General features: G+C 36.8%; 1 protein-coding gene and 1 long non-coding RNA gene across 4 annotated transcripts; one reads left to right on the top strand and one right to left on the bottom strand.

Annotated features, from left to right (window-relative positions):
* Positions 1–22,585: 22,585 nt before the first annotated feature.
* On the bottom strand, positions 22,586–143,185 carry grik3 (glutamate ionotropic receptor kainate type subunit 3). 3 transcript variants are annotated; one of them, XM_008431115.3, is made up of 16 exons: positions 142,151–143,185; positions 78,079–78,252; positions 76,606–76,863; positions 76,296–76,477; positions 73,081–73,134; positions 69,404–69,574; positions 66,198–66,341; positions 62,333–62,440; positions 60,046–60,159; positions 55,701–55,904; positions 47,280–47,503; positions 41,727–41,845; positions 34,700–34,917; positions 31,226–31,451; positions 30,700–30,950; positions 22,586–29,422 (listed from the first exon to the last, which is right to left on the bottom strand). In XM_008431115.3, the coding sequence occupies exons 1-16, from the start codon at positions 142,263–142,265 to the stop codon at positions 29,057–29,059; spliced, it is 2,928 nt and encodes a 975-aa protein (XP_008429337.1). In that variant the 5' UTR covers positions 142,266–143,185; the 3' UTR covers positions 22,586–29,056. The 3 variants fall into 3 exon arrangements, with proteins under 3 accessions (XP_008429337.1, XP_008429336.1, XP_081453523.1); XM_008431114.3 differs by lacking the exon at positions 142,151–143,185 and adding an exon at positions 83,080–83,311; XM_081597397.1 differs by lacking the exon at positions 142,151–143,185 and adding an exon at positions 78,796–78,896.
* On the top strand, positions 83,484–84,879 carry LOC103477813 (uncharacterized). Its single transcript, XR_535701.3, has 2 exons — positions 83,484–83,757; positions 84,652–84,879. It is a non-coding gene; the product is annotated as an uncharacterized LOC103477813 (long non-coding RNA).
* Positions 143,186–144,179: the final 994 nt, after the last annotated feature.

Genomic DNA, 144,179 nt, shown 5'->3' with positions numbered 1-144,179 from the left:
CTAATAATTAGTTGCCTCACCCTTGAGGGTTTACCACTGCTATCAAGCATTTGCAGTAATTAGAAATTAGTGTTCAACATAATTTTAGAAACGTTTTGACCCGTCATTTTTAGGAGCATGGCTTAAGATTTACCCACATAGAATTTTTTGAAGTAAAGTTTATTTTCTTGTTATTAGATGATGTCATCGCTGAGCATGTTGTGATCCACACAAATCATCTGAGTAGGCAAAAAACAAGTTAGTCAGACATGCAGTGCCTGCTTTTGTTGAATTTATATCCGTGGGTTTAAGCTTGCTATATTATTTAATTCTATGTTTTGTCCTTTCCAGTATTCAGGGTCTGAAGTGCCTTTCTTTGTCAGTGCATCCAAGCCACTTAGACCTTGCAGACAACCTTAGGTGTTTATTCATATTATATATTTAGCTTAGCTGAACAACCACATTTCACTCAACAGGTTTGGCAGTAATAAGTCTGAGGTGTTTCTGGTTAAACTGATCTCTGTTTTCAGACAATATGAGTATATATTTACGTTTAGCTTATAAATTAACAACGATGGAACACTTTGTCACAATTCATACAGTTCACAGTTTAGACACATAGTGTCTAAAGTTTGTAAAACAAAATTATTTGATCATAAAGCAAATCATATTCAGGAGCCAAACAGATTTTGTTCTATTATGGAAGGACTTTTAGACATACAATCTATTTATTTTAAGTTAACATTAAAAATAGCACTTAAAGGTAGCCTGATATACAGTAACTCCTCAATAAAATTTCCTAACACTTCATCTATCAGGCTAAACTTGAATTGCAGGCCTCCAAAAACAACAACAACAAAAAATATTCGGAGTACTCAATTCTCAAAACATTCAAAGCTACAACCTTAATTTAACGATCATTGTAATTGTGATATCCACGTATTTTCTTAAAATTTTCAGGCAAGTTGAACTGAAAACGATGTTACATCACATATAAAATAACTAGGACAGAAAATGTGCTGCTGTCAGTCTTCTGGAGTGCACACTCACAAGCTCTCTTTCTTTCCTCCATGGAACCTCCTTAAAACTATGATCATACATCTGTAATCCAGAGAGGTCGTGTTTCTTTATAGATTGCCCTGTTTACCTTCAGCAAACAAAAATGGCCTTGGTCATATGTTAGCCCTAGATCAAAGCCTCCCAGGACATGGTTATAGATTTTGCCCCTGTGAGAGCAGAACAATCTATATTTATATTGCACTTCAACAGCATGATGCCCAAATGATCCAACTGCTGTTCAGTGGAGTCTGGGGCACTCCATCACTGAGTATGCTGCTCATACAGATCCACATGATTACACTCTAGTAGTTTATGACTGCAACTTATTGCCTAGTTGTGGTTAAACCCTCAGAGGTACTAATGGCCAGAAGCGTGAACCTCTTTTGAAACAGGTGATCTATTACAGCAAGTGTTTCATTTCCAGCTGGGGATCTGGGGGTCTCCAGGCCTCCTTTTCCTGTGACACAGCGTTTCATCATACATCAGGAGGAACTTTGTTGTCAGTGATGATTCAGTATTTCCTGTGGTAACGCACGCATTGCAGCTGGATTGATATTCTTTACAGTACAATACGCACTAGTGAATTATTTCCTCTCCCGTCACATTAGTCGGTTGTAACGAAGCTCTTTTTCAGGAGCTCAAAATGGAAGGATGTGGGGTTTGCGGCATCTGGCACTGACAGTGATGAAACATCCATTTAATGCAAGGTGACAACCAACACGTGTAGAATCATCACTTTCTCAAGGTGTGGAAGTGGCACTGTCATATTCTTAATCATAATATCCATCCTCGCTCTGAGGCCAGATTAAACAGCCCATTACCCTGTCTCTCATTAATGTGCAAGCAGACATATGAGGTAGATACTCTGCTCTGCGGTAAAATAGTTTCCATCTGTACACTAAGAGAAAAAAAACATTCTTTCTCTGCTGACGCTTTTTTAAAATGCAGTTTTTAGAAACATTGACATGGAAACTTGGGTTTTCTCAAAAATCAGAAAACGGTTTCAGTAGACACATCATGTTCCCCTCAATTCTGCATGTAATATTGAAGGCAAAATTATTCATAACCCTGGCAGATCTAGTTTTAAAATCATCTTCATTTAGCCAAGAAGTTTGTGTCTGTTAGAAGATGAGTGACAACAAGTGAACACTGAGTATGGAAGACTAATCTTGAAAAAAAAAAGAATAAAATAAATACAAATAAAAATCTGCTGTTATTTGAATAAAAAAGTTGGCACATAAAAAAAATTATATACACACTTCTCAAACACTGCACTTTAATGCAGTACATTTTATCTTTGAAAATAAAGTTTAAAAAAATCTGCTTTGAGACTATGAGTAAAGACGACTTTCAGACATGAGTTAACTCATTGCTGACAAGCTTAAGAACAATCAGAATGTACAACTAAAACTTTCATTTTTTTTTTCCTCTGAACTAGTGGAATATAAGAGGACTGTCAGATTTTACATTTTGAGGAAATATTTGTTTAAATAAAAAAATAAAAATGATGACAAATGCATTTTGCCCACAGGTTATTATTCTTTTTCCAGGTTTCCAGTGGCATTTTGAGAATTTAGATTTGGATGTGGGCTTCCAGTCTTTCTAGGTCTAAATCATTCTATTACTGTACCTAATTAAGCTCTGAGTCAAGTTTACAGTATGTATTCCTCCTGTTTTTTGTTTTTTTTTGTTCTCTTTTCCATCCTCCCTTAACTGGAGAAACTTTTAAGGCAAATTTGCCAGAGGGATGGAGAGGGAGACCGTGCTCTTCATGCAAGAGCTCACCTAGGAGACTGACAAGACCGTGCTTTATGGGTCTGCAATTCCCTTCATGTACAACATTTGAGTTAATAGAAGTCTTCATCCCTGACCAACCTCATCAGTACCTTACTGCCAAGGAAATTATGGGGCTAAAAAAGGCTGTACAACAGCAGGGTGAATGTGGAGAGAAGGGCCACTAAGGCAGGACAAAGGAAGATCATTACAAGGTTAGATGAGATACGGATATCACTAAATAATCAGAGCTCTGCTCGCACACAAGGAGCATGCAGGCCTTCGACTGTCACACTGATAAAGCAATATTGTCATAATCTATTTCAATTTAAAATGCTTTACGAGAACATCAGCCAACATAATGGGGAAAAAAAAAATCAATTTTGTGATTAAATGTATATTTTGACAAACATTCGGTGCTGGAAATTCTCAAAGAGATATAAAGCTTTTAATTGCGATTTTCTTTTTAAACCAGTGTGTGGGTTCCGTTTGATTCTAAAAATGCTTGTGTTGAAAGTGTTAAGTGCTTCAGCTGTTTGGGGCAAAAGAGTACAAAATAAAACTGGCAAAGTAATGCATTAGCAATTGGCTTCAGTTCTCATTTTCTTTTAATTTGATTAATTTCCTTACAGTTTCCCACATGTTATAACTGATGGCCAACACAGCCTGTCCTGTTAGTTAAGTCACCTGCTGCCTGTTGTTTGCCAGAACCCATTTTCCATTTTTCTGTCCCCATCCTCATTTTGTTGTTGCTCAGTTCAGCTTTAGTTTGGTGTTTTCTGGATAACTTGCATTGGTAGCACTTTTGGGTTAGTTTTTTCCCCTCAATAAAGTTATTAATCACTCTACTTTGACCTCTAACCTTGCTGAATCCATTGTTTAGGCCCTCCTTTGACAACTCACCAAAACAAGCACTATTCTACTCCAGAAATTTCCCTGCATCACTTTTTTGTCTACCACAGAAAAGTAGTGATGCGCTGCGTTAATTTGGCTCATTAGACAAAACGTATTGCATCACATATCTGTGGTGTATTTGAATGAAGACAATCCATGTTTATGTAATCTGATACTGTTTATACAATTTGATCAGATGTATGGCACAACAGTTATTGATTTATCTGAATTTTTAAGTAAGTTTTTAAGTAAGGTACTCCTTCATTCAAACTAGTTGATTTCTTTATGTTTCGGCAAATTATGAGGCACATAGTGACAAAATAACAATAGTCCAGCAATGGCTATCAATTTTAAGAGCTTCACTGTACTGTATTATCTTCATCACAAAACTAGTGCTGCCAACAGTGCAATAGAACCAAACTAATAATGCCAGGCTTTTACAACAGATGAAATTACCACTTTAAGAGAACTTGCGGATTTTTTTTAGATATACTTCCTGTATGTTGGAAACAAGATATTTTAAAGATTTTGACTTTGGTTCAAAGGCCTTTTCTGTTCAATTACAATTATTTCAGCAATATAAATGGCTTAAAAAACTGAAAGCAGGCCTATTATGACTTTTAACCTTCCATCATTCTGATTTTTTTTTCTTCTTAGTTACGTATTGTGTAGATTGGTGTTAAAAAGTTTTAGTTAAGACAACAGTTGGTTTTGGTTTTGGCTAGGTCTAACGCAGATTTCTGTTCAAGTAAGTATTTGAACGTTTGCCTTTCTTGGTCAATGTTGTTGTCCATCAGTAATCATTAGTAGGTCTGTGTATTTATTTTGCTCTAAACAAATATCACAAACTGAAAGAATTTCATACATCTTGACACATTTGTACCTTTTGTAATTGAATTTATGTTATTTTATCTGTATAGTGCCAGTTTAGAGCGTGTCATCTCTAAGCACTTCGTAATGAAAACAGGTCTACATAATTCATACCCCATTATGTAGAAAAGTAAAATTGAATCAGCATTGTATTGTGCTGAAAATTGTACTATTAGCACAATACAATTAGATAGAATGATTCTCTTACATACACTCTAATTTGACAGTAATATTTATACAATTCCAAATCAACTCAGAAACTTTTTTGCCCACATACTAAAGTCATAAAATGAATATTTGTGTTGGAAAAAATAGACACCCAATCCTCCATTTCAGGGAAATGCAAAGGACAAGAACTTTATGCCTTTTTTGTTCGTTGTATTTTTACAGTGTTTCCAGCTGTTCTTTCCAGCATACTATATTTCACATAATTACACGAAATATAGCCTCTTAATAGTAAATTATGTAAATTGTACAAAGCAGATAGTTCAGTAATCATTCATTTAAACAAAAGCCTGCCTTTTCCTTTGTGTGGGGTTTTTGCAAAGTGACTGGCTAAATGAGCTTTTGTATTATTGCATTATGGAAAGAACAAGGGTACTGCCAAAACCATGCAGTCAGAAGCACTTATGCAGGGAGAAGCTCCAGATAAACATATGGCATGTTCAATCTTGCTAAGCCTTGGGGGACCCCTGCAATGAGTGATACAGTGAGGAGCTTCATTAAGGAGAGGCTGCTTATATTTGCTCTTTATTATTGCAAATAGCTGCCCTCACCCATCTACACAATTGTTTTGGGCCTTCTCAATTTCTCCAATGTCAATTTGAGGAACCCTAAGTTATGCTTCGCACTTTTAAATGTGGGTTATGTCTGGATAGAGTCTTTTTTTTTTTTTTTTCAGAGTGGAGAAATTGTTTGTGTAAAGTGAGTAAATACATCTTACTGCTTTGCATTAAAGCTATTGCAGGACAAATGGATTTGGTTGTTTAGGGGTAAGCCTAGAAATCAGTCATTCAGGATGTTGAGCATTAGTAAAACTAAAAGCAAGTGTGAGGGGGACACACTCATTCTTTTTGTCGCCTGTTCTGTAATCACTCACCAGGCGACTTGCTTGCCATCTATTGGGTTTTCAAACAGATTTGAACCCAGGAGCTTTGCCAAGAGTTTTGATATATGGCATCGCAATTCGCCCAGATTACAGACCACAGGCCTTGCCAAGTTAATGTCTCAACCCTCGCTAAAGATTGGGTAAAATACGAAGTAAACCTATTTACTTTGTAAAGCGAGATATACTGTATGTCAGAAGCTTCAGAAAAATTGGGGTAATGCATTATTTTTCCGTCTTTGTCTTCACATTGTTGGGTAAGTCGCATGTAGCATTTAATTCACTTATAGCTGAAGTGAATCCTTAGAGTCAGCTGCAATGTGTCAGTAGGTTATTAATGACATCTGCCATGTTTTGTTAAAATAAGAAGCGATAACCTTCAGCTTTCAACAGCTGTTGTGTTTTTTTTTCCAGCAGACACACCACTGCAGTAATGTACGAGGGCACAGACAGAAAGACGTGTTTTCTAGAGGCCCTGTCAGGAGATCATTTAAAGGACAATAAAAACACAGTGTGTGTGCGCGCGTGTGTGTGTGTGTGTGTCACAGCTCTTCCTGGAACAAAAAGAAAAAGAAAAACAAGCAGATAATAGGAATGACACAAAACAAAACATCTACAGCTCAAGTTTGCAAAACAGTGACATCCAAGCTCTCTGACACCCACTGGATGTAAGCCGGGCCATTTTTATCTTGTCTTGAAATTAGTTTGGCAGGCCTGATTTGTTGCTATTCCTCAATTTGTGACACATACTGCAGCCAAATAGATTTTTTAAATGAGGCTCCTTCGATTTAAATAGTTGTTTTGACTGTCAAACAGGAAGGAATATACTGAAGAAGTAACAACTGGAAAACACTAAGCCTAATTGTAATTTTTTGGCAGCCTGTACAGTGCCTTCTAAGAGTATATATTTCCAACTACAAACTTAAAAGCATTGTGTTGAAATTTGATGTGATAGAGCGACACATTTAGCACATACTTATGAAATGAAACTTATTAGTCACTCGTAAGTAAACAGAGCCCACTTCTGTGTAATTTCAACTCCACATAAATACAGCTTCTTTGTGAGAGCCTCAGTAGTTTGTTAAAAAAAAACAATGGTGAACAAACATTCTCATTAAAAAAAGTGGTGGAGAACCATAGTTAGGTTATCAAACAACCATTTGAAGATAAAACCTGTTTCAGTAGAGTTGAAGCTCATCATAGCAAGAGAACTGGATGTTCTCACGGTGTCAGCTACGAGACTTTGAGATAGCTGATCACAATATTCTCTTAGAAAGCCTTGAACACGTTGTATGGAACAAGTACAAATGTTGTTCACGGAAACAACATTAGGCTGGTTTAAATCGTCCACTTCCGATCCACTTTATGCACACGAGAGCGTTTTTATTTGCATCCTTCATCCCAGACAGTTATTGCAGAATAATATCTGTGCAAATGAATTAAAACCTTCTATTTCGGAGGATTTCACATGCAACGTAATTTGGCTAAGCATCAGCCTTAATATTTTACTTGCTTAATCAAACTGCGAGAAAGGCTAATGCACACTGCTAATTGGATTTTGCTATTTAATTCAATAATGAACACAGGAGGAAAAAAATAAACAAATGAGATATTCTACTCATTTATGCAATTAATTCTGAATCATATTGTAAGTGCCACTGCATGGGGAGATATTAATATTAAAAACTTACATTTAAAGTGCCCCTAAGTACATAGTGCAGTAAAACAAATGGAAGACTGCTCTAGTCTAAAGATATTGCTCACAAAGAGAAGTGCTCCAATTGTTAAAGGTTTTAGGTACTTTTTATCTATGAGCTTCAAAGTTCTTCTTCAGCTCCTTCACCAGTACCCAGAGCAGAGAAACATATATATTTATTTTAATCTCCATATTCCTCCATTAACTTTTGCTTTAGGACAGATAAGATTAGATAAAACTATTTTTGCAGTGTGAAAAGTCCAATGTTTTGATCAAACTTAAAGGGGAAATAATAAAAAAAAGACAATAAATATTTAAGGAATGAAACAGAAATAATAAGATTTAGCCTTATCATCGTTTTTCAAAGTAAGTTATTTTAAAAACCAAAATGGTCTTGTAGACACAATGCTCTTAAAAACAGGAAGTAGCCACCATATGTGGATGATTATGTCACTTAAGATAGTTTTGTACATAAAAAAACTACTTTTTAATGGAAATGAGAAATGGATGCATGCAGGGAAATTGGTAAATAACTATCAAGTGACTATGATTGCTATAGAGCACAGAATTCTCCTGTCCTCTTTACCCAACAAAAAGGTCTCTTTATTAAACATAAATACGTATATTAGTCATAAAAATAATTATAACAATGGTGAACACCAAACCTGAACACAGCTGACAAGAAAAAGATGTTCTCCAAAGTACTTTGATCATGACTTGACATTGTGATATAATTTGTGGAAATGTAAATTACGACAGAAAGAATGTGGTAAACATAGTGGAAGCACAGTTTGTTTGTTTTTTCACAACTATGGCAGTTTACCTCAATTTGTTTTCCACATGCAAGATTAATCAAAAGAAGTTGTAAAAGTGGAGTTTTTCTTTTTTCACGTTTGAAAGATTTCTGTATGAAAGATATTTGTCAGGTGTGTACACTGTAAGCTGCCTAAAAATGACAGCAAGGAAACAAGATGCGACCAGCCAGAAGCCTTTTCCCCAGGGAAGCAGAGTACATATGGTTGTTGCAATGCAGAAACTTGTTATTCTGCTGTAAAGTAGTCCCTCTGGTCCACTTAAACTGTAATGACAGCACGGAAATAATTGATGAGAGTCGTATTTCCACAGGTCGATGCTCTAATTCTCGCTCATTGTTTTTTTTTTTAAATACATTGGCTGAACAAAGAGAATTGTAGCATTAGTGAAGTGATGTACGTATTAAACTCCTATTCCTGCTATGTAGGAATAGGAGTTTTTTTTTTTTTTTTTGTAAGGATGGGTGTAAAGCTTATACCTTTTCAAGCCTAATAAGACTCTGATCGAATTTAGCACTTACTGAACTGGCGGGTCAAGAAGCGTGTAAAAACTAGTGTTCTCATTAGAGCACGGAACATTGATTAAGATTAAAATTATACTGCTCAACGTCAGAGTGAAACCCGAGGGCCACACGGAGAAACATCAGCAATGTTTCACGCACCACAGCTTGAATGTACACTATAAAACTTTAACTCCGCTTTACTAGTTCACACCAATTGTTACGACATTGCCCCCAAATTAATGAGAAGGAACGATTTTTTTTTTTTTAAACTCCAAGTTTATCGTGGTAATTTAATTAAATTAGAATCCAAATTTCATGTATGCAGTTATTTCATTTCAGTTGTTTACTTTAAATTTAAAAGCGAAATGAGAGTTTTTCATTGTTCATTTCTATTCATTTGGATGATGAAAGCTCTGTTACTTTGCTGTGATGTCATCTTCCTGTTTATTTTTTTAAATATATTTTCAGATCATTAGATCTATCGACAACTTGAGACTAAAATTTTAGTTTGATGATTATTATCCATATTATGAAATAAGGGAAGCCAGACATTGATCTTCCTGATTTTTTTTCTTTTATAAGAAGCTATACCTGTGTTTCCAAACAAGCACGTTGTTATTTCAGGAGTGGGAGACTAAGGAGAAGACCAGACATGAGTGCTCCAGGAAGGTGAGCAGCTTTCCGACTGTCTTGGCTTTACTGATTATGATCAGCCTGCATCAAACAGCTCCCAGCAGATATCAGCACATTATCTCAGGTTTAGTATAGCCTCTTAATCACAGCAGGCACAAAAATCCATTAATCCTTGTCACTTTTTCCCCCCAACTCAGAAAGTTAGATGGCAATCTGCCATTTGTGTGTCAAAAGACCTTTCCAAACACTGCCTTACCAGTGTGTTTTTTCATTTTCTTGTGTGTTTGGATTTGTTGCATTCTGCATTTCTCCATTTGTGTCTGTGCAGCAATCTCCTGGTATGTCATCACTCATGTCATCAGCTGCATCCTTTTAAAATCATATTTCTGCCCGTGCCCTTGTCAAGAACACACAGAGCATACGAAGCCATTTTGCATGGTGAGAACTGAAATGCTTCTCAGGGTCACCTTAGGCAACAGAAATTTAAACATTCCCCACATTTATTCAGCGTACTTTCATTTGATTGGTAATTTTCTCATCTGTTTTTGTTCATAAACTTCACTATATTAAGTTACCGTGGCCCAAACAAAAACATTTGAATATTGATTTTTATAGAAAGGAATATTTTTTGTTTATAGCTTTCCAAAAGCTATTTTTGCTTATAGAAAAATCAATAGAGCTTGAGTTATCAAATCCAACGTGTGTTTGAGGGGACTGCCAAAGGGGAGAGCAACCAGCAGCAAAATCGATTCTGAGATATTGCCTTATTAAATAGGTACCATAAATAGCACCATTATGATGTTAACTATTGCAAAAGTTGCAGAAAGGACGAAGAAGGGTCAAATTTTAGGTTTCACTCTTTCTGCCTGCATCAGTCCACCAGGACTTTCATTTTTGTATGAAGTTTTCCTGTGTAAATCTTTTAGTGAACATTTAGAATTTAACAGCTTCTTGCTTGACTTACAGTGTGTCAAATTTAACCCAGCAGATTTGACAACCAATAAGATAATTTTGCTTTTGTTTTTACACTCTGACAATTGCATTGTAAAAATAAATATCACCGAAAACAGAAATATCGTATAATGTCAGTCAACAAGGATTGCTCGGGAGGATACATACAGTTCTCAGGAATATGTTTATTTATAGGAGATGTGTATTATTTTACAGAGGACTGGCATCTTTGAGTATAATCACTTAGGTAGAATACTCTGCAACCAAAATTATGAGAGAAGATTCCTGAGAAAAATATGACCATTTACAGTGACATCATTTATTAACCTTTATTTAGCCAGAAAAGTCACAGATTAAAAACCTTATTTTTCAAGGGAGTCCTGACCAAGAGGGAGCAAAAGAATCACAATTAAAAATGTAATTCAAATAATTAAAAATGCAAATGAAAATGTAAATGAAAAGACAAAGTACCTGAAAACACTGCAAGCAGATACACAATGCCACCTAATTCTGTAATTCTGACACAAAAACTCATTGCCCTAAGAGGACCTATAAGTATAGGTCCTATAAGTATAGGTCCTCTTAGGGCAATGAGTTTTTGTGTAATTTTATATTTATACCCCAAGGAAACTGAAAGTAACTGGTTACTAAGTCCATGGACACCTTTACTTGCTTAAAATGTGACATTAAAATAAATTGTACTTATTATATATGTATATATGCTATTATATAGTAAATGTGAAGGACAGTGTTTTTTTTCCACAATCTCTTTTCATTCATTGACTCCACTTCAATTTATCTAAAGTGAAACTTCTGCATATAAAATGTGTTGCAGTTTGGTCATCTTAGTGTGTCCCTTTCTAATCTGTGTAGCCTCAATATGGCTATCCTCCAGCAGCATCTGCCCAACCTAGATCACCACCTTCAGCGCGTCCTACTCTAGGTGAGACAGAACGTCTTCCTAATCCATCCACTCCCCTCCTACCAGTCTCTGCATGTGAGCAATCTTGGCACAACCACAAAGAAATGGAGGCTTATCAACATTTTATTCACATTGCCCAACTTCAGCGGGTCTATGAAATACTGAAGCGCAAGTCTTGCTGAAGTTGTTTTTTGAAAGTAAGATGTGAAGTTTGTTACTGAAACTTGCCTCAAGGTTTACTACTGTTAATAGAATCATTAATTAAAACGTGTGGTCTTATTGTCTTTGTCCAAAATGAGTAGTGTTTGTGACTCGTTCTTCTGGCATACTTAGAAATTTTACTAAAGTTTCTGGAACAATTCACAGCAACAGCAATACAGTCATTTCTTGTTGTTTTTTCACTGGAAGCCTCCATACTACAGAGGACATGCTCGAATTGGCCAAGATATGTTTTTGTACTGTAAAATTAAACTTCATATGAAAAAATCTAAGATGTACATTGTAATATATCCAACTCCTCACTCTTCTACATTAACCAATCTCAGACCACTACATTTTTATACCTAGAAGTACAATCCTGTAAGAGCCCTTCACCTTCCAAGAAATTCCTTAATAACACGGGATGGACTTGGTTCTTTTCCAACTGGGACATTCTTCAGTCCTAAGCTGCTTTCGCTGGAAAAGCTTTTTCAAAAGGGAGGAAGACGCTTTGTTACCAGCAAGTAAAGTTACACCTTTTTTCATATCTGACTCGTGCCTTTCGAAAAGACAACAGAAAAAATTGTACTGCTTTTGTACCGGTTCAGGTGTCACACTGCAAATGCGGTGATTTGAGTGATTTGTGGCTGGAGAAAAGAGGTAGGAGTCAACCAATGAGTGATGATGAAAACCATTATATTGTTGCGTGGTGAAGCCAGTGAAAGGCTCGACACGGACATGTCTCAGGGAAGAAAACTGAGGATCTGAAGTCATTCGTCCAAATTTAGCAGCACCATGAAAAGCTGAAGGGCACCGTGGCCTTTCCAAGCAAACAGCAAGAGATCAGAGAGCAAATTCTGAACTATTTCTTTGTGTTTCTGATAAGATATATTGAAGGTTTTGAGCCTTTCTTTATTCCTCTCTGTTCTGATCTGTCTTGCCCAGCTAAGTCTGTTAATATTTATGGTGATCTGATTGCAAACTGCGAGCACAATAACAATCATTCTGGAGCATAGAGGGACTTCTTTCTTTACTCTTTTGTAGATGATGACATGTTTGCTGCCATCTTATTTTTGAAAGAATCATTCTTGAGGAATTCTGACAGTGAATAGAGAAACGGCCCCTGAGAGGATTTCTTCCTCATGCTCATTCACTTTTACTCCCTCTACTGTTAAATAAAACGAAGAATCTGCTGCAATTCTGCCAATTAATGGTTTATTGTAAAGCAGTGCTGTATGTTGCGCGGAATTCTTCTCATTATTTCGGAGCTGTTTGTTCAGTTATAGCAGAGTCACTGGTGTCTCGAGCTCAACAGATGAGATCTCTCTCCGAGCAGCTGTTGCAGGTTATTGATGACCTCATTAGAATGCTGCCTGCGGCATGGCGGGTTGACTTTGAAGGACTTCCCATATGCAATGGCATAAACCACCAACGAAGCCTCTGCCACTTGTTTTATGCCAAACAATTTTTCCAAACGATCTTTTAGCTGAACAAGTCAAAAGGCAGGGAACTGGAACTCACATGGTGCTCCTAAATTGAAATTTCCCATCAACAGACTTTTCACTGTAAATCATGCTTTATGGTTGAAAGAATAAATAGTTGTAGGTTTTCTGAATCTGTTTAAAATTGTTAATTTGACTCAGTAATGTGATTCAAATAGTTAGGCATATATATACATTTATGACAAATAAGTGATGTATTTGAAATCTTCATTTCTGTTAAGGTTGATGATTATGGCTTATAGCTAGAGCAGGACTACAAATTCAATTAATCAGGAAAGAAGAGTATTATATGAGACAAGAAAATATATATATATATAAATACAAAACATAGGTATTTCAGTCATAGTCCCAGTTGATCCAGTGTGAGTCTATAAATACAGTATATGTGTTTTATTTTTTTGGACTGAATTGCTTAACGTATTTAAAAATGTAATAATATTTTAAGTTATTGGGATGCACTTATATTAGTTACAATATTTGACATGCCAAAACATAACATTTTATGGGTATTTATGTATGCTCCTTAATGGAATATAACTATATTTGGCCTTACTCATAAAAACCAGTAATTAGGAGCCACAAAAACAGAACATAGAGTTATTTTCAGAGACTAGCATTGTGGCTTTGATAAAACCATTAAAACCAGTGTAGCACAGCATCAGTCATCTCCCATAAAAACTGAATCCTTAACACACACTTTATTATGCACACCGTGGCTCCATTGTAAGGTTTACAATTGCATATTTAGAGTGTGGCATAAGGGGATGTCAATAAACTGTCATTTCACTGGCATTTAAAGACAGCTGGGATCGATCAATGTCTTTGCACTGGTAGCCTTATGCCACTCCTTTCAAAGTAGATTTAACTTTGCAGAAAGTTTCCATCAAGTGATAGGATTTGCAGTCAAAAAAGGTTTGCTAACACAGCCAAGCAGTAACTTGGTCTTAGAAATGGGAAGCAGCTGTTCGCTCATTTCACAACCACATTTTGGGCTCAACAAAGCACCCAGCTTTCACTTGCAATTCTGCTTGATGTGCCAAGAGCGCGAGCCAAGTGTTTCCAACTGCCACTTCCTTGTTTAATATTAATGAGCCGTTTACAGACACAAACGCACGCTGGTGTGTCACAAAGTGTCAACTAATCTTAAACAACCTGGCAAGACTAGACGGTACGTGATGATGATGAATATTATTTTTAATATTATTACCATTATTGCTATCATTAGTTGTTGTGCGTTATCGAGAACAAAATAATGGAGATAGAGTGGTGCCATGGCAGCTTTCCTTCTTCATGCTGCTCAAATTGGCCTTCACAGACCATAAACTTCCCTCCAGGCAGCCAGATACCTTCCACCACCTTCCCCCTGGACAGGCCACATAACTTATTCTCATGGAGGAGGCAATTGAGAGAGAATAGAGACTTTCTGACTTTCATCGGCAAGGATTTTCAAGTTCTATTAAAGAGTCAAAGAGAGATTTTGCAAAAGCCACATTTAAAGTTTGATTTGAGAATAATTACTTCCTCTAAGCAATTGTAGGGAAAAATTGGTCTCCCTCTCCTATAGTAAAAGACTTTAAACTTATCATTACAATCAAGCCATCACATTAAATTTGTCAGACCACAGTGGCTGCTGCTATGGCCAATTATTAAAATATGTCCTACGCATGCAAGGGTATGCCCCATCATAGTCTAAGTCACAATATTAATGGCAAATAAAGCTGCTGCAGTCTTGCCATTTGTAAACTGTAGCGCTTTTGTAGTTGAGTTGAGTCTCGATGTGCTTGAATCGGCTGTTTCCCCAAGTTGATGGAGGAAAACGCAGGGATGAAGCTTGATAAAGAATAGTAAATCAGGTGCTGGTGAACTTCATCACCCTCTGGAACCGAGCATAGTCTGGTTCTAGGCCAACATCAATCAGCCTTGCTGTTGGCAACAATGGAATAAAACACATCAAACACAGTCAGTATATTCTCAAGCTGAAAGTGAACACAGAGGGTTAATTTTTGATGATGAGAGAGAGATACTTTATCTTAAAAGTCTTATAAAAAGATAAGTAACTGAAACTTACCTATACTGAAAAGAGAACTTTTAGATTTTGTTGTACTGCACAGATAGAAATGAACAAAGTCCTAAAAGGAATAAGTCTTTACCATTCCAGATTCTAATTTAAGTTGGCAGTATGGTGCTCTGAATGGGTTGAAATAGGCTGAGCTATGGTTACTAAGACTAGCCTGATATTTATGAATTAATGAAGTTGATGACTTAAACAGCTAAATATGGGGAGGTTTTGTCTTGAATAAGAACATGTGAGAATAAATCCCTTTGTGGTTTGCATATTTTCCAATACTTCTTAAAGAAACAAAAGTGGTGGTTTGAAAAAAAAAAAAGTGCAACTTGCTTTCTGCAGGCACTGGGGCAGAAGCTTTAGCATGCTTTTAGAAACTTTTCATCACTGGGAATGATGCAAAGAGGTCTGTTTCATCAGGAACAGACCATGTTTTTCTGTGTGGACTTAATAAGATACTAGAGGCTTTCAAAGGAATCCAGGCCTTTGATGACTAGAAAATATCCTTCATTTTCGAAAGTAACTTCAGTGAACCATTCATGCAGGTAATGTTTCATCTCAACGGTAGTATGTTTCTTGGTTGCATTGTTTGGTCTGATAAGCCTTCTTCTAATACAAAGCATATACCTAAATATGATGAAACACGTGAGTCCTGTGCAGCATAATTTGAAAAATGTGTATCCTTCAAATAACTAATGTTCAGCAGTAAGAAAGAAACTGTGAAAAATAAGGTTATTTGTCATTTTATGTAGTCCCGTGAATAAATTGGGGAAACTACACACATATACTCCCATCTAAGATGGCTAAATGTTCACGAAAGTGTGTAACACCCAAAGCACCTGATGAGCAAATTATTTCTCTCCTCCAGGAAAAGGTTTGAAGCTGCGAAGATGAGGAAATTAAAGAGGTCTCGAACAATTTCAAATTAGCCTGTTTGCTGTTCGGAACGCAGTTTAAGTGAATGACTTTCAAAATAATTGCCACTTCTGTCTGTCCAATCAAGTGTACCCTTACATCTGACCATAACATGCTTAAATAACTAAAAAAAGCAACAATTTCTCAAAGGAATCTACAGCAAGCCTTTGTCATTTCCTTTGAATTCACATAGAGATCGCCCAAGCTCAGGTGACGTGGGAGGTGTGCAAGAAAATGCCCTGTGAATTTTGTTTGAAGTTTTGTTTTGATTTCTTTTAAGCACAATTAATTTGTTTTCATTTCCAGCAACTATGTAAAACCATATTAGGCATCAATATGAGCCTTTCTTAGTAAATATGTGTATATTAAAATAAAACAAACTGGTGACCTGTCCAGGGTGTACCCTGCCATCAACCTCTGGAGATAGGCACCAGCACCCCTTGCAACCTCACAAAACAAATATAAGATGATGGATGGATGGATAATAAAACAAAAAAACATGAATTTCTCTTGTTTAGGAGACATTCGTGACTAGTAGCACTTGTCACATGTCTTGGGCACCCACCAACATGAGTATTTCACTCTCCAGGGCAACTGACTGTTGTACAGGCAGATGGGTATGGTAGTCCCACCAATCCCAAGGATGCTTTAAGACTTAGCCCAGATATTACTCAGTTTTAAATTTTAATCCTTTATTTTAACCTTCATAAAAAAGGTTCAATCAGATCCAGCTTTTAATACCACAAAACCCCTCTAATATGGTTTTTACTTAAGCAGTTGGATGTGATACTGCACATTCAGTAATGTCTCTGGTCATGTATGTGGTCTCCGATGGTGGAAAACATTTTTTTACGATATTGATCATGTGTATTTACTGCTTTATTTCCATTTTTACGCATTTCATAATTGTATATGTACTGTAAGCCAGAGAGTGATCCATTTACATTTTACTCTCCTCCAAGCGAAATGAGTGAGTTATGTAAACAGAGCTCTGTTGGCCACTCTGTACAACGTGAAGTCAAACTGCGAAAGCATACCTTCTTGACAAACACTAAATGTTCAAGAGTGTTATTTTATGTGCACTGGGGAAAATTGCCTTTCATCACGATTTATATTTATATTCATGAAAAGCCTCTATTCCAGTCGTTATCAGGGTCAAAGATAGCAAAGAGAAAGAGCAAGTCACTAAGGCATTTCATTGGCAATGTCTCTATCACGCTATTCCACCTAAACTCAAATGGATAATTCAACATGATGGCGCAGAGATAAAGCTCTGATACCAGCGGAGTGGTTTCAATAAGAGAAGGAGGCTGGTGAAAAACAACAGTTGTCTCTTACTGCTGCAGTATAATGTCTCTGAAAAATGCCATTAACGTTATGCAATAATCATTAAGGAAGTAAAATTACACATATGTTTTCCCATCTCAATAGGATACCATGGTGTACAGGAAATATGCAAACATCAAATATCAGGTTTTATTATTAGAATTTAAAATACAATCAGTCTAGATAGGTCCTCTAAAAATCTGTGCAACACTTTTAACCTTTGGTTTAAAGTATATTTTATGTGACAGGAAAACACCAAGTAGGGCATGATAATGAGAAATAAAAGAGAAAAGAGAAGCATACATATGTGTTCATATCCCATAAATAAAATCCAGGGCTGCCACCTGCCTTCACAAATCATCTAATTTGTGGAAAGATTCCACCTGTGTGTAATTTCACTCCATCATAAAAGTACAGCTGTTTGTGAAGGCATCCATTTTTGAGAGAACAGTATTGAACAAACAACATCATGTGAACCAATTACCACAGCAGTTCCATCAGGGATAAAGTGGAAAAATGTAAAGCAAGAAAATAGATTTTAAAACAGTATCATAACAATATAGAAAAAAATCATAATTTATGAAAAGTTTGCCATTTGTAACTTCCTTCTAAGCTTTGTCCCTTTGTTGAAATGAAATGTTTTTATTTCTTCAAACCGATTTCCATTCAGAAACATTATCTACTTTCTTGGGTGGATGTTATTTTTCTAAGATGATGGCATAGGCTATAACAAGGTTCATCGCACACCAGCCCTCCTTTCAAGCCAATTTTTGAAATGCAGTTTCTGCTGAGATACATCTCTCACCCAGTGGGTCCACTGAGATGGGCATGGCACAGGTCAGGCAGTCATTCACCCCCAAATGGGTCAATGATGCGCAGCCATCGTCGTCTAACACATCGTCCCAGAGTGAGGAGCTTGAATATCACCCAGCGACGTCTCTGTCAAGGTCATCAAAAAGAAAACTTGACTGGACATGTGCCATCAGTGAGAGCTAACTGGCAAGAGCTCAAATGAGCAACAAGCTGAGGCAGTTTCCATAATGGCAAAAAAAAAAAAAAGCCTGGGGAGAGTTTCTGCTGCAAAGCCTTCATGCAGCAGTTTTGTAAATTATAGTCACGCTCTTTAAAATTTTACGTAGGCATGGCCTAAAACACCATCAGGATCTGATATATTGTGCTTCAGAAATCTAATTTTAAAAAGTAAAATTGTCTGATCAATTTGATAGGTTTCAGCTTCGTGAGGATCACGTAAAAACCGTATAATTAAGTTTCTAAGATATTTACACCACAATAAAAAAAAACATTTTTGATAAATAACTTATGTTACGACTGTTTGGCCAACAAAACAATGGGGAAGTCTGCTGATTTGACAATGGTCTTGGCAGACAGTCAATGACAACTTCCACGACAGGGGTAAGGAACAGAATGTACTTTTTGATGCATTGTGATGCAGACAAAACCAATTTTGAATCAATTAACAACATCAAATTTCAATTATCTTTTAATTTAATTTAGAATCCAATTTTGACTAATTCAAAAGATGGAGCTCAGAAGCGAGTGACAGCAGCACTTGGAGAGTTTATAATGAACACAACAAGGTCAAACATAGTGTAACCTTCACCCTCTGCATCATAGGGAAAATGACTGCGACTAGAGATCCACTATATGGAGGTTGTGTGAAACTAAAATTAAATATTTTGTAGCACAACAAACATGAGGCTGTGATGGACTGGCAACCTGTCCAGGGCAAACCCTGTCTCTTGCCTGGAAATAGGCACCAGTCTCCTGTGACCCAGCAAGGATATATGGGAATACATGATGGATGGATTGATGGATGGATGGACAAATATAAGGAACCACATTTTATAATTAAATGCTGAAGCAGAAGTAAAACAGCTGGTTGTGATGTCACTGTCGGCCAAAACACTATCAAGGCGGTGATTTAAAGTCATACCTCCCTGACTTGACAAAGACTAGACTAGATTTTACAATTTATAGCAACTTTTGTCACAAAGGAGAAATGACTCCTGAGGGCAGTGAAGAACCATTGCTTTTACACTATGGATTATTATTTGTCATTACGTTTTAAGTCTAAAATCATAGCAGCTGTCTGCCAGGAAATTTAGTAAATGTTGCGTCCATTAGCTGACAAGCTTGATGAAGATGCTGATTTTCCTGTTTAACGACATGGCAACTCTGCTTGATTGGCCAGTGAACTTGTCTGACCTGAAGAAAAGCCACACATTAATTGGGAGAAAATAGAAATTCCACTCTAAAAGGCTAAACCAAACCAACAGCAAAAACAACCAAATCTAATTACACTTCTAAACATATTTTTTCTCTTTTTCTTTTAACAACGGTCTGTTTATCTTCAGTTTTTGTGCCGTTACATGACCAATTTCTATGAATTTTTAGGCATCTTTTAGACGTTTAGACATTTTCCCTTGTAGCATAAACTCGTAGCTCTGCATTTCATCACTGTTCAGAGTAAAGCAAGTCCAAAAACACTGACAAGTCATTAGAGCATTTAACATTCCTTTAACTTGTATTATGTTAAATGAGCCTGAACATATATTTTCCATCAGTGATAGTAATATCGCTTTGCTCGCAAGTGATAATCAGGCTCTCATCTTGTTGTATTCTTTGCTCCTCAAAGCTCTGACTCTTACCTTCTTTGTCTCTCCTGACAGACACAGGATCCTGGCTTTAATGTCCAAATCCCGTGCTCCAGTGGTCCACTGGAATATTAATGGTGTCTGTTTCAAGGGAGCGTACCTGGATGCCGTTCTTTTTTTCTCCACTGCACTTCAAGCAACCCTCCTGGTCACAGCTTTGTGGATTCCTATTGGCTTCCCTCGCCAGCATGTGCACCCAACTTTTCACTGATCCTAATTACCAACCTGGAAGATTAAGAGAGCAAACATTTTAACACCACCATACACAAGTCTCCAGCCAAACTCAATTTGTTGGATTGACTTACCTTGTCCTGGTTCTCCGAGGTTCTCGCGCTCTCCTCGGCCTCAGTCAGACGCTGCTTTCCTTCACATTCAATCTTTATCTGGACATTTCAAATACTACTACAAATCCCCTCCAAGTGCCATCCTGAAACACGGTCCCAAAATCAGCACAACCTCTGTGCCTGTAACTGTTTCCTGCTCCAGAGTTTCAGACATTCATCTTTGTAAAACAGCTTAAGCAAATAAATACTTTGGGTTGGGATTCGAACTATTAAAACGCATGAATATGACTGACTATATGTTTAGTCTTCCTCTCCTGCTGGAAGGTGAACTTTCTTTTACAACCTGACATGTTTTCTTCCCGGATCAATTTGTTTAACTTCAATCCGAATGTGTATTTTTATTCCATTTGAAAAATTTTATAACACATTTACACAATAGTTTCTGGAAAAAAAAAAGAAAAAAGATTTGTTATAGATCCTACATGTAAACTAAGAATTGTAAATGAGGCACCACATATTCAGTAATACACTGAAAAGTGTACATACCTCCAAGTGTAATTTTCTGCCTTTTTATTCACATATTAAAAACTATTCCAAACACCAAGACAGCCTTTTAACATTGAAGAAAAGTGCTTTCTTTTCTTCAATGATAGATGAGCTCCTTTCATGAAACCGGGTGATGTCCATTAATGGCTTTGTGCAGTAAAAATTAAATAAATAAAAATATAGTGAATCTGTAGTTTCTAGAATATAGTCCACTGCATTTTCTGAACACTCCTGCAGCTTAAATTATACATGCATCTAATCAAAAACTCATGTTTTTGTGCCAACTATTAAATTATGTTACGTGTTTGTGAAGCTAGTTTTTATCATAAATATCAACTCATTGTCCTTCAACTTCTGCCGTCACATCTTTCAAGCTTTCTTTCTGTTCCCACCACATCATTTCTTGTTTTGCCCCAGTGCTCCTGGTCCTGCCAGCCCCGTGTCCTTTTCCATCTCTCTCTTCATTTGGCCGGCTCCCATCTTTCCTCAGTCTGCCCCTTTCTCTTTTACATACTCCTGATGCTCTCCTGCTGGCCCCGGTCTGTCCAAGGGGATTAATTGATAGTGAGAGATAATAAATCTCCCCATTAGGTGCAAGGCCCCTGCCCATCGCTCATTATCCGCCCGCTGCTCCTCAATGCCGTGGCCTGGGGTTCCCTGGCTTTTTTAACATGCACATCTGCCACTGCAACGCCAGCAAGGTTAATCTCTCCCTATCGCACTTGGCTGGATCCCTTACGTTGAGACTCTGACTCATCCGTGAATGAACATAGAATAAGTGTGTATTTAGCCTTTGTCCCTTAAATTTGTAATTGTCTTTCTTCTGGTTTCAGGAATAAACTGAAAGCTCAAAATGAATTCTTAGGTGTAACTTCAATGAGATTATTTTCAATAAACCCATATGTTAGTACTGGTAATGTGCTGATAGACATTTGAACAACCTGAATATTTGTTTTTACATGGGAGCAGCATGGAGTCTGATTTTTCTTATTTTTTACTAGTAAAAATACATTTTATGTGTTTTTATTTTGCAGATACTGCCATTTGTATTTGTTGTTGCAGAATAATTAATAACAAGTGCTTTTAGGTAAAAAATGAATGCTACCAATAGTCATCTAGACAAACAAAATGTACCAATTAATCCAAAACAGATGCATCAGGTCAGTCATGAGATTGTCTTCAACAAGAAGAGTCACGGTAGTAAAATGACCAAAAGTCTAACCAAATTAGTAAAAGAGTTTCAAAGCTTCAAGATAATAAGACAGAAGGATAAGGTTTGATTCTTCATTTAGGATCATCATCCATCATCATATTGTTCTATTTTGCAGTGCTCCTATTTTCAGTTTGGTTCAGTTTATGTATAAAACACCAATTTTCAGCACGTATCGTCTACAGGCATTTTACATGACAATATTTCTCTTTGTCTCCCCCTTCTCCCCCAGAAGCAGCTCCGTTTTGAGGGTATCTTTTTGTTTGTGCGTGGGGTTGTTGCGGGCTGCATGAGACGCAGAGAAGGAGCTCGTTCATTGCTTCTCCTGGTACTTGTTGATCTATGCCCATCTACTTTAATGTGCGCAGCTTGAAAAACAAAGCATGATCTACCAACTGGGTTTTCTGCTGAAGCTTTTTACACTTTAGAAAAACATTTACAATAAAAAGAGAGACTATATTTGCTACTGCAGTTTCCTCTTTGTCTGTGTTATATGATGTGCTCTCACATTGTAGGTGAAACTGCTGTAGCCGTTTCTACAAATGTAAACACAGACACCACTTCACATACAGTACAACCAAAATATTGTCCAAATAATGCGTTTTTATTTCCCGTGTTAGTTTTTTTTTTTTTTTCAGCGCATAACAACAATCAGTAGAAGAACAGGTAGGTTGTATTTTTTATTTAAAACTTCATTTAACCCATACAGCAAACTGTACAATTAATTTATTCACAGTGTGTTAAAAAGAATAGTTCAGTAAGTTTTCTATAGTAGTTTGCTGAAACCCTCCAGTGTATTATTAAGATGCTCTTTTTACACGTACAGTTACAATGAAAACAAATACACCTGTCCCACTTTTTCAATAATTTTTTCATCTTTTCTTAGCAAAATCTTACAAAAACTATATTCATAGAAAGTCTGTATGTTCACAAAGAAAACCCTGGTTGGCACCAACATATTTCTCATATATTTGGGAGGGTTTTTTTGCCAGATGATAGAAGCGTTGGGGCTAGAAAGGAAAATAAAAAAAAAGGTAAAAATGAAAAAAAGGATGAAAATAAAAACATTTATCACACACAGGTAATAGAACAGGTTTATGTAGATTACATTTTCTGTTACTTTTCTCTCACATTTCTTACAGTTTTGTATAAAATGACATTATTCACATTGTTTATTTTAAAAAAAAGATGTTTATATTCAGGAACCAGCCATGTTAGAATCAACAAAATTTCATTCAGGTATTGTTGTTGCCAGACATTAAAGAAATGTTGTACAATGAGTCTCAAAAGTATTTTAATCACCTTGCAAGAAAAGTTCCAGTACACATCGGTGTGACGGTACAATAGCATAACCGTAGATCAGCAGCAGTTACACCTTAGACCAGGTTGTCATGGGGGATTTGTGAAGAATAAAGGTCCACTGACACAAGAAACGCAGGCCTACTCTGAGGGAATATCCCTTGAACTCTTAGGGAAGCTCAATCTCTCAACTTCATTTTTACCATATAGAAATATATTAGCCATCATAAAAGACGATTTACATACATTTTCTCATCTAGATAGAAAAGAATCCAATATATCGTTTTCAAACGCATTTCTATTAAATAAACAGGGTTTGGGGGAAGTGGATTCGGGACAAAGTGGGGAGGAAGGGTAAAGTGGCCTGATGAAATAAATAGCATCTAGAACATATTTGTGAACAGAATGAATATATAACTGTATAAATTTAGTAAAATACATCTTCTCCTGCCAATCTTATCTACATACTCTACTTAGCAGAAGAGAATCGATAAACAATTATACAGCGAGTCTCTACCAAACCAATGCTAAATTTTACAGATCAAAGTTTCCTTGAATCATAGATAGATATTTTCTCTTTTTTGTCACTGTGTATTGACAATCTAAACCTCACAGAGGTTCAATGTTCTCTCTGCTTCAGCATTATAGCATCTTACAGACTCCTCCAATCTTTATTCTGGGTGATTTTGCTGGAGATAAAAATTTGTAGGCATTACAGTCCAAGCAAACAAGAATAATTGACTGTTCTTTCTCAAATTACCATACGGTCTTTCAGCATATGTCCACATCAGGTAATTAAGCCGATCAATCAACTATTCTGAGATCCCCTTCAAAAGTGGTTCATTTTTCTTTTATACCCAAGCCTTTTTTATGTCTCTTTTTAATTTTGCAAAAATAAAATAACTTATTTTCAAAAATCTTGTAAATTACACCTGACATGGAAAGGGTTTGAAAATGGGTTTGAAAAATGCGGCATCCAGGCACTCTGTGGTCACAATCAACCAAAGAGCAGTTGAGAATTTAATGAATATAGCCTGATTAAATGCACTTAACTTTCAGTAGATACCAGTTTCTTATTCCCTTAAGATATCCACCTTATACCCAGAGCTGCTGCTGTAGTATTGATTGTTGGTGCCATTTCCAGGAAGGTAGCAGAAGTTGAAGTAACAAAATTTGTTTTGCTAGCTAGACATACTTCTTCTGATGTAACTGGTTTGCAAAGAGTTACCTAGGCTGGTCATCCACGACTCATGATGGCCCTTATTTAGGGTATAAAAGTCGTCTACAAAAAGTTTATTTTCATTTTACAATGCAATTAAAGTTCATTGTCTTTAAAGCTTGTAGGAATAAGGTGGATAAACACAAAACCTTATCTAATGTTCTCTGTTTTAGTCAATGCTGATCAAAGTGTCTATTGGTAAAACATTTAATCACAAGTCAGACATTGTTTGGGATGTTGAGCGAATGCAACTTGTACTGTAAAAGAGCTTTTAGTGGACGGTGTGACAAGAAAAGCACTATGTAACGTTTTGAAGTTGCAGGTTTTCAAGCACCTACACTTCTTGAATGTTTACCGTATTTTCCGCACTATAAGGTGCACCTAAAAACCTTCAATTTCCTTAAAAGCCGACAGTGCGCCTTATAATCTGGTGTGCCTTATATGTGGACCAATATTGAGCCACAACAGGTCTAACAACTACGGTAAGCTGCCGCCGACTTCATTTTCGCCCGTAGGAGAAGAAGCGCGCAGTGCATGCTGGGATAGTTGTCAGAACGCTGGTTTGTGATCTATTAATAAAGTTTAACTGACCTATCTACCTTCCGACCGTCTAGAATCAGGTCGCCTGCAGGTCATTTAGCCCCACGTTCTCCATGAACATGCTGTGCGCGAAAGGAGAAGGGTGACCATCGTCCGGCCACGTCCCGGCCCAGTTGCGGAAGGCTCTCCTCGCTGACCGGAGTCGGACTGTTTTGTTGACATTCTGTTTAGTGCAGCTCCATCTAGTGGATGCATAATGTAACTCCAGCCTCTACTGTAACATCTATTCTATGCGCCTTATAATCTGGTGCGCCTTATAGTGCGAAAAATACGATAATTGGTGCAATACAATTCAGAATCGATCCAACATAGGAAAAAGCAGTGGCACAAGCAACTACAAAATGGTCGCAAAGTCATCCAACGGGAAACTGTCAAAGTCAACACAAGTCTTGCTTAAGGAGACATCATGCTATGAAACATTGTGGGAGGAGTGTTTCTGCTGGAGGGCATCGGTCAGTGAGTCTACCAAGGATTTCAATATGAATTTTGAAGCTGCCCACAAAAATGATTCATATAAAACAGAACTCATGTTTTCTAAAAAATAAAGACTGGTAAAGACTGGAGAAACTACAGAAACAAAGCCAACAACTGTGTTGTGTTTGGAACAGTTTGGAAAGGGGGGCACTGAAGTTGTGGCTCTTGTCCATAAACTGTACCTTGTAAAATATTATGCCCACTGACATAAAAGTCATTAAACTAAAAATAAATTATATCTGCTCCAAAATCACAATTTTATGAAGAAAAATGCTATTCAAGATCAGAGAGACCCTATCACAGAGATTACTTTATATAACTTAGTTTATGTGCAGACTTGTCATTTCACGAAAACATGGGAGGACAACAGCCTAAAAGGACAATGTTTCAAGAAAATGTAAGGGCTTAACTGACAAAGCTGCAATGCCTGGGTTAGGTATGGATTGTTTACTGGAAACAAGGAATACTGAATTTTAATAATCAAGTTAGAGTAATATCATTCCATTAATCTATAATATGACAGCTAGATCTAGGAAAAATCTAATATTGTGAAAAAGTGCAATATTTCTTGCCAGTCATCTCAGATAAAGAAATAGTCATTTTATAGATTAAGACATTTTAAAAGCACGGGAAACCTTTGCAGGTTCTTTGAGTTAATTAGCTAATTACCCTGAGACACCAGGGATTTTAAATAATGGTCTTTTTCACAATATTCAAATTTTCTGAGGCAGTGAATTTTGAGTTTTCTTTATCTTTAAACCATAGCCATCAAAATTACAAGAAATGAAGGCTTGTGATATATCATTATTTATGTGATGATTCTATATAATATGGGTTTCACTTTCTGAGAAGACTGGCAAGAAATATTCACATTTTTCAATGTGCCTTACCGTTTAATGTTCAGACAGTTCAGCACTTTTATTGGTCTATTTGATGAAACACCACTTCTCCCTAACCTGTTTCTGGACACTGCCAAAAGATGGCTTCAATAATTTTTCATTTCTTACAATAAAGCTGTAAAGAAATGTTTATTGGGTAAAACAAGATATTTCAAGAAAAGTGAAGGAGTGCCAATGATCCCTCCTGTCAGGGTAGCTAGCTTCTAGCAACTGCCAATTGGCAACAAGAGCAAATAGCCAGGTAGACCACTAGCTAATATCAGTGCGATATTTGTTTTACACCATAAGGAGAATAATATAGAAAATAGATATTGTAGGTAATAAAGCATGGATTACTGCCACATGAAAAATAGTGGGTTGGTCTTGCTTTTGCTAACAAAACATTCATGACTAGTCAAATAATGGACTCCACTAGACCGCTGAAGGTCTGCTGTGGTATCTGGCTCCAAGATGTTAGCAACAGGTCATGAAAGTCCTGTAACTTTTGGACGGGGCCTCCATAGATCAGACTTGTTTGTCTTACACATGCCACAGGTGCTCAATTAAATTCACATCTGGGAAATTTGGAGGGCAATTTGATAAATCAAAGTATTGGAAAACTATTTTTTATTTTGTGGCATGGAACAGCATTTTCAATGAGCCTACAGTCATCAGGGGAAATGATTTTATATGAAAGGGTGTACATGGTCTGCAAGAATGCTTGAGTAACTGGTACATGAAAAAGCAACAACCTCATAGATCCCAGAACTCAAAGTTTACCATCAGGACATTGCCCAAGGCATCACATGGCCTGTGCTGGCTTGCCTTTTTTCCTGCAGTGCTTTGTATATCCCAGATAGGCAATGCAAAGGGCCATCCATGTAAAAAATAAGACTAAAAAAAATAAACAAACACCCTTCAGGGGAACCATGACAGGACAGTCTTCCACTGTCCTGTTTCCAGATCTGAGGCAGTAGACAGGGGTCAGCAAATGGATGGGCACCCAAACTTATCTGAAGCTATGCAGTTTCTTACTCAACAATCCCTGATGCATTGGACATTCTTGACACCTTTCTTTCATAACTAGTATTATCTTCTTTAACATTTTGAGCCACAACACATCTGTTAGACCAAGCAGGCTACCCTTTTCTGTTCATGTGCATCAATGAGCCTTGACTGACTGTGGTCCCAGTTCATTGCTTTTCTTCATTGGACAATTTAAATTGAAACTGTCTGCTGCAGACCACAAACCAAGAGCTCCAGTTTTGTAGATGCTCTGATCCAGTTGTCAAGTCAACACAATTAGGCCCTTCTTAAACTCTTACTCAAATTCATACGCTTCCCCATTTTCCTATATTAAATATTCACTTCTTTACAAATTTATCTCACCCGGTACTGAGTATCAAGTTGAAATTCTAATCAGTTTTCTTGCCTTCACCTGTCAGTAATCATTTTGTTATGCCTCGGCGGTGTAAATTAAAGCACTTAAAAATCCATGCTCAATTTCACAGGTGATGATCCCAATTTTTGTTTTAGTCTACATATCAAAATCAAAAAGATAGTCAAGAAATGCTATGGATCAAATTATTATGTTAAAATTGAAGTGTCATCTTAGTACAAATAAAAATATGCATTGCTATTCTGTTTTTTTACTAAAATTTACAGGATTTTGTTATCCATTTTAGTTTCAGATTTTGTATGAAATCTGTGTTCTTTAGTTTCAGATTTTGTATGAAATCTGTGTTCTTTATTCCAGGTTATCATATAAGTGGAATCACACAGTGAGCCATGCCTAGCCATCACCACGGATAGTTAGATTTGAATACCTGTTACAGGAAATAAACTGCAGAATGAGTCCTTTAAAGTCCCACTTCAGCCCCTCCAATTCACTGTTAATTGAACACCTGGTTATTAATCAGCTCTGGCTCTTGATGTTATGAGTATAAATCTGTTGAATGGTCAGGTCTTTGGCAATCAACATGTTATCTGGTAACAATCTAATTATGTACAAAGTAATTTGAAAGAAAAATGAACCTTGAAAAAAAAAAGTCAAAAATCATGTCAAATATCCCAAGTTAGAATCTTATGTTGTTAATATACAGCTGATGTGTCCACAATCCACTCTGCATGAGTGATTGCGGCTGTTTTTGTATGATCATATTTTTAGGTACACATCACAGCTACATCAGATGTAAATTTACTGTTTCACATCTTGCTGTAGGTTCTACCAGTCACAGTGTTGCCAACACTAAATGACACAGACACCCAGCTGAACCTGTACATATTTGAGGTAACACTTTCTGCTGCCAAAGGTCATTCAGTTTTGTGGAAATCAACAGGCTCAACAAAAGAACTTCATATATAACCATGATTTATAACAAAACTCCCTTATCTTTCTGGAACTGTATCAAAGTCATTTATTGCCATTTTCAAAAAGCCTTTTTATCATTTGCCAGGCCATGTTTTCACATAAAATTTTTAATCTTTTAAGTGACTCAGGGTCCACTGAATATTGTGTTTTCTCTTGTGGTACATATGTAAACATCAGACTTGGACTGATTCATATTTGGGTGTACCGTTTCCTTTGTCGGGTTGTTTTTCTGCCCCTTGCGCAACCTTTACAACCACAACCAAGTATCTTTTGTAGTGTTGATTACAGTGGTGTCTGTCATACCTGTGTGGCTGATGCTGCCAATTTGAGTTGCCCATGTTTTGTAAGTGTTCCCATGTCACTGTTGTTAATGATGTATCTGGTGATCCCGTCTATGCCATTGTCCCTGGGCTGCGGCACCGCCCCTGAAATGTTGCTCACGAGGTTCTTGCCCTGCGGGGAACACATTGTCAGGGGAACACAGGAGTCATCCCAGTGCTGCAGCTCATGTTGTCCTTTCCTGGGAGTCGTCGGTCGTTGTAGGCGTGCATGTTGATCACTGCATCCGTCTTCACCATGACCGGGGGCTGAGGCTTGTGTTTCACCCGTCTCTCGCAGGTGAACGACAGTCTGATCTCGTCCACCATGGCGCTGCACAAAGACCTCTGGGCAAAAAGGGAGGATCCGGGGAGGGACACGCGGAGCAGAGGGGAAAGGGACGGGGGGTAAATGGCTTAGCTTTAAATTGTTCTGACAGCAGAGGGTGTCTACAGTCTAAAGAGCAGGAAATGGATGTGGAGCGCTCATGTTGCCTTAATAGCTTTGTGTGCATATGCGCCTGGCTGTCATTAATGTTACACTGCAACCTCACCACCACATGTGGTATGCACATAGCTCATTAATATTGCTGTGTCAGTGGCACTGAACACATAATACATGAAAATGCATGCAAAAATGCACACAGCATGACTCAAAATTATTGATTTACACCATTAAGGAGTTGATGCTATTCTGCTATCTCCAATGACTAATAATGGATTAATTCCCTGTTCCAATTTGTAGTAATGCCAGTTAAATGAGTAAATGTTGTGGTGCTAAGGCCAAGTACTCCAAGGGATTAGTCAAAGAAAGGCATGCAAATCCCTTTATGAATTTTTTGAATCAAAAGCTATGAATAGAGCAATAGCTTTAAGGTATGCAGAAAAAGAATCATACGAGAATAGCTGTGGTTCCTAAATTCTGTAAAAATACAGGTGCATCTTTATAAATAAGGATAGCATTATAAAGTTAATTCATTTTTGCAATTTAGTCTGAAACAAGAAATTCATAGACAGAGGAACTCTAATGTGCAACACTTATAAAATACCATGCTTCTGATAAATGAAAATTGAGGTCAGGATAAATAATTCTCAATCTGTTTTCCACTTTAAATATACAAATCAAACACAGTAACCTGGTTTTATAGGTTTGGGGTCAAAACTGCATTATTTTTGGAAATATTTCATGATTCAATGCATATTGACAAAACCCAAGTTCCAACTAGAGAAAAGCAATCCAGGACATGATGGGTAAAGGTTTGATTTTATGAGATGGCAATATAACCATCTTTCAAAATAGGAGTCAGAAGTTAAAGTTTTGTTTTGGCCTAGAAGCTTTCTCTATAAGAAACTTCTTTCATGTTTTATAAGTCAAACTACCATGGCATTTTAATAAGGGTTATAAACATTCTGGATCCACTGTTATATGTGAAATATATGTGGAAGTATTGAAATAAATTACATCCGAATTGATTGACCTGCACTCATATGGGTAAAATAAGTTGAAGCCCTGTATAATTACAGTATGCTGACATCATGCTTTTGACCAGCATTCAAAACCACACAGTGAGAATAAATTCATGAAAATGCTCTTTAAAATTCATGATCTGTGGAGATATATACCTGTTCACGTTCAGCGGTCTTTCTCAGCTTGTAGATAAATTCAGCAATTGCCACAAAGACAGACAGCACCAGACCAGATGCCAGCACAATGAATATACCACCCAGGTTCTGGATCCCCATGGGGCCCGTCTCACGACGCTCCTCATCCGAGCAGCTGCTTCCGCTCCACCACTTCTCCTTCAGAACGTGGAGAAGCCCATCCTCTAAGATGCTGAGGATTGCTATGCTGATTTTGTCCCTGTATGGCGAGCCTGCAAGCAACATAAGGTCAATTTAACTTTGGATGAAATGCCAGCTGGACTCTGTGATAATAAGGTTCATAAACACATTGTGGCACACTGTCTTGACGAGAAGCTACTTTTTTTTTACCCTGCATTGCTGCTGCATCTAAGGGCTATTTCTCTTGCCCTCATCTTTCAGGAAGAAAAAAAAAAAAAAAAAACACACCTAACTTACAAAAAGGGTTTGAATTTTTCATACTGCTGGAGCTCTGCAATGTAATTTGGAGGCTATTCATGAGTCTTACCGAGGGGAGTGCCGATGCCGTAGCCTTTGCTGTCAATAAGCCCTCCCACTTGTGTCAGGTTACAGTTTCTCCTAGTGATATAATCAATGGTGGTGGACTCTGTAATGAGTGCATAGTCAGACTTCAGCACCCTCTGAACCCCGTCTTCCACAGACTTCACCAGAGACGTTCTCGGCCTGCTGCTCATGAAGGCCCACATCTTCTCAAATGTAGAAACCTTTGATTTCTGTGAGGGATGGAAAAAGAAAGTTGTAAAAGTAAATTAATCTCCAAACTACGCTTTAACATTCTTTGATGCTGGAGGCAAAGAAAAAGTAGCTGGAAAAGCACACAATGTTTTTATTAACAGAAGAAATGCTGAACTCAAATAAAGCAGCTTTTAAAATGCAATAGCCAAAGGTGTTTAAGGTGAAAAAATAAACTATTAAATATGGGTTGTTCTTCAGTAGCGAGGGAGATTTTCTGAATGCTAAAAATATGTGACTATACAGATGGTATGTGTAATTACGCTACAGCTCTTAGTGGTTTATTTAGCTAAAAACCAAATAGATTTAAATGATTACTTTTCAGATCTCCATTATCACAGGATTAAAGAACGACGAATTGAAGCTCACACACATCTATTCTCTTAAGTGTTACTGAAGCAGCAATAATAGAATGCCGTTCCATTCGTCTTGCATCAGTCTATGAGGTATTTCATGCAATTTTCTGCGAGGTCACATTTATGCCATGTCTAATCCAAGATAATTACTGTCTAATAACTATGAGGCATTTCAAATTGTGTGAGATGCTCTTATAAGAAATCTGCTCCTGGTGTTAAATCCAGTAACAGTCGAGTCCTGGCGATCTCAGCAGAGATATTTTAAGTTGGCATACAACCATTTATCGTTATGTTTTTAGCAGTCTTCAACTGCCACTTTGGAAGAATTTGAGGTAGTGCAAGCACATTCTGTGCAACACACACACTTTTAAGGAAGAAAGTGCAGCACGAATATAATGATGTTATTATGATGTGACTCTTGCTTTGTCACTCACAGTTTTACTCACAAAATTTTAAAACGGCTTACAGCATAAGATGCAATTTTATGGGGGATTACATTTGTAAATTAATCAAACCTTTGTGAAGTTAGTAACAGTGTTGTGACTTTTTTACACTTATATGTTGTTCAGTATGATAAGTGACTGATTTACAATTATATGTTAAGCATAAATTACATGATTATTATTAATTGAATTGAACATGATTGTATATAATTACAAGGATGAAGTGAAATATATTTAAGTGCAAGACATGATTTATTTGAATAGAAGAAGTCTTTTATTTTGAAGAATGCTTAAGTATCTGGTTCTGTTTTGTCACTATCTTCCTTTGTTGATATTTTGGTTGTCTTGGTTACGAACAGCTGTTGCCGTTATCAGCTGTCGCCGTTTTCTCTCTTCAATAAAGAACTGAACAGAAAGGTTCAGTAAAAGACATACGAGCCTCCGTTTTGTTTGAAGAAGCTTCACTCCGTAACAAACAGTATTTAAGTCTGCATAGAGTCTTTAAACTCTAAAGTAAGTTCATGTCATCCACAATGACTTTGGTTTATAATACATTCTTTTCTAATGTACTGAGATTCACTTGCAAATGTTTTAACCTATACGCACTCACCATTTTATTTTTCATGCTGCTAAATGTTTAATTAATCTCACCATATTACCATGGAAACCCCCTCCCACCATCAGTAAAGCTCTAAAGTTAATGCAATGGATTATTTGATCTCATTTCTTACATTTGTCCTGCAAACCATAACCCATAAAGCAATAATGTTGGAATTTCTTTAAAACAATCATAACTTGGTGATTGGTTTTATTACTGGCATTTTACGTTTTTGTTGAAGATGTATAGATCACAAATTATTCATACACACTGTTAATCAAGTATACAATATAAAGTAGTGTCTGCTTTGTTTTTAATTGGTTTTAACATTCAATGGTAATGCTCCAGTTCCATTTGTGTGAAATGACTTTTAATCATGTTTTCTGATGCTATGACTATATTTACATTTGGTTGCTTGGATGTGAAATGTTTACCAAGCAAGAAAGGCAAAATGATCCCCGCATCAGGAGCACAACTCTGATCACGTTGGCTTCTTTGTGAAACATTATTATCACAATGACCAAAGTTATTGTCCTCCTGCCTAGAGCTAATCATCTAATGAGCTCCTTAAATGGCTAACAAATTGGCTGCTGACCAAAATCTGATTTTAATCTTGAAAAGCCTGGATCCTGGAACAGCTTTTTTGAAAACTCAAAAATGTGATCTTTTTCTAATCACCGAATGCATCTTATGTAGCCTCTGCCAGGTCACACAGACAACAAGATTCTTTGGTTTGATTGAAAAAGACTGAGCTATGCTTTTAAAATCTGAGTGTTTCAACAAGACAAAGATCTACATTTTGCCTGGAACACAAATAATTCTTTATAAGAGTTTAAAATATTATTTCTGTAAACACTTTGATTTTGTTTTAAAATAGTAAGCCATGTCTTACATGGACTTTTCCCCACATACTTTTCATTATATAAAAGAATAGTTGACCACATGACAGTAAGACATAAGTATTTTCAATTTTGTTCTCATTTTAAAAAGAATCAGAATCATCCAAATTCATGATGCACAGAACAAATCTTTACAAAATCTAGTTCAAAAGACATCCACAAAAGTTGAATCAGTAGATCTAAAGTCAATATACTTTGTTAGTAACTTGTATTTATTCTATTTTTTATTTTTATAGGAAATTTACTTTTTGAAAATTTTAAAAACCTCTTGGACAGAATTTGAGCCAGAAGTTTCTCAATCATTACCCTTTTGATTTTTGAATTGGAGTGAAAAGTCAAAACTTTTTTTCTTTTTTACTTTCTATTTTTTTTCTCTAATCCACATTAAGGTTAGAACCCATTAGCACATACCAGAAAAAAATATTTCTGCACATCCGGGTTTCAATATCATTTATCAGCCTTTTCTGCCTCATTGAATTAGCATCAGTAAGCCCCTCTGCAAGGGCAAGAGCTGGCAGAGGGCACTTCAGCCATGTGTAATTAGCCACCTGTTTATCTTGTTCATTACTAAAAATTCTTGAATAGTAGGAATAATCCCCAAACTTTCTTTTTTTAATACAGCTATGCAAAGATCACAAGTGTTTGTGTATCTGGTTTCCAAGACATTGTAACTACAGAACAGAAAATATAGATTAAAAAAAATATTTTTATATAATATGTGGAATTAAAGATACTCCAAAAATAACATTTTAAATCTTGAATATGCTCTGCATAGCTGTCCAGAAGTAGTCTTTACCAATGTGCACATTATATATAAGGTGAACTACACAGGCTGTATACTTACAAAATAATATTTCTAGAATTTGAGAAAAATATTAGTTATGTATTTGATATCACTTATTGTGTTCTACTCTGTATAGGTTTGTTATCTACCTTGAAGAAAGCCATTGTTGCTCCATCTCTGACCACACCATACTCGATTTTGGTCTGCTTGGCAATGTCATCAGCTGAATCCACGGGTGAGTCCATCCTCTCCACGGTAAGGAAAGCTGCTAAATTAGCTGTATATGACGATATTATGATGAGCGTGAAGAACCACCAGATTCCACCTATTATCCTGGTCGACAGGGCTTTGGGCATCAGCTCTGAGCCTGTGTGCAACACCATGAGAGAGAAAGAGAGAAACATACTGTAAACGAGTTAAATGAACGGAGAAACATGACTGCTTGCATTTTTGTTAATTAGCTTGAAAATGCTTTTGGCAGTGCCACTGCTTCTCATTAAGGGGCTGCGAGTTGGTAAATGGAAATTAAAGTCAGCAGGGCAAGATAGTCAAAATGTGAGCTAAAACTAGGAGCAGAAAAATTCATAGAAATACATTTATTTATTTCCTATGGTTTTAGTATATATATATATATATATATATATATATATATATATATATATATATATATATATATATATATATATATATTTATTTGTTTTTTTATTTTTTTTTGCAGGCACAAATGCCTGCAAAAAACAAAAATCACTATATCTATAATGTGTTATCAGGTGTATGTAAACGCTGAGCAGAGCGGGCTGATTGCCTCCATGCCATGCCCATACAGATGCAGTAATTCATGCAAAAAAACCCTGGCCAAGTATTAAGAGTATATTTTGTACAGTGCATTGAGATGCTTATCAGTGGGCCAAGATTTATGCGCTAAAACCCCTTTTTATCATCTATTTTTAAATTTGATGAGAAACAAAACTTTTTGTTTTTGTTAACTGTAAGCCATAATCACCAAAACAAGTGCTGGGAATTTAAAATGATGTCAATGTTGAATCTATTTAATGCTTGAATTTTACTGTAATTTGCTGAGATACACCTTTAAAAGGACTTAAACCACAAACATTTTCCATTACCCATATAACATGGGTATATAACCCATATAACATGGGTTATATACCCATGTTATATGGGTATATAACATGGGTATGTTATATACCCATATAACATACCCATATATATGTTATATGGGTATAACATATATATATGTTATACCCATATATATATGTTATACCCAATGAAAAATACATATTACTGATAAATTACTGATAAATATGAAAAAAAAACAATCAGAGTCTGCATCAAGAAAAAAAAATAGAAGACAATATGTTGACAGAAGAGCTCTGCATCAGCCTTGACTTTGAGTGGGTCTCTTCTGAGCAGTACTATGTTTACAATGGCTCACTGACTGGTGTTAAAGATACTTTATATCTCATCTCTGACAACCTTTAAAATACCCTTGTGCTTTGTGCACTCTGTTACTTTACTGAGAAGATTTATGAGGGCAATTCTGAAGAGTAACAAGCCCACAGAAGGCGGGCAGCCTGGTCAGCTCTTTAACCTCTTCTACCAAATTTGATTGGATTCGTCCTTTGTGGTTTGACAAAGACTCTACATGGTTACAAACAAGGGAAGATAGAAGCTTCCCTTAATTCACAATGACTTCAGAGAGGCAAGATCCAGACACATTCTCTGGTCACACTAAAAATGAAGTGAAGCCATGGGTAGTTCAATTGAATTCCACACTATAAAGCACTGTTGTCAGCGTGGAGCAATATATGGCACTGCATCAGAACACTCCAATAAATACAAGAAGCATATCAGTCATATGGTGCCAACAATAAAACGGTGGCAAGATACGGTACAATACTGTTCTCCGAGGAAGTGGTCATTATTTGTAAGCCAGGCCAATGTACTCATACAGAGGCCATTATTCACACTGTTAGCTGTCGAAAGATTATATGTCTCACTAGATACTGCACTGCCTACTCAAAGTAAATTTTACTGTTTGGATTATACTTGAAAAGAAAATTGTGATGGGAATCATGTATGTTAAATTGCTGAATTTTTACATTAGCTTAACTAGCTAAAAAAAATATGTTCCTTTCCTACATGTTTTAGATGTTTCCCACTCAGCACAGCTGATTCAAAAGACTGCATGCCTCCAATTGTTGCAGAAGCTTCTGCTTTCTGTCTTCTGTCAAGCTTTCTTTCTTTCTTTCTTTCTTTCTTTCTTTCTTTCTTTCTTTCTTTCTTTCTTTCTTTCTTTCTTTCTTTCTTTCTTTCTTTCTTTCTTTCTAACTGTGGGCTCTGAAGACCAAGGTTGAGGACCTCTGACTTAGAAAATCTAATCTGATTGACTGATCGGCACGTCGTTGATGACTACTTCCCGGATGCTGTCGACTGAACTTCAATGTTCTGAGACTCAGACACAAAGAACCAGAACCAACAATTATTATTTATTTTTGCCCCAGACAAATCAATGAGAAGTCTAATTAAGTTGACAATATGTTATTGTAATATTTTGAAATGACTGTGACTCCATGGAAAGAGTTGTCATCTTGGCAAATGTCATTATGCAATTTGTTTGTTCCATTCCAGCTTCCTCCTACCATATGTCAATATGCTGCTAGGCAAATGATTTAAACCCTTGTTAATTGGGTATGAACTTCTGTTTTCATTTCTAGTACATTTTCCTTTTTTTTCCCCTTCACTCTTCCGACATAACAGTGTCCCTCACTGACTTTCTTCAAGGGTATGACCTGATTCAGAATCCAAAGTGGGGATTCTCCAAGACATCCAAGAGACCTGAAAACAAGACAACTGGAGGTCCGCAAGTGACCTCTGTGCAGACAGAAACGCTCCTAGAGGAGGGAAGCCGACTATCTCTCTGACCAGAAATGTAAGTAGGTTTTGAGGAAGACAATAGCAGCAGCTGACCTACTCTAGGCTCTCTGTTTTCCTGTTCTCTAGTGTCAGCTCTGAAACTTTGAATGTATCCTTCTTTTACTTTTCCACTCAAATTAACATATATTCCTGGCTGTAAACCTCATAAGCTTTAGAAACACCTTTTTAAAAAAAAAATCTGCATATACAATATTTTGAATGTTGAGTTTCTAATTCAAAAAACACTTCCCTTCCAACTTGTAGAGCAGAAGTGTTACCAATTAGCGTCTTTGTTTATATTGTTTGTTTTTTTCCTTTTTGCCTAATTAAATCATCAAAGTAGAGCTTTATGTGATTAATTATAAAATTAATTCTTGATTACATTAATTGCCACTTCCTAGTGTTTTTACAAATTCAGTGTTTTTTTTAATTGATTAAGACTGGATAAAATTAAGCAGAGATATATTTAGAAATGTTCTTGTTACTTTAAGGCGATGACAGGAGTCATTTATTGTTTCCAAATGATATGATGAGTCCAGTCAGGGAATCATTACTATGTTTGATATATTTACATTAAATTGATGTGTTAATTTTTAATAGTAAACCAAGAAAAATTAAAACAAACACATAATATAGTGCAAATGGATAACAGTACAATGACTTCTGAAATATCTTTAAAAGAGTTTTTAATGTAATTCAGCAACTATTAACAAAACATGATGCCCTGGTTTGGAGCATTGATTCTCACCAGCAATGCCTCCCATCGCTAAATTAAATCTGTGTTTGCCCATGAGAATCAGTGCTAGAAGCTAATTCCTTTGATCACACCTATGCATGAAATTACTGATTCACTTTGTATTGAACATTATTAATAAAAAACAAAATAAAACAATTAACATGGACATAATTTTAATTATCAATAAATCACCATAGCATTTGAATAGGCATTAATTTAGAATTGTTTTCATACTGAAGGACTTTATTCCAGTAGAATATAAAAAAAAAAAGAACAGAAAGTGAAAAACATAATAAAAATTATTCTTTTTTGAAGCTAAGCCCTAATTGTGTTGAAAAGAGTGACTTTTTGCTAAATAAGAAAGTTGGTATTTTCCTGATTAAAAGCTCATAATTGGAACTATTATATATCATTATGTGTCTGAGGGTCTCATCTAATGAAATGAATCTCAAACCAAAACTAAAAACTTTATAATTCACATAATTTCTGCATCGTGTCATTGAGCTGAAATGATTTTCTCCAACACTGTATAGTCAAACAAAGTCTTATTACACAGAAAGCACAAATTTGCAAAGATTGTTGTTAATTCTGGTGTTTTTCAGCATATTGCAAAAACCTTGCCGAAAGCCAAATATGCCAAAACAGAATGTTTTGAATTACTGGTTTTTGATTTTGAGATTAACATTTGTCAGGTTAAAATCACAAACTTTATTTTACGTTACTTGTATTTCATGCAATGGACCAACATAAAGTAGTTCATAAATATGAACTGAAACATATGTTCATATGTGGGATGCATTTTTATTCAGATCTCTTTGGTTTGATACCAGAAAACACTGCAGTTTCTGTCCTAATCTTAGTATCATTACTCATGTGGTGAGAGTCAGATCTACTAATATACTGTCTGAAAAATGATTGCAACAAATTAATATCCTATGTTTGTGGAAATATTGGAGATTCTTTGGAGTTGCAAAAAAGAATTGATTTTTCTTTCTCTACAAATATTTGTTTTTCTAAGAGATACTGAGTTCAGTGTCTTTAATTTTCAAAAATAGACAATTTCAAGATGCTGAAGGCAAAATCTAAGACTAATTTGTTAGGTTGTTATGTTTGCTTTTACATTTAACTTTTTAGATCAAACATACTTTCAGACATTTTACAGGAAGAAACCAATTTATAAAAAATAATCATATGTGTTTGTTGTGAGAAACCCAGACCTCCGAGAAGGCATCTGAGTGCTTTTGCACCTCCTGATATTTTATGTTCTTTTTGTTGTCTCTGACACCTCCCTCCCACAGACAGGCTGGCAGATTTTTTTTATTTATTTATTTATTTTTTTGCGGGTTTCCTCAAACGCGTCCATTTGCATTTTAAACATGTCAAGGAAATGGCTTCCGCCTCAGCTGCTGTCACCGTGTTTGGCAGACAAGCAAGGGGTGTCTGTTAATGTGACACAGACAAAATATACACCTCGCTACAGATACCGCTGTGCAGCATGTGTTACAAGGCGCTGTCGCAAAAACGGTGTCACTGAAAGCCAGGTACGGTGTCAGTTTTAAAATTAGATGCATTCATGCACTAATTTGAAAGATGCCTTGGACTATTTGGCCAATTAGCTAACTGTTTTTAAGTGCATATATGCAGTATTCATAACCTTGGATGAACTTTTATGTTTCAAAGTAAAAAAAACAAAAACAAAACAATAAATCAAGGAACTATGAATAAGAGTTGATTAACAGCAGGAGCTTCAGTCAATACCTGAAAATGAGAAACAGTGGAGCTCTGGCATTTACAGAAATCAGTGTGTGCCACATTATGAATTATAATAGAAAATTCTCCCCTGTTTAGTTTAATAATATAGGCAACTAACTAGCTCATTTTGATTTGATTCTCCCTCTCGCAGCGTACCTCTGCTGCTCTCATATTTCTCTGCCAGTATCAGCAAATTGGAAGAGCTGCTGTGCAGTTTCACAAGAGTGCCGCCGAGTTTCTGTGCTTAATGAATTGCTGAATGTGTTTGCAATCCTTGCAGCCAAAGATCCACTGAGCCTAACTAAACCTTCTTGATTTGTCTTGTTACACTGAGGTTAAACATTTTCTTACTTGGGTCCTTTTCGCCGCAGTTAACTCCATTATGTAAATCCTGGCCCTTCCTCTACTTATTCATCCCTTCAAGGAATACCTTGCAGAAGGAAAAGACTTCCCTTCCTTGTGTATACTCTGAACAATCAGCTCTTTGAGTCAATGTTTAGTCCTTCAAATCACCAATGAATAGTATAAGTGAAGAGGAAGAGCTCAAATTGACCAAAATGCCATAAACAACAAAGATTTTACAAGAAAATTGCAAAAACAAAAATACTTCTAAGTAGAGATAGTACAAACTGATATCATTAGTGGTAAGCATTAAAGACTTTAAAGCTGAAAATATTTTCTTGTTTTTGTCATTAAGTTCGAATTGTGTAATATGTCAAAGGGAAACAATGTTAAAGACAATATATTTTCTTTGTTCAATAAATAGTTACATTTGCTTAAGTTGAGGCAGTAGTAAAAATTTGTTTGCAAAAAATGTGGAAGGTAGGAGTCCATTTAAACCCTACATTGGGCAATGTCATTGTTGAAAAGGAGTATTTGACTGAAACATTTATCAAACAAACTGTCATTTAACAATAAAGATAAAACACTGACTTGTTTTCTAAAATCCAAACATCTTGGGACTTGCTTAGAGTCTGAAAATCGTTGCTAGTTGAAAGCTAGCATTTAGCATTTAAAGAACCTGAGGTGTTTCAATTGTTTGAAAGCTTCCCCATTTACTATATGTTGGAAAAATATATTTTTTTACATAAATCTAAGTATTAACAAAAGTACAAAAGGTATAAACACCAAACATGGTGACACACATCTACTCAATGAACTGCATGTTGTGAGAGTCAACATTCTCACAACGTAAGATTTGCAATGGTATCACAAAAGTGCACTGACAGAACAAAAACAGGTTGTACACTGTGAGTTATGAGTCAGACATATACATTTCTTTCACTAGGTCAACTAGGTACCTAGTGTTGGTAACACTAGGTACTGATGAGTTGAAAACATCACACCAGCAAAATCTAGCATAGCTGACAAAAGACATTTGTCAAACCTCTTTCTCATTTTACCCTTTTTCTCCCAACACATGATGCTCTTAAACAGGGCCAGTGACTGCGTTACAGGGAGATACATGCAACAATGTTTTCCATCCCAACCTGCCAATCTTTGACAAGTACCTGCCACCTACTCTTTGCTTTTTTTAAACAGCAGCTAGGTGACAACAGCCTTTGTCTGTCATGTGAGACAGAGCCCTGCAGTTGTTCCTGACAGGTAAACGTCTTATGAAACAGTCGGGTGAAGGAAATCTCAGAGCTTGTCAGCTAAAGAGGCACAAACTAGGAGCTTATGATGAGGAGGAGGAGGTGATGTGATGATTACACTGTTTTTGAAAAGATAAGCAGCCGTGTTGGCTGACATACCTTGTTGCATTAAGGAACCAACTCCAAACCAGAAGCTGTTGAGGAGCGTGAAGTTGTTCTCCACCACGTCCGAGCCGGGATTACAGGGATGAGCGTCGTACCATTCATACGGGCTAAACCTGGGATGGAGGAAGAGCAGGTTGAAATATTGTTTCTATAGATTATGTCAGCTCAGAACTGAACTCACTGGGCTGTTTAAGAATTAAAAACAAAAAAAAAAGAAACAGACTAAAATCCCTAATGTGGACATCACTACAATGTTTTAGCTTGGTTAAAAAAAAAGGAAAACAAATCTACACTGTGGTTACAATTTTATTGAAGACGCTGATTCAATCTTCTTATCGGAATAGATCTAAAAAAAATTTTTTGATGTCCAGTGCTAACTATAAATTTTGGAAAATATATTTCTAACAAAGTTAGTATTTGTTTTGTTTTACTTTTTGGTCACAAAGGCTACCCAATAAATCAAAGGATTTTTCTTTTTTAATTGTAATGTGATTAACAGATAAACTAGCGAACTCATACTAGTCCTATGTGAAAAGTAACTGCCCCCTTGTTAAATGGAAATTAACTTTGATTAACCACATTTTGTGAAAAGACTATTTCACAAGCCACACCCAGATTACTGACTGACTATTAGAAATAATCCTGATTATATAATGCAATCTTAAATAATCTCAAAGTACCACATTTTCAAAGAAAAACAGATCAGAACAAAGTCAGACTGCAAAGGGTTACAAATCCAGATCTAAAATATTGCAAGTTGACAAACAACCGTAAGAGCAACTATCACACTCCTACTACTTCCTGTCATCTTCTTCATGTTTTTCACCAGTAGTAACATCCAAGCATCAGTTAAAGTCAATGTTCATGATTCAACAGAAAGAAAGAATTGGGGCAAAAATGGCATCCATGGATGAAAAACAACCACAGGAAAAACAAAAACAAAGGACCATATCAAATTTCCTTCTAAAGATGTTGTTGAATTTGAAACGTTCCAGAAAATATTCCAGGAAGAGTAAATTCAAAGTTCCATATCCCGTTACATCTCAACACACAATTTTGTAGAAGAACTTCTGAAATTGTGAAAACTATAAATCATCTGTTTGTGACCTTAAACCCAAATGCAGGAAGACAATAACTCAAAGCATATCAGCAAGTCTATCTAGAGTTCTGGAATCCTAGTCAAAGCTTAGATTTAAATATGACCTTAAGCAGACTGGTCATATTTTAAAAACCCTCTAGTTTGGCTGTACAATTCTGCAAAGAATAGTGAGCCAATTACCATAAAAGCTTGAGGGTAGCTTTGGCTGCCAAGGTTGGAACAATCAGATTTAGAAGACAATTACTTTTTTGCATAGAGCCAGTTTAGTCTTAATAGCTTTCTCTCCTTAATATGGCATTATCATTAGAAAACTGCATTCATATTTGCTCATGTTATCATTGTCTAACTTTAAAGTTAGTTTGAGAGAATGAAATGTATGTGTGACAAAAGTCACAATATATCTTTGTTAAAGTTTAGCAGTTTGATGCAAGAAATTCCTGAACTTTGAACAATGTTACTTATTATTGCATATCTATGTGCCAAACAGAAAACTACTGAAAGCTCTTGGCTAAATACTACCCAATTGCCCATTTTAGCAAGCTGTAGGTTTACACAGACAGCTTGTGCCCTAAATATTTTATAACCTTTCCACATTAAAGACTGAATAATTGTCTGCCATTTCTTTTTAACTTTAGCTGTTTTGAAATAATATTTTCCATTATTGTGTTGCCATTCCAAGGTGTTGACCAGAATTTTTTCACAGCTGTAATATCTATTTTATCTAATCAAACAGGACATCAAAATACTTTGAAAATCTTTTGGACCGGCTTTTACGGATTACCTTTGGTAATCCTTATGCCTTTTTAAAACATGTTTTGCGCTTAAAGGTGACCAATGAGTCATGCATACACAGATAGGGTATTAAATGTCATGTGAATGTGAAACCATTTGCCATTTACTTTGTTATTGGCCATAATCTTTTCAATACTATTAGGGTAAACATTGGTTTTGAAGGCAGTTGCTGAATGAAATGTCACTGATTAGCCGATTACAAACGTTTTCTTTCAAAACTGTTGTTTTTATTTTGGTAAAATACATCTCTAATGTATGTTAAGAATGTATCCAGACAGACCTGCGTGAGACTGATTATGAACATTTCCTTTAAAAATGTCATATCTATTTGCTAAAAAAAAACATTATATGTATTGAATTATTTTGGAAAAAAAATCTATCAGATATTTCTTATTTTACATGAACAAATAGTCTTCGTAGGTGAAGTTTTGTGATAAGTTATATTCTACTACTTTGCTATCTTTTACCTGGGCGGCATTTGCAGTCAGGCTCTGACTGGCTGTTGACTTGTCACCATTTCGATCAATCCTTTCAGCCTCATTTTGTGTTACTTAAATGTTAAAATGGAAAGCCATTGCCAAATAATTACATGATGTTGAAGAGGCAGAGACTCAAAGAGACTTTCTGTGCAGCTGAAAGACACATGAACGAGCCTTAAAATGGCCACAAATGATTTGAGTGCATTTCTTGAATTGAGACAATATTGGAAGATTATTTCAGACATTTTCGGCCATAGCTTAATGGTAGAGTGCCTTCCAGTTAGAATTTTGGGGGTCAATTTGTGCACATTGCCATGACTACGAGGCAACTTTGTTGAGCTCAGTATCAATAAGCCCATAAAACCTGCACATATGCTGAGGACAAATACTTATTAGCAAGAACTGTATGTTCTAAAACGAGTGGTGCCTATAGGTTTAAATGGCCGTATATAAGATTGGAGCACTTACTTCTGTTTTCTCTGCTAGTTTCTTTAAAGATTATTGTCTATTGGAGGCTTTGGTTTGCCTCAGATCACATGCTTACAGTCCTAAAACTTGCACAACGAGGAAGAAATCTAGAAATATGTTTATATGAAAACACAACATAAGTCAAAATTTCTGTTTTGTTTTTTTTATTAAGAAACTCTGTCCAAGTCTATTTTTATAATATATGTGTTGTATGTAGAATTAAATTTCAAGGTCACTATTAATCTCAACTGCACATTAGAGATTTTGCCTTTAACCTAAACCATAGGTGATGTGTTTAACAGAACACTGTTTCGTACTGCAGAAAAGTTCATTTCACCCAATTAATCACATTAAGGTAATAATAAACTGATCACAAAAGAACCAAGGAAGTAAAAGGGGAAATTGACTATCAATGAACAGATGCATAGATTTTGTTATGCTGTGCAATTATTCAACCACTCTGCGTTCTTGTGCAATTTCTCAGTTAAATCCTTGCAGGCCAACAAATCATTATTGTCCAAGACTGAGTGTCAGTTTATATAGTCCTAATTTAAGCAGCAAAATATATACATTTTTATGAAAAATATCTGGCGATATCCATTTGTGCAGTATCTAGGCACTGTGTCTTTTTTCACTATATTGAACAAAATATGCACATAAAGTTAAACTTTTGTTTACTCTTTATGTTACTGTGATACTCAGTAGCAAAAAATAGCACTTTATATTGGGATTGTATTGACATACAGTTTTAGATGCATACATTTATTTGCATTTGAGGTTTGCTCAAAGTATAAAATGTAAAAATAAATGGATTAGTAAAACAACTTCACTTTCAGAACACCTTTACATCCCGTTGGAAGAAATGTGTTATCACACAAAAAGCATCTCTACAAAAAAAAAAAAAAAAAAAATGCAATAGCAAAACAAAAGAAAGGTATTTGCCTGGATATATTTGTGCTAAATTAACTATCCCAATGTAACAAATAAACAGAGCATAAATTTAAATTAATGCAAATTTAAAATTCCCTTTAAGTTGGGATTTATGGTTCTACCTTAAAGTGAATTTAAGGTGTAAATTTAAGGTGGAACTTAAAGGGAATTTAAGTTCCACTTCGATATACTTTGAGTGTGTTTATATTATTAATTAGCTTATTGGTTTCTGAACACTGAAGATTGATAGCGGGATACAAAATAATTAGAAAATACAAAAGCCTTAAAATAAAGAGTGATCCCAAAATACCACTCTTTGCAGCAGTTCATTAATTGTTATCATCCTCTTCAGGGGGCATAGAGTCAAGTCAAACTTAGGTTCTCTTCCAAACTAGTTTAAAAATGTTTTTAACGTTTTGAAGAAAAATTGTTCTTTGGACAACAGACAAGTGTCAAATCACTTTTATTTTGAATAAGTTGGTCTCTTGTCTTTTCCATTGTGTGGTACAATTGACAGAAGTAGCTTAAAGTAAAGCATTGAAAAACATGTCTCAATTTTTGTATTTTGGACGAGTTGTTGATTTTTTTTGGTAAAAAAAAAGAAAAGTTTTTTCCCTTACTTCATGATGTATACAGATTTAAAGTTGAACTTTAATTCTTACATGGCAAATTTATTTTACAGCAACTAAATACATATTCATTTTAAGCCTTTCACACATATGAAAGGAAGCTCCTGTTATCCTGGTATTTATATGTGACTGAAACTTTTACATTTGACAAAAACAATATTACGCAATATAATTATCACGGTTCAGTTTAGGTGTAATATTGTTAAGAACACACTGAAGTGTCTATTATCCCTTTAAAATTACCCCTTTCTGTCTGAAAGAACACTGTAATTATCCTGTACATTAATTTTTATATACATTTAAGAATATTTAAAGCAATTTACTTCTTCCTGGCACATACAGCCACTGAGCTCTCTGGGCTACCCTTTAGTGAATGATTGCAAAAATTTAAGATGATTTAAACTTATGTATAGCCACTCCAAAATTAGTTTAGTTTCACAGAAGCAAATGAGGATGAAGGAGTGCAGCTGTTTGCTCTCAAGCCCTTGAACTTCCTCCAGCGTCTGTTTTCTAGAACTTCCTCAAGCACCACTTTGCATGAGAAGCAGCAGGAAATGCAGGCAGTGACACTAAAAGGATATTAATCGTATTCATGACCAAAAAAAACAAAACGAAAAAAAAAAAAAACAGATAATCCCCCACAAAAAATAATTACGCTGACAACCTGAACTTCATAATTTATAAAATATGTAAATGTGGATGATTAACTATAAATAAACTCCTCAGATGTAATTTCACATCAGGTGCGAATGCTTTTTTTATGCTGCTGAATATGATAATTACACAAGATTGTCTTTTTTTTCTTCTCCTTCTTCTTATTCTTCAAAAGTCTTTTTAAGCCCCCTTGCGATTCCCAAAGACATCATGTAGGAAACCAGAAATTACTTACCGGATGGGACTTTAAAACTATGCTTGAAGGTTTTTTTTATATATATATATTCGCCTTCACACTGCTGAGCTGTAGAGAGCCCATGCAGACATAACTGCCTTGATCACTACCCAGCAGTTAACACAGTATGATAAACTGGACTCATGTACTCAAAGCTCGGCCCGTAATAACAACATGGCAAATTACTGTGACTCCTGAAAACCACATGGGGAGAGGAATGAAGGACTGAAAGGACAAACAGCTTAAAGCATCTGTACTTACCTTGCAATGACAAAAAGAACACAGCTAACACCCAGGTACGCCAGCAGAATGTACACCCAGATGTCTGGAGTCATGGGGTTTAGGAAGGAGAAGAAGCCGCTGTTTGTGGCATTGGGTCTGCGATACAGGATGCTGATGCCCATACTCATGAAGGGCTTTGAGAAGTCAATGACTTTTTCACGCACATAGGTAATGGTGAGAGGGGCCACTGCCAAGTCTGCTCTCTGAAAAGGGAAAATTAAACGTTTTAGCTGTAGATTTCTTCTTTCAGACCAACAGTTTAATTTTGGCTATCCTGGGCGAACAGTCTGCAACAGTCAAATCTCTTTTTTGAGGTTTGAAACGCTGGCCTGTTAGCGTAGGCTTCTGTTGCCTTTGATTACTCATAAAAGACACTCGAAATTACTTTTTGGATCAAAAACAGCCCGTCAAAAAATATGTTTGTTTGTTAATTGAGCTAGTAAAATCTCAACTTTTGATTTATTGTACTTCACAGAAGTATTAAGAATTGTTCACACTTTTTGTGAAATTGCAACAAAGGAAAAGTATTTTAACTGAAGGGTGTTGTACATTTATTTAGTAAATGCCCCTCTGATATACCTAAGCACAATCTGGAGCATCAAATCCTTCAGAAATCACCTAGTTAATAAACTCCCACTGTGTTTAATTTAATCTCAGGCCTTCAGAGAACAGCTGCATTTATCCTAATAGGTTTGTTGGAGAACATTAAGGAACAAATGCCACAATGATCACCAAGAAAGTCATCAGACAGGTCAGGGATAAAGTTGTAGAGAAATTTAAAGTGTAGTAAGTTTATAAGAGAACATCTAAAGTCCATTGGTAAGGAGAGGGAAGCAGTAGAGATGGATGTAGTTAAAACAATGGTGAGTGGCCATATTTGAAACAGGCAAGGGTTTATCTTCTAGCAGCATAACAAGCAGGCAAAAATCACAAATGAACTACATAAATCAAAGGATCTAGATTTTAATGTGTTAGAATTATCCATCCAAAATCCTGAACTACAGTGGTATGAAAAAAATGTCTGTGCCCTCCCTGATTTCCTTTTTTTTTTTTAAACACTTTGTTTAAGGACATCAAACAGATTTAAATATTAGCCTAAGCCAACAAAAGTTACACAAAATGGATTTTTTAAATTAATTTTGTGAATGCTTATTATTAAGGGAGAAATAAATCCAACCCTACATGGTTGTGCTTGAAAAAGTGAGTACCCACTAAAACCAACAATATTCTGACACAATAAAATGTGACAATCAGGCAAAAAAAAAAAAAAAAAATCAGGAACTGATGCTTTTCATCCTAGCTGATTGAGCTTGAGCTAATTTGAAAAGAAGGATGGGCACAAATTCCAGCTTTGGTGAAGTAATCACAATAAAAGGTGGCTCTACAGAGTATGAACTCAGGGAGGCTGAATAGCATTGCATGTCACACTGTGTGAGAGTGTAATGACAAAATTTGTCACAGTTGAGGAGGTATGAGACTTAAGGGAGGTACTGTGTCTGATAAAGAATTAATATAAAATTTGCATTGGAAACCCCAGATTGCACATTGTGAATAATTCCAATAAATCAAACTGATACAGAGAATAACATGTCAAAGTGTAAGAGCCAGTCTGTGAGCATGTGGATACACAGAACAACACGTAGTTGAGACACGCATGGCATGGCAGGTTAAGATGCGGTCGCCACCCATTATAGAAGTATGCCTGGACTGCAAATTTAAATGGTCTCAATATCCATGCCCCAACCACCCACGTACGCTGTGCAACCCGAGAACCACCACCATCCTCTCCCCCTACATGATGGCTGGGCAGGAGGTTAATGAAACCAGCTGCTTAGTTCACGCTCGGATACCCTTTTCCCTTCCAAGAAACGACACAACCCACAAAGGAAGGCTTTCTTTAATTCCTCCATGTTGAGCAGTGCAAGAGTAACAGGGCTTGAATATACAACAGTTCACTTTACTGCGTTTTCAACACATAGAAATGATTGAATGTTTTGTTTTATCTATTTTGTGAAAATAGGGCTTATTCAAAAACGGATTTAAATCAAGTGTAGACAAAAATTTAACTTGCAAAATAAAAGCTGTGTTGTTTTGATGGGTTTTATTGCACAATAATTTATGTTTTTAGGTTGTTGCAGTTCAGCACTGAGTAGAAATTCTTCAGTCTTCCTCTGTCATACATTATCCTTAACATTGACCTTAGTCAGAAATAAACTCTGTTATTTTGCACAACTCTTGTCCCAGATCTACGCTCTATGTACCCGTAAACGCAGGTCAGAAATGAAACATTTTCACTTCACATGTGGCACCTTGAATTATGTGCTCCTGTGGTCTGCACCATGGTGGTTAAACACACAGTTGATAAAAAGACAGAAAAACCAGAAAATCCTGCCGTGCATTCGCTGTTTCTCCTAAACTATTCAAATTCGCATATCACATCCTGCTCGCTGTATTCTCTGCTGCCAACGGCTGCTTTGAACCAACCTGCCACTCAGCCATAAGATCAGCCAGCATGCTATTCCAGAGATCCCTACGGTGGGTTAATATACATGCAGCATGTCCTTGTTCTGCTTTCTGCTTATGCACACAAACCGGGCGCAAGCACTACATACACAATGTCCTAGTATGTGCCACATGGTGCGGTGTTATCTGGGTTTGCAGATGGTAGGCTTAACATTGCTGTCCCTGCAGACCTTCTCACCTGATAACAACCTTGAGAACATTTATTAACACTAACATGATCAACATATTCTCAAGAGGCACTAATACATAGCACCGTTAGTTAGAGCTATATATTCTGGCTGCTCTCAGCATGCAGTAATTAAATATTACCAACAATGCTTCCATATCAGGCGTGCATATTCTCCTTCTGTTGTGTTTCATAGGCACGCAGAATTAAATAAATGTTATATTTTTTCTTAAGATCAAATTGAGACACAATTTCAATTATGCTTTGCATTTAACTGCACTCATCTTCCCATCAGCTCTGACCAGCTTCCCCATTCCTGCTAAAGATCAACATTCCTACAGCATGGTGCTGCAAACATCATGTCTTACTATGCTAGAGTTGTGTTCAAGGTGGTTGTTGTTTTGCCATACATACCAGCCGAAAGCTTCAATTCTTGCCTAATATGAAAAGAGCACATTTCCCAGATGTTTTCTGTGTGCCCTTATTGACTTGTGACAAATTAATAATGTGACTTCTTGTTGCATTCTGGGTTTTTTCTTGCTAGATTTGTGGCCTGTTGGCTGCTTCTCTGATTAGTTGTTTGTCCTGTCTATGAGTTTAGGTGAACAGCCATATCATTTTAGGTTTTTAGGTGTGGACAATTCTTCACATTTTAAGAGAACAGATTGACAAGTGCTATGACAATAAACAATAACATTTTATCATCAGTCCTACTGCATACTTAAAGTGTCTTTAATGCACCTTTATTTGGACATTCTGGTATATGGTAAAAACAGTCAATATTCCAGTTTTTTTTTTTTTTTAGGTTAAATAGGGGTGATGGCTGGATGACCTGAAAATGTGTTTTCAAAGATGTTTGTGGGGATTCAGGTCTTGCAGTATTGAAGCATACAAAGAAGTTGGAGGAAAAAACAACACAAGCATTATTTAGTTGCAGCCTGTAACTGATTTAACAAAAATCTTCTGAGGCAAATCAATTATAGGTCTGCAATAACAGTACAGGTCAGTTGCATCAACAAGTTGCCCTGCTGTGTCTGATAAACATCAAAGTCTCTCTCATGCAGGTTAGAATGGTCTCCTCACAAATAAATATCTTTTTTTCAGATAAAATACTGCTAAAGCACTGTTAAATAATCTGCACCTTTATGTTTTTACCATAAATCTATCTGACAACATGCACAGACAAAGAGTAAGTGTGCTGGTTAAAACCTTTCAGTGTATCTGTCGGTGAAGAGATTAATTGCCTTGAAACAAACGATTTGCTAAGAATGCTATTAACATTTGCATCAGAGCCTGATTAACGTGATCATCTATTTTGACTAAATCAAGTTCAACAAGGCCTATTGCATCATTTAGCACCTTACAAACAATGCCCTTTGGCACAGCAGTGACTTTTGTGACTACAGTAAAATAAACCACTGCATTCTGCACATATCAAATTGTGACACTTGGCAATGTCAACCCAAAATTTCCCTTCTCGTGGAGAAAATCAGATAAGCTGATATTCATAGATAAAATGTGTTTTTATTACATTATATGTTTGGGGACCATTATGTGTTTTTCTGACTTATTTTTGTACCCCTTCTGAAAAAAAAAAACACGCACACACACAAAAAAAAACTTTCAAAAATTATACAGCTTATCTAGTGCCTCTAAACAGAAGGGCCAATGGGTGTTAGGAGGTTAACACAAAGTAATTACAAAAATGAAAGAAATACCAGTATGTCCATATGTACTTTCTTTATCTTGTGTATTACTGTTATTACTTTTCCTTCCAACAGATTTGTAGATATGATGATTCCTTTTGATGCCTGCGTCTCATGTCATCTCGGGGTCAAATCGACTGAGCTTGCCTTTTAGCCCATGCTTCAGGTCTGCCGAATTATGATCAGCTTACTCTTATCAACAAGGCTAGAAAGCGCTGAACCAAAAAATAGAACTGAATAAATATCTGCGTTATCTCCTTGCATCCATAATACTTGGATAAGAAGTAAAAGCAATAACCGGCAGTATAGATGCTGATCTTCGATTCAGGTGTTGCACTGGAAGCAATGAGTAAATTGATGATTCTTGCACAGATGGCGCTTTGGATGAGCTCTTCAATGGTTTTAGAGTCTCTTGTTTTTCAAAGCTATAAACTAAAAGAAAATACACCAATAGTTAAGCCCTGATGTTTATATAAACTGTATAAGCAAATTAAGTTATTTTCTTCACTTTGTGGCAATAAGTCAGACTAAAAATTTCTGTTTTAGGCCAGTTACAATAAGTATTTTTATTTTTTATTTTCCTAAATGTTCAAAAACTGATTAGAGAATATCTTAGATGTTCCTAAGCCTTAGACGAGTTGAGGTTTAGGGACAAATAGTTTCTCCTTATGCACAATAAGCCTACGGATATAATTAAATTAGTTATAAACTGGCTTAAGCAAAACAAAGTTAATGTTCTGAAGTGGTCACTACAGAACAACTTTACACACACACACACACATAATATATCTACGGTGTGCGTGTGCGTGCACACCTCCAACAATCCATTGATAGAAATTAACCTATCATAAAATCTAAAACTGCTATGATGATGTAACTATACAACATTTATTTAATTACTACACAGTATCAACATGTTTGATCGTACCGCGTTTACATTCTCAGCATTATTGTCATTTATTACAGTCTTTCACCAGGCTGGTCATTTCATTATGTCATCTCCTTGATATTAATATGGATGCTCAGCTGTCAGCAATGTACTCTGACTGCCTGATTGTATTTGATCTGGCGAAATGACTGACAAAAAAACAACAAAAACTGTCAAGACTGTCAAAACTGTCTTCTTCCAAGTCTGCCATGTTTGTTTAGACTGAAGTCACGTTGGAACTCTTGAACTTTTGTAAGATTTCCTGTCTGTGAAATCAGTTTGTTTGTGGTGTGTTGCTCCTGTTGTGTGACTCGACCAAAACTGTTTTATCAAAGATTTTTGGCATCAGGATTTGAAAGTAAATGACAATTTTTAAATTTTGCCATATGAACGAAGCATTACCAAGGCAAAATTTACAATTCAAGAACTTCTAAGAATTTTGCTAAAAATTCTTAGAATTTTTAAACTGACAGCAGAGGTTTAGTCTTGAGAATCTTTGAGAATAAGGGCTCTGATCTCAATCACAAGTTGGCCTGAAAGCTGACTAGGATCTATGAGGAGGAATGGGCCAAACTTTGAGTTATTTCAACTAGTGTGCTACTCAAAACATTTGACACAATCATACAGTTTAAGAAGCAATTCTATCAGTAGTAAATAACTGTTAATAAACATCTAAATCTAAAAAAAAAAAAACAATGAAATAATCTCAGAAAAAACTTTAATTATGTTGGCCTTTGGCAATTAATTTTTTTTTGGCAATCCTAATTCAGTTAATTTGTAGTCAGAAAAAGAGGAAAATGTGTTGTATCTGCATGCAGTTAGTATATCTTGTTTAACTTTTAGATGCTACTGCTTACTAATGTTTTGCCCTTTAACAGCTTTTATTAGAATTTATGCACAGCACAGAGGTGTCTATCACCTGATGCTATCTCTTTGCAAAACAGTATTTAAATCTTATGTCATAAGTAGCTATTTATTAGTACCACAGCTTTTTTTCTTTGCCTACAAACCGGTAACCTTTTTCACTATGGCAACGAGGACCATTCCTCTTAAAAACCAAAGACAAAAAGCATATGTGCATTTCCAGTTTGTGCCCGACTTGTCTGCCTCTGGTAATCCATTTGTTTCCTTAAAGGTTATAGTTATCAACGTGGATCTGGCAAAAAGCTTGCGTGTAAAAATAAAGTGCTGCAGTGGGAGTCCACCTTTTCCAACCCTTTCAGCACCAAGCCATTGACTCCTGCCACACAATTCCCTGCACTAAATGCCACTTACGCTATTACAAGTTTTCAGCTGAGTACAGCTCTGACCTGATGGGGCTGAGGACAAAGGGAGTGCACCGACAGGGACACTTATGAAATGCCAGCAGAGAATAACCACCACCAATTGAATGCAAGGCTGTTTCATGGCTGCTAAGGTTTTGAGTTTGACAGAGACTGCTGCGATCACCTACTGTCCTGTGGAAAGACGATGGTCGACGTGTTTGCAAAAATCCTTTCGAGATATGCTTCATCACATGCTTTCTTCCAGAGCCCTGGTCATCCAGCTGTGGCGAGCGTTGCGTTTCACCGAGTGACATCAGCACACTCATAACTTTTAGGCAACCTTGACATAATTGTGCCATAAATGTAACTGACAGGTTGGAAGGCTCTTCCTGACTTGTACTCAATCATAACTATATCACTGTCTCCATGGAGGACACAACCTGCAGTTCAGCTGAAAGGCAGGACATTCTGAAATGACACACAATGGTTCTACAAAGTAAACAGGAATGGTGTCTAATGTTAAAAGGAATATTTTGACTTCCAATAATATTCTAAATACAATTTTTTCTTAGTTCATAGACAAAAAAAATCAATGAGTATTTAAAATTAAGCTCACCTGAGGAGTAGAAACAGATAAAGTTAATAAAAACTATTTTGTACAGATAATAATGACTGCTATATTCATAAGCAGTCTGGGCATAAAGTGAGTGGCTCTAACTGGACCTGAGAGAAATTGTGGCTCAAGAACTCGGGTGCCTGTGAAGAACTCACACTTCTGTTTTTACACTTAACAAGCATCCACTGTGTAAAAACAACACAAAGTTTTACAAGTGTATAAAACGTACAAAAGTGTAAAACAACATCCACGAAAGGCTGGAGAACTGGAGAAGAAGAAGCTAAAGCATGTGTCATTAATGTCTACAACGTTCAAACCAAAAAGCTGAGTTGATGAAGCAAGAGAACTTTCTCTGCCATAATTAACATGAAACAAGTTGCGACACAAATAATCAATGAGTCATATCAAAACAGTGACAAATCATGCTAGTGTTAGTCTAGCAGTTTTACACTGCATGAAAGAATTGTGAGGTTTAACGCATAAAAATTGGATGGGAGAAAATATATGTTACTGTCAAGGTAAACAGATTGAGAATAAAGTGTCTGGATCATCATATTCTTTGGGGTGAGTGGGATAAGATAACATTACTAATGCTGACAATGCAGTACTGACAAAATAAGTGTTGTCTTTCTTATAGCATGCATTTTGAATTGATTTTATTAACATTATTGATTATTGAACATCCTGCTTGAAAACAGTTGTTTGGTGTAAGATATTTGAAAAGTTTTTATTTATTTTAATTCTGAAATGTGACAATGACACCTTACTCTGTGTCCCTCACCCGTGACAAAAAAGTAATATTAGAAGATTTTATTTCTAAAAGAATTGTTTTGAACGGCAAGGGACCTTAAACCATCTTTCTTTACTATATGCACAATCTGGAATGGAACTTGACCTACCATGGCTTTCAAGCATTTTGTTTTGTCCCATTTGTATAAAATATAACTGGGAATTCTCGTACTACCGCAGCAGCCAGGCAGTCTTTGAAATGCAAAAACATCTGACTACTCACATTCATCGTTACAGTGAGTGAATGCTTGTGTGAACATTTCAAACACAGTTATGGTGTTAATTAGTGAGGCCTGCAGATGCTGGCAGGTTTATTTTATCCCCATTATGCAAAGCATAAGGTGCTTTTTTTTTAGTCATCTCATCAGCTGAAGCCAGAGGAAAAAAATATATAAAGCAAGACTTACATGTTCTATAAGTTCCCTAATCATGCCATTCCACTGTCCCTTGTCATCCTGTGAGCCATATTTTCCATCAGGCACCAGGCGGATCTCATACGTGAAGCCCAGGATTTTGGCGAGCTCTTTCAGCAAGTCGATGCAGAATCCTTCAAAACGGTCGTTCCCAACCAGTGCCTTGTCAGACTTCTTAAGCATGACATATGGCTCCTCCTGCACAGACCCAAAAGATCAAATGAGAAGCAATGGTGAGGTCAGCTTTTTCAATTTGTTTCAGCACATGCACCTAATTGAAGAAAAGCGATCTGAGCTGACGAGTCGCTGTAGCACTTAACAGATAGTGACAGCAGATTCAAGTTCAGTGTGCAGCTACAGAGACTTAAAATATGAAAGGAGATTGAAGTTTTTCACATACAGAAACATGAAATGACCAAATGCTAAGCTACATTAGGCTTATACAAACTAAGCATATTGATGGATATTAACTTATTTAGCTGGTGGATACATCATAGGCAGACGCTGTAATAAACTGCGACTAAGTTCTTTATCCTAGAAACAAAAGTTCACATCTGCCTTAAAACTACGAGGAAAATCAGCTTTCAGATACGAGTTAAATCAGTGCTGACAAGCATAAAAAAAAGAACCATGAGCAAAATACTGGAAAACATGTAAATTTAAATTCTGTGTAAAAAAGACTCATGATGGCAAATGGCATTTAACAAATAAAATAAGTGCATTTAACCAAAAGGGGTTGTCCGTTCTTTTACAGTGTACAAAACAAGACACATTCAGGGAAAAAACAGGCAGGTAATGTTAAGATAATAATAAGTAATTGCAAACTAGTTGTTTGAGCACAAACCCCAACGGGTCACTGGCATAAAATCAGTGACTGGTACAAGCAATTCTCTTATTACTCTATAAAGACTAGAATATCAAATATATATTATTTGCATGAGAAATAAATATACTTTTAGCTACACAATTCAGTCATTAGTTTTTCAATATTCAATATCAAAATAACTAAACATTACATATGAAAGTAACATTTTCTGTTCAGCTACCCAACAGTCTTTAGAGGCTGGCGATAATCCACCCGACTGATCACACTTTAACTGTCTGATTACGGACGGAAAGCAAAAGTGAAAAGAAACATGGACAAGATGACGCCTTCATAAATTGTCAACATCCTCCAAAGGACAGCAATGGCACTGTTGCCCGCAGAGACAATGACTGAATCTGAATTGCTCATAAATTATTTCCTTTATTTGGTGCTTGTTACCATTTCCCTAGAAATAGACTTGCAAGTAGTGATGCGCATTTAAAAACATGTTGGTCCATTTATGCAAAAGTAAACTACAATTTATTACACCCGACTGTCATTGTATAATTTACTAACTGAGCTCAGAAGCTGAGTAATTAATTCTCTTGTGAAGGTGACCACTTTCCATTGTGTTTTGTCAGTGGGAGAGAGAGGTTCAAAAGAAAAAAAGGGGGAGACACAAAGGAGAAAACTGGTGACCATAGCACTTACAGTATGAAAATCAAGAAAATTATCAGTAATTGGAGAATCAAGAGTTAGTGAAATACTAGGGGACACCCAACCCATATTTGTTAATATGTGTTACACCCAAAGCAAATAACTTGACATACTCAAAATTCAGAAACAGTTGAGCTACTGATGTAAAATAAAATAGAATCATCACAAAAGGTAATCTTTTTTAGTCAGCTGTGCTCAATTTTTTGCAGTTTTTATTATATTTTTTATTTTATTTTGTTAAGTTAAATGTATTAAATTAAATGTGTTTAAATTGTATTACAATTTTTGAATACAATATCACCATTTCAAGATTGTGGGACAAGAAATGCTTCACATTAATAGGTTAATAAATAAAACTCCCAGAAATGATCCATGCAAAGAAGATATGACTTTTTTTGTTTGAGAAATCGTCCATCTAAGATGGGCCTATTTGCTCCTGCGTGTACAGTAAATACAAAAATATTCTTAATGAATCCGGTACAGAAATTGAACAAATAAAATGTTTGCAAAAAATGAAGAACGGTACACAGGTTCCCAAATTTTCCCCACTGAGTGCTAGCAAAATTTCTCTGACTGTTCCTGTAAAATCCCAACATATTTGGACATTATAGACACAAAATTGCCTCTTAAATAAACGACGAGACATTAATACTTGATGACAATGCATTTAAATAGCAAAATGCTTGGCCAAAAACTTTGCTTAAGTTGTCCAATTAACTTGATCAAAAAGTTTGCATGTTTAACGAGAAGGCCATTACCATCTGTTTCTAGCCTTCCCGTTTATGCAATTCCCCAAGGTTTGGACTCAAATCAAAGTCTTTATACCAGCTCAACCCTTCCAGTCGCAGCATGAGCGTGCACAACAAAAAGAGGAGGAAGGCAGGCTTGCAAATAGACATTACAGGCAATGGAGTGCAAACAATTATTGTAAGAGGAAAAACACATTAAGTGCCCTAATCTCTACTGCGAAGTTATCAGTATAAAGCTGTCAGATGTCTTGCTCATGCATCACTGAGAATCAGTGTGATGCAATTTCATTACACTACGAGGGGAGATTGATATTAAAATATAAGCTCTTCTTAACAGTTTGAAAGTTTTATGTTCCTAAACTAATGATTCCTGAAGAAACTGCAAATGAAGAAGGCTTGTCAGATCCAAAAATTATATATTGAAGAAGACAGAAAGAAAATAAAAGCTACTTAACACCACAATGGCATAAAATCAGTGACTGGTTCTGTATCGTGGTTCAACATTAGACCACTTAAATCCTTGTTCATTTTCTCCATTCTGAGACAGAATTAATATAGATGGCACCTGATAGGCAATAATTATTCCTTACCACAATCCTGGTTGTCATAATTATAGCTTTGTGGCTCAATATAGGCATAATAACAGTGTTTATCATTGTAACTTTAAGGGGTGTGCAGGGGAAGGTCTGTGCCATCACCTCTGTGATAGCTCCTCCACAGACACCAACAGGCAGTGACAGAGCTAAGGACAAACAACGACAAGTAAATGGCAATGTGGGTCTAAAAGAGGCATTTCTTGGTCTTTCTGTCTGAACATGTAATTAACGCTAGTTTATAGTCTCACTTGCTCCATTTGTGCTGCCTTCTTCCTGATCTCCACTTGAAAAGCTGAGTGAGCCAAGTTGCTACAACACACAATTCAGCAAAAAAAATATTACCCTCCGATGATAGTAGACAAACATTTGGCTTATTTTTTTCTCAATCAGACAAAACAGTAAAAGCATTCCCTGGTTAAGACTCAAATCATTTAGACATCTAGAAGACAGCTGATGATAATTTGCTAAAGTTCAAACAGAGCATCAGAATGAGGTAGAAAGTGAAGTTGAATGAGAAATGGACGTTTGCTCCAGTCAAAGTGTTTTACTAGGATTTTCAAGAACAACCATCTATCAGGCTTACAGAGACTAAAATAAATGTAGGTAATAAAGTGAACAGAGTGCATAACACCCTGCAGAGGCCCTTTACATGGCCCTTAGATTAGCTAAAGAGCGATGAGGGGAGAAGCACATGAAATGGGTTTTTATGGCATTGTAACTTCATTCAAACTTTACTTCATCAAGAGCAATGCAAATTGTAAGATGTCGACGTGTAAACACAACGCTATGCACCAATCAACTCAGGAATGAGAAATCACTCTTCTCTGTCTGGTAATCAAACCGACGAGTCTTGGTTTGGAAGCCGCCAGGAAAGTGGTACTTGTCAGACTTTATTATACCAAGCGTACATTTTTTTCAGGGTATGGGCGAGGCTCCATCGTTCCAGTGACAGAAGCTCTTTATGATGAAGCATACAATAACATTTTTAGCAATTTCATGCTCTCAAAAATGGGAGATAATTGGGATCACCCTATTGCAGTTCTGAAATAATTTTGCACCAGTGCACAAAGTAAAGTCCATAAGCAGATGGATGAATGAGTTTATTGTTTAAACGCAACAAAAAAACGATAGGAATAAATTAGAGCATAGATTCTCATCCAGGCTATCTTGTCTAATGTTTTTGCCTGAGCTCAAGTGGTCCCTTAAAAGTGATCCATCCAAAAAGCATGTGGAAAGCTTTCCTAGAAGATTAAACATGTTGCAGTCTATATCATAATGGAATATTAATCACTAAAGCTTGTTTCTTTACAAAAGCAGTTGTTACTTTAATTGTGGCAATACAGTGTATTAAAAGATGTTTTTGAAGTGGATTTTTTTTTAAGAAAACTAAATATGTTAATTGCATTAAACCTGATTCCTAGCATGTCACCAGTAAGAAAAGTAGGAAGACATGGTGACATCTTGTGACCTACCAGAATGGTGGTGATGACAAGAGAACGGTTAGACAGAGAATCAGTGATGTTCATCCCTTTTCGCTTCGGCACTTCCGTGATGTTAAGACCTCCTGACGCACTCCACTTCCCCACCTGTAGAAGATGAAAAGTGTGCAAGCTAAGTGTTCTGTGTCTGTTGACGAGCTATGACCTCCACAGACTCCCCCGCCAACTGTTTCCTGCATTAGTGCCAGGTTGAACACATCTCCAGCAGCATTAGATGATTGGCTATGTCACCTTTTATCAGCAGGCTAAGGTGCTCTGCAAAGTATGAGTAGTCAAGAATATACCCTGATAGGAAAAAAAAAACAATTGGGTAAACCACACAATGATAACATTCTTCGAATAGCGTCGTTATTTGCCTGAGGTGATCATGAAAATACTGATGAACTACTAAAAACACACCATATTACCTCATATGCAATTATATTATTAGTGCTCTCAGTTTTAAAAATATGTAACAATGAATGAAAAAACAACAACAAAATGTTGAGTAGGACACTAACAAACACAGTGCTTATTTTATACCTTACAGCTAATTTGAAAAGAATACAGAAGGAGAAAAATTGGAGCTTGGATTCCATTGTGCGAGTAATTTTTCTCTGCAGTGTCAGTGAGATAAGCAAAGTGATTTGAGCAAATAAAAAGAAGTTACACACGCAAGAAGCCTTCAGGCAAATATCTCAGCACATTGTAGAAACACACTCTGGAACATATCATTAGCACAAATAGTCCTGTGGCTGTCTATAGCAATCTCTGTTTGCAACTCAAGCTTTCCACCAAGCCCTCCTCCGTTTCCTCTATTGCTACACTCTGAGCTTTTAATATTCACTGGGATTTGTGCTCGAGGTGAATCCATTTAAACACGCTCACCATCCAACACACACAGACACAAGCGCACACAAAAGCATGAAAAATGCCTGTTAATGTCCTCCCTGGCTAATCCAGGGAGAGGCATATGCTCTAATTTGAAAACCACATTAGTTACAGCTTGTCTCACAAAACCGAAGAGGACTCCAGGAGAGAATTTAAAAATATCAGGATGCTTTCCGCTTTGCAAAACTCCTTCTAATAGTACCCAATTACAATTAGTTCAATTCATTTAACATGATTAGCATGAATTAGTTGATTCAAAAGTTATTTTTTCATGCAAATACACAAAGAGCATTACACTTAATTCACCATCTTGGGCATGCTCTCGTCTACCAAAAGTGACACACCGAGAACCTGTTCATAAACTTAGGCTAATATTCAATTACAAGGGATTAGTTGGGAATAAAAAAAAGTCCACATCTTAACAGGCTCTCCCAGTTAAAGCCGATTCCGTGGATATGCAAGGAAGGAAAAAAAAAAATCCAGCAATCTGCAGCAGGCTGTGGATCAACGCTAACATGTCTGAGTGAAGGATTTGTCAAAAGCACAATAATAATACGGCATCAAATAATTTTTGCAACGCTTCAGTTTAAATGGCTACACACAGGACAAGACGCCAGTGAAAAGGAGAAGAATCATTTCTAAGCTCTGTTCTGGAGGGTTACAAGCTGAAAAGTCTGCTATTATACTGTAGAGTCCTAAGCCTTGAGGGAGTTTTTGAAGAAGTCATAATGGGACTCATCCTTATTTTATTCATTCACGCTGTATGAAAGCCACTTAGCAGATAATAGCTGTTGTAGTTGCCCTCCAGTATAATAAAATACATTCTACAATTTTGCCCTGGTAGATGTTGTTTTTATCTTTTTGTAAAATGTACTTATTCAGTTTACTACCAAACACAATTTAAGCGTTACCTCAAATTATCACTTAGAGATTCTGCTACTAACACACAATTGTGTAACCCAAACAATTTATTTTGTAATCTACTAACTTATGCTTATGTTTTAACTCCCAGTACTCCTCTTAATAAGAAAGTCAAATGGCACTTCAACATTAATATTTCAGTGATTAATACCGAAAGATGTGAAACCGAATCTGAAGAAAATGTTTTCTATAGCTGCAATCTCAAGACGAACATCTACATTTATCTTAATACATATATCATCAATCTACTTCTATAGACGGATTCAAATTGGAGTGCATACATACTTTATTGTTTCAAATAATTAAATATAATTTGCAAAGGATGTAGTAAAAGCCGATTGTATTCACTCACTGACTTTGCAGCTATATTCCCCATCCTGCGTAAGCATCCACTCTCAGTGGAAAGGAACAGCTTTCCTTTAACAGGAAGGAGCCTTCAGCAGAGCCAGGTTTGGTGAAACAAACTCACCTTTTCAAGTCCATCCTCCTTTAGACTGACAATGTCCAAGTCAAAGTCTGTACGTAACCCAGTCGTCTTGTTGAAGGACAATCTTCCAGTCAAACCATCCCAGTGAGACTGAAACATAAACATGTTGCATATTAATAAAGAACATTTCAATTATATCAGCACTGCAGCAGATTTATTTTTAATATGGAGACTTGAGTGATCCATCCATCCATCTTTCTATCATCTACCCTTCTTGCTGCAATATCACTAGGAGGTGGAATAACAGAATATATTTGCTTGTTGCGTCAATTGCAAAAGCCTTGCCTAAATGTAAATTTAACACATTGTTTCTGTTCTTTAATTTATTTTTGTATTCTTTATGTTTAGCAAATACTCTGATAGCCCAAACACATAAGAAGAAATATACTTCCTGCCAAAAAAGTGCACTTTATCTTCCTGCTGAAAATAAATTCACTCCCACACATACACAGACCAAAAGCAAAAACACAACTATACAAGCTGCATTTCCTTTTTTTAATTACATTTTACATCTCAACGCCTCCGACACATTTTCCCTCCAGACTACGTAGTTAATTAACAACCGTCTTCTTTTGCTTGATTCCACCCGAAGGAGAAAAAACACGACTGCCCCCTATTATGATTCCTTGATACCGGCACCCTCCAGAAATGACTGCAGGTGCAGCCACAACAGCATGCCACTTACCTGATCCTCTCAAATGTAAGCCATCTGTATGATACTAACAGCTGATGACGTTGCCCCTGAATTAGCATTTTCAATTTTAAATGCTATACCAACTAAAGAATGTGTATAAATTAACTCTTCTGCATAGAAAAAAAGAGATTTCTAATAGGCATCAATGTCACTCTCATCCTGACACAGTCTCTGATGTGCACACTGGATGTTTAACAGGTCTTCACACAATAAGGCAATCAATCACCATGTGTCAACCTATTGCACTTTACTAATATTTAAAACCCATTCTGTGACAACCTCACAACCAGCTAGCTGTCCAGCCTCTAGCTTGCAAGAACTTGTTGTGCAAAGATTGAACCTTCAAGGAGAAATCTGTGACACTCTATTTTTCAAAATCCTCCCATACCTCATTCCCTCTGGCCTATTGCCACCGAGGTGGGAGGCATGTTCAAACAGGTTTAATTCAGAAAATGACATATACTATGCCTCAGCCGTATCACAACCGGAGGGCCAATTCAACCTTCAGAACATGTCAGCCTCTGATCTTAAAGCAAGTGTAAATCAGCGGTGAGTTAATGTTTTATTACCAAACACTAGATGTTTAGCATTTGTTTAACCTTTATCAGGATTTGCTACTCTTTTCCAATATAATTGCGAAAGAAAAATTGGCCAACGATACTTTGATGTTTACTTAGTCTAATTGGAACAAATAAACACCAGACATTGTTGTACAAGCATGTAAATGTTATGCAAATAATACATTTCTGGCTTATCTTTTGGCTGAAAATAGAGGATTGCCTCTGCAGCTCTAACAGTTTTTTTAAAGTAATATTTTATTAAGTAAGTAAAGACTGATTAATATGTGGAGATTAATATATAGAATACTTATAGTACCGATTCACATATTGTGCTATTCCTACTTCATTTGCTACAATCTGATTAACTTTATTCCAACATTGGAACTCTTTTACAAATTACATATTGCCATTTTGTGCCAACCAACGCAGACTGTCGTCATTTCACCCAGACAGTGTTTTATAAGTGGAAGGTTTTGCTCCATCCATCCAATCTCTATACCCGATCATGCTTGCAGGGCTGCAGCCTTTCTCCAGCAACCATTGCTGCTGAGATGTGGGGTACACCCGGTGCAGGAGGTCGGTCCAACGCAAAGGCAGAAGAGTTATTTTTGCAAAAAAAAAAAAACTTGTTTCAGAGTCGATGTAAATGCGAGGCACTTTCTCTTTCCATGTTAAATAAGTGTAAAATTTTGTAATGCAATTGAAGATTAGCAGAATTTAACACACTTTTAGACAAATCAAGGCCAGCACAAGCAATTCAAGAATTAATCAATTCCACCCTGTCACATTCTTGCCTTTTCTTTTTGGAAGTAAAATGTAGACTCTAACTTTAACAATAATTTATAGTCACTGCTTATTACTATTGAGACTGGTCTTTAGGAATCTGGTGCTTTTATTACCCTGGAAATAATGAGCCAAAATATATACAAATTTGTGCAGCTATTTGCTTGGCTTTGCACTTTGAAGCACACATCTGTTTTGCAAAAGTTTTGTGAATCAACAAGGTTATTTAATTAATGCAAATTCTTGTAATCTTTTATGTTATATGCACATTCTATGTCCTTAGATATTGTTTAAGCAAAGAAAAAAACCCTCGTTACTGCAAGTCTGAACATAATATTTCATATCACCAAAAGTAAAATTAGTGTCTCTGTGAAGTGACAAAGGTAGGCTGTTTTAGCACACAAATATAAAATATCAGCATGCACGACTGCAAATACCTCAAAGGGTGTGGTGAAGTGTACCAAAATCACAAATACCTTCTAAAATCCTAACAGGTTTCTTTTTGTGTAAATCACAGACCTCAGGAAAATCTTGAACACGCGTGCAAAGGGGCTGTTATCTTGAGAACAGAGGCTGGATGAAAAGCAGAAATGACTTGAATCATCCCACCTTAGGTATCTTTGCAGGTCGGACACAAATGATACTTTGCTTCATATTCACTGGAGTGAGCAGAGGATTTGGGCTACGCCAATTTCAAGCAATATATTGCTTGAACGTATGTGAAGTTATTGAGCCAGGGATACCATACAGAGCTATCAGGCTTATCTCTGTCAAAGATATCAGCTGGTAAAAGGAAATTCTTGAAAAACCCACAAGCTGTGTCTGTTCAAAGTATACACCTCACCTACGCTTTCAATCAAATCTTCACATTAGAGCAAGGAAAAGATAAAAATGTTTTAGCCTTGATTCTCCTTCTGTTTACCAATCTTCTAAACATCAGTCTGGGCTAAAGTTTAAATATTGGCACTTTTTATTCTTAATTCTATTATTTAGGTAAAGGCAATGCAGTAACTAGGTTTGTACTTTTACACAAGTCAAAAGATGAACTACACAAACACTTATCTGCACAAGAGATGCAACAAAAATTCAAACGGTTCATTTTCCCCTGCTCAGGGTTAGTACGAATCTGAGTAACAATGAACAATGACACTTATCAGTCTAGATGCTGTTATTGAGTAAATAGCACTTGCAATGCTGGCTGCAAATTCTGATAGCATGTGCATCACAGAGCTGTTTCTGTCAACATTGGATGGGAAAGGTTGTCAGTAATTTTCTCTGACAAAATGAATAATTCTTGTGGAAAATTACAATCCAGAAAGTGCATTCTGTCTTAAAGGTTAATGATTTCGTTTAAAAATAAATAAACGGAATTCCTACTATTTGTAAAATCTCTGTACAACATACAAAAGAAAAAAAATATGACAAATTATTTTCTTATTTAAACTTCCAGATAAAAACTGAAGCAACTCGGCACATCTCTGATTTGTCATTTTGTCTGAGGCACTGTCAGATGTTTATGTTGAATGTGATGAAAGGCAATTATACAACATGTGCCTCCAAAAGGTTATGGCATCTTTTATCCTGAAAAATAGGTTATGAGTAGAGAGAAATGATGAAGCTGACAAAAAACTGCTTTGATGTGTGAGTCAAGCTTAGTTTCTCTTGGTAGCAGGTCTTGACATATTTAGCTAAAGATCTAAATAAGACACAGTTACTAGGCTTCCACTTCTGTTCTCTGGTTAACCACTCAGTGTGTTTCTACATAAATAACTGAGAGTAAAACAGCAGCCGGCCAAAGGTGACCCATCACCTCTTTGATGAAACTCATGAAGCGGCCTCCGAATCTCCAGGGTTTATGTCGGTGGCACTGCAGTGAGTTCACAGTCATCTGTGGAGCGTGCTGGTATGAGACGGACACAATGTGGACAGCATCATAGGTCAGAGCTGCATCTGTCTGGAATAAGGGGTGAACATTATTTCAGCTGGCGGCTACAGAAAATAGTTTTCACACTGACATAACACTGAAAATCCATTTCATCACAGACACTATTATGGGTGGAAATTAACGCACACCACAAGCCAAATACATGGACATTTATCTGTCTGGTAAATTTGGCAAGGTTACAATTTAAACAGGAGAATGGCATTTAATTGCTTCAACTGTTGGGTGTAGAAATGAATGAGAGCTGCTCTGCTTTTAGATTGCTGCAAATCTTTTTATAAGAAGTGAATAGCAATTTTGTGTGACATTTGTGTGGTGACAGGTGCCAGGTGACACTGGCAACCAATCAAAATTTGTACAAACAAAATATCATATATATATATATATATATATATATATATATACACTGCTCAAAAAAATAAAGGGAACACTTAAACAACACAATATAACTCCAAGTAAATCAAACTTCTGTGAAATCAAACTGTCCACTTAAGAAGCAACACTGACAATCAATTTCCCCTGCTGTTGTGCAAATGGAATAGACAACAGATGGAAATGATTGGCAATTAGCAAGACACACTCAAAGGTGTGGTTCTGCAGGTGGGGACCACAGACCACTTCTCAGTACCTATGCTGTCTGGCTGATGTTTTGGTCAGTTTTGAATGTTGGTGGTGCTTTCACACTCGTGGTAGCATGAGACAGACTCAACAACCCACACAAGTGGCTCAGGTAGTGCAGCTCATCCAGGATGGCACATCAATGCGAGCTGTGGCAAGAAGGTTTGCTGTGTCTGTCAGCGTAGTGTCCAGAGGCTGGAGGCACTACCAGGAGACAGGCCAGTACACCAGGAGGACGTGGAGGAGGCCGTAGGAGGGCAACAACCCAGCAGCAGGACCGCTACCTCCGCCTTTGTGCAAGAAGGAACAGGAGGAGCACTGCCAGAGCCCTGCAAAATGACTTCCAGCAGGCCACAAATGTGCATGTGTCTGCACAAACGGTTAGAAACCGACTCCATGAGGATGGTATGAGGGCCCGACGTCCACATATGGGGTTGTGCTCACAGCCCAACACCGTGCAGGACGCTTAGCATTTGCCAGAGAACACCAGGATTGGCAAATTTGCCACTGGCGCCTTGTGCTCTTCACAGATGAAAGCAGGTTCACACTGAGCACATGTGACAGACGTGACAGAGTCTGGAGACGCTGTGGAGAGCGGTCTGCTGCCTGCAACATCCTTCAGCATGACCGGTTTGGCAGTGGGTCAGTAATGGTGTGGGGTGGCATTTCTTTGGAGGGCCGCACAGCCCTCCATGTGCTCACCAGAGGTAGCCTGACTGCCATTAGGTACCGAGATGAGATCCTCAGACCCCTTGTGAGACCATATGCTGGTGCGGTTGGCCCTGGGGTTCCTCCTAATGCAGGACAATGCTAGACCTCATGTGGCTGGAGTCTGTCAGCAGTTCCTGCAAGATGAAGGCATTGAAGCTATGGACTGGCCCGCCCGTTCCCCAGACCTGAATCCGATTGAGCACATCTGGGACATCATGTCTCGCTCCATCCACCAACGTCACGTTGCACCACAGACTGTCCAGGAGTTGGCGGATGCTTTAGTCCAGGTCTGGGAGGAGATCCCTCAGGAGACCATCCGCCACCTCATCAGGAGCATGCCCATGCGTTGTAGGGATGTCATACAGGCACGTGGAGGCCACACACAATACTGAGCCTCATTTTGACTTGTTTTAAGGACATTACATTAAAGTTGGATCAGCCTGTAGTGTGTTTTTTCACTTTAATTTTGTGTGTGGCTCCAAATCCAGGCCTCCAATGGTTAATAAATTTGATTTCCATTGATGATTTTTGTGAGATTTTGTTGTCAGCACATTCAACTTTGTACAGAACAAAGTATTCAATCAGAATATTTCATTCATTCAGATCTAGGATGTGTTATTTGAGTGTTCTCTTTATTTTTTTGAGCAGTATATATATATATATATATATATATCAGCAGGAGGTCACAGAGTTCCTGTGATTTGATCAGACGTCACAATCTGTCCAGGCTGATGGAATACAGATTTCACAAATGTAAATCAGACTTACAAGCAACAAAAAAAAATCCTATAAAATCTGCACAACTAAATAAAATGTATATTTTAAAATCAAGCAGTAACATAACAAAATGTGGAAAAAGATCATTTTTGTGTATACTTTATGGATACACTTCATATTCTAAGAATAAACAAATTGTATGGTATCTGCTAATATATGACAACTTTCATGAAAAAGACAACAAAATTGCATTGTTAGTTGTTCTTTTAGAAAGTATGATTGTGACTGTTTTCCCTGAGATGGTGTGTCTGAATTTGTTTTTACTGTAAAGTGACAGCAGTCAGTGGTACACACTAGACTTTAATAAGATTTCATGCCAAATTCTACTTCAGACTCTCAGACTAAATCATAAATTAAGAATTAAGTATTTTTAAATAACCCACACATTCAGTAAAAAGTTAAAATCTTGAGTATCTTGTGTTCATCCCAGCTGGTAATTTTCTTGTATTTTGTCTTTGCTGTCGAGTCTGAATAGGCAAAGGTTACTATAATTTTAGTCAAAACAAAATGGCATAGAAGGTACCTATTCTTTTACAGGTGGGAATCTTTTAGTGTCTCGTGATTTGATTAAATCTTTGGGTCACAATTCCATTCTAAATCAATTTTCAATTTGAAGTAATTTTTCATAATGATTTCTGCTTCAGTCTATAGGTGTGCAGATAATTCTCGTGACATAGATGATCTCTAAGCCAAAATAAAATAATTTAAAAAAAAATTTCAATGGTTGTGCAATACTGACTGCACTACTTTTAAAACAAATCAAAATATCACGTTTTCCCATTCCGCATTTCAAGTGTGGAACTTGAAGAATATTACAAAATAGTCCATGAAAAGCAGTATTCATACTGTGCATTCGATTACTCTTGGACTATTCAGGTCACAAAAATGATCATTTGATATGAAAAACAAACTGAATATGTTTCTGATTTTGTAGTTTTAAAAATAAATTAAAAATTCTATATTTATACCGTCATGATGCCTTCCAGCAGGCCTGAATCTGGTTTAGGTGGAATTTGCCTTTCCATTGACCATTTCTCCACAATAGATGCAACCTGGGGGTTGTCCACATTGAGGATGCGAAAGCCAGTCATGTTGACACCACAAAAGCGATATGGCTCTAGATCGATAGCCATCAGGTCCTTTTTGAGAAACAAAAGAAAGAAACGAAAGGTTGTTATGCAGTCAGGCATTACTGAACATCTTGTGTTTAAAGTACATACTCTGTATCATTTGTCCTCATATAGAGATAGATTTGGACAGCATCAAATAAAAACAGAGAACTATCTATTTAAGATAGAACAAAGAATTTTTTAAACTTTGCATTATAAATTAAATCAGACAGAGCACTAGAGTTCGAAACATTTTTCCTAACATGGTCACATTTATATGAATAATGGCTAAACAGCCCAAGCAATAAACATCCCATCCACTTTTTTATTTTTGTAATTGGATTAAAAAAAGGCTTCTTTTTTTTAAGGCTGGCAGATTATTAATTATTTGCTTGTAAGCTTGGAAAATTAAAGAAAACACCAAAACAAATCATTTGTTTTGCATCATATTAATATCCCGCTCTTGCATTGCCTTGGCATCTTCAACAAAAAATAAATAGGAATTCAGTCTGAGCCTTTGTTATGTCTGGAGCAGTGATTGTATCTGATGTGTGAAGTCACATGTTGACACACGTCATGTGAAATTGGGCCGCGGGGCTTGGAAAAGACATTTGGATGAACATAGATATTTCATTAGCACCCTGTGGAGAAAGAGCCGGGGGACGGAGAGCATGTAAGACATTCACTAAAGGATGGTCATTGTTACCCTCTGATAAAGCTGTGTTTTCCTTCTTTTAGTGTGCAGAATAATTTCTCCTTTCCAATTGAAGTAAAGAGTAACCCAGATTGCCACAGCTGAAATGTCTGTGGTATAGATTTGAAGTTGGGAAAGTAAACTAAAGGAAACAGTATCTTTTGACTATAAAAATTTTATTTTTTCAATATAGCAAAGCATGTCCAATCCTCTCTTACTATGTCATTCAGTTTTATTTCACATAATTTAATTTAGGTAATAATTTGGTTACTGAGACTAATAACAACATCTCTTGTGAATTCCACATGAATTCGACAAGTAGAATTGTATTTACAAGTGGTGATTTGTTCTGTGCTTGTTTTTCATATTACAGAAAGTCACACAAATAAAAAAACGTATGAAAAGTTCTAGTTTTATCAGAACTAAGTATCACACACACACACACATGCGAAACAAAACACATATGTAACATGATCCTACATTTGCCTTATACAGAATTTTTTTCTGCAGTTGAAGATGCTTTGAGAGAATGCAAAGTGTTACAGTAGTGGAAAACATAACTAAGTTCTTAGCTTAAAGCTCTCTAAGATCGCTGTGGCAAGACAAGAGCTATGACAGTTTCATTTCAAAGGACAAGGAAGTTATTACCCCCAAGCTCTGTGCTTTTGCCTTTTCACGCTCTAATAAGTCGGCACTTCCCTCACCTCTGAAGATAAAACATAGACATCAGTGAACTCCATCGAGAGGAAATTGTATTGCCATGTACACCGTGCAAGAATTCATTACTTTGGATCAAATAAAGTTGCCAGGTATAATCTTCTTAATGGGATATCTATCAGTAAGACACCATATTGCAGTTTTAGATAGGTATAACACTGATCCTATCAAGATACCCATGTCTTATGTACAAAAAAATATAGTTGAGAAAATGCAATAAAACAAATGCATAAAAATGCTGCTGAATACACAAAAAGACAATGCAAGAATATAAATAATTTTCAGATTTCCATATTAAAGCAAAACAGATGCTACATGAACATGACACACCACATAACAATGTCATTGCTCCGCTGTCAACTGTGAGAAATGACACACATCATATCTGGACCCCTGTGTCATAACATATTATCACAACAGACTGGCCATGCCTGCAGAGACAGTGAGTGTGAGCGCTCAAGAGAGTCAGGAGACAAAGACAGTAACAGAGGGTGAAAGGAACAGCACAGAGCATGCTGCTTTGTATTCCAGTTCAATCTGCTGGTTCCCATTTAGGCAGGGTAAAGGAGAATAGCAGCACCCTACGGACACTTGTGTTGAGTTTTTTTTGTTTTTATTTTATCACACAAGGTGAGAAGGTCACTGCTATAAAGGCAGTTATTTTAAGTAGTTTACATTACTAGCAATAAAATAGTAAATAAAAAACGAACTGGCTGGAATTTTTTGTTTGTGTAGACATTTCTATTTTTAGACTTTGTACCAGAATATAATGAAGTTCATCATAAGACAGTGTCTACAAAAAGCCCTCATCCATGTGGATGTTTTACATCTTCATTGTTTTATAAATCACCATTAACAACAAAATTAAATAAAAAAATATTTAACCTAAAATAAGTGATTGCATAAATATTCACCCCCTCCAAGTCAGTAGTGACTGAACAGAGTCTGTACAGTCAGGTTTCAATCAGACTTGAATATCTGACATTACAATTTTACGTCATTCTTCCAAAAGTGTTGAACCTTTGTCAAATTGCACAACCCAAGTCCAATGCTTCAGGTCTTAAAGTCTTGCTTAAAGTCAAATGTTCTCTTACAGATGAAACAAGACATCTGCCAGGATTCCTCTATATTTTGCTGCATTTATTTTATCTTCCACCTTTACAAGAACTTCCAGGGCCTGCGACAGAAAAACATCCCCACAGCATGATGCTGCCACCACAATGCTTCACATTGGGGACGGTGTGCTTATAGTGATGTTCAAAGTTTATCTTTTACATCGTGTCTGGTTGACAAAAAGCTTGAATTTGGTTTTGTCAGACCAAAGAACATTGTTAATATGAGTTTTCTTCAACAGTGGTAATGGTACCCATTATTAAACTGATAATGGACGTTTCAAACACAGGTGTCTTTATAATACAATCTACTGAAAAGCACTCGGGTGATTTCCATTCCATTCATTGCTAGCACACCATCAACAATTGGCTGGACCTCTGTTGAATTTGGACAGTCACGTTAAAGAAGGTGAGCATTTATGCAATAACCTGTGTTGTGTTTGATATTTTTATTTATTTTTTATTATTTCATAGAAATCCGCTTTTACTTGTACTGTAGTGTTTTTTTGTTGTTTTTTTTGTCATGAAAAGTTTTGTTTATCATGATTTTTGGTTTGTAAAAGAAACAAAAGGATACAACATTCAAGGGGTGAGTACTTTTTAAAGGCACTGTACATGTTTGTAGTCTGATCTGTAATTTTTGCAGTATAATGTTACCTTTAATTTGTAATGTAAGCATTAATTTCACATTTTACCAAACTTCCCATTAACTGTTTATGTAATTCCCAAAGCAATAGGTCTAATCTTCATCAGTTTACGATGGTGAAACATTCAATTTTGAATCTCAATCTGGTGTTTTGTGGTGTTTCAAAGACTGCTGTTGACAGTCCTGTGAAGCAGTGTTTACCACTGCAAACCTGGGACTCCATTGTGCCTCCGACTTGTCAAACAAAATTGATGTTATGGACTGGATCCAAACTCCATTGGCAATTAGCCACTATTCATGAAAAATTCTAGCAGAGAAGAGATGAGAACAAACGAGACCATTTGCATTAACAAGCATGGTACATTACCAGAGTGGTGAAGATATAGTGGTAATACTCTGTCATCATCCCCATGGTCTGGGCCTGGAAGGATGCAGAGACAAAAACATGGAATTAAAGGTGTGAATGAAATGAGCTGGGGCAGGGAAAATTATTATTTTGTCATTTGAGAGTGTTCATTATCCCAAACAACATCTTTACAACAAGCAGCCCCACAAAGATTCAATAAAAGAGCAATCAGTGATGGAGAAAACATTTGTTTTAATGAGATTATTGACTCACATAATGATAGTTTTGCAAGCAAGATTCGGCTACCACTTGCTAATGTTTCTTAGCTATAAGCAGACTGTTGATTTACCATTTACTAACATGTCTTTAATGATTTTCTTTGTATTTAAACTGGTGGTTTGGGGCATTTGACGCCACCGCAACAGAAAAACAGAGTCTCAATCAAAGGCTTACTAGTCTTTGCATTATATCCAAACACTCCATCGCTGCGACTTGTTTCACTCCATCTATACTCAAAGGCATCACATCCACCATGGTGTCTGTGCTTTCCATTCTACTGTACCATGTGTTATAAAAAGAAAAAAAAACCCTCAAAACTCAAGGTTATGCAAAAGAGATGTTAAGCCTCTGTGGAGAAAAATCACCTCTGCAGCTAAAGACATCCAGCCAAATACCTGACATTGAAACTTTGTTTTATATATTTAATTCATTCAGAGGTTATAATTACTATTAGATATCTTCATTCAGATTCAAAGAACATACCATATATTTATTTTTATTATGTTTCAAATATTATCATCAATTATAGGGTGAAACCATGGGACAAAGGTATTTATTTTGTAAATAAGACACACTCATCCCTATCATTTTAATTTTCATAATCTGAAATAGAATATAATTTGAGTGACGCATGTTGCATGTCAAGAAGAAAATCCAAGAGCATGGCAGAGAGGTGATCTGTATTTTAACATAATTTAACTCCGTAGTGCTGCAAAACATATTATTTTGGGATTCATATTGTCAAACATGAATGATACATAGACTAGAAGTGAAGTACAATTATTATTATTTTGCCTTGTAATCTGGTTGTAAAGGAAAACTGCATCTAGATGTGGCGTACATGAAGTTCAAACAGAGCAACAGAATTCAGAAGAAATGGGATTTTAGAGATTTTAAATATGGCACAGTTGCTGGTGGCAGACAGGCTGGTTGGAATTACTGGGATTTTCACGCACAAACATCTCTTGGCTTTATGGAGAATGGTCTATAAATTAAAAACTTTCTAGTGACCAGCATATGTGCAAATGACAATTTTTTGCTCATGTTAGAGGTTAGATCAGAGTGGGCAAACTATTTTATACAAGGTAATGTAGAAATTAGACAAAAGCAATACTGGCTTAATTAACCACTTCTTCCAACCAAGGGACGTAGAAAACCACCTCTGAAGGCCCAACATGTCAAATCTAGAAGCAGATGGTCCACTGCAGCAGAAGACCAAAATGAGTATAACTCCTGTCAGCAACGGACATGAAACTGACTACAATTTATAGAGGTTGCCCGAAACTGAATAACTGGACTGACTTTGTACACCCCTGACCTATGTACAAAACATTCTAAAAATAGAAACTCAATGTTTTGTCAGATATTTTAGAGCTACTTACTGTAGCAACATCATTTTCAAGGCTGGGGGACAATCAAAGGGTTGTACCCGTCTAAAAGATTGTTCTCATTGCTGCTGTTGCTTCATCTTTATTGAGACAAATTACACAAAGTGTCATGGCAGAGGAAAAGTTTTCATAGTTTAACCCATAAAACAATAATATCAGAAAAACATACCTGTTGCTTGCTGCTATTACCATCACAGCTAGAGCTTTTAATTGTCACTCCAGTAATCTTTTTATTGAACATATATTCAATTGCTGTAATAAATCATCATTGTTATTGTTCCAAGGCACACAAACAACCTCTGGATAAATAAAACAGATTAAAATATGTCATATTGAAACTGAAACTTGATGGTGCAACTTGTTTGCCTCAAAGTTTTATCTCACGACTCCACTGAACAAGACACTGACTTCTTTGCATTAGATGTGCACTCTGGCTAGGAGCGATCATGTCATCTTCTATCACAGCAACAATAGAGGACTGAGCTATTTAAATAACTTTTTTGGCAATGATGCCTTTGGCAAGCATATTAATATACGTTGACAGAAATCTGTAGAAAGGAGGGGGATTTAACAGCCTATTCTTGACATCTATAAAACATCAGACCACCTACACATTCATCACTTAGTGCAAAATGCTGACAGATCCCTGTTGACTGACATTTATATCAAATCACATTTATGTTCTGTTTCAATAAGAAAGCATAACACGGTGTTAGGTTTGGAATATGCAAATATGCTTTTGGATTGATCCATTTTCACTGTGCAGCTTTGCATCCATAAACTGTGTGAAAGAATGCATTAAAACAATGAAATTCACAAAATGGAAATATAATCTACAGTCAAACAGGTTGTGACTAATCGGAACCTTAAGATATAAAGGAGGCAAATATAATGGTGCAGTGCTGCATGCGTATAATTTTAATGTTCCGTGGATGTTTTTGTTTAAATAAGAAAATTAATAAATATTCTCCACAAAAAATAGAGACCTTCACAGAACAGATGTCTTGATGCCGACAATAATTTACACACAGCTTGACTCTGCTTATGATTAAGTGATTTATAAAGGCAATTTGTGGCTCTAGATTTTAATTAATGGTATTACCCTTCATTTTGGCTGAATACATATATAAATGTTACCCGTCTAAGCCATAACTGTAAGAAAAAACAAAAAACAAAACCAAAAAAAACATGTATCCACTGCTTTCACTCCACACTACATTACTGCACTACTTAACCTAGGTGTATAACATGAATTACATTGAAGTTTTTGACAAAATATGAATATGTTTAAGAGACATTAATACTTTCAGGAAGTAATGCATGAGTGCATCAAATATTGTTCTTATCCCCTTAAGCATCGGAACGCCTGCATTCCGTTTTTCCATTGGAGAACAGGAGAACAGTCTCTTCTTCAGTGCATCTCCAACTGTGCAGCTGATGTGTTACAGATCTCACAGCATTAGAACCATAGCTGAGGTAACTGAAGCTGGAACTGGTTAGATGGGAACCTAAAGTTCTCTAGTCTTCTGGTTTGATACTCAAGGTTGTCTATAAGAGTTTAGAACTCACCTGTTTGAGAATTTGTGCAGCCATGTGGTGACTGCAGTCAAAGATGATGCGGAACTCCCGACTTCTCTTCATTTCCTTTAGAAGAGGCCTTGTATCCTCCGTATCTAGAGGAAGCTGGCGGATCTTTAATCGAATGTTATACCTTGATGGGGCCATTATCAGCTCCTGTAACCTTATTAGACCTTGCAGAAAACAGCACAAATAAGGCACAGCTTTTTCTGTTACTAGAGCACAGCAGTTTTTTTTTTGTTTTTTTTTTACAGACATACATTTGTATTTAAAAGTATGCAGTTATTTGTAGTCTCCTCACCTGTGCTGTCGTCATACACAACAGTGGCTGTTTTCCATTTAAGATACTGCACGAGGTCCAGAATGGCATAGCTTAATGATGAGTAATCTGGGTATAAATTGGCATAAAAAGTGTCCCTGTTGTCCATTGGGTGATGTTTCCACCGCACCTGGATGTGTGGCACTTCCAGTGCATTGCAGATGGACTGCACAGCATTTGAAGATGAGCTATGTGAAGGCCCAAATATTGCAACCACGCCTAACGACAGCTGGTCACAAGCTAATGGAAGGAAAGAGATGAGAGCTTGATAATGGGTACACTTGCTGTGCAGCACCTAGAACAAGAAAAATCTAATACAAGATTTTAAATGCAAATGTTAGTTATTTATTTCAGAATAACTGTACACGTAGGGGGCTCTGATGTTGTTCCTCTAAACTAGAGTTGGAATAAAAACTTCCAGACAAACACAACCATAGGGAAAACCACCGACGTAAGCATTTGTCAGGGGTTTTGATCAAAAATGACTTAGAAATGACAACATAACAAAGCAGTCAAAATTAAGGTAACAATTGTTCAGAAAACAGCCATTTACACCCTGGTTATGTGTTAACTGTCACATTGCTTGTCTTAAGCCAGTCCTGAACAAGATACATCAAATGAAAGTTAGTTGGGACGACGACAGAAAGTTCTAGACTGTTACTCTGTGGTCCAAACTCCTCTTTACTAAAGTACTTTTTTGGTGGGGGGAAAGCAGCAATACATGCAAACACATTCCAACCAAGCTTAAAAGGCATACTGTACACAACATGAACAACATTTCAATGATATACTTATTTATTAAGATTTACAGGGAGCGACTCGCTACCAGATGTGGTAAATAAATTCAGGTGCATCATGTCATTCTTATTAAAACAATTACGTTTCTCATTAAACAAGAATACATTGACGTTATAACGAGGTGTTCTTTTAAGTCTTTATTTTTTCTTATTTAAGCAATAAAGTATCTTGTCATAAGATTCAATTCTCATTTTCATAAGAAAGTTTCCTATAGAAACTGGAGGAGTTTTATAAATTATTTTAACAACAAAGTTTCTTATTTTAACAAGATATAAAATTACACTCATGACTGCTTGTGACTTGCAAAAAAGACATAGAGGGGATCACCATAACTCTCCTTCGTCTGACCCTTTCGTTAAGATTATATTTAAAAATCCCAAGAGGTTTTGCCGTTTACTGTTATGACCTTTCTTACTTAAAAAATAATATATTTTGGTTTCATTGAGAGATAAATTTTGGCATAATGAGTTTTTAAATCTCATTAAAACAAGATTTTTTTTTTCTTTTTTAGCAAGTTTTCCATTGCATTATAAGGAGGAAATTTTCTTGTTTAGATAAGGTAATGTTCCCGAATTTATTTCTTTTGTGCAGTTGAATGCTTCTGTAGGAAATACTCATATCATTGCATTAACACGTCCTTCAAGTAACATCACTTACCTTTTCTTGATGCTTCAAAGCTGTCGTAGATATTAATCCTCTGTATGTCGTATGTTAATGTTGTGTTTGGCAACAAAGTCCTGTTTCTGTTTATATTATTCACAGCAAATTTAAAGGCAAGTTCTTCTGCACTAACAAGTGAAACAGGTCCGTCTGTTTGCTCGAAAATCCCACCTGAAAAACAAGAGACAAAAGCACACAAGGTGGTCATGAAATCTGCTCCCAAACATAAACAGGTGAAAAAAGATATACAGGCATAGTTTTGGGTAGTCACAGACAGGAAAATATTGAGAGACATTTGCACTTAGGAATAGCAGTAAAGGCAGCAGTGCACATTACATGAGGTATTGAATTTACTCTGCAAACATTCAGCAACCCTCTCCATTTTCAGGGAATACTGAAAAAACCAATATGAGCTTTGAAGTCTGAGGCCGTAATGGATTTAAGGAGCGTGTATGTATGTGTGCGTGTGGGTGTGTGTGTGTGTGTGTGTGTGTGTGTGGGTGTGTGTGTGTGTGTTTGTGCTTGTATGTCCACTCCATCACAGCAGCAGAATATCTTAAGCGCTTGTCTCTCCATTAGGATATCCTTTCATTTCACCTGAATACCACATTGGTGGAGCAGATAACTGGACTTCAGCACTGTTCTTTCACATAAAATTCAAAGAAAAGCCTTTTTTTCCTTTTAAGATGGCATAGACTACAGCTCAAAACTTACAAAACATGTCTATATCAACATCAAAGTAAAGTGTTGCTTCAGATGGTGGTGAGCGTTAGACCATGAGTTCAGCTCTACACCCTACAGTGTAGAGAGAGAGAGAAAAAAAACTGTTTTATTTTAATATTTCAAGTATTTCTCAAGTTAATCCATAAAATAAGGATCTGTAAAAACATTAAAAGATATTAAAGAAAAACAGTGTTGCTACGCAATGCACTGGCAGCCTGCCCAGGGTGTATCCCACTTCTCACTCAAAGAAGGCTAGATATAGATACCACCATTTTAGGATTGTTATAGATAGACTGATAATATAATGCACTTCAGTGATTTTTAAACGCATGTTGGTTGGCAAACTGTGCAGAAAACATACATGTTTTGTCTCCATCAACAAGGTTCAGGCAGAATTTTGGTTGGACATTTGACCAGACGTAATTTGAACTGTTTCCCTGGCACAGAACCAGTTTTTAGTTCACAAATTTTCAGTAGAGGTCAGGGTCAATCTAAAAGGTTAATATTAGCCTGCATTCACAGTTTGAAGACCGTGGGCCCAAAATCTGAATTTGACTTCAATCTTCAAGTGCTGACAGTATAGGTATATACTTTACAACTGCAAGAACATGAAGAAGGTGTACACAGTGCTCTTTTTTCCTTTTTTATATCTCATACATATATCTGCAAGGGGAAAGTAGACTGTGTACTGTATTTTCCGCACTATAAGGCGCACCTAAAAACCTTCAATTTCCTCAAAAGCCGACAGTGCGCCTTATATATGGACCAATTTTGAACCACAACAGGTCTAGCAACTACGGTAAGCAGCCGCCAATTTCATTTTGCCTGTAGAAGAAACACGCGATGCATGCTGGGATAGTTGTCAGAACGCTGGTTTGTTAATAAAGTTTGACTGACCTATCTATCTACCGACCTGATAATCAAGTCGTCTGCAGATCATTTAGCACCACGTTCTCCACGAACATGCTGTGTGCGAACGGAGAAGGGTGACCATCGTCCGGCCACGCCCCGGCCCAGTCAAGGAAGGCTCTCCTCGCCGACCGAGGGGGGAGGGGGGGAAGAGAGACAGAGACTGCGGCGGCAGCGTGCCGGTTGGTCTGTGTTACCCAGAAAGCAGTTGGGCACAATATCGCAACACCAACACTGTGAGTGACGACTGGGGCAGCCTACTATATAAAGTACCATTTCTTTATTATTACACATCCACATTTGTACGGGACGGGTGGCAACCCTAACTGTAGCGTCTGTTCTATGCGCCTTATAATGTAGTGCGCCTTATATATGAAAAAGTTTTAAAATAGGCCATTCATTGAAGGTGCACCTTATAGTGCGGAAAATACGATGTGGTCTTATTTTACTCTTCTTGTGAGATGTTCTTTGTGTTCATCAGAAACTGCATGGGGAAAAATCTGTCTGAAAAAAAATCTGAAAAATCTGTTGGTTTCAGCAAAAACTGCTTTGGTAGCACCAATCTATACATTTAACAATTTGAAACCAGGATGTGTGGGGTTTGCAGAGATAATTTTTTTAACCTGCTGCACATTTCTTGCTCTTTCACAAAGTAACCATCCAGACTGCTACAGCTGCAAAAACAGCTAAAAACATTGTCCAATTCAACACCTTTAAACGTGATGCCTGATGTTTAAAACCAAAATATGTGAAGAACCACAACTCATGGCTAATTGGTAAGACTATGAATGTAGCATCTTCTGTCAATTGGAAGACAACAAAGTCACCCTGTGGCTTGGCAACAGACTAAGAAGACAGCTCAGACAGCTTCTTAAAAGATGTTTGCAAAAACATCAGTTTACGAAGAGAGATTCGTTCCTCAAGCTCCACTCTCATCAAATTATCCCTCTCTGTCAGAAAGCAAAATGTCTCTGCTCCTCTTCTGTCAACAAAGTTAAGAAAGACAATTTCCACTTTTATCAGCGACTGAATGTCTGTCATCAGGTTTACTTTTATTCATCATTTGAGTCACACACACAACCTTTCAAAAACCTTTCCACATTTCAATACATAAAAAATATGTATAACTAAAGTGGAGTTATAGTTCTGGCTCCAGTATTTCTTTGACTATTAAGAATATTATCTCTGTGAGAATCTAAATTTTATAAAAAAATAATAACTGATTAAAAGGTTCAATTGAAGTTGCTGGTGGTGATCTATGGACATCACCAAACAATTAAAAATCCAGCTTTGGAAATGAAAAAAGGCTTATTTAGATTCAAAAAGGGGGTGGCTAATGATCAACAAATGTCGAATAACAGATAATTGAAACCATATTATTCATGATAAGGAGAAATCCTTAAGATAGCCATGTTATAAAAAAAATCTACACAGAAGTGACATCTATTAGAGTGTAACTTTGTATAATTGTATAATTTTTTTATTGAACTCATGAATATTCTGATTATCATAAAGATCTATAAACGGAATTCTAATGAGTTTGTTTAAAAAAAGGAATTTATTAAATTCTAGCATAAAATTAAATTTAAACTTCTCTGTATGTAAAGGTAACAGACTAAAACTAGAAACATCCTAGGATAACTTAAGGCGGCTGCCTCAAGTGATCTTGATCAGCGGATTTGAAGTTGGTGCAGTTAAAGCTTTGTCCTAACATTCTGCTCCTTTAATTTATTTCACCGTTTTTACATTGTTGTGCGATATGATTTTTGAAACATTTCTTTTCTACAGTGGGAGTCTGACACTGCATCACCATACACACTGATGAAGGAGGATATATTTTGAGATCTATGGTAAAGTTTCAGACAGCAAGCAACTAAAAATCTTCAGCATCACCTGAAGCACTGAAGAATTAATGGAGGCTACAACACTATTTTGGAACCAGCGCTTTGTGTGCCTGCTAAGCTGTTCAAACAAAGTGGTGCAGCATGGCGAGCTTAGTCAAAGAGAACAAGGGAAGACAGAGTAGCATAAATCGGTTGTTATGAGGTTTACTGAGATTCTACGCTAATAAAAACACAATTAGTTATGGTGATAAATAATACTGGAAAATCCGTATGAGAGGTGTATTCAAGGAAGTACATACAGTTAATGTGTAACGTGACACAACATGAGTGAATAATATACAGGGGCGCCGACAGGAATCTTGGGCCCCATGATTAAAAATTAGACTAGGCCCCCATGTGCAGCTAGTGTTACAATTTCTTGACCCATAAAAAGCGTAATAATTTTAAAGGCTTGCAACTGCCTTGCTTTTTTTGGTTCAATACTGATATGAGCACAATATTTACTGCTCATGAATTTTACATGCAACAGTCTGTATACAGTATGCAAATAGGTTGCTTAAATTTTTTCTTAGTTTTAGATTACTGAAAGGTCTCTCCCCACGAGCAACAGCCATCTAGGCAGCGTGCAAAATATACATGAGGCAATCCAGACTTCTCAAAAATGCTTTGTTGCATTTTATTCAAGCTGCAATAAATAACTAATAAAAAATATGTTTTCTCCATATTTGTTAAAGTTGTCACCATGTCATGACAGTTTGTTATGAGACAGATAATCTGTGAAAACAATTAATCTCCTCCACCTGCTTGCTGAACTACTATAACTGGCTAAAGTAATGCACCGTTCCGAGAAAAAACAACCAATCGGAACCAGGAGGAGGGTCTTAGTGCTGCCAGTCAACTTGATTTACTTACTGCTAAATGTGCTAACGGTGGAGAAACAACTTATCGTAACAGGAAAATAGTGTATCTGCCGTCATTGGTAGCTATGCTAACTAGACTGAGCATTCACAACAGGCTGTTCTAGCTACAGCGTAGCACAGAGCAAGGGGAGGGAGAATGAGCAGCCACAAAAGATTGTGATTGACAGCACTATAACCTGCCTCCTGCCTCTGATTGGTTGTTTCTAGATAGCATTGGGAGAGGGCAGAGGAAATGGATTTTTCACAGATTTTCTCTCATGTCATACTTTCACAACATGACAGTTTTAACAAATATGTAAAAAAAATCAATCAATAAATAAATAAAAAAACTAACATACTGCAGCTTTAATTTCACGTAGGAGAGGACAGGTCAGGAGGGACTTAGAGTTGCTGCTGACTGACCCATCTGTTAAGTGTGGTAAAAGGTACAAGTACAAGTTAAATATATGAATATCTTGGTAATTTATTTATTTTCTTCACTAAATGCTAGTGAAATGGAGGCAAACAGTCTGCAGCTAAGGTAACTATGCTAAATGATTGATAATCTCACAGTCTACCCACCTCTCTCGGAGAAAAACTGGGTTACAAATTGACACCCTTACCTTTTTCTCTCTTCCTTTCCTTATTTTTTCGAAAACCTGATTTTATAATTTGTCTTAGTAGCATAGTAAGTAACTGCCACAGTCGTTCTTGTTTTCTACTGACTGCTACTGAACATGGGAATTGCATGGGATTGCCACCGTCCAGTTAAATTCGGATTGTCCAGTATTTGGATGTTAAATGTTGCGTTACATTTTTTTTTTTTTTTTTTGTTCCGTATTTCTACAAATGTCCGATAGAAAACATGTGCTAAATAACACACAAATCAACACAAAGTGTAACAATAATGACGAAAATAAAACACGGAAAATATTAAGGTCAGCTAAATTGTGGTGGCGGGAGCTAAAGGACCCCCAGAACGCTGAGGACTGTTGCTGTTGTGGTTGCCTAGAGACAGACACTATGCAGCCGCGTCTTTTTTAAAACGTCCTCGATCCGATACTCCACCATGTCCTTAGAAGCAAGAACTCTTGTCAAGATACAGACGTGAGAGGGAAGACGCAAATCCCAGGCTGAACAATATCAGTGAGGATGAACATAGGCAATTTAAAAAAAAAATGCGTCCATCTTGGCGCAGTGATACCAGACAGAATGGATCAGAGAGAAACACACAGACGCAGAGCCGTCAGAACCTAAAGAACCACACGTCAGCGACATGGTCTCTCCTGCAGGCTGATATGGTACAGAACGTTTAGCCATGATTAAGTTTTTTATTGTGCTTTTAGACTATTATGGTTTGATTATTTGCATAATAGTATCAGCCAAAATAATATAAATGGCAATTTAAAGAACAAATAATACAAATAGATTAACAATAAATGCATTAATATGTCCTAATTTTAAAAGGTTTGTTAGGCCTTTCTGTACGTTTTATTTGGAAATGTTGATATATTTTATGAATACATATTTCACTATTATTTTATTAAAGTGGCTTACCAGTTTGGATAACCTGACTTCTTATCAATGAAGAAAAAAAACATGCTAGCCATAAATGCACCAGATACAGACCTGCAGCCCCCAGGGGCTGTGTTTTTTGATGACTTTCTTCCTATTGACATAAAGTACCAAGTATAGTCATTGCATTGTACACAGTTGTTAATAAATTATGCTCATCTACTGTAATTTGAATTTATAAGTAGAAGCCTCTGCCAAAACATGTTGCAGCACATTGCTAGTAAGTTGTCAGATAAAAGCTACTGCTGTCCTCCTCTATTATAAGACAGATCAGTTTGGGTGTTTGAAAGTTAATAACATGGTTTCTCAAGCTACCGGCATCATGCTTTTTAAGCATCATCATGTCATGAAAACGTGGTATTTTGATTCAACATTATTACTCTGAGAATCTCACACCAGTCCATGTTCTATAAAACGGTACAAATGTAATTCGTGTTCATGTTAGATGCCTCAGGATTATAACAATCTAAAAATGTTTATTTTACAGTGAGACGCAACACATTTGCATCATCTTTGTGTTTTAGTTGTGTGGTGGATTTTGCACTTCCATGGTCCATGATATTAACACTACCTGTCAGGATGGTATTATTTTACTAATCCCAGAAAATGTCTGGTTGTAGAGAGCTACGCTTGAGAACGGTGACCTGCTGATGCCCCAGAACAGATCCTGTGTGCCTGGATCACAGAGTCATATACCTCGGTTGCTGTGGGGGAAATGGTAAACCTGGAAGCCAAGCTCATCTTACTATTTATGACTCAAAGCCTCCTCTGGATTGCAAGGGGGATGTGATGCATAAACCTGCCCAGTGGAATGCGTCACATTAAAATAAATGAATCCTTCCATTTCATGGGGAAATCTCATTAGAGTACATTAAGTAATTGCTGGAGTATATAGTAATTTGACTGTTAAGAGGATAAAATGTGCATTGCTCAGAAGCACTCTAAAAAATTTAATAAACACTAGGAATCCCGGCTTCTTGGGAGGAAAATCCTGCAGATAATTTGCTCCGCCTTTCTCCAGATATCTGCCATAAGCACAATACGGAGGGCTTTCTGCAGTAGACCTCATGCAACGCCATCAAATAAAGGACAAGCTGTTCCTTTTAGCATCATCGGAGATTCTGGTCTAATGATGCAGAGATTGGGTGTTTACTGGGCCCCGTTTAAACAACTACGCTGAGTGTTCGTTATCGTAGTGGGCGTGCATGAATTGGGATGCATGAATTTCAGATTTTGTTCCTCGTGAATCACAGTCAAAAGGCTTTAAATTAGCATGTCTCCAATAGACAGGAACACAAAGGCCTTTAATTAGTCTCTAAGGTCTTACCACAATATATAAATCAGACACTAATTGCAGCTGTTTCCATAATTTGTCCTTTGAGGACTTTGTGGATCATCTCTGTTTCAAAGCCACATAAGGATGTGCGTGAATAGCAGATGATTAAAACTTTAACAGAATGGATCACCTAAACTTAGTACACCTCGGCAGACTGTCGCTCCTGGGTTTCATCTAAGGCGATTTACTACGTAAGGCCATGTTTAAGTAGTTTAAACTGCGCATAGAAAGAAAATTTGGCACTATCAGTAATGTGATGCACTTCATAATTTGGTGAGTCCTTTATTTGCTTACTTGTTGCCTTTCTTAAGAATCTTCTCTATTGAATGCTATACTTGTCTCTTACCTTCAGGTGAAAGGTTTCTAGCATGGTGAGAAAGTATTTGCCCACTGTTTTCTGTTTTTATTTTTTGATACATAAACAAATCTGATTATCATACAAAGATAACCTGAGGAAACAAAACCAGCTTTCCAATGATGACCTCGTTTTGAGAGGAAACACAGATTTACATCTGCATCAAAACCTTCATATTGTTTTTTTGTTTGTTTTTTTTTTACAGCAATTACAGACCATCAAGCAATCACCCTCATGTTTCCTCTCATGTTCTTTTTCTGTAATGTGTTAGGTTTGTGATAGACTTAAATAGAAACACCTTTCAAAATTTTTCACTGTTTTTCCTGTCCATACAATACTGAGTTATTATTTTCTGAACCATTTACTCCTGGGAATGCTCTCCATGGTTGCATGTTTTCTCCATTTGTGGACAATGACTTTTACTGTGGTTTTCTGGACTCCCAAAGCCTTGTAACCTTTTTCAGACTAATCAGATTTTTTTATGACTTTGCTTCTTATGTGTTTCTGGGATATGATGTCTTACTTTCTCAAATCTTTTAGCTCATGTCATGTATTAAGAAAGGTTTTATTAAAATAATTTCTTGACTATAACAGGTATGGCAGTAATCAGGCCTGAGTTTGACCTGTTAAATTGAAATAAGCTTCCCAAGAATGTGGTTAATCAGTTTCTAGTTTAACAAGGGATGACATTTCTTTTTCACAAAGGGGCAGGTTGGTGAATAGAAAAATAAAACGTTAAAATCGTTCAGTACAAAAATAAAGACATTCAATAATGAATTCAAAGTTTTAAACATTCAACTTTCTGGCTATTATATCTTGCATCAGCCGTAAAAATATTAAAGTGGTGTCAAAACTTTGCTTGAACACTTACATTTAAAAATGTGCAGAAAGATACACATGAAAAAAAGAAAAGGTTAAAAATAGATGAGTCTGACTGCCAAAAAGAACCTAAAATAAAAAAAAACAATCACAGTATGTGTTTTATTAAATATTAGTAATAGAACAAATAATAAGTATACAATAATTGCACTTTTAAAAGAGATCATTTTAAATTAAATGATCCATTAAATATGTGACTAAAGTCCCTCTTGATGTTGATAAAAGGTTGTTATTTGAGGGAGTAAATTATACATTAAAGCATGTGGTCTGTGTAAAAATGAAAGCCCACAGTAACTTGTGGTATGAATAAAAATGAGGCTGAATTTTAATCTCAAACAGAACCAGTGGGTGCTGCGAGGTCTGCTGGGCCTGAAGGAACTGACAGAGACATGCTGTGTCGAGTCAGAATTAGAGGTTTCACATTTTAAATGTATATGCCCGCCCAAAAATTGATGTAGCAGCATGAAAGCTTCACATGTCATGTACCCACAAACAACACAGGCTTACACTTAAGCATAAACAAACCCCCAACCTCTGCCGTTACGTAGCAGCAGGCTGCTGTAAGACAGCTTAGTTAATCTGTTTGGAATCATGAAGATACCACTGGAATATAAAACTTTAGGAATGAGGTAGGAAAACTATTAAAATCTATGAAATAAGACAAAATGACATCAGTGTCTCCAATATCCAATTCTATTACTGAACTCCAAATTCAGGCTGACTGAGAATTATAAAATTACATACGAGTAAATAAAAAGAATCTGAACGTCAATAAAAGTATGTCCTTGTACTATGACAGTGAATGCATTCAATTTTTGGCTTGAGCTCCTTTTGCATTAATCACACACCAATGCAACAAAGCATGGAGGCATTTAGGTTGATTTAATAGCCTCAGCTCTTCTCCATTGTTGGATCTCTTGACAACGCTACACTGATTCTCTATGGGGTTTAAGTGAATCAAGCACAGTGATACCATAATCATTAAAGCAAGTTTAAGTACTTTTGGTAATGTAGGCATACTCTACAACCTGCTGGAAAAAAGAAATCAGCAAAAAGCATGACATTTCCATAAAACATGTTAGCAGCTGCTAGAAGTATGAAGCGCTCTAAAATTTTATTCAGAAAACACAGTTGACCAATATCAGCAGATGACATGAGGCTCCAAATTTTCAATGACTCTGGACACTTCACAGTAGACCTAAATCTTCTTGAATACTTTGCCTCGCCACTCTTCCTGCAACCTTAGTGACCAAGAATTAGAAATAAAATGTGCAGTCTATATATGAATAAAACAAGGACTTTGAGACACTGAATATCAGTCCAGCCCTATTTCTCCTTGCCCTTAGTATGATGCTTCTTGTATTCTGAGTTTCAACCAAATATCTTTTACAGTAGGATTCATCACCTGGAGCATAGAGAAACCTTTAACATTCACCTGAAATATTCCCAGCATGTTCTTGCTTTAAAACTCACAGTGGAGTTTTTTTTTTCCTCTCGTTTTATTCCTTCTGTCAAACGAGATGCACACTCAATATAAATGTAGCAACCACAATTTCAAACTGAAGGAAAGGTCGAATTTGCTAGCTGAACCTTTTTTTGCTACTGAGGTAGCAAAAAAAAAAAATGGCAGCGCCACTGCCCTTGTCCAACATGAAATTTGTGCTGGGGTGAGGCAAGATCAATGACCTTTTCTATAATTTTCTTGCCAGTAGGAATCTGGCTATACTGTATCTGCAGATACTGCCAGCTATTTTTAGACAGGTTTCAACTAAGGCCCACTTTAGTTGAATGAAATCCATGTGCTTTTTTTGTTCTTATCAAGAGCTAAAATCCATTATTTATGGATAGATACTTAAAATAATTTGTCATTCTGAATCTGACCAATCCTCAATTTTCAGAACACATTTTAGTTTAAGGGAAAATGGACAATGCATTGTATGCACACTAAAAATATATATTCTTGTGCAAAGTATTATGGATTCAATTCAAGTCAGATAAAGTGAAGTTAGTTAAAAAAATGGAACCTGAGGTTTTCATTCATTGCCCAATGCATATGGCCTGTTAGAACAAATTCCTTGCTTCCAGACGAACCAATTCAGCAGCCCAAACAATGTAACTCACTCATTATGCTCTTGGATGCATGTGTACTCGCCCACTGCATTTCTGAGTGTTGCTCTTTTGTAATTCTTCTCACTGGTGGGATTACCAATCTCCTTCTGAATAGCTTCCCGTCTCCCTGGATGTGCAACAACACAATGATGGCAGCAAACAATGACCAGCACAAAGCGCATACACAAATCACCATGAACATTTGGAAACGCAGCCAATTTTGGAAAGAATACGTTCATTTGTAATTATGGGTAACAACACAACACTGGGGACCAACATTTATAAAATGCTGAGAGCTAGTGCTAGACTTAGCCAGTGTTGTACTTCATACCAGACAAAGAAAATCAGGCCAAGAATCTGTTTCATTTAATCAATGATGAGTATCATGAGAGGAAATTAAGGTTGCTGGTTAATTAATGGTGTCTGGCAGCAAGCTGGCTCATTAGTTAGCAAAGTCACCTCACAGCAAGACAGTTCAGAGTTTGATCTTAGCTGTGGTATATCTGTTCATGTTCCCTCCTACCTCAACTTGTGGCTCTGGTTGCTTCTTAGAGTCTGAACGAATTCGGTTTAAATGAATGAGGAGAGGTGATCTGCACATGCTGTTTACACCTCTTTACTTGTGAGTAATTGTATAAACCTTATCAACGAAAAGCAATTGGTGAAGTGTAGATTAGCAGGTGACCTAATATACAAATAATTTCATTGATTAACATTCTAAACAAATAAACATTATACCTTGGCATCATCAAAAAAGCTTTTGAATTACAAGATATAATTCGATCTCATAATTCACCATCACTTTCACTACAAAGATGTGATTTGTTAGTGTATACTATCAGAATACATTTTGTTAGTGTATTAGAGTTTATTGACTAGTATGAAGTAATTGGTTATTTAATTTTAGGGATCCAACACTGTGGAAGTGAGCAAACAATTCATGCAATGCATGGCTCTTCGCCTGCTCCCAACAGAGCTATTGTAATTGTATGGATTCTTTATTCTTGCTGATTTTTCTTCTTCTCTGATAAAATGTTCATCTATCCATTATCTTTACACGCTTATCCCTAGTGAGGTTGCAAGAGGTGCTGGTGCCCATCTCCAGCAGTTAACGGGCAAGAGGCGGGGTAAACCCTGGACAGGTCGTCAGTCCATCGCAGGGAAACACAGAGAGACGAAATAGGACAAACAATCATACAGGCACATACCCATCAACCTGACAGTCATGTTTTTGGACTGTGTGAGGAAGCCGGTCTACCCGAAGAAAACCCAGGCATGCACCGGGATAACAACTCCATGCAGAAAGACCCCTGGCTCAGGATTCGACCCAGGAGCTGCTTGCTGCAAGCTAACAGCGCTACCAACTTTGCCTCTGTGCAGCTGTCTGATAAAAAGTGTTAGTTGGAAAAAATTTAAAATGCAGGCAAAATATTGATAAAGCAATGTGGTAAAAAGTGATGAGTCTGCATCACTTTTCCATTGGTCATGCCCACTTCTGACAAGCTAAATTTTTTTTACCACAACGCAAAGTCAAAATTTAGTTTTGATTACTTTTCCTATAGTACAAGCTAGATAGTAGTGGAAGCTGATACATAACATCAAAGGACCGAGCCACTTTAACTATGTGGAAAAAATCTGATACTTTTGAAGATTGCTCAAGCGACGCAACGCAAAACATTTTAGTGTGCATTAGCACAACAGGTAGAGGTGTATATCTCAGCCATGTTTTATGATTAACAGCTTCTGGTGTGTTCTGAATCTCCTTCATTATAAATACCTTCATGTATACACTGGATTTAGTGTTTTCTGTTATTTTTGTTTCATATTTTAATTTGTTTGATGATCTTAAACATTTACATACTTTTTACAAAACAAAAAGATCACAAACCACAAAGAGGAAAACACTTTTTTTTTCCACCACGCTTTCTAGGTACTGCATTTCTGTCTGACTTCTGTGGTGTCATTCAAACCAAGATGGGAGTAGTTCCACATCATTCAGTTGTTCACAACTAATTGCAGTTTTGAGAACCTGAAGCTGCCACCATTCTGTATTAACCGCATTGCCTCAGGGAATGATGAACTGTCTGGCTCTCATCTGATCAAACAGCTGATTGTTTTAGATGTGGGCTTTAAAATATACTTCAAAAGGTTTGCTAAACAGGAGAGGGTTTTTTTTGGGAGGACGTTTTATTGTTCTATGTTCTCACACAGACTAAATGTGAGTGTGATGTTTGTTCAGGCAGAGACAATTAATGGATACAAAAAGCAGAAAATTGAACATCTGAATTTGGAGGAGAATACATATAAGAATTACTCATTTTATATTTTCTTTTTTTTTTTTTGGACATGTATACAGAGATGGGACTTATCTAATTTAGCATCAGCACTGGACATGATACTGATGTCAATTTAAGAACAGATATTGGACAGAAGTCATGGATCCACACAATATGATACTGTGCTGCTGCAGGTCATATTTTGGTTGACAATATTATGTAACTGTAATTATAGCCCATTTAAATAGTCACAGTAATATCATGACGGACACATAAAGAGATATCTTGGATGCATTTCTCAGATGAGTGAGCTCATTTAAGAGTTAATAGGACCTGCAAATCTTTTTACAATAGTCTTCTCCTCAGTGGACATTGTATTTGTGGAAATATGTTATTGTTGAGAGATTGTATAAGACAGTTGTTGGTATTTAGTGCAAATATACTGCTGTTATAGTTACAAATGCTTATGGTGCTGATGACTATTATAGTTTAAAAACTGCCTTAATATTTCATCTTCATGTGTTCCAACTTTGTTTAATGCTAATCATCCATTTCATAGAAATGTTAGGTATGATTTCCCTCAATCTGTGATACATGATGAATCACCGTTTGTGATGGAAATGCTATTAAATTATGCAATTTGCAAGTAAACAAATTTCGAATACTGGCACTAGTTTGATGAAGACTATCGCTTTTCAATATCAAGCAATAAACAATCGGACAGAATAGTTCTCTACAGGTTTTAAATCTTTCATGTATTCGTTCATTGTGAAGGATTTATACTAAGAAGCTCTTTTTCCTTTTCAGAAAACTACAGATAAAGCCTGCGTTCCGACTTGTCTTCCTTACACTGTCTCTCTTGTAAGCTGACTCGACTTAGAGCTTCCATTTGTCATTCAGACTGATTCGCTCAGTCCTCATTGTTGTCATAATGATGCATTTAACTTACTATTGTAACCCCCAGCAACAAATAATTGCTTCCTCTAATCCCTCATCGCCATCCGTTACGTAGAATTACTGTTTACTTTGACGTGCTGTGCTAACAGTAAAATGTATGTTTTATTGTATTACTTTATACACATCTACCATCCAATAAAGGGAGATGTCTTCTCAATCAGGTTTTTTTGTAGGATCCCAAACAAAACAAATCTGACTGGTAAAATAATATCAGACCACAGGAAATTTTCAAAGTATTATCCTAAACAATCCAACATGCTGAGTATTTCCATAGCATACACTAGAAGAAGACATAAAACAGTAAGAAAATTGCAAATTATATATATGTAACAAAGCTTAAAAATCTAATTTCTAAACTGTAAAAGCTCTTCAATGTATGAAATCAGCGATGAACCGATAGACCACTGGGACAGAAACAATAAATATTGCTTTGCTTTCACACTGTATAGTATACTATAGATTTATTTGGGGACTTTAGTATTTGAGTCCATAAAAAGAAATGCTATTTTAATTACTTCTTTCAACATCGCACTTACGGTCTCACTGAATCTCATTCAGCTCCATCCCAGCTTAAAGGCGTTCCTATTTATTTGATACGATTAGTAGCACTCATGCAGCCCTATAATGTTGTGATATCTCCACTGTCAGAGGACTGTCAGGTAACAACACAATTGTAAAATCTAATTTTATGCTCAAGTGGTTCTGCTTCTGCAATTTATCGCAGCTATCGCTCACCTTCTCCTTCTGCACGCTCCCACTAACTTTTCTCTCACTCCCTTCTCTTCTCCAGTCTTTACCCTCTCCTCCCAGCTGTGAGTGAGGTATTTTGATCTCATTATCATTCCCAAACATTCACACTGGATAATCTGTCAGGGCGGGGGCCTGTGCGTCGCACCATGCAGGGCACCCTGGCCATGATTAGGTGGTACGGGCGTGCTTGCAATAAAAATACTATTTTTTCACTTAAAGTGCAAATAATGGGAGTGTCCTTCTCTCCCTACAAGTTTAAACAATTGGCCAAGTTAATCTGATCTTTCAGTTGAGAGAGTCTGCTGTATACTGTGTAAGGATAACAGCAGAGTACGCAGAATTGATTGGCAGCTGGCCTCAGTTTTCCTTTTACAAATCACAAATCCATTTCCAGAAAGCTAAAACAATGCACAGTAAATCTACATTACACAATACTGCTGCACAATGCATGACACACACAACCACCTCCCAGTCCTGTAGGCCTATTGTTGTCATGGAGGTAAAACACTCCCTTTGCTAAATCCCTGTCTCAGCGCCAGTTCAATCAAAGGCTTTGCCAGGAAAACTGGGGATGAGACAATAGTAAGTAACGCCAGGTGGACGGTGGCTCTGAGATCTGCCAAGCTACCTGTGTCTGCCACCATCCCTTACCCCATCCATCTCCTCACCTGCAGTCACCTTTCTTTGTCCACGTGTTGGGGGGAATATGCAGACCTGCAGCCTTGGCATTTTATCTCAGTGGGACTCAAAGCAGGCCAAAAGCACAAAAAAGCTCCACATTGTGCATGAAAAAAAGGGATTGGAAGATGTAGCTTCTTATTGTGTCTGTAAGTGTGTGTGTCTTTGCCCATGTGTGTGTGTGTGTGCGTGTGTGTGTGTGTGTTTAGGAAACAAGTTTAAATATTTGCAGGAAAATGTTACCTATAGTATTCTTTATTTGTAACATTTGTTACAAATGTTACATTTGTAATGACCAACATTGTAAATGTTGGTCATTTGGCCAGAATTCCAAATGACACATTAGTAATTTTATTCTTTTACCTAAAGATTTTATTTCTTCATCTTTTTGGGTAAAAAAAAAACAAAACAAAAAAATCTTGTGATTTAAAGTATGAATTACAGAGATGTAATTTTATGCATTGATTGCCAAGCTTGGTGCTCCAAAAGTGACATCATCACTATTAGACCATTTTTGATTGCTTTATGAACTGCCTTGTGCTGGCATTTTTATTTTGTATTTATTTTTAAAATTGCTCTGTCTTGATCATTACAATTAAGATAACTACAATGAGATATAAGCATAAGCACAATTCTAAATGTGCCCTTTAAAATAATATTTTAACCTTTCCGTAAAATGATAGTGTCCCCAAAGACACAATTTAGCACACAATCCAACTATGAAGCCTCACAGTTATGTTGCCGTTGGCCATGTATATCCTCTCTTTTTAGCACATCCTGTAATGTCAGCAGTATTTATGCAACTATGAAAAGTGTTAAAACATTAATCCAAAGAGACTGGATGTAACCTTGGACTTGTTCACTTTTAAATGGTAATTCTTTGCTAAGTAGCAGAGTAAAGATAGTTTCTTGTTCTACATGTGTAGTATATCCACCTTTATATTCAACGAAACTGTTCACAATGGGTATCAGATAGAGAAAAATGACTATCACAGTAAAATATACAATATAATTTTACAGCAACATGTAAAAAAAATATACTGTAAAAAAAAAATCCAGTCATAAAGACCGTTTATGACTGGATTAGTAAAAGTGTTTTATGATTAAAATGCAACAAGTCTTCTTTACCAACAGCAACCTTATTTGTGTTAAGATTTCAAGAAAAGAAAATACATTTATAAGCTTGAACATGTAAAAATCTTCACACAGAGCAGAAAGCAGCCATCATACAGGACAGCTGCATTGTTCCTTCACAGATATATAAGCACAGCTTGTGCACCAGTACAATCCCAAAAATTCATGCATTTTCAAAGCCCGTTGTTCTTTAAATAAGTGATCTACTCATACACCCAAGTAGATCGTTTATTTAAAGCGATGTGCTCACACACTTAAGCAGATTGCTTTAAATAAGTGATCTACTCAAGTGTGCTAGTACTCAGAAAAATAGAGCAATTTTTGTTAAGCATCTTTGCAGCAGCATCACATCATGTAAAAAGCAACAAAATGTATGTAAAATGTCTTCTTCCCAAAACGGTTCAGTATCACTCAGATTGCATTTGAATCAATTTTCAGGTTGTATATCAGATTCTCAATTGAGGTTAGATCTGGATTCTGACTGGGTCATTCCAACAACAAAAAATGCTTTGATCTAAACTGTTCCACACTTTCTGTTTCTTCTGGCTGCATACTTCAGTTACTACCCTGCTAGAAGGTGAACCTTTATTCTTTCCTCATGTCTTTCTGGCCTCCGATCGGATTTCTTTTAGTATTGTTCTGCTGGTAGATCCATCATATGTCCCAAAAAATTGTGAACAGCCATTCCTCTTGAACAAAAACATGCCAAAGCATGATGCTTCCACCACCATGTTGAACTAAGGGGATAGTGTGTTCAGTGTTATGTGCAGTGTAGGCTTGCCAGCATATATTGTTTTACATTTATTTTGGCACCTTCTTGGCTCACCTGCATGACCTATGGCATATTTTCAATTGGACTTCTATTAACTTTATTTCAATTGCTTCCTCCTTGTAATTCTTTTATAGAGGCCAGATTTGTGATTTGTGGAATACGCAACTAATAGTTTACCTCTTCACACATTATCTCACCTGAGCTATAGATTTCTACACCTCATCCAGGCTTATCATGGGCCTCTTGGCTGCATCTCTGAGTATTGCTTTCTTTGAAAAGCCTTTATAATTTAAATAGAGGGCCATGTGTTGGTAGGTTTGCAGCTGTGACTGGTGCTTTCAGTTACGGGATGATGGACTATGAAGTGCAAAATACCATTAATTAGGTGACCAATGAAGGCAACTGTTTGCACTAGATTTATATTAGAAGTGTCAACGCAAGTACATAGATTGGAATATGTGCTCTGAAGAGACTTGTTTGTCATAGTAATTTTCTAATCGTCTAAGAAAGTAAATACAATAGCAAAGGCTTGAAAACGTCAGTCTGTTTTTGATCAATATAATTGTCCACTTAGTGAATTGAATTACTGATAAGTTAGTTAAATACCGATGCGTTAGTTAAATATTCTAACTTATCGAAAAGCACCACTACCAGGCCTGCACTTGGTCGGGGAGACGTTCTGGCAAAACACAGTTTACAGTTAATATGTGGGCTATCTAAGCAACCATGCAAGCATATGTTTCCATGCGTACTTTGAGACAACAACATATTCCTATGAAAAACAGATCATGTCCATTAAAGCCAACACTACTAATCAAATTGAGGATGTTTATATTATAGCATTTACCTATTGTTAAGTTGCTCTTTCACTCTTCTTACACAGCTGACCACCTCCCTCACATAACTGACCAAACTGTTCACAGCCAAAGATATGCTTTGGTAACTACATACTAAGCATTGGTTTCAAAATATTATGTAATTTTTTTTTTTCTACACAGTGAAAAAATAAATTAACTCTGTATCAAAACCCATGAAATCCAACTCACAATAAAATAATTTTTACAATAGTCCACAATGAATCTGAGAGGAGTATGTTTATTCCCAAGGAACTGATCAATAATCTATAATGTTTTCCGTTACATCACAGTTTATTATATCATGACTTTATTGGAAAAACTAAAGCCAACCACCGGGATAAAGAATGAGGAGAAATTTGTGGAATCCATTGGAATTTATGTGGCAAAGAGTTTAATGGTTATATTTAGCACATTGATTTTACTATCAGGGCTGAAATTATAAGCAAGGCTTTGGTCTATCGTTACATGTTTCTTAAGAGTCCAAGATAAAATGGAAGGGTATTGTTTAGTTCAGGCCACATTACCACAGTGTGGTTTTGACAGCCACTTAGTTGCTTTAATGTTTTACATAATTAGAACACGATTTTCAGCAACACATTTAAGCCTTTGACAGTGCTATTATGGTCACCCACCCTCAGAAATTAGTGTCTTTTGCCAGAGGCGTAATGAAAATTGGATGTTAAGCATGTTTTATGATCTCTTGCTCTACTTTGCTAAAAAACAATAAACATCTCTGGCAGGCTTTGTAACATTTTCAGCCATGAGGCAGAAAAAACAGCACGTAGTTTGGCTGCGTCCCAAATATTGACCAAGACAAAGAGATGTCAATATTGTTTTAATGTACTCAAATATTAAAACTTAGTGCAGGCTTATGTCCTATGACAGAACAAAGGGATTAAAATGTTGATTGAGGACAAGACAGAATTAACCTTTTTTGTCAAGGTCCTTGCAGGTGCTGCTAAAAATAAACCTTGCCCCAATTTTTATTGGACGGACCACACATGCAAAGTTAATGTAGACAAATGAGGGGAGAACACATTGGTCAGATCATGTGGGGCACCTCCGACTAGTTTTTGGGACAAAAGAGGTTGAAATTAAAAATATCTTTGCAATGGACACGAGTGTGTGCAACTCCTTGAGAAAGACCGATCTTAAAACATCTGGACTGAAAGCCCCAGGCACCAACGTTTTATCCGTGTTCTTCAACGTTTTTGGTGGCGCTTGGAGGGAGATTATTCCCCCTCAGAACATGTGTAGAGGACCATGCACTCAAGAGGATTAGCAAAGAGCAAGGAGCAAGGAATGTGAAGGACCAGTCAACCAAGCCACATTAAATGATGGTTGGGAGCCAAAGTTTGCACTTATGAACATTTATATTTAGGGTATTAGAAAAGGACTCTCATTTAGTTTTATAGAAACATATTAATCTATTCCCCGTTAAGAATAATGTATTTTTATGTCTTTCTTTGTGTTGATTTCATTGGCTGTTAGTAAAACCTATTAGAAATATATTTACTTTGGAAAAAGCTGTGTTCAATACTTTTTCATCTCTTTTGTAAAATTCAAAAAAGGACGATCATTTAATTTCGTGAAACTGCTAAAGAAACAGCTGAAGCTCTGAATGGCAAAAGCATTGTTTCTTTGATGGTTTCACTTCAAAACATTCTTGTTAAAGAAATTTAGCAGGCTAAAGATACCGGGCACATCAGTGTCTCTCTGGCTCTGATGAGACAAAACAAAATGATAAGCCATGAGATACTGTGTGATAAAACTCGTGCATTTATCTCCTGAATTAGAGCCATTTATACTCAGTGTAAGGAACAGCATGCACAAAGCTCTTTTTTTTCTTTTTTTTTTCTTAAACATGGCATGCCTATTGTAGCTTTATAATAAAGGCTGCCTGTTTTATCTCAGCGCACAAGCATTATTCCTCAGCACTTTGCTCCGTCTTTTCAAAGCCGATTAGGGGCACGGAAAAGGAGGCCAGCTCATCCTTGCGAAGGCTGGATATTTACATTTCAGTGCCATGTGCAGGGAATTTTAATTTGGCCACCGCAGTTTAACACAACGACTTCTTAGCAGTTTCACACTTGAGCACTTAATGGCTTCGTTAACATCCTGAGGGACTTTCCTCATTACCTGATCTGGTCAGCTCTGACAGGTGTAGAGAGTCTCCTCGCTCAACTGCTGAGTGCCAAGAGCCCCTTGCACCACCAAGAGCAGTGAAGTCAAAATCAAAGAAAACATTTCTAAGTCAAAAAGTCAAATCGCAAAAAACAAGAGTTATTTGGTAGCACTGGGGACTATTTCTAATTAGACTAGTGCCCTTGACAAAAACATACGGCCTAGAGTTAAATGTCTAAATTATTCCTGCATTGCCTTTCTGGGTATTTTGGACAGAGACCAAGAACACCATTAAGCCATTTTAAACAAACCCATTAAGTGTGTGTTTTATTGCACAACTGATAAAGTCCCGAGGCAATACAGATATGTTGTTTAATTTTCTTTCATTAAATACACCAAAAAACTGGAAAAGAGCAGCTTGATTTGATCTTTAAATAAGGAAACTATGTTGTATAGTAGTCCATGTATTTATCCTGACCTACAAAGGAAATTAATTTAATGTGGCTGCGGCTGACTTTTTCAGCACACTGTAGTCTGTTGATGAGTATTAGATCACAAAAATTAAGAGCAACTTGTTTATCTAAAGCAGGGGTGTCACTCATGTTCAGGGCCACATCAAGATCACGAGGCCAGTTGTGGCAGAATGTACTGATAGAATTACACATTTAAAAAAACAGAATTAATAAATAGCCGTCTGTGCAATTGACGAGTACTTCTTAAAATTTTTAACATCTTTTCACGTTGATGTAATTTGGCTTGATACAGAGAAAACCTGATTTGTTTCCTAAAATACCTATTATCCCACCTGAGCCTGAACAATTATAATTATTTATGTGTCCCATAAATAATTATGGCTGGATTTGGCCAGCAGGCCTTGAGTTTGACACATAGTTATCTAAAAGAACAACCTACATAATCAGTGTTCAATGACCTGATAAACTAAATGAAAACATAACAACATGTAGCTTCCGGTGGCCTTCAATTATCATCACTTTCAAAGTTACTAAAAACATAATTTAACAAATACCCAAGAAAACTCTTGAGAAATACTCGTAGAGGAGCTCTGACAGCGTGTTCTCCATCTAAAGAACCATGCATCTCGTTTTATTTTCACATAGTTTCTCTCTCACTCTCCCAGTGCTTGATGGTCACACATGCTGCAAACCAAACTGTTTTCACAGTTTGCTTTGATCCTTGACGTGTACATGGCATTCTGCTAAAGCAGCATCGTGTGGATTCACTAGAAATCGTTCAACACTCCGTTGTTCAAAGAACACAAGATGTTTGCAGCTTTGGAAAATCAGGTATATAGTTATTCTGTGTTACTCTTTAGCTGAAAACAGCACCAGAAATTTTAACCCATCTGCACTTAGTCTATAAACTGTAACTCAGTAAGTGGAATACTAGCTTTATAATAAAGGCTAATATTATAAAGTCTTTATAATAAATGGCAGATTTCCAAAATTAAAGTGTAAATATAACTCACTGAGCTTCACAAAATAATCTTTGCTGATTAATTATGACAAGCAATAGATAAGAGCTGCCATGTCAGTAAGTATTTAGATATTTCCACAGAAAAATGTTTCATTTATTTTAACTTTCAGTTAAATGCATCTATTGCATGTGGAATAAATGCCAAGTTTTCAAATTTGCATGCATATTGCTGTTAAAAATTATTTAAGAACTGAAGGCTGTTAGGATGTGGCCAACCCTTTGCATTGTTTTGTTTTTTGGTTGGCACGCAATGTGATTTTTGCTAAATAAAGTTAAAGACACTAAAATTTTTGGAAGCGATGATTGCAACAATCATCACTTGATGAATCTGAATCATATTTTTGCTGATTCAGAAAAGGGTCAAAGAAGACTAGAACTAACCTTTGGATCAGATTTATTGAAGTTACTTTTAGAACTGAGTATGTCAAACTTACTCATCAACACAATTTTCCGAGGGGAATATATGGTGCCGGCAGTGCAGTGATAGTCTACAGACTGTCTCTAGTAGGGAATCTCCCCTAGAACAGATTTTTAAATGATCAGTTTTGGAGTACCAGATGAAACAAAATAACTACCGTTCGCAAACTGTCTGTAACTTTATGTCAGCCACGGGAGAGACCTGGAATAAATGTAACTGTGAGAGCTGTAATAGCAACCACCATTTAAATAGATGTTGTTTGATTCTTTCAGTATTCCATAACTGTTTAAAGCCATGTTTCACAAAATCGATATTTTTGTGTTCATGCACATTTTCTTCATTGGGAATCTCCCCTACATGTGTTTTTCACTCTTTAAAAGAATGCTCCTTGGAAGAGAGCGACTGTATAAACTACTGGAACGGCGTGTTTGTCCCTGACATGTGACCTGCTCTGCACTCAGCTTTGACATCCCCAGACAGCTCTCAATACAGGAGAGACAGTTGGATAGTAAGCAGCTAAAACACTACATCAAATTTTGACAGTCCTCAAAAAGAATAGCAAGTCAACAAGTCAAACCGAGGTTAAACATGCTTGTATTTGCCTTCCTCTACACATGTGCAGAAAGATGTCAGCAGCAGTGACATAGATTACTGAAGACTGTAGGTCCTCTGACTGATGAAACTTCTGGTGGTACATAATATCTATTGCTTTCTAAAACAGATTAAATGTGGGGCACTTTGTAGCACTTCAAAGCTGACAAGTTTTCAAGCACACACAAGGCAATGTCTTTTTCTATTCTTTTTTTTTTTTTTTTTACCTTTTTGTGATATATGAACCATTATTTTAAAGTTGTGAACCAATATTTGGACAATAAATGACAAATACAATGGATTGCTACCATTTTAATATAAGAAGTTTAGCTTAGAAGTGCACTGTACATGGCACACTCAATCATATGTCTTCAAGAACAAAACACTGGTCTGTTATCCCTACATTAAAATGCGATCAACATAAATTGCTTCCTAGTTGACATCTACCCTATTCTTGTCCTTTGTAATTATTCTTCTCACATTATCAGTTGATTGCAGAAAGTTCTCATGCAAGACTAAAATTATAATTAAAAGGGGATTTTTTTTTTATAACATAGACTCTTAGACTCAGAAAAAGAGACAGTAACCAGAGTGGTGCCCTCCCCCATCTGTTGCTGTAGTCCAACTATTTGAAAGAAAGTTTATGCTTTCTGTAATCTGGCTTAAAAATACGGCTATGTATGAAAACTTAACTCATTATTTTTTATTTAACACTTACTTTAACAGTTGGCAATGTATGTCAGAATATTCTAAAGTGCTACTCTATAAATACAATTTTAAAAAAGGTAAAACTACTATATTTCTATAAGAAATCTAACTTAGCAAACAGGGACAGTTTAGTAATCACCGGAAACAGGAAAAAGTTGATTCAAACAGTGTGTGTTAAGCCATTTTGTTTCTGATTTTGTGTTGTTTAAACACATATTTCTCAAGTTGATCAATAAAAATCACCAGCAAAAATATCTTTAGCTGAAAAATGACTAACTTCATGCCAGTGTAACATTTGCTGATATGATTTATCTGCCACAACTTCTTTGAGTCTTTGATAAACGACTTCTGTTAGAATTAGCTGCATAGCATTTTTGTAATACAGCTGGAAAGTGTCCAAAGCAGGTCATTTATTTTAAAAGGGAAGTAAGCCAAGTACGTATGGGTCAGTGGGAAAATTAAAGTGTTAAAAGAGAGCACAGAAAACAGTGAGTAAGGTGGTGAGCTGAATAATCACAGGAAAAGAATAAAGCAAAAAAAAAAAAAAGAAAATTGTTGACAACTTCATTACCAGCTGAAATCACCAAGCTAACAGCTTTTTTTATGTAGCTTCAACAGAAAAGGAAACAAAAATAACTGCAAACTCTGCATTTTCTATATGGCTGCTACTAGTTTGGCGTCAACTCAGGGTCATGATTTTACTTCTATGGTTTACAGTTTCTCTCACACACATTTTCTGTAGCTGCTGTTGCATATCATACTCAGCAGATTTGTATTCCATTCTTCAAAAGAAGAGACAGCAGACTGTCCATGTGCAATAAGAAAAACCTAGAATGTAAATCTTGAGTCCACAGTAGTGGAAGGGTGAGTCACATATTTAAATGTGCATAAATCATGCAAATGCATAAAAAAAAAAACACCACAAATACACACTTACAGAACCACTGCTAGAAGAGCGTTATTTTATTTTCAATATGAACTGTATTTATATATAAAAACACTAATATGCTAAATGTTTTTTCATAAATTTTATATTACCCAGCACGTATTTTATTCAAACAATAAAATGTCATTAATATATCTGGTATGTTACAGAATGTCAGTACTGAATGTAAAATGAAGGTCATGGTCATTCTGAAAAATTCAATTTCTTAAATAGCAACTGGAGTATCGGAGGGCAGGATTTGAGGCCCTTTAAGATGAAAAGCAGATGGACAGATGGCTGAAGTAGTTTTAAAGTGGGATTTGGGAGAAAGGATATGAGCAGTCACTATCTTACCTGCAAAAAGAAGCTCTCTTAATTACATTTGCTTGGAAAAGAATTGTTATTGGTAACGGTTTTCATTCACAGTAGCTATGATTGAAGGATAATATAGGGTAATCACTGATAAAATAAAATTTATTTAAACTGCTATTTGATTTTTTTATGGCTGGCTCTTGAACTTTTGTACTCCATAATGTAATTACTAATTGTTTTTGGGTTTATGTGTTTCCTTTGTGTTTGTTTCCGTTCAGCATCAATTCAAATCAATGGAAGGACGCCATTGCCAACCGCAAGGGGGGGAGTGGGGGGATGGGTATTTGTTTGCAAACCATTTCGAATCATGCATGTAGGCATGCTTCTTTTAGATTTACCCGTGAGACCATGTGATAGAAATAAACATAAAAAGTAGTTTATATGTCAAGATAATGTAGTGAATAATGTCAGGAAATCCATAGAATATGATGACTTTCAGGTTGTGTTAGCCAGGAGGGCATCTCTGATAGCTTATATTTCATTTCCGCTCGTTTATGTTGTCAGTGGTTAATGACATAATAATCAATCGAAATGACAGGATGTGTCTGACCTCCTCCCACTGGCAAAAAACACTCCCCACCCCTCCACCCTGTGGAAAAGGAAAACCCCTTCCACACCAACTCGTCAATACTTTCTAACATGTTTAGTCCTCCGATGGCGCTTAAGGAGTGCACTCACTTTGCTTCAGTACTTCAGTTTCCTAATGCTTCATATATCTCAACATGAACTGATCCTAAAATAATTACTGATTTGTCTGTTCCTTTTAAAAGCTGAATAAACTTTCCTAAATCGAGTGCCCACATCTCAAAAAGTATCCATGTTATTTAACAACATACTCTCCAAAATTTTTCACCATATGTTCTTAAAATCCCAAATCAGCCAATCACTGTCTGATGTTCAACAGGTCTCACTTGCAGCATTTCATGAAATATAATTTAAAATGATCATATGTACATTTATATTTGGATGATTTAACTTTAATGCTGATAGCATTCTATGATTTATACTTAACTTTTTCTCTGGTGCGCTTGGAATGTTCTTTTGACTTCATGCAGTAATTGTACCCAGGAATACAAACCAATGATTGGACCTTTCAAATACAGGTGTCTTTATGCAATCACTTGAGACGCTCTCACTGCTCTGAGGTGGACTCCATTCCAGTCATTGTAAGACTACTAGCACCAATTGGCTGGATCTCTGTTGAATTACGTCAGCCATTTACAAGGGGGAGCATACTTATGAGATCACTTAATTTATGTTAAATATTTTTATTTAACATGCATTATTTTGTAGAAATCAGTTTTCACTTTAACATTTAAGGGTGTTATTGTCATTAAGGCCACATTTTGTTGATCAGAATTGTTTTGCAAAAGCAATAAGAGTAAAACACCAAAGGGAGTGAATGATTTTAATAAGCACTGCGAGACAGGATACAGTATAGCCGCAGCTTTAGGTCTTGATCAGACAGATTTCTTACAGCAAACCTGGAAAATTAGCCTGTTTCTTAGCACAGGCTCTCTCAGTAAATACAACCCTTGTTTTTTTCTGTTAAGTGTCAGATCTTGTTTGTTTTTATGATATCAGTCTTATTCTGCTTTCTGTTTACTCCTCCGTTTCTTTACTGTTTGTTTCTCCTGTTTGCTGTCCGTGTTTACTCTGTATTCTAGAATTTGAACTTGCCTTTTTATTAAAGTGTCCTTTTCTTTGAATCACCCTGCCTTCCTGTTTACCACTTCCTGGTACAACTATTATCCTGACATTCATGTAAGTAATGCAAGTTTCCTTAAAGGAGGCATAAGTTGCAGTGTTAAAGGTGGATAAGAACTATTATGTCATGTTGCTGATTCCTTTGAACCTCAGATAGTCTTTATTCCAAGAGTAAAATGAACGCCATAAGCCGTAGGCAGCTATTAAATCCTACCTGGCAAATCTCAAGGGTGCTTCTGTGATCAAGAGCCTAAAGCAAGCGTAACACCTGACCTACAGAGAGCCAATAGTGCGGCTGCAGAAAAAGGTCAGTACACAAAAAATCCACTATGACAAACTTTCTTCCCTTTGGCCTTTCACACAGAACTAGTACAGTCATTTTTAATTTAAACAGCACCGATACTCTGTAGCCAATTTAAACGTTGACTCAAATATATATAAATTACCATTGAACAGAAAGCAGTATGATTAAAAAAAAACTTTAACATGATATAGACTATCATCTCCACTGTGCTATGATTTTTCTGAAGAAGAACGACAGATTGTAGAAAATAAAGTCATAGAGCAGCAGAACTGATGCATTTTGTTGTGTACCAAACCCAAACAGCAAGGGAACCTCACTCAGCTTTTAAAGGACACTCCAATAAATCATTTTGTGTGTCTGCTGGAATCAGGACGGGACGCTTCATGAGCCATTACATACAAATCACAATGTTTCAGTAACTGTCATAATTCGTTAATGAACTTAATTAAAAAGCTGACTTTCCAAGCAATCAAAATCCGGTCTGCTGCCCAACCAGTGTCTCCTGTTTGTTTATGTAACCTAGATTCCAAACGGGGACAGCCAGTCAGAATCAAGTCATCATTTGGCAATGCCCCTGTGAATGCAAAGTGTACTAGCCAATGGCACATGAAATATGTTCCTCCGATCACAGGTTACATGCACATCATCAATCCTCAAGATTAATTTGGCCTTGGAGATGAGTTGCTTAATAATTCATTTTGTAATATTTGCCTGCAAATTAATCCTTATTCATTGTGACAGGGAAAATTAAATGATTGCTTACCAACTAATCTGGACATCATTTTTCTTTTTTTCCAAGATAAAGTAGCATGACTCTACAGCAGGGGTGCCCAAAGTCGGTCCTCGAGGCCCGGCATCCTGTGTGTTTTAGTTTCCTCCATGGTTTAACACACCTGGATCAAATGATGGCTCATTAGAGGCCTAAGAAGAACATTGACATGCTGTAATGGTTGTTACTTCCACCAGGGAGAGAACTAAAACATGCAGGATGCTGGCCCTCAAGGACTTTGTGCACCACTGCACTACAGGGTTGTTCTTTCTGCCAGCTGCTGTTGTTAAAAAACTAAAAAGCTCTATATGTTTCTGTAAAGGTGGAGAACATTTAAACTTAGACTAAGACAATCCAAGAGCTCTGATTGTTTCCTCAACTCCCTGGAAGAAATGTATGATTGGAAAGAAATGTAAGATAGTAATTTGTCATGTTTGTTCCATTTGTCTTGATGATAATAATAAAACGATAATAACTAGTCTTAGTATTTTTGTAGCCTTGTTTCACTTCAGTAGAGGGCACTCTTATTTTTGTTCCTCTCAAACCTTAGGAGATGTAAAGCAATTAAGCTTGCTCAGCTTCCACCTGTCTCCTTCTGGTGACCCACATTTAGCCTCTGAATCTGTCTGAATCTATAAGCAGAAATTTGACACAAACAGCAAATTTAATTTGCCTTTGGGAAACAAAACGACAAGAGTCAGCAAGTTATTTCATGGAAAGTTCATGACAAGTGCTGTTTCGCTGTTAGACAAATCAAAGAAGGATTAATCTGCAGGCTTAACACCTAATCTCTTTGAAACTCATGTTCTTAAAAGAAAACAAAAAAAAACAAATTTTGATTAAAATAAAAATAAATGGGGCTGCACAGTGGCGCAGTTGGTAGAGCTGTTGCCTTGCAGCAAGAAGGTTCTGGGTTCGATTCCCGGCCCCGGTCTTTCTGCATGGAGTTTGCATGTTCTCCCTGTGCATGCGTGGGTTTTCTCCGGGTACTCCGGTTTCCTCCCACAGTCCAAAAACATGGCTGTCAGGTTAATTGGCCTCTACAAATTGCCCCTAGGTGTGAGTGTGTGTGCATGGTTGTGTGTCTCTGTTGCCCTGCGACAGACTGGCAACCTGTCCAGGATGTAACCCACCTCTCGCCCAGAACGTTAGCTGGAGATAGGCACCAGCACCTCCCGACCCCACCAAGGGACAAGGGTGTACAGAAAATGGATGGATGGATAAAAATAAATGTTTTAAACTCTTAATACAATCTTTCTTTCTCTGTTTGACGAGAATAATGCAGTCTGGTGATGGTAATGCGGAAGTGTCAACTCAACAGGCGTGTGGCCTGATTTCATATATATATAAACTCTTATTTTGCATTAATTTAACTGACTCACTTCAGAAACTGAAGGTCAACTTCATTAAAATTAGGAATTGGGCAGAAATTAATTCAAACAGTGCAGTTAACTTCAGAGTGAGGTCTAATTACACAAAATAGAAACAGCAGCACTGCAATAAGTTGACCTCAAAGGCATTTTTCCATTCACCGTTTTGATCAGCAATCACTCTCTCACCGAGAGAGTGATTGCTGATCAACAAGTAGCCATTTCTTTGACATTTTAAAAGAGTGATCAGAAATCTACAAAGTACATCAGTAGACTGATGTGAGCAGCACATAGTTTTATGGCCTTTAAAATAAGTGGAGAAAGAGCTCACCATTCAGTCCACACAACCTAAATTCACATAAACAACTTACCATACTTATATATTTTTATAAAAAGGATGATATCAAAGACACCAAGATTGATGTAGCCCCTGTGCGCAGGTAGAAGCATATCCTTTTTACACACTCCTGCTGTCTACCTGTCAACAGCCTTCAAAATACTTCTGGCTCCCCTTCCTTTTCTGCCAGGCCCCCCACATTACCTCAGCCTTTTTCACAATTTACAGGCCCCCTACTGCTGTCTGTCAGATAGCAGCCTCAGACATGTTGCACCACTGCGCAGGAGTCTCTGGAGTTAACTGTCACTTATTTTTTTCTCGTGCTTCTCACAGGGCGAGGAAGCAAAAAGCGCAAAAACCCACTCAGGGAGGGGAAGACACGGCCGAAACTGTCAGTTGACGATGGGAATCGTTAGGCTGCACACATGTTGGGAGGCATGTAATATTAGTGTAGCCAGTGATGTTGTTACAGCATGCTAAGGGACAAGGCAGATATCTGAATTTTTCTCCCCCTTTACACCATATGTTGCATTTATGTGCCGTTAGCATATAATGATCAGCAGATTTTGGTGTCAGATTTCAGCATCTTTATTGTGTAATTTAGAACAAGGAGGGGCAGTGGACAGATTAAATAGAGGACATACATTATTAGGACTTGTGTGTGACAATGATAATAAAACTACTTTATAGGCTTGGTTATCTAATTAATTTCACAACATTAACTTCATTAAATTTTAGTGCCTTACAATCCAGTAGCTTGCAGTTCCCATAACTTTTTTTGAACAACTCAGAATGAACACTGGATTTTCTCAATTAACCTGCAACCAACTTAACCTGTTCTAAACTTGGTCCCTTTGTTGACACATTTGTCTTTTATGTCTTGTCTACAAAACACTTCATAAGCTAACCAGAAAGACATTGGAAAGCAGTATCAGCCTTTCTTCCTTTGTGTGAAGACAGAACCCACCTCAAGTGATAAATAGTCATAAAACTGATTGATTTTATTTAGATTCTTTAACCACAGAATGAAGCAAGCATAGCCAAACACACTTCAATATAATGGTTCATACGTTTTTATGTAAATGTATATGAGCCGATCAACATCATTTATCTATCCACTTACTCAACCAGCCAAATCCTGTCTGAAAAATGACAAGCTCAGGTTACTATTCTATCACACTGATGTAATTTCAGTTGATGTAAATACTCTTTTTATCAAGCTGCAAATTAGAGAAACATTTGACTACAGTTTTATGACTGAATATTGAGATGATATTGTCAGTTGCATTTCATCGCTCTTTTGTTTTTTTTTCAATTATTATGATGCCCTCCACCTCTCTACATGAGATTTGTTTCTCTGTTGCAAAAATACATATCAGGTTTGGGCATCGAGGGCAGTGAAAAGCCATATAAATAGGTAAATATAATTTTGCCATTCAAAGGTTGGATGCATGGGATGTGGAATAAAGTAGGTTATCAAATATTGTTTCTAAGCGGTTATTTGAGATTTTAGTATTGCACATATTGATATTATGATGACAACTATAATCTAATTTGCAATGCAGCTCCCCAATGATGCTAAAATGCTGCACTGACAAGCTGAAAGCTCTGACAGTTTATGACAAAGAAAAATTAACATTCACATGTTCAGAAATATAAATTGGTTTGGACTTACACTAAGTACAATTTAATACAATGCAGGGCCAATGTAAAATCAAAGCCAAACAAAATTAGATGTTACATACAGATAGAAAAGGTTGGGTACAATGCAGAAGTTAAATATTCTCAAAAATCTATAATCTATGAGAATCAGAGGAATCAGTTTTAGCTGGCCTAAGCTTTCCTCTGTTTACCAGCTACTTTAAATCTGATTTTCATTTTTAAAATTTTAAAGTTAAATTTTTAAACTTTTAATACCTGACTTGTTATATGTGTGTAGTTGTGCATGTGGGGACAGTAAGCTACAAGCATCTTTCAATTGTTACCCATAAGAAGAGAACATATGCATGCAGCTGTACTATGATGCCTAGGGGGAAAAAAGAAGTTACAGCTCCGAGGAGATTCAGAAGAGCACTTTCCCTTTGATATCCCTGTGTGTATATATGAAAGCACTATAGGTTTTTATAGATAACATTTCTGCACTCTTAAAAAGTGCAGAACAAGTGTGATTTATAAAAGTTTCTTGTTTGTTTCCAATGTTTTAGACTTCCATGTTTGCTTTTCAGACAAACCAATGAAATACTCAGAAGCTGTGTCTCGTAACTGTGAAACTGACAGGGAAGCGGTTGTAGCTGTGTTTGCGTATCCTGAATTATATAATATGTCAGCCGGAAATTATCCCTAGAAACACATGAAAGGCCAATTGTAACAGCAGATTGCCCGGACAGCAAATATTGAGTGTTGTACTTTGCTCACGGTGTGGATTGGAAGCAATTTGAGCTGTGTATCAACACTCACAGTAATGTGACTTGGTTTGATTTTGTGGTAGAATAAATTACTCCCGTGTGCACAGCCAACTCTCTTTTGCACAGAAAAAATGCAACAATTCACTATTTGTTAACCTTTTATGGCTCAATTTATTTACTTATTTATTTTTTATTTTTGGTGTGTGCAGCAGTCTGTTAACCAATTGAATGTTTGGTATTTACCTTAAGAGAATGATTCAGTCATCATTCAAATAGTCTTGTTGATCATACTTATATAAATGGCTTGTCCAACTAACTATTTCTTAATAATTCATGAAATCCTAATTCTGTTCATTTATTGATATTGATATTTGGATATTAATTAAACTAAGTAAGGATGCTGTAAGACACTGAAAATATGTCAAAGCAAACCAACAAATGCAACATTCTGACTGACCAACAAAACAACTTATATTCTATATTTTCTGAAATATAAGTTGGACAAGTGAAAAACTGTGCCATGAAGAAGAGAAAAACAAGATGTCACATTGGACTGCAAGTTGCATTTATTTAGAAATTATCAAACATGAAGGGGACCTTGTCAATTTTAATGACATAATCTTGTGACGCTCTGTGTTCAGTCACCTGCTTTTCAACAAACTCAGACGTTTGTTCTGAGTTTGTTTTAAGAACATTGGCTTAAAAATCTGCTGGATGTTTCTGTTTCTCTGCCGCCATACACCTCAGTTAAATAACGGTGTGATTAACAGGCTTTCAGCAGCACGAGATAACATGCAGTGGAGGTCATTTTAATCAAGTGAGCTGGAACAGAGACACATCTAAAACATGTAGGACAGGATGCCTAAGGACCAGGATTGGGAACCACTGCTCTACATCTCAGTGGTCAGGAACATCTCCACCCTGCTGGTGAAGTGCGCAGTGGAGAGGAGATGCATGCAGTGTAAATACGGGTTGATAGATAGGAAGTTGCATTGCATGAAGTGGTAACACCAAGAAGACTTGCCTGCAAGGTCATTAAATTAATCTTTCTGGCAACTACTGGGACGTGAAGACATAACTGCAGCACTTTCTTAGACCATCTCTGGACTTTCTGCCTGCGATTAGCTTTCCTTACAGCTACAGACTGTAATTTTTACTCCTTGACTCATGTCAATCAGGATGGATTAATATTTAACGCAACAGTCAATAGATGAGTCCTGAAGAGGAAAAAACATTTAAGTCCCACCTGATGTCGGAGAACTAACAAAACTATAAAAACAAGTGTGATTTATAGTCCCGAAAATACAGTAATTACTGCATCATAATGCATAAGAAATTTTTATAGCAAACAAAATTCCATGTACAAAATATTGGAGTATTCAAAACAATGTGAATCAAAGCCAATATACCACTCACACATTGAGTGGTGATTTGAGAAGCCATAACATCTGCAAGTGTTGATCTTTGGTTTGTCAAACAAAAAACTATCACAGCAATATCTGGTAAATACCCATGGTTCACTTGAATGGCAAACAAACTCCCCTGACATAAACTCAATAGAGATTTCATGAGGTATTGCCAAGAAGAAGCTATACACCGGCCCCAACAATGTGGACAAGCTGGAGGCTGCCATTAAAGCAACCTGGGACTTCTTAAGCATGTGCCACAGACCAACTGCTTCCATGACATGCCATATTAATGCAGTGATTTATTCAAAAGTAGTACAGAGACTGAGCAAACATAGTGTTCAGTACATGAACATGCATTTCGATAGTTGACCATTTTATTAATGTATGTATTTCATCGGTCTTATGTAATGTTCTAATTTTCAGAAAAACTGAATTTAGGGTTTCCAGTAGCTGAAAACCACAACCATCAAAATATACAGAAATAAATATGAAATAAGCATAGTGTTCTGTGTGGTGATCAGATATAACGTGTTTTCATGACAGCAGAAATTACTAAGATGCACTTCTAAATTAGCCAGGTTAATATAGCCGCTACTAAGCACTAATGCAGTGCATATATTCTTCATCATGCAGGGTCTTTCTATGTTCATGGCCACTTGAGGTGATGCTTTTGTTGTACATGATATTGGACGAGTGTGGCCCACCAGAGTTAATCTGTTTTCTGCATCAGTGACTTACAACAAGTTCACTCTCTTTTTCATTAAGTGACTGAGGGCTCCTGCAGGCTGAGTGAGACAGAGAGCGCAGCTGCTGTCAAAACAGCCTGCACAGTCAACGCACACATTAGCAGCCACCCATTTTAGGAAATATTTGTGTTCGTACACATTAACACACAGCCTAAGATTCGTCTCTTATTCAGCTCTGGATGTCTGTAAAAGGTTAGGAGGATTTTATGCCACAGAAACACAAGCTGAAATCTTTCCAAAAGTAAGTTAGCTGAAAAAAAAAGTATCCTAAGGCAAAAATATTCAGCTGTTTGTGTTGCATTTTTTTTACTAAGTTAGGAAATAATTGTTTACAGCTACTCTATAAGCTAGTGAAAAGAACAGGCGAGATCAGGCTCCTAGGCCATAAGGTGCCACCGTCTACTCTCTCCATCTGTCTGCCCAATCTTCCGAGGGCTAATTATCCCAATCCCTTGAATCCAGAACCTAGACTGGTGGCATGCGCCTCGGTCCCAGGACACTAGCGTTTTGCCTCCTAGTTAAAATGTGGAAATTAATTACAGCCTGCCCTGCTGCCAGTGGGAGGAGGAAGCGGAAAGGGAACAGTAGGAAGGCCTGTCCCAGGCAGGTGTGGGAGGGTGCTTTAGGAACATCTCTTGAGAGCTTCATGTAGAGGTTCCTCAGTTGGCGCTCAGTTTGGTAAAAAAAAAACAAAAAAAAAAAACTGCTTGGTACTGTCAGAGACTTGCTAGTCTTTTGAAGTCACTTTGTGGCTACCACAAAGATGATTTCATCAGTTTGTATAAATACAGAAAAACAGAATCTAACCAAATGTTTTCCTCACCAAAAATGAAATGATACTTCAAAAATATTAACTTCAATTTAAATAAAAATGAAATGAATAAATACAGGGAATTGTTGTTATTCTGGTGTACAGTTTGAATTCAGGAAAAATAAACAAAACAGGAAGATGGGAAACCTAACTTAGTAAAAGCCAAACGTTAAAAGGAGGTCTGTCTGCGTTTGCCAAGAAATTGAGTAGTCCTTTCAACGTCGCTCTGAAAACAGCATTTACGTATTTGTTTTGTGTAAACTGAATAAATAGTTCAGTTTACACAACTGAACTACCTTCAGCTGTGCAAACTGAAATAGTTTAAACTATTTTGTAAAATAGTTTTTATAAACGATTTCACACAAACTAAACAAAAATAATTACCGCCTCTTTCCATTCACAGTGCTGGAACCCACTCAGAGTTGTGTGAGTTCATACCAAACAAAAACTAGTTCTAAATTTAACCCAGGAAAGTTAAATAGAAATACTTATTCATTTTTCACCATCTAAACATCCTGAAATAAATTATCAGCTCCAAAATGAAGAAGTTCTTATTAATTAATTTGTTATATTTTGTCTGAAATAAAAGTGTAAAAATGGAAAAATAGGTAGATTATGATGTCACTCACCAATTGGTACATCAGATATCATTACCCAGTATTTGCAACCTGAGCTTTATTTTGTTCTCTTTGCTTTGCTTTGTTTTGGTCAAATTTCCAAAACAGTAGTTCTCATTTATGTATTTATATGTGTCTGCTGTCAGAAAGCAAAATTAGTCTGGAATGTTGATTGAAAAGCAATCCATTAAGAATATGTACCGGTATCTAACTGCGGTCACATTAAAGAAGTATGTGTTAACAAAATTCTAATTCTTAAGAATGTCAGCTGACGAAATTGTCACACAAGTAAATTACAGACATTTGTTTTGTCATTTAAGCTACTTATACTAATATCCGGTGGACTGAGAGAAAAAAACAGAGGTGGCAGAATGCAGAAAGCTGCAAAATCAGAGAGCAATAAACTGATCTCAGCTTAATTAGCTAGGGTGAGTCTGTTAATTTTGACATTGTTAAACCTAAACCAAAGAAGAAGGTACTGTGTTCAAGTTTAAAACAAGAGGAGATGCCAACTTTATCAATATCAGGCCTCCACAAAGACAATCTGTGTAAGCCAACAAAGACAATCCAAAAGCTGCTACTTAAGCAGAGTGGGCTTTGTTTCGTCAGCCATGCCACAGGCACATCGCATTTACTTCACAAGATGGATATGCTTGTTAGTGGATTGATATATCTGTTTCAAAAAAATCTGTTTTCTTGAATATTTCAAGAAATGTTCTTAAATTCTTTTCTGAAAAACTGAATTTTAAGTTTTTATTACTAAACCGCTGTCATGAACAATAAGAGTGATGACTAACTGAAAAACATCACTGTGTGTACTGAGTCTCTATATGAGCTATAAAAATGACCTTCTCAATGATCCAGGAAAAATCCTGCTTTCTTTAAGAAAACCATTACTTTCACTTGACTTTCAAACAGTGGAATATACTAGATGTGCATTTACAATTGATTAAACTATGGTCTAGATGTTTTTATTTGATCATATTTGTAGTCTGTTTTGCATTGTGCATGACATTAGTAATGAATGTTAGACTAACACTGAAGCAAATCCAAGTAAATTACTAAGTTAATTTCAATTTGCTGGAGCATCAAAACGCAATCACTTAGGCACTGCTTCCTTTATACACAGTTCAAGAACAACACTATTTTTGCAATATATGGAAAACCATTCTCTTCATAATTTTAAAGGACAGAAGCATAATAACTGACGTACCGCATATGTTTTCACCATTTTCTTACCACAGATGAGTGACTAAAAAAATAACCTACAAGATATGTGAAAGCTTGCCGTTTACTCCAGCACACCCACATGACCAAATGACACAGACATATTCAGACACGCTTCGACTTTGCCAGAGGAAACGGGGCGAGGAAAAAAAACCTCTATTAAAATGATTACTGCTTCTGGCATCCATAAAATAACGCTCTCTATTTTTTTCTCTGAGGAACTTGCACTCATTGCAATTGTGGTTTCACAAATCAACTGCCTGAAATGATGCAAAAATCCAGACAAAGTTTCTTAAGGATTTACTATCTCTGCCTCTGAAACACACAGCAAAGAGCTACAGAATCAGAATATGTTTTATTTACTAAGTTTGTGCAAACAAACAATGATTTGGATTTTGGTTCCACGTTGCTTTAAATGATCACATTTCATTATAACTAATAAATAAAAATAAATAAATTGGTATATATTGTATACAATTTCATTTTATAAAGGAGGAAGGTAAGGTTGGATTAGTGCAAAGCTGTTGATCATATCTTCTTTCTTTTAATTGTAATGAAAATAATGAAAGCTACAGAAAAAAAAAAAAGAACCGACTGCACTGAATCCCATTGAAAACCTCATGGTAATTTCACCAAATATTGATTTCTGAACTCTTCCTGGATTAAAACATTACTATTATTATTTCTAAACCAATATTAACTTGTTTATATTATTTAAGATCTGAAAGCCCTGCATCTTTTTCGTTATTTTGACCATTTCTCATTTTCTGCAAATAAATACTGTTTAAAATCCCAGACATCAGTTGCCTTGATTGATGCAAGTAAAACCCTTCGGTTATTTTTCCAGTCGTCAGGGATGGATGACGCTCCTGGAACAATTCCATCAAGCTATATTGTCCTAAAACATACTTGTTTAGTACTTCTGTGTTCTTCTGCGGCCTTCTGTGTGAGATTGTCAGGAAATACATTTTATTTGATGCAATACATGCCTGACCTGTGTGCCAGGGTGGTAATGGGGGTCGGCTGTGAGCAGGTTGCTAAGGAGATAATAAAACACCCTGAGGTGTGGGAGAGTTTTCAGTGTCATTGGTATCATGCTCTTTCCTGCCCAGACAATATTTCCCTCCTCTAAACGGAAAGCTTCTTCCTTCACAGCTTATTCACTCATTTGATTTAGACTTCAGCAAAGTTCTGGGTTTTAAACAAAAAAAAAAGCAATGTTTTAAAAAAGAATTTGGAATAACGTTTAAAAGGGTTTTGAGATATTGTAATGAAATCACATGTTATTTACTATTATTTTAGTTATGAAGACATTGATAACATTCTACACATATAATGCTTGGCTTAGCGTAGCCCGGGTTATAAACCTGACCAGATATTGCTTGCAGCCCTCTGACAGCCCTGAATGGAGCCAAGTGGGTGGAGACATAAAATGAGTGAATGACTCTAAATGTACATATCTGCTGCCTGTCCTTGTACCTTCCAGCCGCTGATGGAGATCAGAGCAGGCTACTGCAAAACGCAGCTATGTGGAAACAATAAAACGTCGTCTTTCTGGCTCGACTATCACTGCAAACGTTTAAGAGTCCTTGGTCAAGTTGCTGAATCCTTAAATAGCCACAGACATACTTTCAAGTGTGAGACTGCAAAGAAAAAAAAAATGCTGTTTCAAAACAGAGTATTGTGCAAAAATCTTGACTCATACCTCGTATATACTCATCATCGAAGGAGTTTTTCACGGAATCTGTCTGTAAATGATAGTTTTACATCTCACTGTTCACAGGGGATTAAGTGTTTCTTATATGTTATTGTTTTGTCTTTTTTTCCATTCAGCAACCTAATTTAATATGTTTTCAGTTAGTTTTTACAAAAAATTTAATCCATTTTGCCTTTCATGTTATGGAAGAACATTCTTTGTACAAACTCACATTTTTAAGAAAATAGCCACATATAAATTAATCGTTAGTAAGATCAATCAACTTTAGATTAACCCATTCATCAATAAATTGCATTCTTAAATCCTACATTTAGATTTAAGACCACTCTAAAAAAATATTATAGAGTACAAGCTAAGACACAAAATAAACAGTAATTAGTAGTGTTTTAAACGGTTTGCAAGGTATTGAAAGAAATCCTGTAATAGCAGCAGTGTTAATATTTGAAACTAAAAGACACAATAAGATGCTTCATTGAGCCTAATGAGATCAAAATGTGCTTCATAATTTAAATCTTGACATTTAAAACATTAAGTCCCTCAAACAAACAGACTGCCAGTGGTAAAGCAGGAGGACAGAAGGTAATGTTGTTGTCAAGACCACAAATCCTGAGATTGAGTCAAGAGGAAAACGTTGATGGAGCGGAGACCAAGTCATTAAAGTCAGCCTGATAGTTCTAAAATTGGCATTCTAAATATTTACAATTTAGTATTTATAATGAATATTTCAAAGCACAAGGAAAACAGCTGGACACTGAGCCCATTCTAGAAAAAAAAATAAAGGATGAGTCAGATACAGCTTTAAAGCCTGAGTAAAATTAAAACCACTGGGCTTTTTTCTGTCGTCATTTGCTACAAGGCTTTGTAGCTTATGATATCAGATGTTCTTAAACTAGTTTCATATTTGAAGCATGTTAACTAATTATTTGAACCTCTATTCACAGTTAGAAGGACCCTGCTGAGTTTATTGTCTTAAAATCTCACCTATAATGTGGGAATAAGCAACCGTGTGACAGATAATAGCCCAGAGTGTGCAAGTTTTAATTCCAGCCAAACACCACACAAAACGATTTCACTGATTAGCATGCCTTCTAGCTGACAGAGGGAACTAATTAGCGTAATCACCTGCTGTAACACAGTACATGGTTTCCAAACGCCACATTAAAGTGAGGCAACTTTGTTTCCTGTAAAAACAAAGCTAAGTAAGTTGATTATAGCATATAATGACCTTGATAGTGTGATGAGTGGGCCTGTGTGTCTTGATGGCTTTTAGCATACTGCTGGAATCTTAACACCGCACTTGACTTCCAGAGACGTGTTCCCACCTTCACATATCCTCATTAGTAACCCTTTGCTGATCATTAGTGCCTTAAGTGTCTTTAATTGATAGTCATCGCTCACAGATAACTTGCCCATTATTTGCTGACTAGCTTCTGCTCTCGTTTGGCCTAGAAAAACCTCATCTCTCACCTTTTTCATGATGGTGCATGGAGATGTCACTTATTATTCTAAGAAAATCTAAACATCTCTTGTTTAACACTGCCTGATGGAGCAGTGCAGTCTTTTAGATAATTTGCATTGCTGTTGAGTGTTCGTTATTCTCTTGGTGAATGTCCTTTGGATTCGATCAGATTTTGAGTTACAGAACAACTGACAACAGAACCCACATATTCCACTGTTGAACTGAAAATCATCTCTCCTTGCAAACATAATCTTTGCTGTCCTGCTATCTATCTCTTCCATGCTGTGGTATGAACTGTTTAAGTAAATAAGCCTCATGTCCTCTTTTTCACGTTGCTGACAGCTTAATAATGGAACTATTGTAAGTATGAGGAAGATGAGTATTATAAGTTTATGAGGAAGCAAAACCAATAAATGAAGCCGAGCTCTCCATTAGCAACTCTCAAAATAAAAGATTTCCCTTGATTGATGCATTGGGCATCTTGAAGAGCCTCTCGTCTTTTATAGACTCATATTTCGCTCCGGCTCTAACTGGTGACATTTTATCCTCCACTGTTTTCAGACTCCAGGCAGTTTCAGACTCGGGGACAGAAAATTGATTAGTCATTAAAACAGAACTTCTTCTCTGGTGCATTTTGATAATCTAATAACACAATGGATATCTAAAGTGTTTTTCCAGTGGATTTTAACACTATAACTTAGCAATATGCCTACTGAAAACATGAAAAGAAAAAAACATCCCAGGTGTGTCTATGGGGATGACTTATTCTAGTGAAGTTCATCCAGTTTGTCAGAGAAATATTGATACTTGTTCACCTTGTTTTACATTTTGCCATTTTCCAACATCAACTTAAAGTAAATGGAACATTTCAGAATTTTTTATTTTTTTTTTTTACAGATAATGTGATCATCTTCAAGGGTTGTGAACATTTTTGAAAGGTACTTCAGACTGCAGTGTTTGGGTGACATTTAACCTAAACCAGGAAAATCTGGTTGGGATTGCATTTATTAATCCCCTTCTTCCCAAAATCCCTGGAATATATTTAGTCTTATACAGAGATGTCTTCATCTCTGCCTTATCTGTTCTGAAATGACTGAGCAGACATCTAGAGCCAGCTCTTCTTTTGCGCAGCAGCAGGAATTTGGCAGCTAGTGTCTGACCTCCAGGCATGCTAACAGGCTAACGATTCGCTAATGTGTCCCATTACGCCCGATTTGCCAGGAGGGGATTCTTTTTGTGGAGCATCATGCTGCTAGTAGATTTCACATGGACACCCCATAATGATGCACGCCTTTCTTCCTGGCTCATAAAAGATATGAGGAGCAGTCCTGCTGAGAGTCGTTAGGAGGGACATTTACGCTGTGCTTTTCTTATTCACATACTTTTTTTGTCGTCTTTGAAGAGATCCACAAGCCTACTCAGACATGACAAAAATGATCCAGGAGCCAACACTAGCAGTGAAGGTTTTTTTTTTTCTTTCAGTAACAAATTAAAACCAAGGACAGGCATGAACTCTTTTAAAAATAATCTAATAAATAATTATGTAGAGGTATCAACATGGTTCTCATAAATAAAATAAAAAATGTTGAACACAGGTTTGCTTTTCAGTTTCAGAGCATGAAAACACAAATTAGCATGGTCTGATGCAAGCAAGTGTGGGAAATCACACACCATTTTCTGCCTTCGCTCTCTGCCTTAGCTATTACCATTCCATCAACAAATTGAAACCAAGGCTGATTTGAATTGCAGCACTGTATAACCTCTTATTTATTCATTGCTTTCCCCTCTCCTACATACTATTAAATCTAATAATTCCTTTTTTCTGCACAGAAGGTGCAACAAACTGAACAGCCAAGAGATTCTCTGCTTCTCAGTGCGTGCTTCTATATATAAAAAAAATGCTATCAGGTGACTTTTTAGATTGCAACAAGAAATGTGTTGTTTTGTATACATTTCAAGATTAGGTAATATGAGTTAAAGCTTTGTATCATGTAAATGTTCAAACAGGGCAATAAGCCTCCATGTGTTTCAGATTATCCAAATTTCAATATTGTAGGCAGCTCAAGGGGAATGATTCTAAAACATTTTAAAACAAGTATTATAACAATGCATTCCAATTATACCAGAAAGCACCATGTTTTGCTAAGAATTAATTCACTCTCTTCTGTTTCATGTGGCTACTTAAACTAAAGAAAAACTTGTAAACTCATAAACCAAACTTCAGTAAACTAATGCATTTCTGGGAAACATCCCACATTTTGAATGCCATTTTGCATTCATAGATTCTAAGACGGTATATTTGAATGTAAACGTTGCTTCACTTTGCAGGAAACAAGGTGATGAATAATTTTAAAAACTATAATTATTAAGTATATTTAAGGTTAAGATATCACAATATATTAAGACTTTAGTTTCCACTGACTCTCATTTAGATCCCTAATGAATCTGAGTCAACTGAAAAAGCAGTATAGACTCATGCATGTTTGACACAGAACATCCCGTGACAGATGGCTTCTTGTCCCGAACATCCAAGAAGGAAATACAAAAGTACAAATGGTGAAAGGACTGACTGACAGCATTCTTTGTCATTCATTAGTTTAGAATATGGCAGCAATAATGTTTCAGTGTCCAGTCACTATGGTTTATATTTTTCCTTGCCATCTCTGAGTTACTACTGTTTTTCGTAATGACTGTCACAAGTAAAAGCATGCCATCTGCATTGCTTTGGATGAATTTCCTTCTCCACAAAATCATTTTGATCAAAATCAGCTTTTAGTAGTAGCAGCAAGTTCATTCAGACATTCGTACATTATATAGCTTCCTTTGGAGAGAGTTTAAAGTTGTAGGGTGATAGCATGAAAGTTAAATAAAATTGATAGACTATGTTTAAAAATTGCTGGTCATTAAAATTTTATAGCTTATTTGATGATTCTTTTTGATTCTCTTGAACCAGAGTATCGGTTAGCAGATCCACTGAGGAGTAATTACCAATTACGATGATACACCTCATAGTTGTCCAGTGTGTAATCTGTTCCTTTGCCTTTTTACATTTCTGTGCTCAAAAAGAAAATTACAAAAAGCTAATCAACCAAAAGCACTGAGGTGGATGGGTTTGTGCGTAAGGTAGCATGTGCTTGTGAATTTAGATAGATAACGCAATTAAACAACCATTTCACTGATGACATCTTTAATTAAACCAACAAAAATGTAATTCAAGATCATTATGCTACCATATTAAGCATTGAGTTAGCTGGACATGTGGCTCTAATGTGAATTTTCCTCAAAAAATATTAACAGATACGAGAAAATATTTTAAGGATATCACAAAAACGTTTTTTTTCAAAAAGTTTTATTAAGCTGGTCAAATCTGTCTTGATCTAATGAATGTATAATTTTATTTATGTTCTAAATTATTCTTATATTTAAGTGTATATGTACCATGTGTGTTACATAAGATGTTAACCAAGAAGATGGAGAATACCAGTTTGAATAGATCATAGCATTCAGTGTTTACCTGGTTCAGTCTGGTTTTAGTGTGTAACATTCAAGCCTCTGCAAGTTCCTCATAACTCACTGTTGCATCTATATACATAAACATCTACGTTTCGGTAAATATTAAGTCACAGCTACATGGTCTTGCTTACTGAATTTAATGTGTAACTCTAAAACTGTTAAACGAAATGTCTTCTTCTGTAGATTCACCTCTGCCCATTGTCAGCAAACTGTTAACAAACTGACACCATATACTTTGAGCACAAGCAACTATATCTATCTCTACTGGTGGCACATTCAATCTTCAACTCTGATAAATCTAACATAGCATTCAGAATATTAAAAGAACTTTTGCAGAGCGTGAGCACCAGAGCCATGTGTAACAAATTAAAAACAAAGCAGCTGTGATTAATGACAATATACAGTAAATTGGAGACTACTTCTGATTTTCCAATCACATCTTGACTAAATGGTAAGAAAAGACAATCAACTGTGAGGTAGCATGAAGTCGTGAAACAGGTTTTATTTATTTCCTGTTCTACTCAATGCTTTAATGAGGTCTGATGTATTCACGTGCGTATTATTGCAAATAGAATTTTCCCGTACAGAGTGGTAAAGCATTAGTCATCTACTGCCTTCAGTTTTGCGTTCAAAAAGGTGGCATAAGCAGCAACACCCACAGTGAACTCATTTATTAAGCCACATGCAACAGGCGCTCACTGTAGACATGGCGTTATATCAAAAGACTCATATTACTTCATCATAATGGAATCAGCACAACTGTGAGCTCCACCGCAGATGGAGATGTCTTGTATTAATCAACTTTAGTGAATTTGGTTCTGGACAAATGCAAGACAGAAAAAAAAAAGATTCATGTTTTTTGACATAAAAGACACTTGATAAATGAATTTCAGTGATTTCTCATTTTATATCAATTGAACAATTCAAATTTGAATTGCATCTTTCTTGCAAAAAGGGTTCAAATAAAGTAGTGTTTATTGTCTTTACTGGAGCAGCAGCAATTTTATATTTAGTCCTAAACTGAAGGAACGGCCCTTGGTTAGGCAATCTGCGTCATCACTTGGTCAGGAATGCAACTCTGCATAAGGGCAATAATTAACTGCTGCACATGATTAAGCTAGGAGAACATTCTCCAATATTTCTATTTTTAATTTCAAGAACTTTTCCATACTTCTGCCTGTCTTTGCGGTGACGATGTCACAGTTGTCTGTATATTTAGTAACATTTTTCAAAATGTAAACAAGTTTCTGACACCAGCCCCAAAATAACTCAGGTTGACACCCAAAGTATTATACTTGGTTTGTATAGAAAAAGTGAAATAAAAAAAAAAGGTCTGTGTGAATTGTCAACATTTGTATCATTTGATATAAGAGTCAAGTTATCTGTCTACAACCCAGTGCTAAAAGTATACAAAACGGGCCTCATGACGCAGTGGAGCAGACGATGCAATCAAACAATAGGCTAAACTGATTCCGATGCATTTCTCTAAGACTTAAATCATGTGACAAATGAAAGAACAGCAGAAAATTTTAGGTTCTGCTAGAAATACTTCACTGTCTTGCTCTCTTAGATTATTTTCATTGTGCAGTGATTCAAACACAAGACAGTGATGAAGAGGTAAGATAAACCAACATGTCATTTTTCACAGCGCTCTTCAGGGACTCTTGAGAAAGCTGATATTTTGTCTGAGGCCTTGTGTGCATGGCAAACACCTTGACTCATTTTTTTGACTGAACAAATGTGTAACGTCACAACAATCCACTCAGCCTCTGCTTATGTGAGGGCTTGTCCTGAATTTGATGGCAGCTTTACAATTTATCACAAGTTTCTTCCAATACAATGAAGTCTATCACCTTGTACAAAGCTGACATTGATTCCAATTTCATTCGAGAGTAGCAACAAAATAAAGAATGTGTGAATGTGCATCTGGTGGAATAACTGCTGCTATTAGAGATGAATAAAGCAAATTTGTCAACGTAGATAGATTGCAGGGCAGAAAGCGCAAGAAAAATGGCAGAAAAAATACAAAAGACAGTGAAAACTACTTTTAGAAATAAAAGAAGGAAAGGAGTACAGCAACAAAAATAAAAAAAACACTCCATCCAAACAGTGACAAGAGTAAAAGCCTAATACTGGGTAAGGGTTTGGACAGAAACAAGCCTGTGGCCAAAGTCATCACATCGTCTGTGAAAAATAAAATACAAACTGGCATTCACTTAAATGCAATTGCACACATCATAAAGTGGGCAAATTATTTCACAAAAAATGAAAGTTTTCTTTGAACGTTGCTGCACGAAAGCAAAAGAAAGTCTTTTGCTTTCACCAAAACACTGGTGAAGGCGAGGGAAAAATGTCATTTTCTGTGTCTTGGTTTACTGATAAGCAGCTGCTGAACTGAATAACTGGAGGTCATCCAAGCTATTTGGTAAGTGGGAAGACCGGTGCCCCTGTCCCCAGTGGCAACAATGCATATTCTAAAAGTATAATTAAATGACATGACCGTCTCATACATTTGATGATAACTTAATAATGTGAATTTGCATCAATGTTTGGCTTATGTAATCATTAATAATATTTTTTTATTAATTTACTATTAATTAAATTGTTCATAAAGTTTTTTTTTTTTTAATTGCACTATTTCCAGTATCTCTAAGCCAAACTTGTAATTCTCTCAGGACTGAATTAAAAACTTCAAGCAGAAAACTCCTCAAACAACAAAAAATGGTCACAAACACTCGTCTCCAAATAAGTCTAAGAATTTATGAACAAAACAGCCCAACTTTACAGCTGAAATATCCCATAAATAAATCTCTTCACTTTGCTAGAAAACCTGCGATCTAATGACAAAAGAAAATAAAACTTACATAACAGGTAAACGATCCAAATAAATTAATCAACAAGCAAAGATGAACAAAATGGAAAGCTGAAACATAGTTCTAACTAAATAATTAAAAACAAGAAAGAATGAAATGAGAGGGATGAGGTGGGGGAAACAAGAGTGGGATGGTGAAAATGACTAATGGACACTGCCCAGATCCACAGGAGCTCACCAACACCACCAGTCATAAAACTTAAACATGTGCTCAGGCCTAGCTTTAAAACTAGACAAGGGAACCATGGTTTCAGGTTCTGTACTGTATGACAATGGAGTGAATGAGAATGATGCAAAAAGAAGAGAAGAAGAGAGAGTGGAAGAAGAATTGAGAGGAACGCACAGCTTGAGTTTTAGTGCGTTGTTCAAACTCTACTTTCGGTACAAATCACTTCAAACAGATTGCTGCATTCAAGCATCAAGAGTCACAAAGAACAATAATAATCACAGCATACAATCAGCAGCTTTCTTCAGCTAGTAGTACAAACACGTCTTCACAATTAATGTTTCAGTGGGCTCAAAAGAATGCAAGTCTGTTTAAACTTTTTTTTTTTTTTTTTTGGTCAAACTGTCAGGAGAAACCTTTAAGTATGAGAACCATGCCCGCTCTGTTTGAAAAGCCCCTTTGAGCCGCTCCAAATGCCTAACGGCTCCCAGATTTACTGTCTGTACCTACATAAATATGTGGTATGAAGCAGCTCGACAGCATCTCAAGCACCTGCTTCATAGTCCAAACAAACGGAATCTGAAATAGTCCACACACACAGACAGAAGTTTTCTCTTCTTTGGTGCAAGTTGCATTGGATCTGTGCTCTCAACTCTGCAAATTCAAAGCTTGTGGGATTACAAAAGATCCACACCACCCCAGCAACAAACTATTTCTGCCTCAGCAGTCAGGCAAAAGTGTTTGTAGCCACAAGTCTAACAAAATGAAAAGCTTTCTCCCGAGGCAATGGGAAAATTTAACTCTACGCTACACAAACATAGAAGTTTTTGAGCACAGTTTTATTTTTTTTTTATACTTCTAAATGTGATATGATTAATTTCATCCACATGAGATCACATATGGACCAGTGCTACCTACATAGTTTCCTTATCTATATGGTTTTATTTATTTTTTTCCAATGATCACAATGGAAATAGTTATTCTGGATAATAATTTAACATACACGTTTGATAAGGTGGCATTAATAACAGTTTTTAAAAATTTGTTTTTATTGAGTTTTAGCACGTTGTTCAAACTCTACTTTATTACTAAATTAAATTACTTCAAAGAGATTGGTGCATTCAATGAAAGAAGATATATGTGGAAATGTTAACCCTTTATTTTACTAGCAATGTGTCAAGATTCCATAATAACCATGACTTTTGTGTCCAACAGATGAACTTGTGCAGCAGATTCCTGTATTTTTTATCTATCCAGACATAGTATTCCATTTTGTCCCAGATGGAGTGATGGGGAATCAGATCCAGGAGTGATACGCTTCCTCCCAGATCCACTCTCTACCTCATTCCTGAGGTGTTCCTTGGCCAGAAGGGGTTACAAAGTGTGATCCCGACAATAGTTGTAACATTCTCTCTGGTACCATATCTTAAAGAATTGACACCACCACCTCAATCTGCCCTTTCCATTGATGCATTCTGTTTTTGCTTTTATTCACAGATGAATTACACATACGTCCTACCTCAAAACTATCAGCTGGAGTCTCCAAAGACTAACAAATGAATATGAGCTGGAGAATTATAGCTTGATCACAGTAAGATTAGACTCAACTTGAAGAACCTCAAATGTCCCCTGAGGCTAATGCTGGGACATAAAAATAATTGATGCAGTCTATGATGAGTTCCTTACCTCAGGCAGTTCCCTCACTTGAGCTGTATGAATCAATAGCAGGGGCTGGAGGCCTCCGAGTTCTAGGCCGCCTTAACATTCAATCTTGTCTTCCACTTCAATAATTATAAATGCCATGATGGCAATTCTTTTCCAATTGCCTTCCTAAAAATATATATATTGCACCAGATCCATTTCAGCTGCTGGTGTTGACAGGAAGAACAACTTTCCTGTCAAAAACTAGTGTCCCATTTTCCTGCAGGAGGAAATGGAGTCCATTGAACCTTGCATTTATTTTAAAAAAATCTGTGTGAATGATTATAAGATATTTCCTAATGATTAAATTTTTTTTTTTTACAGATATTGCTTATTATGCCACATTGATGTCTCAAAAAGCCATGCTATTGTGGCTTTAAGCTAATAAGTCAAATTATTAGCTTAAAGAAACTCAAATGTGGAAAATTGTAGAAACCTGCAGGGAAGGTTGAGCATCATGTAGCATGAAAATGAAATGGCAGTACGCTGTACACCAAAGCTGGACAGGAGACAATTATGAGGGATTGCGCAATCAAGTGGGTTCCTGACAGTCTGAGCGGGGTCTGATGAGCCACTGTGCCAGAGCTCCGGGGCTTCAAAGCTAATCAGCCACCAAGGAGGGAGGGGCCGGAGGTGTGCGATCGCTCAAACCCTCTATCACTACGCCAGGAGGAAGGCAATCACCAGGCCATTTCCATGCGCTATTATTCCCACACCCCCTCCCAACCTTCGACTCTGAAATCAAGGTCTACAGAAGACCAGGCAAACACTGGGTGGAAGAAAACTTGGCTGGTGGGTGCAATCAAAGGAAGTGCTAAAAAAAAACACAGAAAGAAAAGAACAAGAGAGAAAAATGTTGGTTCTGTAAATGCGGGCCCTTTAATTTCTTTGAATAATCATAAATCCAGCGGGAACATAAGGGGAACAGATTGAATGAGACTCAATTGCTTTCCAACAAGCAGCTCATAAGATCCAGGTGATTGGGCTTGCAAATTGAAATGCGCGGCGTGTAATAAAGTGTGTTAAGGAGATAGAAGGTGTGTGGGTCAAGACAGGTGAGAGAGGAGTTCTCATTTTGCTCTGGCAGGGGATTAACACAATGAGCATATGTTAGGATGGGTCACATTTTCTGTCTGAAAAGAAAAGAAGGAGAACGGTGAATGGGGCCAAAACAATAAGGATGGGGAATAGAGAATGGAGACAAGAAAGGTGGGAACAAATGACTCCTTTTCAAAAGTGTAGCAAAAAATGTCTGCAGGTGCATAGTGCACATATTCTCCAATCCCAGTCCAGTGTTTTAAGTTTGACAGTCACTTAGAAACCATTTCTCGACTAATAGGCTCCACTCAGATAAACACAAACACCCTCATACCGGTCTCTTGTCATCTTATCTCTTCCCTCAGTTGTGCAACGTTAAAAGAGAAAAAGAAAAAAAAATCTTTGATCTGTCTTTACACAACAGAATAACAATTTAGATCGTAAAACTTTAATATAGTTTAACAGTTATCTAAACCTTGAAACTGAATACATGCACAATTAAAAGGCATTACTTAATGTTTTCTTTATCTTTTTTTAAAATTATTTTCAGGACAGTTGACATATGCACATCTGACAGTTGAGAATCAGAAATTTTCTGACTAAAAATTAGGCCTGTTGCCTTCGACATAAACAATATCACATTTATGCACTGTTCCAGAATATATAAATCAGATATGTTATATTAGATACTAGCTTTGAGGTTTTAGCCTAATACATATGTATTAGGCGTAGCCTGCATTTGGCCCTTTGATTCATTAACCTCAAGTTGGAACGAGAGGATGGATGGATCATTGATTTTGTTGGAGATATTTTTTTAATAAGATCATCATTGAAATCTAACTAAACCTAAAATTTTACAAAACAAAAAGGAAGTTGATGAAGTCCAGTTATGCTTTACATGCATTTATTCAATTATATTTTTAGCAGACATGGACAAATAATAGTCACAATCACATTTAAGCAATGCACAGCAATTTTGAATATTACCGTATTTTCCGCACTATAAGGCTCAACTAAAAACCTTCAATTTCCTCAAAAGCCGACAGTGCGCCTTATATATGGACCAATATTGAGCCACAACAGGTCTAGCAACTACGGTAAGCAGCCGCCGACTTCGTTTTCGCCCGTAGAAGAAGAAGAACGTGGTGCATGCTGGGATAGTTGTCAGAACGCTGGTTTGTTAATAAAGTTTGACTGACCTATCTACCTACCGACCTGATAATCAGGTCGTCTGCAGGTCATTTAGCACCACGTTCTCCATGAACATGCTGTGCGCGAACGGAGAAGGGTGACCATCGTCCGGTCACGCCCCGGCCCAGTCGCGGAAGGCTCTCCTCGCCGACCCGAGTCGGACTGTTTTGTTGACATTCTTTATATCAACAAAGTGGCTTTAGATATTCATCCGGGGTGCTTCGACTTGGGTTACCAAGGGACCAGCCCCTATACATTTAAAGCCTGGGGGATGGGGGAAGAGAAACAGATTCTGCAGCGGCAGTGTGCCGGTTGGTCTGTGTTACCCAGAAAGCAGTTGGGCACAATATCGCAACACCAACACCGTGAGTGAAACAATGACTGGGGGAGCCTACTATATAAAGTACTCGGGGATCACTTCTTTATTATTACACATCCACATTTGTAGAGTATGGAACAAATCACGTCCCGTATAGGTTCAATACGGGACGGGTGGCAACCCTAACTGTAGCGTCTATTCTATGCGCCTTATAATGTGGTGTGCCTTATATATGAAAAAAGTTTTAAAATAGGCCATTCATTGAAGGTGCACCTTATAGTGCGGAAAATACGGTAGTTAAAGCCGTCTTTATGTTTTAAGTCAACAAAGAATACCTTGTCTTATTATTCTTTCTATTTACAACAATACATTTTCAAGATTTCTACACATACGATTATGAGTCGCAAATTCACACAATCACACGCACGGTTTATGCATTCACATATAAAATGTCACTATAAACAGAACCCACTTAACGTGTCCGCATATGAATCTAATATTCATGTCTTGTGACATTTCTCACTAAATTGGCATTCATGAGGTTCATTCAACATTTGCTTAAGCAATGAAAATAATCAGCCTAATATGTTGCAGATGCATCATTAAATGTGCATGTGATTATTGCAGCATTATTACAATGAATCCTTTTCATCAAAGTGATCATTCTTGGTGTTTGCATATTGTTTTGGCTTGCTCATATTTTATGGTATATTGTTTTGTCTTGGTAAAAAAAAAGCATAAAAGTAATTTTAAGCCTCCACTTAAAAAATACATGATATATTTTTTTTGTTTTTGTTTTTAAAATGAAAAACAGGGGAGTAAACAAAGAAAGTCCAAAACTGATCTGAGGCAAAACAAGAGCAAAAATAATAAATGCATTCCCTGTATAGGGATGTAAACAAATACTCAAATAATGGTTTATTAGATTAAATTCCTTCCATTCAATTAACTACCAACACATTCTTTCAGTGATGTAGTTTGGCCGCCATCCGGAAGGGAGCGCCGATGCTTATTCTTGAGCTGAGCCAATAGATAGTTGTAAGAAAAATAATCTTGGGGGAGACATCCAAGGGCTGAAACAGGAACAGGAAAGTGAAATGGTCCAAATGGAGACCGATACGGTACTGTTGTATTTTGAGATATAAACTCTTGACTGGCTCTTTAAGTTATCACCTCATCCATGTTGCATGGTAGACTAAAGTCAAGTTCTCAACTAAAGATTATTGATGTGCTAAGAAGGCGAAGATGTATTAACAGAAAAACAGAGGGAATTTTGCAAAACAAATGCGAGCAAAAATGGAGCAAAGATTTAACATTCCCTCAAGAGCAACTATAACCACCTGCAGAGAGGCCCTTCAAAAAAAGGTAGATGAATTGGAAGCACGACATAAAACTCAACACCTGAGTCCTTTCCAATCATTACCTATGGAACTTACATGATGACGATACAATCGCCAAACGACTGGTAACATCTTCGGTTTTTGACATGCGAACGCAGGCATGGAACGTTACATCCAAAATAGAAAAATATCAAACTTTTGCTACTGTCACTGCTGACACTATCAGGTTGTCTGTGTTGGGTCTCACCCTGGGCTGCGTTAATGTTTTCCTGTTACTTCTTTTTATTCTGTCAGTATTTAATACATTTGGTAAAAGAAATGGTTAGAATATAAGGATGTTGTTTTTTTTGTTTTGTTTTTCAGTATATTCTATAAGATGTATCCCTTCATGCTATGGAAAGACAGTTGGCCATGATGCAGGACAAAAGTAAGGTTTTAAAGAAAATGGCCTCCTGTCAACTAAATGTTAGTCAATTGATAAGATCAATCAACTTTAGATTGACTTATTAGTCAATAACTTGCATCCCTATTTCAATGTCATTATCTGTTAAAATGGTTTCTTTGGCTGATGTGAATAATTGTATGTAAAATCACATTTTTTGTTCTCTACCTTGGAGACAAAATAGTGGAGATAATGTTGTCAAACTCAGAGACAATCTCAAACTGTATGGATTTTATATGGAAATCCGTCAAACATCAATGCTAACATTATTGAGTCAAAGTAGCAAAAAATAAATCATCGACTTCTCCCATCACATCCATATTTTTTAGTTTGACTTTTTTTGAGAACTGTTTTCATTCTTCCGCTCCTGGCAACCTGATTTACTTGTGTAAATTTACTTGCTTGTTAGACACATCATATACTAACTCCAACCCAGAATGCAGAAAATTGGGAAATCTTTGCCCATTCTGACAGTTTGAGAAAACAAAAACAAGAGCTTCAGTTGCTGTCATACTTGTTTTGTTGTCATAACCTTGTGGAAAAATATCATGATTCCAGTTTATCTCCATTAAAATTTAAAAGAAAAATGTGTAAGATATGAAGGTCTTTTTGCTTTCAGACGATGAATATTGACTGAGTGTGACATTGAATGTTCATTTGTGAATAATTGGGATGATTAATCGCAAATGATTGTTTTCTTCTTCTTTCCCAGACTTAATAATTATTTAATCATCTAGTGTCTTAGTGTCCTCAATGTTTAACAATTAGTTGAAATAATCAGAAAGTAGGTTGGACACTTCTGCAGAAGTGTCAAAGCATTCTGAGATGCGTGAATCTTCATGAGTGTGAAAAGAGCTTCTCTGTTATTATTCCAGCAACATTTGCATAGCATTTGAATTAAAGTTTATAGGATTGATACATCTATGTGGTATGTTTCATCCTTTTTTTTTGACACCACAAAAAATATGTGACATGGCTGTATTGTTGATTATTTCCCAAAGGCACATATTTTTTTCAGCTATTAAAACACAACACAGATGCCCAGTATTGAAATGACGGTATGAAGGGAAATCCTATTTCAGTAACAAGAAATTATGCCAGTTGTAGTGGAGTAAATCAAAAAGACAAAGAAAAAGAAAAGATATATATTATACATTTTGCCGAGAAACCTTTGAGACTGAAAACTACGACTTAGAAACAATCAGAAGGCTGACTCTTCATTAACTCTTTGTGATAAAGAATTGATTTGACCAAAAAGAGCCTGCTGCTTAATTACAAGCTACAATCTCCCCTAATCAATCTAGTTTTTCACAAAGTGGTTACTATGACAGCCATCTCTACTTCTGGAAAAGCAGATCTAAAACAGTATTTAAACCTACAGGACAGTTAGCAGCATTTCTGGCTCCACATTAAAGGTCCTAATTCATACAAGCGTCACTAACAGCCTTACTACAATGTGCTGCCAGCCTCAAACCGCCCACATTCTCTGCTTCCCTTCCCTGTCAACAATAATCTCCTGCTTGTTTCATATGTCTGAAGGTGGCTACATGCCGTCAGTCTGTCTTCACATGAGTCACAGGGGAACATTTTGTGGTTAACCACACTGCTCTCCAGAGGCAACCTGGACAGAGGATTGTCAGATGAAGAAACACTCCCCAAGACGGGGGACAGACCCTCAAAGATTGTCTTGCCTCTACACACCGTGGGTGCTGAGTGGAATCTTCTGGGTATTGGCTGTGCTAACTAAATTGACATTGGCTTCTAACCTCCAGGCTATCCATCAGTGAAGGGGTGAGCAGAGGCCCTGAGAGGTAACCCTCGAGTCTATTGCATTCCCTTCGGTAGTCGTGGCATTTTTTTTTTACTGCCAGCATGAATAAGACGGAGAAAAAGAAGATCTGTGTGAGGCAAAACATGGAAGAAAGAAACGCTCCACTCGTCTCCCCCCTCATATTTTAGGTGATAGCCATTCATTTCTAGTGTTTTTGGCCCGAGGAGGTTTGTCTTATCTGTTCATTCTCTTTCTCGCATGGGGGAAATAGAGGGTGAGTCTTCTCCAGTCTCCTCTCTCACAGTTGATTAGTAACTCCTGCTCTACCCATACGCTCCAGGGATCCTATGCCAGTTCCCCTTATACATCCCCCTGTTATGCACACACTTCATCCCCGCCTCTCCCCCACCTTCAGTGAACGCTGCCGCACACAAATCTCCCTACAGTCATGGAACAGCAATTGGAGGGAATCGCGCAACCAAGACCTGACATTTGCGGTGCACCTATAACAATGAGAGCTTGATTAAAAGGGCAGAATGAAATGGTGTCACCCTCCACTCATTGTCCTTAGCCCAAGTTAAATAGGATTTTAAACCTGTGCACTGCGGCTGATACCTCCACTGTCAAATTCTGATTGCTTTAAAGCAGCGAGAAGAAAAGGAACGGCTGTTGCAATGCAGGTGTTTAACCGTATGTAAGCGAGGTGTCTAAGGTGACCAAGTTTACACAGAGCGTCTGGGATGAGATAAGCTGGACGCTTAACGCGGGGAGGCAAAGCAAAGCTCATATTGCTTCAGTGAATGCTACGGTGTTTGAAAGGCGGCCAAATAAAGCTGGTTTTTATCGGGCACGGAACAACATACAAAAGAAAGGCGGCAAATGCAATGTGGCTAGTTTTAAAATTGGGATCAAAAGGTTCGAGCTAATTAACCAGCTAAATAAAAGTCCTCCAGCATCATCCTTGTACCCGCTGCTGTTGTTTTTCTCTCTGTCTGTTTTGCTGCATTATTTTTGCGTGCCTATAATGTCTGCAAGGTTTGCCAACATACACAGTGTAAGAGTGTGTGTGGGAGAAAAGAAGACAAATTACTTTTTGTGCTGAAATGTAAAAAAATAATCACCAGATTATCTAGAAAAAAAACTCATTCTAATTAACTATGTTACATTGCAAGCATGACCCTTTAAGCACAATGCCCTTTCATCAAGCATTTTTTTCCTTCCCAAACTGTTTTGAAATGATTTGAGATTTCCAAAGGAGCCCCAAGGAGAACTGCGGTGGGAGTCAAATGGAAAGGACAAGGGCACATAATAAAGACAAATGGCTAGAGCATGAAATTTGATTCATTGCCTTGCTACAGTAATGTTCACAAGGAAATGGCCAAAATTGACATGACATGAATTTCAAAACATTGTCAGAACCCCGCCCCCCAAAGCCTTCTATAATGACTTTGAATACCTTAAAGGCCCATAAGGGGCTTCAACCCAATTAATGCATCGTATCAATCAAACTGTAAATTAATACGTCTTTAAGGTTAAAAACTTCCTTAAGCATACAACACAGGAAAGCTTCCGAGCAACATGCTGAAGGACACAAGTTTTAGAGATGCATGTCATAAGGTTTTAAATAGACTGGTTGCCTTGTGGCTACAAAAACACAATCTCCATTTTAACCCGTGCCTCTATGTCTTCCACATTCGCCAAGTCTTTTCCATTCTCTTTATGTTTGCCTCGAGTTTTCTCTGTGTGAAAAAGAACCCAACCACTGGAAAAAGTTACAACCTAACAAAACCAACCAATTAATTGGGACCAAAATAAACAAACTACAGGTGTAGAAAAAAAACCCTAAAGCTTTTGCTCTGCTTCTCCCTTTGTTTTCTCTGCTCAGATAAATTTAATTCCAAATCAGGACAGCTGCAGCACGTATGGGAAGACACTTCAAAGGCCTTCCAGGAAGCTCTAGACTGAAATGTTACGGTCAGTGGCCTTGTCTGTTCTTTTTCTTTTTCCTCTTCTGTTAAGTTGCAAGTGCAATTGCATCTTCCTGCCTGCTGGTTCCACTGTGTGAACTAGGTGTGAGGAAATAAGATTTTGTTTAAATTAACTGATTGTCAGACTCATTGAAGAGCATTTGCTTGGGCAAAATTATATCAATCACTGGATTTGTCTTTTCAATTTTAGCTTTAGAACTGACTGTGCAATGGTTGTATAGTTACTTTTGAGACAAATTATTAACCAAATTAACCAAAATGTATTTTTTAGTTATTCCTTAAGAATGAATGCACATTAAAATCATTCACTTTAATACCAATCTTCACCTGAATCCCAAATTAAACATAAGTTCCATTCAAAAAACTGGTAACTTATGAATATGCAAAGAAAAAGTGGACATAGTTCGATATGTCTTTGTTTAAAAATTTACCTCAACAGCCACAATCACAATGCCTGTTTTAAAACAATAAAAGTAATTTGTTTGGTATTGTTGTTATTCATTGTAAATAACTACAAGAAATGTCTTGCAGCAGAATTTAGTTGGAGGTTTAACTTTGAATTTGTACACATAAAACAAATTAGTGTGAAGTCATGACTTGTAATTCCTTTAAATAGAAATCAGTGTTTTTGCTACTTACAACATGGGCTGACAGGAGATTCCAGCATTATAATAACCTTACACCATAGTACTACGTTAACCCGGATAATAACTCAATAACTTCAAATAAAATTGTAACAAAACATGGCGTTATTACATTGATTTAAATCAGCTTTACAACTTTAATAGTAATAAAGTTAGTTTTATAAAAGTGATAGCCATTGTACTTTTAGCTTAAAGACCTTGTCTGTGTTTTTCCCAAATGAGCGCATTTAAAAACAGCTGAGCTGGGCTTAAGAACAGCAGAGAGACTGCAGTTTACAGCAACTGGTTGGGCAGGGGCAGCAATCCCTTAGAGCCAAAATGTTGCATTATACCATTCCTACATTTTAAAGTATTTTAATTGGATGACATACAAACATCTACAGAAACCAGAGATTTCTCTTTTTGATTTGAGCAGTTGGTCCACTTTCCCGCCTCTGGCGATCACTCCTACACATTTCTCTTGTTCACAAAAAAACAATTAATTAATGTAAAAGAATATATATATATATTATTAGTTATTGTGTGAAACTTTCAGAAGTGCTGTCCATCACTTAAGTGTTAAGGTACCGCTCCTTCGGGATGCTAAGAGCAGCATTCTGCACAGCAGCTGACTGCAAGGTCACTAGGCGAGAAGATCCATTAACCAGCTAGTATCAGTTTGTCGGACTCCCAGTGTTATTCGAGCAGAAGGGCACAAAGGGATCACTCTGTGCAACAAGCAGGCTTCCTTTCTTTCTGTGCAGAGAACTACTCCTCCTACATTCTGCAATTGTGTATTGTGCATTTTGCTTGTCTTCCATCACTGTTTACATATGCGAGATTAAATAATAGATTTTTTTTTTATCTTTACCATATATAAAATCCAGAAGTGATTTGTAAATCGGTATCACCAGTACGTGTAATAGGTGGCTGATTCTAAACAGTGACTGTGAGAACACTCGCCACTGTTCTCTCTGTTTCTATATAATCAAGATAGTAGAGTTACCACAATACTATGAAACTGGTATTTTCATTCAAAGTTCTAGTCTCATCTTCCGTTATGAAACACGCTGGATAAACGAAAGGCAAACTATGATTTACATGTAAAATTAATGCTCTGTATTATGAATACTAATGTATTTTAGCTGCTTTTCTGTTTCAAACAAAAACAATTAGATCATGAGTTAGTGTAGTTTTCCCCACAACAGAAATAATCAATATATCATGAAGGCATGGCCCAGGTAAATGTAACAACCAAGGTCTAAAAATGTATTTTTTAAAAACCGCAAAAATTGTCCAATAGCACAATTTTTAGAGTTTAAAGTTGTTGTACTGAAATGCCAGAGTTACTGTCAGAGTCACGAAAGGTTTTTTTCCAGCTTCATGGAGTTTAAAGAAATCCAGGCCTGCCACTCCCCCACTTGCTGCTGGACATGGCTGGTTAGCTGGCTGACAGATGGCTATTAAACTTTTTCCTTGCTTACAAGAAAGATAAATTCAGCTATTTGGAAGTTCTTCTCCTTCCCAAAACTCATTCTTGTTCATTGTTTTGGGACTACAGGTGGCAATCTATTAAAGTTGGCAAAAATGTAAACAAAGCAAACGACAACAGGCTGTCTACCTGCAGATTGCCCCACAAGACGTTCAGTGAATATCTCCTTGTAATATTTGAGTTGATAAATGCAAAGTTGGAATATTTTACTCAATAAATGTACTTGCCTAACATTTTTAAAATCAGAATAATTAATCAATTATGCTGTTTAAATACCGGAAAGAATAATTGTAGAGTAACTGTTTTAAATTAATACAATCAATCATGCTGTACTTATTGCACGGTACTTTCACTCAAACCTATCATATTCTGAACATCTTACACCAGCCCATGCTAATTCATTTAGATTTTTTCTAATGCCACAAAAAAGAAAATCCCAGTCATCAGGAAATCACAGCCTTATTTATTTCAATAGGCAGAACCATATGTTTGCAGAGGACCTTTCACTGGTGAGCACCCACTCTGTAGTACGATATGAAAACACCATCTGGTGTGTGAGCATCGGCAAAGATAAGCTAGCTGGGGGTAGATAGGAACCTGGTATGTCACAGGATTATCATACTGTCTGGTAGATCCGCTCTATTAGCCCCTGGTGGGTTGGATTATTGGATGATCATTACAATGTGTGACTGAATTTGGAGGCAGGTACTTGTGCTTCCCTGATGGAGTTTGGGCTTGTTAACACCTCCCATTACGTGTAGATTAAAGTATTTATGACTATGCATCCGTTTCACCTTATCAAGTACACACGCTTTAATTTTTTTTGACTTGGAGTAAAGCTACATGTTTCTTACATGTCCTTCCTGACAGTGTCATGTCTTATGCAAAGCGCAACATTCTCTAGTGTGTTTTAACAGAGTCGCAGATGAGTAGAGGAGACTGCACATTCAGAGATGAGCTGTTCGCTCAACAAAAAGAACATCTGCAGTTTCTCATCAGCAAGATTGAAGCTAATGATGAGCCACGAGTCCGCTGACAGAGAGAAAGGAATTGGATTGTGTACAAGAGGCCCAGTGAGACCGGACATATGTTTTAGAAAATACCGTGAATCGAGTACGACTTTTATAAAGCGTGTGTGTGTGTGTGTGTGCGTGTGTGTGTGTGTGTGTGTGAGAGCTGAGATGCAGATGCCTGATAGTGAAGGAGACAGAAAATGGGCCCCGTGCTATTTCTTTTGCACTTTGTTTATCCCATCTGAGCTTATACATGTGGATGAAGGAGGCGCACGTGAAAGCAGGTAAAACAACCACACTGTTCCTCCCATTTCAATCTTTGCTTTCACTTACAGATAATGGAATTACACATCAAAGAAGCCTCTCTGTGTATCCAATTCTTCTGTGACCTCTACGAGCCTTTGTTCATATTCACCACAACAACTCCCCGGCCCTCTGCGTCCGCCCGCAGCCTTCTCCTTGCTCACTTTATATCTCTGTCAAGGGAGAGATTAAATTTTGATGAAAATGAAATATTCATTTCCACTAAGCAACTGATGGCCATCTTAATTTGACAAAACTTTTGATGCGACATCCTCATTGTTCGTTTTCATCACCACACGCATCCTCTTCCCCACTCTTCTGACCCAGCTACACTGCTCTCCTTTGGGTAATCCTCCATACAAGCACCTCTGTTTTGAATCTGGCTTTGTTGAGATGTAGAATCCTAAAGTACCATTACAGCTTGTTGCATGCCGCTGAAATGTGCCTAAATCATTTCAGATGAAACATTTGCACACACCCAGTCGATGAGGATCTCGGGGAGGATGTGAGTGGAGAGTGTGCCGCTCGCAGCTCCCTGCAGACGAGTGAAACACATGAAAACTTCTCACAGCCTTCTCCTGCTGCTTGTGTGGGGGTAACAACAAGCCACTGAAGTGCCTCCGCGTGTTTGAAGATTTCAACTAAAAGAGGTGACCGCAAACCCGATTTATCCTGCTGAAGCTTGCGAGCAGCTCGTGCCGCACAATGTGGCTTCGAGTGCTTGCACATTTGTCAGCTCGCATTGAAACTTTGAGGCTGTTTCAAAGACAATAATGAAAGCGGGGGAGCGTTGCCTTCTCAAAGCATTTTTTGGAAAAAAAAAAAAAAACTAAATGAAAAATGTATGCATGCAGGTGTTGTAGGGGAGTAGCGAGGAGTGGAGATAATGAAATAAACATAAAATCATGAGGGAGCTTGGTTATGTGGCACTGATTAAGTGACTTAAGTATAAAACAGATAAAGTAATTGATTATTCAATAAATCCCTGTCATACAGTGACTAGCCTCACACACAGAAAAGTGACAACAAATGATAAATTAGTCTCATCACTGTACTGATAAAAGAAACTGCACATAATATGTGATTATCTTTGTATAATCTATTGATAGACACACTGGGGACAATAAGTGAGGAACATGTCCGCATTTCTGTCTATAACTATATTTTTAATGAACCTAACACTATATTTCAGCAACAGTCAAAGTAATCCATGTGTGCAAAAAGGCGAAACAAACAAATCATGTTATGCATAATAAAGTTTTGAATACATACAGAAAAGAAAGTGCAAGGCAAAGAAACCAACAAAATAGCTTAGGTCTAGTTGGCCCTTCCTATTCTGTCCTTATCAATGCAAATTAATTCATTTTATATCCCAGCCAACAGAAAAGATTCTCTTTACCAAGGTATCAAACAATAATCAACCTATGGTTTCTAAAAAGCAAAGAACCGATACTGCTGCAAAAAAATACTTTTGGCACAGACGGATCTCTAAACTTCCGAGTGCACCAGTTAGCACTAATCGTGCCGAGGTCATTATTCCTTTGACCTCAGGAACCAAAAGAATATAAAATTGTTGTTCATGTGTTTAGGACCACCCCAAAGATAATTTAAATGAACAGGTCCAATTTTTCAATGACGTAATTCATTTCACACCTCTTACACATCTGTCATACAAAACTCCACAGCTGAAGAAAAGCATGTTGACCGCTAATTTAAATCTTATTGCAAAAAAATGCAAACAAGCCAGAGAAATACTACAATAATAAGATCAGCGTGTACAAGAACAATTAGGAGGAGGAAACAGTTTGTGGGGAAAAATAAGTCAAAATCGCTTCACACTCCACTTACTTTCTGTCATACCTAAGCAACGCATGCAGCATCTTTGTAAGGAAAACACCTGGATTTTTTTATGACCCAAAAAGTTTTTCTGCTGACAAAAGTCAGTAGCTGTTCCATATCATTCAAATTTTATTACAAATGATTTATGCATTTCCAATGTATTTGCGTTGATTACTTGACTTGTCATCAACATGTCAAAAGGGTTGAAAGAAATATATTTCCCAAGAAAAATTAATTGTTCAATAAATCATTTCTTTCTTTTATTTTTTAACTTTAACTTGCAACAATGCTATTTTCACATATATATCTGAATTAACACGGAGGCTAAAAATAACGAGTGCATGACATTTCTCAAATGATAGTAGAATGTGGTTATGGAGAAAGACAAAAACATCTCCATTATTATTGTCCTTTTGCCTCTCCAAACATGCAAATTATCTAAAAATATTATTTGTGAAGGAAAAAATATCCCCTCTGCTTCCGTGATCACTTTTTGTCCTTCTTACAGAAAACGCTCCATGCTCTGCTTAAACGGCTCCTTTATGAGATAGGAGGCTGCAAGACATGTCAGGAAGGAGGGAAAAAAAGAATTGCAAAGGGTAAGCAGAGAGAAACTAAAGAGAAACGCAGCATGTGAGAGGACAAATACAGTAGAAATGGTCTTTTATTCCCTCCAACAGATAGACGCTGCTGAATGATACAGAGCAACCATCTGGCATCAACTCGGAGCAATGCACTGTAAAAGCACTAAAATCAATGGCAACAACTCCACCTTGGATGCCCACCATTACCCAGATGGTGTACTTGGAGAACTGCAGGCCACCTAACTCAGAGCAGACACGGCACAGACACACTACCGCCCACCTCGATGAATTTCACTGGTTCGCTGGGGTTGGTAACCAGTGCTGAGGAGTAACATTAGCCACACTGTGTTGACTATGAGAGACCCCTCTGTTGGCCACTGCAAAGTGAGTGAGAGACAAAGAGCGCCCAAACAAACTACAAATCTGAAACCCCCCCCCCAAAAAAACAACAGGAAATATAACCCACCAACAACTCCTTCAGAAATCTTCTCAGCTATAAATAATCTGTGCACTTATAGAACAAACTTTTACTATCAGTAATATTACATATGCATTTTGCATGATTTATGCACATACTAAGCTCATGTGGGAGTAGTTTTTAAAGCAAATATTATATTCTTGTATTATTTTTACATAGGAAAAAAAAAATTAATTAAGCCAGTCACTTTGCACAAACACTTTCTTTAAAAATATAATATCAAGAGATATGTATTGTGATTATTCTTTTCTTCTCTTTGGTTATTAAGGTGAAGGAACCTTTTCTTGCATCTCTCACCTCTTGGCACACACACTCACGTTTACCGCTTCTGCAACACAAGCAATGACAGATCCTATAAAAAGCAATGGTGCTATTGTAGCACATTTCTGGGTAAATTTGTCTTTGCACCTTGACATTTCTTTTTAAAAACAAAGCTTGTCAAATCTATTTTGGGTCTTCATTTCAGCTGCTGCCACTTGAAAAGAAGATCATAGAAGGAAAAGAAAATAACCCTTGACCCAAACAATTTAAGTTCAGATCAGTAATGAGAAAACTTTTGAATTTGTGCAGTTTCTGAAACGTCAATATGTTCTGAGCACAGTGATGTGAAAAATCACAGCTTGCGCTGGGCCTCCCTCAAAAGCTGGATGATGTCTCGTTTTACACATCACTGCAAACAAGTTACACTTCGTGTTTTCCATTTCTCTAGATGTAAATGCTAGAAATATATTAAAAAATAAAGATAAGCAACATTCTTGACTCACTGTCCTCTAAAATCTATTTATCTTTAACTTGTGCACACCTCACATATATATTGGGCACCCAAGAGACTTGCAGAGAAATTATTATTTACAATAACAGTGTTGATGATGGGACGTACCAAACAGAAAGACAATTTCCAGCTCTGAGAATGCAAGATATACCAATTAATCCACTTTAAGCCATCTGGAAGAAAAAAAGCCCAGTTCCTTTTAAGATGGTCTTACCCCCTGACTATACTCTGGCTGTAGTGGTGGCATTTTAATGAGGGGGCTACTGCTATTTTTGAGCAATTGTCCTTACATCATTCCACTAAACGTAATAAACTATACCCCTTGTGGCAAAAAAATATAAAAGAAACATATTGATCTTCATTCTGTCCCTGTCTCTTAGTTGCACACAATGTTTTATCACATGGCCAGTCTGCGAAAGACAATTCTCACATTGTTTCCTCAGTGAGTGATTTGAGAAAGAAAGCTAATGAAACTTGGCTTCATCATCTTTTTTGTTTTTCTCTGTGGCGAGATATAACTGATGGGGACAACTTTTACTTAGTGTTTGCCAACACTTTTCATGCATTTGACTTTTGCGCAAGTATTTAATTCAATAACATTTTCAAAAACGCGTCCTACTATTTGGGATTGCATGAAGAATTTATGTTTTAAACTTTAGAAGGGGGCTATTTTTTTCAAATACAGGAATGCGTCCTTATAAAAACATTTCCAGGAGGCAATGTGAATATAGCCGGTGACTCAACACGCTGCCCGTAGAAAATGGAGCACACAAGGCAGAGTGCATAGAGGTCACACAAGCCCACAGTGTTTCCTTGCGCGGCACCTGAGTGCAGAAGGCGTTCACAATTTACTCCTGCAATGTTACTTATCGGCACTTTCGCTGAGATTATTTCTAAATATTCACACGCCCTTAGCGTTTGGTGAGAGGCTGCTCGTTTCCACCAAAAACTAACTGTGACTCGCGCGTAAATGTGATGATCTGGGAGCAACTTCCAAGGTTACATCCAAACCTGAGTGAGTGCTCGCATGAGTGGATACAGCTAATATGTTTCCAACTTACCAATTCGTATAACGTGAGGCATCCCGCAAGAGTACTGAATCCAAAAGAGGAATGCAATCAGCGAAGTCCAATATTCCCAAATCGCACTCCGGGGAGACAGCCAAGTATTTCGCATGGTTGCAAAGTCGTTGGATCCACTTTTTTTCTCTCTAAAAATTCCAAAGATGAGTCAGAATAGCTCATGAAAACTGAAATCTACTACAGAGCGTGTGTGGATTTGGGTAAAATGCGACAACTCTGCGCTCATTGTTCTTGGTGCAACATTCTCCTCGGGTTTCTTTTCTTTTTTTCTTCTCACCAGTCTTAGAAAGAAAGATGAGAATAAGCCCCCCTCCGTCCCTCGCAGGCGGATCAGCGAAAACACCTGCTTCTGCAGGCTGCAAACAATCACCCCGCAGGAGTCTCTCTGTATACCCTCCTGCACACGGTGCCGTCTGTCTACAGGCAGAAAAGCCGAGCCGAACTCCTGCGCTTCGCTGCGCCACTGTGGACGACTAGAACTGCGCCTGCGGAAGTATGGCTCTCCTCGAATGATTTTTGTCTTCGTCAGCTCGCACTGTGATTGTTGAGAAATTTCATCATACTTCGGTGACTCAGAAATGCTTCTCCTAGTTTAGTCACTCCAGTACTGATCGCTTCACTTCTGCAAACTGCTCCGAACGCAGGGAAAGGAAACCCGCTCCGGTCCGGTTGCGCACCGTCATTTGGCAAAAGAGTCACTGAGGAAGGTCCATCTGTTCAAAGAGATTCTTGCTACATCGCTTTAAATTAACGAACGTTTTACTATGTGTTGGTTTGGGATATAATGCGGGCAGCCGTGTATCTGCGTGCGTCTGACGACCCTGCTTCCACGGTGCCACTAGAGGCACGCGTCGTTACGCATTGCTGTCAACTATGTCCAAGTGTTCCGTGGAGGTGAGAGGGATCCGAATCACCACCCGGTTCTCTACTTTTCGGAATTTGTCGGCGCTTTTGTTTCAGTCCATACATTATTTCTCGTCCTTACCATTTTTTTTTTTTTTTTACTTTTTTGGTCCGTGCATGTTTTGTTAATTGGCTTCTCTGACCTCAAACATGAAAAACAAAAGCAAGGGTTTACTTGATTTGTGTTTTAAAATTAAAATATTACATAGACATGCGATCTTTTTGTATTTGGCTGTCAAAAATTATTAGTTGGGAGTTAAAATTAGGTTAAATTTTTTTTACTTATTTAAAACAAGAAAAGATAATATAACATAATGTACATGGCAAAGAAAAACAAAAATTGACCTGAATATAGTGAGGTCATGCTGTGTCATCCATGGTATTATATGATCATACTGAAACAAATAGAGGGGCTCTTAATTCTTTGCACCTCAAAAGTGGTGCCCCACATCATTTTTTGTCACAAAACAAATTTTTAGTTTGGTCACAAGTAAGTCAAACTTCCATCAAAAAAACAAAACAAGAAAAAAAGAAAAACCTTCCCATCCCTACCACGCATGGGCATTGACGTCATGGAGGAAATATAGCTTTGCTAGCCTATGTTGAGGAGTAGCAGAAGAATGATAAAGTAGATGATTTTTTTTTTTTTTTGGTTTATCAAAATGGATGCAACAATAAAACAACATGGTTGTTTGTTTTTCACTTCTGGTTTTTCGTAGAAAAGTCCAGTTACTAAAACGTGTGGATCATGTTCACGATAGAATGCAAGCAAAAGCAAAAAGGTGAACACTTTCCCCAAAGTATCTCTGCAGCAGAAATACTTATGGAAAATAGGTTTCAGCTGAATGTTAGACAAAAAACCCCCCAAAAAATTCCAGCCAATTATTAGTCACTCTTGGTGTGTGTGGTGGCACGAATGCCCTGCAGCGTCTTTCTGCTTGTCCTGTTGTCCATGTTTTCATCACTGCAAAGAGTCATCAAAGACAAACTGAAAAAATGTTGGTTTCCAGGGTTGCGTCCAGAAAGTTTTGATTGAGGTGGCCAGATAGGGGCCACAAATAATCTTGGAGAGGACCCACCACAAACAAAAGCCGTAAAAGAATTC

This window comes from Poecilia reticulata, chromosome 16 (genome assembly GCF_904066995.2).
Source record: "Poecilia reticulata chromosome 16, P_reticulata-male-v2, whole genome shotgun sequence".
Classification (NCBI taxonomy): Eukaryota; Metazoa; Chordata; class Actinopteri; order Cyprinodontiformes; family Poeciliidae; genus Poecilia; species Poecilia reticulata.
This window is presented reverse-complemented; position numbering and strand designations above follow the sequence as displayed.

Excerpts from the sequence above, each read along its gene's own strand:
- grik3 (XM_008431114.3), bottom strand. The coding sequence starts at position 83,206 with ATGCAATTCCCATGTTCAGTAGCAGTCAGTAGAAAACAAGAACGACTG. Across the intron at positions 60,160-62,332 it reads AGGAGGATGGACTTGAAAAG|GTGGGGAAGTGGAGTGCGTC; the intron begins GTGAGTTTGTTT and ends CATCTTCTACAG. Across the intron at positions 47,504-55,700 it reads TTAGGGAACTTATAGAACAT|AGAGCAGACTTGGCAGTGGC; the intron begins GTAAGTCTTGCT and ends TTCCCTTTTCAG.